Source organism: Budorcas taxicolor, chromosome 15 (assembly GCF_023091745.1).
Source record: "Budorcas taxicolor isolate Tak-1 chromosome 15, Takin1.1, whole genome shotgun sequence".
NCBI lineage: Eukaryota > Metazoa > Chordata > Mammalia > Artiodactyla > Bovidae > Budorcas > Budorcas taxicolor.
This window is the reverse complement of record NC_068924.1, coordinates 11514473-11658651: the sequence shown is the minus strand read 5'-3', so window position 1 is coordinate 11658651 and position 144179 is coordinate 11514473.

The window sequence follows — 144179 nt, the reverse complement described above, 5'->3', positions numbered from 1 at the left end:
GCATACTGCTGCCATTACTAATGCCATTTTGATAATCAGTGAACTATGATGCTACCTAGTTTTAAAAGGAGAGTGATTATTTTCACTTTCAAACGCTGAAAACCTTTCTCTTAAGGCATGGAACATGTAGGTTCCATAAAAAGATAACTCAGTGTGGGTTATGAAAACTGGATTGTTCAGTAGTAAAGATTGTTTCAATTTCATCACCTTACATATATACTGACATAATTAATGCATTGATGAAGATGTCTAATTTTTGTAATTGCTCTTTCCAGCACAATTATCTTTTAATGTGAATTCAGATGCAGTCAACCTTTAAAAATGTTAACATGTTGCAAGCATTTTGAGATTCCCCAGGTAAAAGTAGCAAACCATGCATCTGTGCTTCAAATTATTGTAATTATAAACACAGCTTTATAGAATCTAAGAAAATAATTTCCTTCGTGGTCAGTGTTAATACAGATTTGACATATATCAATATTCCTGATGTTCAATTATCCATGAAAATGGGACAGTGGTCCTCTGCTTTCTCAACTATCTATGTCTATGACTCTCTTTGACAGAGGAATCATTTGTGAGATGTGAGGGTTACTCACATAACTTTATCAAAAGAAGGGCATACTCACCTTTTTAAAATTCATTCCTATTCCCAGGATGAGCCATCAAAGCAAAAAGTTGGCAGTTCAATGTTATCTTGTCTCCTCTTTTTGTGTGCCCTGTTAAAAACAAGTGTCTGTAATTGACTTGTGTTAGTAGCAAATCCATTCTAGAATGTCAGAAATATCTGGGAACAGATGGCAGTGTGGATCTCATTCCTCTTGGACCCACTCAGAGCTACAGCTGTCCAGGGTTACATGTAACGTCTGCAGCCCTATTTTCGGTTAGCTGGCCAAATTCATTCATTTTGATGATGAATATGTGTGCAGATAAGTCTCTTCTGAGAATTCAGTCCCTTTTGCATTCCTTCTACTTTGGATGCATAGTCCTATGTATGTGTATGCTTACAGAATACTGATAGGATTTATTTAAAAGGTGACCCCATGAAAAGATTCAAAATGCCTCAATTGATGTTTGCTCTGTTTTTGCCTATCTGACTTGAATTTTATATGCAGAGTGCAGACTGTAAATCAGAATGATGTGAATAAAAACAACCTCATATACTTCAAGTTGATTTTATTCTTTTGATTCTCAAAATCAGATTTGAAAATTTCAGTCTTTGCTTGAAGAATGAGAGAACAATTTTACACAAACAATAAAAGTGTAGTGAATAATGTCTTGGTGGTATTCTTTTGAGTAGCTATGTATGCTTTGAAGATTGAAATTATATAAAAATATTCAGATTTTTTCTCTATAAATATGTTGTTTAGTCACTCAAGTTGGGTCTGACTCTTTGAGACCCCTGGACTGCAGCATGCCAGGCTTCCCTGTCCTTCACTATCTGCTGGAGTTTGCTTAAACCAATGTCCATTGACTCAATAGACAACCCTCACATCCTCTATTGCCCCCTTCTACTCCTGCAATCATTCTTTTTCAGTATCAGGGTCTTTTCCAATGAATCAGCTCTTCGCATCAGGTGGCCAAAGTATTGGAGTTTCAGTTTTAACATCAGTCAGTCCTTCCAAGGAATTTTCAGAGTTGATTTCTTTTAGGATTAACTGGTTTGAATCTCTAGAACCACAGTTTGGAAACGTAAATTGCTCAGCTCAGCCTTCTTTATGGTCCAACTTTCACATCTGTACATGGCTACTGGAAAAACAATAACTTGACATGCTAATATGCTATCTAAGATTGTCATAGCTTTTCTTCCACAGTGAAAGTATCTTTTAATTTCATGGCTGTAGTCATCATCCACAGTGATTTTGGAGCCCATACGATCTATGAAGTTAACAAATAAAATTTAAGCATTAGCAATAAATTACAATACTAATCATAGGGAGCTTAAAATTTACCAAATTACATGTGATTAGGTAAATTATATAGTTTTCTACATATGATATGCCTGAATAGTCTTGTAGCATTATAACAAATTTAATGTATAAAAATATAATTTAAGTATGCAAAAATATATAAGTAGCTGAATAATTGGGGCTTCTCTAGTAGCTTAACTGGTAAATAATTGACCTGCAATGCAGGAGACCCCAGTTCAATTTCTGGCTCAGGAAAATCCACTGGAGAAGGAACAGACTACTCACTTCAGTATTCTTAATTAGAGAAAATGCACTGGGCCTTTTTCTCCCAGATTTGGATTCTATACACTAGAATTCAAGTACAGATATCTCTGATTAACTTTTTAAACTCCTAATTTGTATACCTGACCTGTACTGAATTTTTTCTCAACTGCCTAATCAACATATTTATCCTACTTTAATTTCATAAAATTAGCCTCATTCTACTATCTTGCCTTGTTTATACTTCTAGGGTTCTAAGATGTGTCAGTGAAAGAGAATAGATATCTTTATTTTTATAAAGAAATTGTCTGCCATTCTAGATAGATCTTTTCATAAAGCAACATATTTCTTTTAAAACTACTTTTGTTGAAGTGGCCTTTTATGGAATTAACTTAGCATGCACAAGTCATTTAGACTTTCACTCCTACAAAGTAGAATATATATATATTTCACTCCTAATTACTGGTTTAGACACTTGTGAGATGAAATCAGTTCACCCATAACTTTCAGGGATGTAGAATTATAAACTCCATAGTATGTAAGTTGCTAATGCCTAATAAGTAAACTCAGTGTTCCTACTATAACAGAGAGCTAACTGGCAACTATTAATCTGTTATACCAAAGAAAGTTTTTTTTTTTTTTTTTAATACAAATATTTTGACAAACATTTGAATTTGGATATTCATGGAAAAACTTATGTAACTGATCATGGTTATGTATCAACTATGGTCTTCCTAGAAAATACTTGCATTTTGAAAAATACTTGTAAGTTGTTTTTGTTTAATTGCTAAGTCACGTCTGACTGTTTTGTGACCCCATAGACTGCAGCCAAACAGGCTTTTCTGTCATGGGATTTCTCAGGCAAGAAAATTGTAGTGGGTAGCCATTTCCTTCTCCAGGGGATCTTCCTGACCCAGGGATTAAACCCATGTCTCCTGCTTGGCAGGTGCATTCTTTACTACTGAGACATGAAGGAAATGTGAATTTGTGATATCTACAGGCAAATATGGGACTTCCCTGATGGCTCAGAGGTGAATAATTTGCTTGCAATTGGAAATCTAAGTTCAATCCCTGGGTCAAGAAGATCTCCTGGAGAAGTGAAGGGCAACCCACTCCAGTATCCTTGCCTGGAGAAATCCATGGACATAGGAATCTGGTGGGTTACAGTCTCTAGAGTTGCAAAGAGTCAGACATGACTGAGGAACTAACACTTTCACAGGCAAATATACTATTCAGTGTTTAAAGTTTCCTACCTAGAAACAATCCATAGACATAATTTGAGAAGAAATACAGTTGATGCAACATTGTGAAGAAATTATCCTCCAATTAAGAAATTAATGCATGCTTGCAAATGAGAAAAAAAAAAAGTGAGTTGATTAAACTCATGAACTGAAAGTGGGCATGGTAGCTCCATTCAGTGGCTGGACGAAACTCAAACTCTGGCACTGTTGCAAATTAAAGAGACAATGTCTCTTCAAGGACATGAACCGTGAAATCAAATTGTGGTGCCTGATTGAACTGTCTGGGTGACGTATATGCTGCTGCTGCTGCTAAATCGCTTCAATCGTGTCTGACTCTGTGCGACCCCATAGACATAGGCACACCAAGCTCCCCCTGTCCCTGGGATTCTCTAGGCAAGAACACTGGAATGGGGTTCCATTTCCTTCTCCAATGCATGAAAGTGAAAAGTGAAAGTAAAGTCACTCAGTCGTGTCAGACTCTTAGCGACCCCATGGACTGCAGCCTACCAGGCTCCTCCTTCCATGGGATTTTTCCAGGCAAGAGTACTGTAGTGGGGTGCCATTGCTTTCTCCGGGTGATATATATAGCTGTCCACGAAAAGAACCTGTTCACTGGCGACACTAAGTTGCATTAGACTCTTAACAGTGTCTTGTTGCTTGACTACCAGATTGCTGCATAAATTCACCACACCAGACATGGCAAAATGCTCACATCATAGACTAGGCACTAAAACATATCCAACCAAACCAAAGAAGACCAGAATAAAACAGACAGACTCTGTTTCTGATGCAGAGGCTATACTTACATGCCAAATTTGTAATTCACACCTAAAGCTGCAAAGGGAGACAAGAAACATTCTATGGAGCATGTGTACTGTGTACTTAGCCACGTAATCCTGTCTGATGCTTTATGACCCTATGGACTGTAGCCCAACAGATTCCTCTGTCCATGGGATTCTCCAGGCAAGAATATTGGAGTGGGTTGCCATGTCCTTTTCCAGGGAATCTTCCCAACTCAGGGATCGAAACAGCCTCTCTCGTATGTCTTGCATTGGCAGGTGGATTCATTATCACTGTGCCACCTGGGACACCTCCTATGGGGCATGGCCTCCTGTTAATTCTGACAGATTGAATACATCTGGCTATTGATGAGTATTGGTGCCATCTGTGGCATTTCCACTGTTGATCTGTACTGTGTTTCTCTTTCTGCCATACTGATAGAGCCATTGCAATTGATATAGATCATGTGTTCAGCATTCTGTACTGATGGAAGTTTGTCATCAAAAAACTTATAGAAGAAGCTACTGAAAGCTCTCAGTCGTGTCCAGCTCTTTGCGACCCCATGGACTCTAACCTACGAGGTTCCTCCACCCATGGAATTTTCCAGGCAAGAGTACTGGAGTGGGTTGCCATTTCTTTCTCCACAAAGAGTTGATAGTCTACTTCTAATTCTCTCATCTCCTTCTGCTACATGTGTCTTAATAAGGCAATTTGATCATTAAATGCAACTAGTCCCAGAAAGGGATCATCTTCTGTTGTCTACTTAAGTACTGAGAAAAAGTGGAGGTCACAGGGAAGGTTTATAGACCTTTTATACATATTCTCAGGGTGTCCCTGGTGGCTCAGGCAGTAAAGTATTTGCCTGCAATTCAGGGACCCAGGTTTGATCCATGGGATGGGAAGATGCCCTGGAGAAAGGAATGGCAACCAACTCCAGTATTCTTGCCTGGAGAAACCCATGGACAGAGGAGCCTGGAGGGCTACAAACCACAACATTCAGACATGACTGAGTGACTAAGCTTGCATGCATGCATATTCAAAATTCTACCTTAAATGTTCCTAGCCTTTAGGCATCTTTCTCTTCCCTAGTGAACATCCAGACAGGCTGGGCTGGTATCTGTCTGAGGGAAAGCCAAACTAAAGGTGAATTCAGTTCAGTGAAGTTAAGTCATTCCATCATGTCCTATTCTCCTGACCCCATGGACCACAGCACGCCGGGCCTCCCTGTTCATCACCAATTCCCAGAGTTTACTCAAACTGGAGTAAACATGGAATTGATGATGCCATCTGACCATCTCATTCTCTGCCATCCCCTTCTCCTGCCTTCAATCTTTCCCAGAATCAGGGCCTTTTCAAATGAGTCAGCTCTTTGCATCAGGTGGCCAAAATATTGGAGTTTCAGCTTCAACATCAGTCCTTTCAATGAACACTCGTGACTGATTTCCTTTAGGACAGACTGGTTGAATCTCCTTGCAGTCCAAGGGACTCTCAAGAGTCTTCTCCAACACCACAGTTCAAAGGCATCAATTCTTTGGTGCTCAGCTTTCTTTATAATCCAACTCTCACATCCATACATGACTACTGGAAAAATCATAGCCTTGGGGAGACGGACCATTGTTGACAAAGTAATGTCTCTGGTTTTCAATATGCTGTCTAGGTTGGTCATAACTTTTCTTCCAAGAAGTAAGCATCTTTTAATTTTATGGCTGCAGTCACCATCTGCGGTGATTTTGGAGCCCCCCAAAATAAAGATTTGCCACCGTTTCCACTGTTTCTCCATCTATTAGCCATGAAGTAATGGGAAAAGGAGAAAAGGAAAGATATACCTATTTGAATGCAGAGTTCCAAAGAATAGCAAGGAGAGATAAGAAAGCCTTCCGCAGTGATCAGTGCAAGTAAATAGAGGAAAACAATAGAATGAGAAAGATTAGAGATCACTTCAAGAAAATTAGAGCTACTAAGGGTACATTTCATGCAAAGATGGGTTCGATAAAGGGCAGAAATGACATAGACCTAACAGAAGCAGAAGATACTAAGAAGGGGTGGCAAGAATACACAGAAGAATTATACAGAAAAGACCTTCACGACTCAGATAATCATGATGGTGTGATCACTCACTAGAGCCAGACATCCTGGAATGTGAAGTCAACTGGGCCTTAGGAAGCCTCACTATGAACAAAGCTAGTAGAGGTGATAGAATTCCAGCTGAGCTATTTCAAATCCTAAAATATGCCAGCAAATTTGGAAAACTCAGCAGTGGCCACAGGACTGGGAAAGGCCAGTTTGCATTCCAATCCCAAAGAAACACAATGCCAAAGAATGCTCAAACTACCGCACAATTGCAATCATCTCACACGCTAGTAAAGTCATGCTCAAAATTCTCCAAGTCAGACTTCAGCAGTACATGAACTGTGAAAATCCTGATGTTCAAGCTGGATTTAGAAAAGGCAGAGGAACCAGAGATCAAATTGCCATCATCTGTTGGATCATCAAAAAAGCAAGAGAGTTCAAAAAAATCATCTGCTTTACTGACTATGCCAAAGCCTTTGACTGCATAGATCATGACAAACTGTGGAAAATTCTTAAAAAGATGAGAATACCAGACCACCTGACCTGCCTCTTGAGAACTCTGTATGCAGGTCGGGAAGCAATAGTTATAACTGGACATGAAACAATAGACTGGTTCCAAATAGGGAAAGGAGTACATCAAGGCTGTATATTGTCACCCTGCTTATTTAACTTATATGCAGAGTACATCATGAGAAACAATGGGCTGGATGAAGCACAAGCCGGAATCAAGATTGCTGGGAAAAATATAACCTCAGATATGCAGATGACACCACCCTTATGGCAAAAAGTGAAGAAGAACTAAACAGCCTTTTGATCACAGTTAAAGAGGAGAGTGAAAAAGTCAGCTTCAAACTCAACATTTAGAAAACTAAGGTCATGGCATCCTGTCCCATCACTTCATGGCAAATAGATGGGGAAACAGTGGAAACAGTGACAAACTTTTTTATTTTGAGCTCCAAAATCACTTCAGGTGGTGACCGCAGCCATGAAATTAAAAGATGCTTTCTTCTTGGAATAAAAAGTATGACCAACCTATACAGCATATTAAAAAGCAGAGACATTGCTTTGCCAACATAGATCCCTCTAGTCAAAGCTATGGTTTTTCCAGTAGTCATGTATGGATGTGAGATTTGGACGATAAAGAAAGCTGAGTGCCAAAGAATTGATGCTTTTGAACTGTGGTGGTAGAGAACACTCTTGAGAATCCCTTGAATTGCAAGGAGATCCAACCAGTCCATCCTAAAGAAGATAAGTCCTGCGTGTTCATTGGAAGGACTGATATTGAATCTGAAACTCCAATACTTTGGCCACCTGATGCAAAGAACTGACTCATTGGAAAAAACTCTGATGCTGTAAAGAGTTAAGGTGGGAGTAGAAGGGGATGACAGGATGAGATGGTTGGACAGCATCACCGACTCAATGAACATTGGTTTGGGTAGATTCAGGCAGTTGGTGATGGGCAGGGAGGCCTGGTGCATTACAGTGCATTGGGTTGCAGAGTCGGACATGACTGAGTAACTGAACTGAACTGAACTGAGGCCAGATTAAAGGGAACAGAGAAGTTCATCAGGAGATTGCCTAAATTTAACATTAAAGGAGTGGAGTTCCTGCACATACTTTAATCTTTTCAGCAACCCTATTATTGAACTGTTGCTATAAAACTTCTTACCAAACCCTCCCAGGTGGGAACACAGTTTTTGAGGGCAGGAGCCTGCTGTGTCCCCCTTTGCCTAGCAAAGCAATACAGCTCTCCTACTTCACCCAAAACACTGTCTCCAAAATTCAATTTGGCACCAGTTCACAGATGCTAAGGTTTTGGCATCAATGTCTCCATTCTCCATACTTTCACCAGTGTAAATATAATCTTGAATCCTATTTTCAGTTATCTTTTTTCTTATATATTTCATCCATAATTATTCTTTAAATGACTGTTTGAAAGATATAACAATATGTGTAAATATACTGTGAGAATATTTCATGCAACTGCATGCTACTGTCATGTATTTTGATCATTAGCTAATTATGTTATGTGACTATAACAATATATGAACTAATATATAACATATACTGAGAATCAAATCACATTTTCCAGAATCTTTTGAGTCAACTGAGAATTTCTTCAAAACATAAGAATATCACCCAAGGGAAATTATAATCAAAGCTTATATGAAATAAATCAACACATATTTTTAAACAAAAATGTCATCTCTGTGATTACCATATTATTCCTTCTAAAGTGATATAAGAAAAAATGCTTAAAAAAATCTTTTCAGTTATTCTCTAGGTCTAAAAATTCAACACAAGTATTTGTGTGACTAATCCATATTATCCTGTTTCTCTCAAATAGCCTAATATTCCCTTTTATATATTTTTACATTGTCAGAATATTCACATCTGAGAAGGTGATGGATGCTCTATATAAATTAAAATGTGAGATTAATGTGATAAGATACAAAAACAAGTGTGAGCTTAACAGAGCACTGAAAGCTTTATCATTATTATTCCATAAGTCAGATAAATTTCAGTTTGAGACAGTTAGTCTTGGGAGCAATTTTGCCAAGTAAAGATGAAATAGAGGATGTTCCAGGAAGAGCAAACAGGAGAAAAGAAAATATCTGGGAAGAAAAACATGTTACTCCTCAGCCACTGTTTTGGTGTGTGTGTGTGTGTGTGTGTGTGTGTGTGTGTGTGTGTGTCTTTGTGCATGTGCATGTTTGCTAGTGCAGGCATAAATGAACTGTGAAGGACAGTAGGGCAAGATCATGGAGACACTAAGATTTTGTGAGGAGGATTTATACTTTAATCTGTAGATGTTCATTGAAATGATTTATAAAGTTTTCATACTTTATTTTCAAGATTTGGGTCATCTCTACTAAAAACCATGCTATTAGAAAATAAAACTGTATATAATATACAACATGTTATATTTACCAATGTTGAAGAGTATAGAACTTTTATTTATGATACCATGCAAGATATTCTCACTCAGGTGCTGTGCTGTGCTGTGCTTAATCACTAGTCATGTCCGACTCTTTCTGACCCCATGGATTATAACCTGCCAGGCTCCTATATCCATGGGAATCCTTCAGGTAGAAATACTGGAGTGGGCTGCCATGCCCTCCTCCAAGAAATCTTCCCAACCCAGGGATTGAACTCAGGTCTTTTGCACTACAGACGGATTCTTTACCATCTGAGCCACCAGGGAAGCCCAAGAATACTGGAGTGGGTAGCCTATCTCTTCTCCAGGGGATCTTTCCAATCCAGGAATCCAACCGAGGTCCTTTGCACTGCAGGCAGATTCTACATCAGCTGAACTAGTAGGGAAGACTGTTTTCACTGATACTATTAACAATTATTAAGTCATTCAGAAAAAAAAAAATTGAGGGTGAATATTTGTCTTTTAACATAACAATGTAATCAATATAAAATGTCATATAAATGAAACAGGTAAAGTTTCAAAAGAACTGTTTTATCTGGAGAAGAATTTGATAATGAAATTCTCTATGTATGTTGATAAACCTGGATTTGGAAACCTGCTGCTGATTTCAAATGACCAAAATTTGATTTTCTTCAGCTTCAAAGGTGAACTTGATTCTCAATTATAAATAACATATTATTTTAGTCCATTGTGTTTGCACCTCCATTAACTTTACATATCATTCTATGAGGATTCGCATAGTATAAGATATACCAGAGATGGAAGCCACATAAGTCATCAATGTATTGTGGAAAAAAATTTCAGGAACTCATGAGATTGGGGATTGGATTGATTCAAAGGTCAGAAAAATTTTGTCCCTTCAATCAGGTGTTGCAGAAATGGTCAGTGGGGAAAGGTAGATAATGTATTTTTCTGGTAGTGGGCCCAGACAGCTTTGCAACAAAGTCAAGAGAAATTTCTCAGTAGACTATAAAAGGTTTTAAGGTTTGAAATTAAATAGTTTTCCTTTTATCCAAAGTCAGCATGAGAATTTAAGGCTCCAAGTAACATCTCTAGGATTCTTATTGACTCTAATTCTTATAAACCACTGCACAGTATTCTCATGAGTATCTCTTCCTTCCATTTAACAGGTCTGAATTTTATCACTTAGGTTGTTTCAAATTTACCTGTAATGAAGCTAGCAGATACAAAACTCAAGTATTCTAATTATTTCCTTAATACATTTCTGAATTTTTTTAAAGATAAGCCAGGTTCTTTAGATTGAGTGTATATATATATAATCAAAGTCCAACTATCACCTTGATGTTGTCCTGTCAGATGGATAACACACCTCTCATTGCTTTTATTCATCCCATTTGGCAATGTCCCACTCTAATGCATTAATAAGTAGGTCTTTTCAATTCAATATCACACTCATGTCCAACTCTTTGTGACCCCATGGACTGCAGCAGGCCAGGCCTCCCTGTCCATCACTAGCTCCTGGAGTTTACTTAGACTCATGTCTATTGAGTCGGTGATGCCATCATAGTGTCTCATTCTCTGTTGTCCCCTTCTCCTCTCACCTTCAATCTTCCCCAGCATCAGGGTCTTTTCAAATGAGTCAGTTCTTCACATCGAGTGGCCAAATATTGGAGTTTCAGCTTCCAATGAATATTCAGGACTGATTTCCTTTAGGGTGGACTGATTGGGTCTCCTTACAGTCCAAGGGGCTCTCAAGAGTCCTCTCTAACCCCACAGTTCAAAAGCATCAATTCTTCAGCACTCAGCTTTCTTTATGATCCAACTTTTGCATCCATACATAATTACTGGAAAACCATAGCTTTGACTAGACAGACCTTTGTCCTCAAAGTAATGGCTCTGCTTTTTAACAAGCTGTGTAGGTTGGCCATAATTTTTCTTTCAAGGAGCAAGTGTCTTTTAATTTCTTGGCTGCAGTCACTATCTGCAGTGATTTTGGAGCCCCCCAAAATAAAGTCTCTGACTGTTTCCATTGTTTCCCCATCTATTTATTTGCCATGACGTTATGGTACTGACTGGATGCCATGCCCTTCATTTCTTGAATGTTGAGTTTTAAGCCAGCTTTTTCATCTCCTCTTTCACTTTCATCAAGAGGCTCTTTAGTTCTTTGCATTCTGCTCTAAGGGTGATAGCACCTGTGTATCTGAGTTTATTGATATTTCTCCCTTCAATCCTGATTACAGTTTATGCTTCATCCAGCTGAGCATTTCACATAGTGTGCTCTGCATATAAGCTAAATAAGCAGGATGACAATATACAGCCTTCACATACTCCTTTCCCAACTTGAAACAATTTCCATATCTGAATCTAACTCTTGCTTCTTGACCTGCATATAGATTTCTCAGGAGGCAGGTAAGGTGGTCTGGTATTTCCATCTCTTAAAGAATTTTCTACAGTTTGTTGTGATCCACACAAAGGCTTTGGTGTATTCAATAAAGCAGAAATTTTTCTGGAACTCTGTTGCCCTTTTGATGATCCAACAGATGTTGGAAAATTCATCTCTGGTTCCTCTGCCTTTTCTAAATCCAACTTGAAGATCTGGAATTTCATGATTCATGTACTGTTGAAGCCTTGCTTGGAGAATTTTGAGCATCACTTTGCTAGCACATGAGATGAGTGCAATTGTGCCGTAGTTTAAGCATTCTTTGGCTTGATTTTCCTTGGGATTGGAATGAAAACTGACCTTTCCCAGTCCTGTGGCCACTACTGAGTTTTCCAAATTTGCTGGCATATTGAGTTCAGCACTTTCACAGCATCATCTTTTAGGATTTGATATAGCTCAACTGGGATTGCATCACCTCCATTAGTTGTGTTCATAGTGATGCTTCCTAAGGCCCACTTGACTTCACAGTCCAGGATGTCTGGCTCTAGGTGGCTGATCACATTGTCATGATTATCTGGGTCATAAGATATTTTCTGTATAGTTCTGTGTATTCTCACCACTTCTTAATATCTTCTGCTTCTGTTATGTCCATAGCATTTCTGTACTTTGTTGTTTCCATCTTTGCATGAAATGTTCCCTTGTTATCTACAGTTTTCTTGAGATTTCTAGTCTTTCCCATTCTATTGTTTTCCTCTATATCTTTGCATTGATCACAGAATTGATTAGTAGGTCTTTTATTTGAAGAGAAATCATGAAGTAAGATAGATCTTTGAAATTTTTGTCTGAACCATTTTGCTTAATGAAGAAGTTACATCATTTTTCTTAGAACACATCACTCACATTTACTATCCAGTTATCATTTCTTATTGGTCATCAATCCGTGAAGCTATTTTCATCAATTCTTATTTAAATACTGGGTAGAGATTATGACTGTTTATCATGATGAAGTTGAACTAGTTAAGTTGCAAATCCTGGTCATCAAATGATAATGAAGATGGTTACCTGAAAACTTATTAAAAGCAGTACAAGCCATGTGTGATCACATCCCTTTAATGCTATCCTTGTTTTGGCTTACCATCTATTCACTAGTGCATCATTAGCATTCAGAAGAGATTATAAAAAGATAATGACTAGAAAATAACCTTTTTAATGACTGCTGTTATATTTTTAAAGAATGATTCATTGGCAATAAAGCTTTAAAACTCTACTGAATCATACATCACAGTGAACATGCACTTGCATTTTAGCCCATTTCAAGAAAATGCTCTCAAGGAATGTGGACTTCACCTGACAAGGAATCAAGCTCATTACCACTGGAGTAATCAATAATCTCTGCTAATGTGTTCAGCTGGCGACACAAACCAGATCAATAAAACCTGCCACATGCTTTTGTTTTAGGAAATGAAGCCTTTTAGTTCTTAATTAAGGGAGAGACCTCACATCCGTAATGATGTTTGCAATGAATATTACCACAGAGGACATGGGAATGAGTCTAAGTTTCTCATTAATGAACTGCATAAGGAAGGGTGAAAAAAAAAAAAAAAAAAAAGGTTAAAAATAAGGGGCTTTGTTTATTGCTGCCTTAGCATTTAAAATGTATAACCATAGAAAATTGTTTTCCCCCTAAAGTGAGAAAATGGCAAAGATTCAGTTTTAGAAGCTCTGTGGCAGAAAGCAAAAATTATTTGCTCAATAAATCTCTAAGCTGCAACCAAGAAAGGAAGTCCCTTTCAAACAGAGGCCAGAGAATCAACTGCCTGGAGAATTTACAGAGATGACACAGAAAAGTGAAGGAAGTTACAATAATATATAGCTATTGACTAGAGTCTGGCTCTATAATTTAACACATTCCAAAATAGTTTAATATCCAATATTGTTTAGTTTTAAACCTAATGTTAATATGTTTATGTTGATGTTGTTGTTTAGTGACTATGTCATGTCCAACTCTTTTGTGACCCCATGAATTGTAGCCTACCAGGCTCCTCTGTCCATTGTATTTCCCAGGAAAGAATACTGGAGTGGGTTGCCTTTTCCTTCTCCATGTTATCTTCCTGACCCAAGGATTGAACCTACATCTCCTGCATTGGCAGGCAGATTTTTTACCATTTAGCCACATGGGAAGTGCAATATATTCACATTTATATATAATGTTCATATTCATAATGTCATCTTATCATTTAGGGTCTTAACAGGATAGAACCCCCAAGCAGTATTATAGTGAAGAATTAGTTTACAAAATACTTGATTTTTATTCAATAAAACTACTAACATTGGACTAAATACCAACGTTGAGATACACCAAATTTTAAAGATAATAAACAAATTAACAGAAGAACAATATTATTGTTTGTTTTCTTTCAAAAATATCTTTATCACTAAAGTCTTTGAGTATAAAAATAACAAGGTCCTTAGGGCATAGCTACACAAATAAGAGCTACATGACTCTTTTGTACTAATAAGGTACAGAGTTAGAGGGCTCAGTTTTGCTCTGAGTCAATAGCTGATAACTGTTCTTTGCTATTCCATATACTTATTTATTAATCTTGCCTGGGTAAGAGATCTCCTTGGATGAGGATAACTTCATCTATACATTTATTCACAAGATGGAAAGCTCTAACTAAAGTCTTTATTAACAGTTAATATTAGCTTGCATGTACTGAAAACATGTGGTTATTTCTAAATATTTTCTCACCAGTTTGGGACATTTGTAATTTAAATAACGTTTTCTGCTTATAAGTGAGTTCAGTTCAGTCGCTCAGTGGTGTCCGACTCTTTGCGACCCCATGAATCACATCATGCCAGGCCTCCCTGTCCATCACCAACTCCCAGAGTTCACTCAAAGTCACATCCATAGAGTCGGTGATGCCATCCAGCCATCTCATACTCTGTCATCCCCTTTTCCTCCTGCCCCCAATCCCTCCCAGCATAGATTCAAATAACTTATTAGGTTTCCAAGTTTTATTTATTTATTTATTTTAACTCGTTTGTTACAAATTTAGACCCAGTTCTGCCTTTGGAAACTTCATCTTTTTATCTGCTTAGGAGATGAGGACAGTGATTGCAAACACTTTATATACCTTTACAAATGTTTTAAAACCCTAACATGTTTGCACATAAACCCTTTTGCTTCCAGTGGTATATTTTTAAATTTATTGGCCTCATACTACATATGGTGCCCAAGTAGGTATCTAATCATTAGTGAATCTATAAAGAGAGAACTGGCTTCCCTGGTGGCACAGTGGTAAAGAATCTGCCTGCTAATGCAGGAGATGCAAGAGACATGGGTTTGATCCCTGGGTTGGGAAGATCCACTGAATTAGGAAATGGCAACCCACTCTGGCAATCTTGCCTGGAAAATCCCATGGGCAGAGGAGCATGGTGAGCTACAGTCCATGTGGCTGCAAAGAATCAGACATGACTGACAACTAAACACCACCACCAACAGGAGAAATGGAAATAAAAACACCAGTCTATGAGAACCTCAAACCAGTAGGTAGTGCTAACACAGCTATGTATTTGTACAGATATATCTCCAGGAGTTGGAAAATATTGACAATAAAAATCTTACTAAAATGAATTATACAACTCTAATATGTTCACCCTTAATAACAATGATAAGCCCTTCATATAACACTTTATATCATATGTATATGAGTAAATAAGTTAGGGCATGGGGAAATTAGGGGGAAGAGGAGAGGCAAGGAAAGAAGGGAAGGAGAAAGAGAGACTGAGATGAGTACTTTATCAATCATGCAACTTTCTGGCTGGGTCTAGCCATACTACAGCAAAGTGGGTTTCTCTTAACTATTCCATGCTTTTATTTAACACTTGCATCAGACTTGGCAATAGCCAATTTACATATATCAACTCATTCCATTTTTAAAGTAAGTCTATAAAGAATGTAGTTTTGCTATTATTCTAAATTAAGTAATAAAGATTCTTGAAATCAAAGTTAAAAAATAGCTGCCCAAGACAACTAAAATGTGGCAAAACTATAATGTGAGCTTAGAATTCTCTTCAATATATTGTCTCTTTGTTGTTGGCAAAAATCTTGACATTCTCCGAGAATTGCAGGGAATCTGAAAAACTCATTTTGTTCCTCTCTGGTCAAACTCTAAATATTAAGACAGGCATAATTTCACTATTATTGGGAAAATGTAAGAACAATTATTCAGTAAGAGGAACAAATTCTAGATTCTAACAGAAACACTAGAGACTAATTCAGTAATTCTGTGAAACTTTCTCTCTCTCTCTCTCTCTCTCTTTTTTTTTCTTTTTCTTGTAAATGTTTGTTTTCTGTGTGTGTGTGCTCAATCCTCTCCGACTCTGAGACCCCATGGACTGTAGCCTATCAGGCTCTTCTGTGCACGGAATTTTCCAGTGAAGAAAACTGGAGTGGGTTGCCATTTCCTCCTCCAGGGGATTTTCCCAACTCAGGAAATGAACCTGACTCTCCTTAGTCTTTTGCATTTCAGGCCGATTCTTTACCACTTGAGCTATCACGGAAGACCCAATATTTGCTTGGTTATGATTATCTGTTCATTTCCCTACGAATATACACTTGAGGCACCTCTTAATATCGAAATAGTACTTCATCATAATCCTATTTATGCCCATACACATTTCATATGATTTCTATGTTATCGGAAAAATGAAAATAATGGTAGTAATTTAAAATTTTTTATCATCAAATCCATGGGATGTGAAATAGAGATTAGCTTTAGGCAGTGAATAAACACTCATTCACTTGTAAAAAGTGAAAAGTTTTCCTAACCAATGATATATTGTTGAGGGCATCACAGATCAAGTTTTTAAATGTTTCTTTTAAAAATAAAACATATGGCAGTTCTATTTGCAATATTTTAAGGAATCTCCACACTGTTTTCCATAGTGGTTGCACTAGTTTGCATTCTCACCAACAGTGTAGGAGGGTTTCCTTTTCTCCACACCCTCTCCAGCATTTATTGCTTGCAGATTTTTGGGTCGCAGACATTCTGACTGGTGTGAAGTGGTACCACATTGTGGTTTTGATTTGCATTTCTCTAATAATGAGTGATATTGAGCATCTTTTCATGTGTTTGTTAGCCATCCATATGTCTGCCATATGACCCAGCCAATGTTCATCGCAGCACTGTTCATAATAGCCAGGACATGGAAACAACCTAGATGTCCATCAGCAGAAGAATGGATAAGAAAGCTGTGGTACATATACACAATGGAGTATTACTCAGCCATTAAAAAGAATACATTTGAATCAGTTCTGATGAGATGGGTGAAACTGGAGCTGATTATACAGAGTGAAGTAAGCCAGAAAGAAAAACACCAATACAGTATACTAACACATATATATGGAATTTAGAAAGATGGCAGTGATGACCCTGTATGCAAGATAGCAAAAAAGATACAGGTGTGTATAGCGGACTTTTGGACTCAGAGGGAGAGGGAGAGGGTGGGATGATTTGGGAGAATGGCACTGAAACATGTATACTATCACGTAAGAATCGAATCACCAGTCTATGTCCGATGCAGGATAGAGCATGCTTAGGTTTGGTGCACGGGGATGACCCAGAGGGATGCTGTGGGGAGGGAGGTGGGGGAGGGGTTCATGTTTGGGATCACATGTACACCCGTGGTGGATTTATGTCAATGTATGGCAAAACCAATGCAGTATTGTAAAGTAGAATAAAGTAAAAATAAAAATTTAAAAAAATAAAAAAAATAATATAAAAAGCAAAAAATAATAATAATAAAATAAAAATAAAACATATACTGAAGGAATTTAGACTGAGATTAACTCTAAAGTTGATTTATTTTTAAACCATGCTTGAGAGTAAACATAAAGTTTTCACTGAAAATAAAAACATTTTTAGTAGATAACATGAAGTTCTGTAATTGGTTGTTAGAATAAAAGTTCTTAGAATAAAAAACTTTATGACACTCTGAGGAAGTATGACAGACAAATATTTATTTAATAAAGAAATCTATTTGTTAGATAAGATTATATTGCTTGTGATATACCTAACAGAAGCAGAAGGTATTAAGAGGAGGTGGCAAGAATACACAGAAGAAATGTACAAAAAAGATCTTCATGACCCAGATAATCACGATGGTGTGATCATTCACCTGGAGCCACACATCCTGGAATGTGAAGGCAAGTGGGCATTAGGAAGCATCACTACAAGCAAAGCTAATGGAGGTGATGGAATTCCAGTTGAGCTATTTCAAATCCTGAAAGATGATGCTGTGAAAGTGCTGCACTCAATATTCCAGCAAATGTGGAAAAGTCATCAGTGGCCACAGGACTGGGAAAGGTCAGTTTTCATTTCAATCTCAAAGAAAGGCAATGCCAAAGAATGCTCAAACTACCACACAACTACATTCATCTTAAATGCTATTAAAGTAGTTCTCAAAATTCTCCAAGCCAGGGTTCAGCAATACGTGAACCGTGAACTTCCAGATGTTCAAGTTGGTTTTTGAAAAGACAGAGGAACCAGAGATCCAATTGCCAACAATCTCTGGATCATCAAAAAAGCAAGCAAGTTCCAGGAAAAAACAAAACAAAACATCTATTTCTGCTTTATTGACTATGCCAAAGCCTTTGACACAGAAAACTGGAAAATTCTGAAAGATATGGGAATACCAGACCACCTGACCTGCCTCTTGAGAAACCTGTATGCAGGTCAGGAAGCAACAGTTAGAACTGGACAGGGAACAACAGACTGGTTCCAAATAGGAAAAGGAGTACGTCAAGGCTGTATATTGTCACCCTGCTTATTTAACTTCTATGCAGAGTACATCATGAGAAATGCTGGACTGGAAGAAGAACAAGCTGGAATCAAGATTGCTGGGGGAAATATCAATCACCTCAGATACGCAGATGACACCACCCTATGGCAGAAAGTGAAGAAGAACTGAAGAGACTCTTGATGAAAGTGAAGAACAGAGTGAAAAAGTTGGCTTAAAGCTCAACATTCAGAAAACGAAGATCATGGCATCTGGTCCCATCACTTCATGGCAAATAAGTTGGGAACAGGGGAAACTGTGGCTGACTTTATTTTTCTGGGCTCCAAAATCACTGCACATGGTTATTGCAGCCATGGAATTAAAAGACGCTTACTCCTCAGAAGAAAAGTTATGACCAACCTAGATAGCATATTCAAAAGCAGAGATATTACTTTACTAACAAAGGTCCATCTTGTCAAGGCTATGGTTTTTCCAGTGGTCATTTATGGATGTCAGAGTTGGACTATAAAGAAAGATGAGCACAGAAAAATGATACTTTTGAACTGTGGTGTTGGAGAAGACTCTTGAGAGTCCCTTAGACTGCAAGGAGATCCAATCAGTCCATCTTAAAGGAGACCAGTCCTGGGTGTTCATTGGAAGGACTGATGTTGAAACTGAAACTCCAATACTTTGGCCACTTGATGGGATGGGCTGACTCAATGGAAAATACCCTGATGCTGGGAAAGATTGAGGGCAGGAGAAGAAGGGGATGACAGAGGATGAGATGGTTGGATGGCATCACTGACTCACTGGACATGGGTTTAGGTGAACTCCAGTAGCTGGTGATGGATAGGCTGGCCTGGTGTGTTGTGGTTCATGGGGTTGCAAAGAGTTGGACACGACTGAGTGACTGAATTGAACTGAACTAATATACATTTATTTCAAATAAAACTAATTTTAGAAACCCTTAATCACATTTGTTTTTAATGTTAGCATAACTTTCATGGCATAATTTGCACAGTATTTGTCTTGAATATCTCAAATAAGCAAATAAGATGATTCAGTTCAGTTCAAACATGATTATACCCATGCAAATATTGTTGAAGTAAATAATCAAAGTAACTTTAACTTTATTTAATATACTTTTTTTTTTTTTTTTTTTTTAGAATCATAGGATAAGCTAGAAGGAACTCTAAAGGGGAAGAGGAAGCATACAAGGAAAACATATTCATTTAATGCCTAGAAGATCCAAAACAATTTTATTCCTTATTAACATAATATACAAATAATTAAATCTCCTTATTACAGATTTAGTAAACTGAGGCTAAGAAAATGTAACTTTCCCAAGTTTAATAAATTAAAAGCTGGTGAATGACACAGAGGAATCTCAACTAAATTTATTTATATAAAAAAGGCCTCTGTGATGACCTAGAGGGGTGAGATGGGACGTGGGGTGGGAAGGAAGCTCAGGAGGGAGGAGATATTTGTACACTTACAGCTGATTCACATTGTTGTACAGCAGAAGCCAGCACAACATTGTAAAGGAATTATCCTACATTTAAAAATAAAAATAAATAAATACAACGGCTATTTTCTTTTTACTAATGACTAAAGTATGAAAGGGCTTCCCTGGTAGCTCAGCTAGTAAAAAATCCACCTGCAGTGCAGGAGATCTTGTTTGACTCCTGTGTCCAGAAATCCCCTGGAGAAGGAATAGGCTACCAAACTATTCTTGGGCTTTTTTGGTGGCTGAGACAGTAAATAATCCACCTTCAATGAGAGACACCTGGGTTTGACACCCGGGGTGGGGAGATCCCCTGAGGGAGAGCATGGCAACCCACTACACTATTCTTGCCTGGAGAATTCCCATGGACAGAGGAGGCTGGTACATTACAGTCCATGGAGTCACAAAGGGTTAGGCACAACTGAGTGACTAAATATAACACAATCCCCCAGAAGTCTTTTAAAGAAACTTCTTTTACAATACAAAAAATGTGGTATATGAATAAGGCTTCACATAAGACATGTATAGGTATAGAAAAAGTTCTAGGTTCTTTATTATCATTCAGTTGCTAAGTTATGTTCGACTTTGTGATACCATGGACTGCAGCATGCCAGGCTTCCTTGTCCTTTACTATCTCCTGGAGTTTGCTCAAAGTCATGTGCATTGAGTGAATTATGCCATCCAACCATCTCATCCTCTGTCACCTCCTTCTCCTTCTGCCTTCAATGTTTCCCAGCATCACAGTCTTTTCCAATGAATCAGTTCTTCGCATCAGGTGGCCAAAGTATTGGAGTTTCAGCTTCAGCATCAATCCTTCCAATGAATACTCATGGTTGATTTCCTTTAGGATTGACTGGTTTGATCTCCTTGCATTTCAAGAGACTCGCAAATGTCTTCTCCAACACGATAACTCAAAAGTATCAATTCTTCCGTGCTCAGCTTTCGTTATGTTCCAACTCTCACATCCATACATGACTGGCAGTAAAACCAGAGCTTTGACTGAACGTACCTTAGTTGGCAAAGTGATGTCTCCGCTTTTTAATATGCTGCCTAGTCTTGTCATAGCTTTTCTTCCAAGGAGCAAACATCTTTTGATTTCATGGCTGCAGTCACTGTCCACAGTAATTCTGGAACCCAAGAAAATAAAATCCATCACTGTTTCCACATTTTCCCCATCTATTTGCCATGAAGCAATGGGACTGGATGCCACAATCTTAGTGTTTTGAATGCCGAGTTTTAAGACAGCTTTTTCCACTTTCTTCTTTCACCCTTCTTACTTAGTCTAGAATTCTTTTTCTTTTTTCGAATTTCAGTATAATGTTGTTAGTTTTGCAAGATCTGTTTGTTTTTATATCTCCATTCTCTTCTACTTTATAAAATTTATGAAGTAAAATGAAATTCACAAATATCTGAGAGCAGGGGAAAGAAGTTTGAATTTTACAGCTTGCTCCCTTTCTGGAACCTATAATTAGCAGCAGAGAATTATAGATCATTATGAAATTGAGCAGTGATATTTCAAATTAATATTTTCATTCTTTCTGATAGTAGCAAAATTCTGAGTAGTTTGTACTTGAAGCTTATGTTTCACACGAATTGCCACCATTCTAATATTAAATATGTTTTAAATTTAAGAACAAAGTAGAAAAATCCTCAGAGATGGAGTCCTGCTATACTATAAATCACTGATGAAATATATTTGATTGTTGTAATTTTCAAATGACGGAAGGCAACTAGTCTGTTTTAGTACTGCTTGATACTGGCATGATAGCAACAGACAATTGCATTTTTTTATGGTCCCATTATTGTCAGTATTTCAGCAATCAATACCATCAGCCAATGTGCTGAGCCGGTGGCAAAACGGAGTCAATAATCCTGCCACATGCTTTTGTTTTAGGAAATGCACACTTTTATCTCCTAATTAAAGGCCACTCTTTCTCATTTGCATTCCCTAGACATGCAGAAATAGTCAAGAAGGATAATAAAGCAACTTTAAGGTCGGTCTGTAGTAACTGAATCATATTTCAATTAGGATATAGACTATAGGTTATTCTTTTACAAGGAAATCTCATGAAAAATATATGTTTACAAAAAACTAGAAAATTATTTATATCACAGATATTTTCTTTGATTTTATATTTACTGGTTGTAATTCTCTCCTTCTAAGGCATTTAAAATCTAATTCACCTAATGGAAAATCCATGTTCCCCAGCGATTATGGAAAGCATATCAATCTCAATAATCTTGCTTTCTCTAATTCTGTTTTTTTTTTTTAACTAAAAAGTGACATTTTAATAAGTCACTAAATGCTATCATATTGAACTTTATTCTTTGTAAACTAACATTACATTTTAGGAAGAAAAGATTATCATTCTTTGACAGTTTGGGTGGTTTCTAAAAAAAATCATGGCATTTGTTTAGCTATTATTGAAGTATCTTGTTTCTGATGGATCGCAGTATATTCTTCCCTGTGAATTTCAAGCAGACATAATTAAAAGAGCTGCAGTTAATGCAAACAGTTAAAGCTAATCTAATCAGGAATAGCTGTCAATAAGAGAGACCAGTTGAAGTTTATAAGCCAAGTTTCTCACAGCTAACAGAGTTCACCTAAATCTATAGTGCATAGTTTATTATCTTTTACTGAAAGACATGTAGTTCCTGTTACACATTTTTGTCTGTTTTTACCGACTTCAAAATAAAGGTTGTGCTAGATAAACACTAAAGAGTTAACAATAGGGAATTCAAAGTTAGGAAATATCAAGGTTAATGTTCTAAAAGTGAGAATCACTATGTAAACTGTCAACAGCATTTTTAACAAAGTCTCCTACACATAGATAGAAACATTTACTGCTTTTGAATGATTCCATAAATTCTTTCTGTTAGCCTAGATTTCTTAGGTGCTTATGCTATTTCACTGGTGCTCAATAAGTCAAAAATAAGGTCTGTACTGTCTGGGATGACTAATTTAAATTTTTCAGGGATAACTGAGGTTTTTGTTACCATAATGTAATTGTGGATCTATTTGTGGAACCTAGAAGAGTCACTGGGATTATCCTGATTACGGCCAGGTCTAAAATCAAACATTAAGTAAGAAGTATAACTCGATAAAGTCAGGACAACTAAATATTGTAGATAGACCTCTCAGAATTGAATTGAACTTAAAATGAGTTTTAAAGAAAATGATGATCAACTGAGATGCTGTCTGAGGGCCAAGGAGGCATGCATGCATGCTACGTCACTTCAGTCATGTCTGACTCTGTGCAACCCTATGGACAGCAGCCCACCAGACTCCTCTGTCCATGGAACACTCTAAGCAAGAATACTGGAGTGGGTTGCCATTGTCTTCTCCACCAAGGAGGCATAAGTGGTAGAAAAAGGAAATGACAGGGCTTCCCTGCCCTGGTGGCTAAGTGGTGCAGAATTCACCTGCCAATGCAGGAGACATGGATTGGATCACTCCGGAAGATCCCACATGTCTGGGAGAAACTAAGCCTGCATGCCACACTAATAAGCCTGTGCCTTAGAGCACAGGAACCAAAACTACTGAATCCTGTGAGCCCTAGAACCCATGTTTGCAACAAGAGAATCTGTCACAATGAGAAGACCACACACCGCAACTAGAGAATGGCCCACGCCCACTGCAAAGACTGGCACAGCCAAAAATAAACAAACAAATAAATAAAGTTTACACTATAAAAAGAAAAAGGAAGTGTTACAGTTTTAAAGGAAATAATAGAAATGAGGCGGTAAGGAATTTAGCAGGTGTGTGTGTGTGTGTGTGTGTGCCTGAGAGACACAAGGACAGAGAAAGAGATCATATATGCCTGTATACTACATTAACCTGTATATATTGTCTAATTATGTCTGCCTCCTTTCTTCTGTCCTGTTATTATGCTTGAAGAGTATGAGTGATGTTTAAATTTTCAATTTAGTTTGTGTGTCACAAGACTGCAAGAAGTACAGGTGGATTTGATAAGGAAGCTTTCGTAATACCTGGAGAGTCCAAATTATTGAAATTAATCTAGTAGCTGATGAGACTTTGGAGAGAGAGGAAGAGTAGTTGTGTTTTATGAAATATAGTCATGCAATATTAGGCAGAGACATGTTGTTTGTTTAGGAGTTAGAGTACTGTGCTGAAATGGATGCAGAAAAACATTTTAAATACGAATGGAATAAGTCATTTTCCTCTTTCCTCTCAGATGTAATTTTCACTCTTTATTTTGCATCTTTGAGAGTTGAACGTTGCAGTCTGTATTTTCTAAGTTAATTTACCCTATCTTGCAATTTATTGAATTCCCAGAGGGACTTGACTCTCTGCCAGTTTGAGTTAGCCAATTAAATTCCCAGAGGGAGATGCTATTTCAGGAAGCATCTGTATGTGTGACTACGGCTTCTCTAAAATGCTACATTCTTTTGGTTCCTGCTGGACAACAGAGCTTCTTTATTCTTTATTCAGAGCCATGATCTGCTGTGTTGTCTCTTGAGCCCTGAAATGATACCCACATTATTGCTAAAACATAGATTGCTTCACTAATTGACTTATCAGTACCTTGTTATCTGAGTAACCAATTTATTAAATTCCTAATCATATGCCTAATCAGGTATGCTAGTAACGATTCTCTCAGTTGTTTATTGTATAAGAAGTTTTGGCTGCTCTGTTTATGAAAGTATGGAATTTTTATTGAGTATGAAATTCTGAGTTGCTGTTGCAATTTTCATTGCTGTTTTTCTCAACACTTTAAAGATGTCACTATTGTCTTTAGACTTCAGGGTTTCTGACGAGAAGCTGTTTATAATCTTATCTTTTATCCTGTGAATATAATGTGTTTTTTTTTTTCTTCAAGCTTTCTTCAAAACTATTCTGCTTATCATTTTTTGTTTTCTATTTTATTGGAGTATAGTTGATTTATATTGTTGTATTAGTTTCAGATGTACAATTAAGTGATTAAGTTATACATATACATATATTTACATATACAAGCTTCCTGGTAGCTCAGACAGTAAAGAATCAACCCACAATGCAGGAGACTTGGGTTCAATTCCTAGGTCAGCAAGATTCCCTGAAAAAGTGAATGGCAACCCACACCAGTATTCTTGCCTGGAGAATCCCATGGATCAACGAGCCTTGTGGACTATATAGTCCATGGCGTAGCAAAGTTGGACACAACGGACCAACAAACACTTTTACATACATATATATATATATTTTCTTTTTCAGATTCTGTCCCCATATAGGTTATTATATAATGTTGATTTTTTTACCAGTTTGACTTCATTTTGTTTTTTGCTGTTTATCTTTGTTATATTGCTGATGTTTTTGTTATTTTATCTTTCTTAGTGCTCTCAGAAATTTGTGGACTTGTGATTTTGTGTCAGTCATTAATTTTTGAAAGTCTCAGATACTTTTTCTTCAATCTTTACTTCTATTTCATGTCCTTCTGAGATTCTAATTATACTTGTTTTAGAATATTCAGTATTGTACCACTGCTCTCAGATATTCTGTGTTGCTTACTTCACTGTTCATTCTCTTATTTCATTCTGGATATTTTATGCTTATCTATTGTGTTCCCTTAATGCAGAGTACATCATGAGAAACTCTGGGCTGGAGGAAGCACAAGCTGGAATCAGGATTATCAGGAGAAATATCAATAACCTCAGATATGAAGATGACACCACCCTTATGGCAGAAAGTGAAGAAGAACTCAAAAGCCTCTTGATGAAAGTGAAAGAGGAGAGTAAAAAATTGGCTTAAAGCTCAACATTCAGAAAACGAAGATCATGGCATCTGGTCCCATCACTTCATGGGAAATAGATGGGGAAACAGTGGAAACAGTGTCAGACTTTATTGTTTTGGGCTCCAAAATCACTACAGATGGTGATTGCAGCCATGGAATTAAAAGACGCTTACTCCTTGGAAGGAAAGTTATGACCAACCTAGATAGCATATCTAAAGCAGAGATATTTCTTTGTCAACAAAGGTCTGTCTAGTCAAGCTATGGTTTTTCCAGTGGTCATATATGGATGTGATAGTTGGACTGTGAAGACAGCTGAGCAATGAAGAATTGATGCTTTTGAACTGTGTTGTTGGAGAAGACTCTTGAGAGTCCCTTGGACTGCAAGGAGATCCAATCAGTCCATCCTAAAGGAGACCAGTCCTGGGTGTTCATTGGAAGGACTGATGCTAAAGCTGAAACTACAATACTTTGGCTACCTCATGAGAAGAGCTGTCTCACTGGAAAAGACTGTGATGCTGGGAGGGATTAGGGGCAGGAGGAGAAGGGGATGACAGAGGATGAGATGGCTTGATGGCATCACTGACTCAATGGACTTGAGTTTGGGTGAACTCCGGGAGTTGGTGATGGACAGGAAGGCCTGGCATACTGTGGTTCATGGGGTGACAAAGAGTCAGACTTGACTGAGAGACTGAACTGAACTGAACTGAATAGTTCCTTAAAGAACCTCACCTTCTAGTCTTCACCATGCACATTTTTTATGAAGGGGTAAGACTAGATAAGCATCTGTTAATAAATATCCCACTGTCCTATGGAAATTTTATCTTAAAATTAAGAATTCCTTAGTCAAATAATTTTGAAAATCACTGCCTATGGTATCTACATTGTGGTATTTTTCAAGGGACATTAAACGTTAAAATTGTGAGGTATCATGTAAGAATTGAATCGCTAATCTATGTCTGACGCAGGATACAGCATGCTTGGGGCTGGTGCATGGGGATGACCCACAGAGATGTTATGGGGAGGGAGGTGGGAGGGGGGTTCATGTTTGGGAATACATGTAAGAATTAAAGATTTTAAAATTAAAAAAAAAAATTGTGAGGTAAATAAACACATTCAACTTTGTTTAAATTGTATTTGAAAAATGCACTTTTATATATGTTTTAAAATATGCAAATATACTGGTCTTAATTGTGTTCAAGTGTATGAATTATTATTATTCACTAGATGTTTAAAATAAATGGTCTTCAAGGTCATTTTTAGAGCTAGTATTTGAAGTATATGATATGATACTTTTCCAGTTATTATTAGTTAGTGTCTTGCAGAACTTTGTATTTAAATGTACATATGCATATATATGTATATGTCATTTAACAGTGCTTCCCTAGTGCCTCATCAGTAAAGGATGCACCTGCAAGTCAGGAATCTCAGGAGATACAGGTTCGATTCATGGGTTGGGAAGGTCCCCTGGAGGAGGGCATGGAAAACCCACTCTGGTATTCTAGCTTGGAAGATTCTGTGAAGAGAGAAATCTGATGGGCCACAGTCCCCTGGACCCCAAGGATTTGGTCAGGACTGAAGCGACTTAGAATGCATACACACATGCAAATGACATAACATTTACTAATATGGGCTAGCAAATTATTTCAGAAGTTCTGAGAATCACACACATTTGTTTGCAGAAAAGATAACTCCTAGAAAATGCAAATGTATTTAATTTGACAGTGTGTGCTTAAAGTGTCTAGGGTTTAGAAAGAGTAAAGAAAAATATTTTGGAAAAAAGCAATATAATTGCACGAAGAATAATATCTTCAAATCTAGGCCAAAAAATACATGGGGATATGAAGAGGCTCCACAGTGGCTCTGGAGTAAAGAATCCTCCTGCAATGCAGGAGATGCAGGAGACTGGGGTTCAATACCTGAGTCGGGGGAGGGCATGGCAACCCCCTGCAATATTTTTGCCTGGAGGATCCCATGAACAGAGAAGCCTGACATACCACAGTCCATAGGTCGCAAAGACTGAAAGAACTCAAGTGACTTAGCCCGCATAAAGAGGCAATGATGGAAATAGCCTATGATCGTCAGGGATATAGAGCACATAGTATTTTTTTTTTTTTTTTTTTGGCTTCTCTTTTTTTTTTTTTATTATTATTTTTATTTTTTTTAATTTTAAAATCTTTAGTTCTTACATGTGTTCCCAAACATGAACCCCCCTCCCACCTCCCTCCCCATAACATCTCTGTGGGTCATCCCCATGCACCAGCCCCAAGCATGCTGTATCCTGCGTCAGACATAGACTAGCGATTCAATTCTTACATGATAGTATACATGATAGAATGCCATTCTCCCATATTATCCCACCCTCTCCCTCTCCCTCTGAGTCCAAAAGTCCGTTATAGACAGCTGCGTCTTTTTCCTGTCTTGCATACAGGGTCGTCATTGCCATCTTTCTAAATTCCGTATATATGTGTTAGTATACTGTATTGGTGTTTTTCTTTCTGGCTTACTTCACTCTGTATAATCGGCTCCAGTTTCGTCCATCTCATCAGAACTGATTCAAATGAATTCTTTTTAACGGCTGAGTAATACTCCATTGTGTATATGTACCACAGCTTTCTTATCCATTCATCTGCTGATGGACATCTAGGTTGTTTCCATGTCCTGGCTATTATAAACAGTGCTGCGATGAACATTGGGGTACATGTGTCTCTTTCAATTCTGGTTTCCTCGGTGTGTATGCCCAGCAGTGGGATTGCTGGGTCATAAGGGAGTTCTATTTGCAATTTTTTAAGGAATCTCCACACTGTTCTCCATAGTGGCTGTACTAGTTTGCATTCCCACCAACAGTGTAGGAGGGTTCCCTTTTCTCCACACCCTCTCCAGCATTTATTGCTTGCAGATTTTTGGATCGCAGCCATTCTGACTGGTGTGAAGTGGTACCTCATTGTGGTTTTGATTTGCATTTCTCTGATAATGAGTGATGTTGAGCATCTTTTCATGTGTTTGTTAGCCATCGGTATGTCTTCTTTGGAGATGTGTCTATTTAGTTCTTTGGCCCATTTTTTGATTGGGTCGTTTATTTTTCTGGAATTGAGCTGCATAAGTTGCTTGTATATTTTTGAGATTAGTTGTTTGTCAGTTGCTTCATTTGCTATTATTTTCTCCCATTCAGAAGGCTGTCTTTTCACCTTGCTGATATTTTCCTTTGTTGTGCAGAGCACATAGTATTTTAAGGGGACATAAGTTTTTCAATTAAAGCAAGACTATGAAGGGAACTTTGTAAAAATATATACAGATATAGAGTTTTTTGATGAGAAATAATATGGTGACACAGAGGAAATGTTGTTACGGGCAAAAATGGCATTGATGTGGTCACATCTGGGAGTTGTACAGAGTACTATGAGGATAAGTATCTATGTGAAAATTAACAGTCAGGGCCTTTATACTTCTGATGTGACTGACTTTAACTGGGATATTAAATCAAAGGTGGGTTTTACCTGTTAGTTCTGGGGAAAGATGTAAACAAGCAGTTAAAGTCAAATTTCAGAAAATCAGCTGGAAGGTATGGCGTCATGGGCATACATTCAATCTTTCAATGCAAGATTGTCTTTGTCCTATGATTAGGTGCTTTTTTTGTGGGACAGGTCTTTAAGGCAGCTAACTGAAGGAGATCAGCCCTGGGTGTTCCTTGGATGGAATGATGCTAAAGCTGAAACTCCAGTACTTTGGCCACCTCATGCAAAGAGTTGACTCATTGGAAAAGACTCTGATGCTGGGAGGGATTCGCGGAAGGAGGAGAAGGGGACGACAGAGGATGAGATGGCTGGATGGCATCACTGACTCGATGGACATTAGTTTGAGTGAACTCTGGGAGATAGTGATGGACAGGGAGGCCTGGTGTGCTGAGATTCATGGGATCGCAGAGTCAGACAGGACTGAGCGACTGAACTGAACTGAACCCTGACAACTTGGGAGGGGTTATCTCAACAAGATTGAAGGTAAATACAAACACTTTTACTTGGTCGTTCCCATAGTAGAGTTATTTCATTTTCATTAAAGAATAAGTATCTATTTTCCTTTTAGTAAGATGAGAATTTAACCGGATCAGTTAGGACATTTCTGGCAGAAACACTGACATCCTTGTTAACCAATAAGGAGAATTTCTACCTCCAGTTAAGACATACTCACAGGTTGGTTGATTCTGTGTGTAAGCAGAAGCACAAGAAAGCCATATTTTATTTAGTACTCCTTTCTTACATTTTCTGTGGGTTAACCTTATAATAAGATTAATTCACTTTAGAGTAATAAATTGGTTGCCAGCACCAACTTGGGAAATGTGTTCTTTTGTTCTTATCCATAAAGAGAATAGTTTTGCTTTCTTTCTATTTGCCAAAATCATTGAAAGGGACTTTCTCATTTTTCTTTTATATCTATCCATAATTTGGGTGGGTTGGATAATGGAGTTAATCCCAACGCTAGAGGCATGAGTTATGTATCATTTGGCAACCCACTCCAATATTCTTGCCTGGAGAATCCCCATGGACAGAGGGACCTGATGGCCTACAGTTCATGAGGTTGAAAAGAATTGGACACAACTAAGCACAGTACTTCATGGGAAATAGATGGCGAAACAGTGGAAACAGTGTCAGACTTTATTTTGGCGGGCTCCAAAATCACTGCAGATGGTGACTGCAGCCATGAAATTAAAAGACGCTTACTCCTTGGAAGAAAAGTTATGACCAACTTAGATAGGCTATTCAAAAGCAGAGACATTACTTTGCCTACTAAGGTCCATCTAGTCAAGACTATGGTTTTTCCTGTGGTCATGTATGGATGTGAGAGTTGGACTGTGAAGAAGGCTGAGCACCAAAGAATTGATGCCTTTGAACTGTGGTGTTGGAGAAGACTCTTGAGAGTCCCTTGGACTGCAAGGCGATCCAACCAGTCCATTCTGAAGGACATCAGCCCTGGGTGTTCTTTGGAAGTAATGATGCTAAAACTGAAACTCCAGTACTTTGGCCACCTCATGCGAAGAGTTGAGTCATTGGAAAAGACTCTGATGCTGGGCAGCATTGGAGGCAGGAGGAGAAGGGGACGACTGAGGATGAGATGGCTGGATGGCATCACTGACTCAATGGACATGAGTCTGAGTGAACTCCGGGAGTTGGTGATGGACAGGGAAGCCTGGTGTGCTGCGATTCATGGGGTCGCAAAGAGTCGGACACGACTGAGAGACTGAACTGAACTGAACTAAGCGCAGTACACACAACACATAGTACCATTTCTGTAAATTATTGAGCAATAAGTAATCTTATTATTTATTATTTACTTATTTTAATAAGTAATCTGAAAGTTTAGTGAATGTTTAGTAGTATGAGTTAATTTTAATGAGAAGAATTACTTTCCTTATTGCAAATTTTGTACATTCATTCTTTTTTATTTTTTTATTTTTTATTTTAAAAGAGAACTGCATGACTGATTCATGTTGATGTATGGCAGAAACTAACACAATTTTGTAAAGCAATTATCCTTCAATTAAAATAATATTCAACATTGAAAAAGATAAAAAAGAGGACTCTTAACTCTTCTCAATCAATAACTGATTTTCAATTTGATCATCTTCTCGACTCATTTGTCCAAATATTATTCAGTCACTCAGTTGTGTCTGACTCTTTGTGACCCCATGGAGTGCAACAGATCAGGCTTCCTGGTCCTTAACCATCTCCTGGAGTTTGTTCAAACTAATATCCATTGAGTTGGTGATGTCATCCAACCATCTCATCCTCTGTTGTCTGCTTCTCCTTCTGCCTTCAATCTTTCCCAGCATCGTGGTCTTTTCCATTGAGTCAGTTCTTTGCATCAGGTGGCCAAAGTACTGAAACTTCACTTTAAGCAATAGTCCTTCCCATGGATATTCAGGATTGTTTTACTTTCGGATTGGCTGCTTTATCTCTGTATCATCCAAGGAACTCTCAAGAGTCTATTGTAGCACCACAGTTCAAAGGCATCAATTCTCTGTCTCTCAGCCTTTTTATTGTCCAGCTCTCACATCCTTATTTGTCTATATATTTAATAATTCTCTGTTAAAACTGCACTGGATAAGGAAAGTTATGTTAGATGTATGCCCAACATTTGGCAGATACTTCCATGTTTAGTCTCAGTAAATGCCTTTGTGCTAAAAGAATGCAACTCTGAATACCTGGATTGAAATATTTATTTGTTTTCTGGATTATTATGGAATAAATAATAGAAATTAAGATACTTATTCTGTGTGGTATTTTATAGGTGTTAAACATTTATCTAAATTCAGCATATTAAAAATTAAATTTCTGTCTTCAAAATAACTTTGAAGATTAAAATTTTCCTCTGCTAAGTCACTTCAGTCATGTCCGACTCTGTGCGATCCCACAGATGGCAGCTCACTAGGCTCCACTGTCTCTGGGATTCTCCAAGCAAGAATACTGGAGTGGGTTGCCATTTCCTTCTCCAATGCATGAAAGTGAAAAGTGAAAGTGAATTCGCTTAGTCGTGCCCGACTCTTAGCGACTCCATGGACTGCAGCCTACCGGACTCCTCCGTCCATGGGATTTTCCAGGCAAGAGTACTGGAGTGGGGTGCCATTGCCTTCTCCGAAAATTTTCTTCTACTATTTCCCAAATCAATTGCATTTGACTAATCCTGATATCCATCCATTTTTTTTTCAAATCAAAAACACATCATAATCAACCTCTTACTGTCTTTATTCATCAAGATCAGTCCATCAAACTCATCCATTGATTCAATAAACACTTGTTCACCAGCCTAAGGTGTTATACTAGGCAATGGCGTGTAAGTCTGGTCTTCATGAAAATGCAGTTTAGTTTGGAAGATAAAGGTGAACAAGTATTCATAAGTGTGAAGTATAATTTATATTAAGTGCATAGATCTTAAGCAAAAACTTCAGTGAGTCTTGCTAAGTGTATACATTCATGTAAACCACACTTGGATCACATTTGTTATAACCCCTTCCTTTATTCAAAAAAGTCCCCAGTATAATTTCCAACCAAATTATCACCTTCACTCTCTGATATGACTGCAACTCTTCTAATTTCTAGTTCAGAGGATAATGTTTCTTGTTCTTAAACTTTATATAAATAGAATTATACAGTAAGAATATTTTATGTCAGATATTCTTTTTGGTTTAATGACTGTGAGATTCATTCTTTTTTTTTTTTTTTGTACATATCAAATTATGTTTTGTTGTCAAACAACATAATATATATGACATAATGATACTTTGTTTCCCATGGATGAATATTTGGATTTTTAAGAATTAATAATAGGACTTCAGCATTCCTCTGATTATATTTGTATTAATTTTTCTTGACTAAATATCTCTAGGAATTATTAAAAACTGCAAAAGGAGTTCTACAACATAGACATATCACTTATGTTCCCATTAGTAACATATGGTCTACATTCTTACTGTTATTTAGTGTTGTCAGTCTTTCTTGTTTATTTATTTCTTATAGTTGGTTTTACATGGTATCAAAATGTAGTTTCAGTGCTTATTTTCCTGGTACCAGAGACACTGATAATTTTTATAATGTGTTGGCTATTCCTATACCTTCCTTTGTGAGGTAATTTTTGAGCCTTTTGCACATTTTTAGGGGAGTCTTTTGTTTTCATTTATGTATGTTAGGACTTATTTTCTATATCATTTGCCCCATGTCAGATTTTTCACTTTAAAGTGTTATATATATATATATATATATATATATATATACACACATATACATACACAAACATGTATATATGTGTATATATAAAGTTTATTAATATTTTAAATGAGCTAGGCTTGTTACATATACACCAGCTGACACTATATGACTTGGTTCAGATATAACTTTATATGATATTAGGTTTAAAATTGAATATAGAAATGAATAGCTAATTGAAAGAATTAAAATTAGGTTAAAATTTAACTCAATAAAATATCTAAACCTATTAAATATATAACAGTGTACTATATATATTGAAGAAAGCACCTTATTGCTAGTGAAGAAATAAACCACTTTTTGGAGATAATTTCTATTTTGTACATCCATAGAAAATGTCTATGTTTTCTTGTTAAAAACAACTATACTTGCCAGAATTAATCATTTTATGTTTAACTTATAAACACATTGCAGAATAATCTCATACTGAAAGTTCTTGACACATCATTAATTATAATTTTCCTAATAAATTAGCTGTAATTTATTACATGTTAGAATTCAATTGCTTTGGTTGCTACTGTTATCATGTTTACTTTTATGGCAAATCTTGTATTTTAACAAGTTTCTGAATTGCAATTTAAAATTGCAAACTTTACATTTGGCTGATGTGTTCTTACAAACTAATTGTACTGTTCAAGAAAATTGCTTAGACCTAGATAACTGACAAAATGTATTATCGTTTCTAGATACAAATCATATAGTAACATGTCTAGAGGGTTGAGAGAGTCAGCAAACATTGTTTCTCAAAGAGAAAAGAAGAAAAAAGAAAGAAAATGAAAGCAAAACATCAGAAAATTTCTTTACATATTTTACAATTTCCTCATAGATCCACCCTTCATAAGTATCAGATTATCAAATATGAACTCAGTGCTTTACGCTTTGAAGGAATTTGGCTGCCAATGCAGGAGACGCTGTCTCGATTCTTGCATTGGGAAGATCTCTTGAAATAGGCAATATTGACCAGCTCCAGTATTCTTGCCTGGAAAACTTCCATGGACAGAGGACCCTGGTAGTTTATGGTCCATGGGGTGGCAAAGAGTCAGACATGGCTGAGCACACAGCATTATGGAAATAATAGTAAAAGTCAGAAATCTAGGATATAGATCTATCCTTAGTGTTAACGATTGTGTTATACTGGACAATGTAACTAAATTGCAAAGATATTAATTTTTGAGCTGTAAATTAAGGAAGATAGATGAGTTTTATATTATATAAAGTTTAAATGCTATGTAGTTCTACAATACATCTCCTTATAGGTAAATAAGACCATATCCTTACAAATATTATTGAGCTGGCACTCAACACATACAAGCTTCAAAGAATGAATATTGCTAGAACACTGTGGTTATTAATAAAAACATAAACTACTTTCTATGTCACCTTTCTATATCATATTACCTAGTGAAACTATTCAGATTTATTTTAATTTCTTTGTGTTTGTCATAGGATTAGTGGTGCTATATATATATATATATATATATATATATATATACATATACACACACACACACACACACATAATTCTGTACAGTTATAACTCTTAGGGATATTACATAGTGGCTATAATGATCTCACCTTTCTTTCCTCTATGTATTAAAGATGAAAGAATACGATTTCTCTTCTATCATCTTATCTAACTTGTGGGCTTTGGTTGTCAAATCAGCCATACACAATTCAGAAACCTTACTCACTAACAAGATTTACTAAGCAATTTCAAGGATACCATAAATTATAAGCTCAGAAGACTGTGACACTAAGGGAGGCTCCAAGGCTGAGTTGACAACCTAAGCCTAAAACAAGTTAGATAAGGTAATAGAAGAGAAATCTTACTCCTTCATCTTTAACACATATAGGAAAGAAAAGGGAGATCATTATTGCCACTATGTAGTATCTCTAAGAGTTATAACTGTACAGAATTGTGTGTGTAATATATATATATATATGTATGTAAGTATGTATATATGACTGTCGCCACTAATCCTATGACTAACATAAAGAAGTTCAAATAAATCTGAAGAGTTTCACTAGGTAATATGATATATAAAGGTGACATAGAAAGTAGTTTATGTTTTTATTAATAACCACAGTGTCCTAGCAACATTCATTCTTTGAAGTCTTGTTTGTGTTGTTCTTGTTGCTGTGTATAGCATGCACCTCTGGCTCAGAGAGATGAGGAGTTAGAGTTAAATTTGCAGATATTTTTATATAATGAGGAGTATTTAATTTATAAAACATCTTCATTTTTAATTCTAGGTAGCTGTGTGGTTTTGGTGATATTCTCCAGTCATGCCTGACAGATCCTAATCTCTATTTGTTATAGAACATCCTTAACCAGAACTGATGCTGAGATCATTTCAGAGGTGGAGTCTCTCCCTCCTTTCTGTAAAGAGGTTCAGCAGAAAAGGAAATTGAGCATGGTTCCTTGTCTTGTTTTCTTGCCTCTAGGAGTGTCTTCTTGGCAGAAAAAATTAATGTACAGCTGGCCAGCTGCTTTAACTCATTTTCCTCTGAAAAACTAGCCTCTACAATCAGCTTATCATATATCAAGAAGAGACAGGTATATATTTATATTTTTTCTCTTTCTATGCATCATTTTTTGTGTACTTAACACTAGCACAATATTGTACACTAATTATATTTCATAACAATACAATTTGATCAAAGGGAATATTTCTTAAGAAGAGCAAGGTTAAAATGAAGTCATTATGTTTTTATAAAAAAAAAAAAACCAAGTTAATCAGAATAGCATCAGGAAGAAATGGAATATAGAAAATAACAGCCACAGAGGCAATGTTCTTAACACCCCTATAGGAGAGAGTGTTGAGAGAAAATTCATCTTTATGGGAAGACTGGTATTAGAACATCCAAGCCTTAACAAGCACTGAAACATTCAAATGATAAATGTTATTTCCTCTTGTGATACCTTCTTGTTCCTGCTCAACAAGATATCATTTTTGCTAAATTCATTCTCCATTTGGCTTTCCTACAGAGAAAACTGTTTAGACTTATTTCCCTATCTTATACTCATGACAGTTCTATTTTTCATTGTCAATTAATACATTATCAAGTATTTTGTGAACTCTCTACGCATAAATAAGCATCTTTAAATCCTCAAGGATCTGGCTGAATGATGGTACTTGGGGATTTGATGAAATTGCCAAAGTAGTAACATTTTATTCATGCCTTTTCATATAAAGACAGCTAGACAAGCACATGATACCTTAACGTCACTACCTTTTTTTTTAGTGATTCTTCCTACATGTGTGTTATTCACTTATTTCCTTGTGTCACTAATAAATTCACTTGATTCGTAGAAGTTAAAATTTTAGAGTTGCTAGATTTCTCAGAACGACTGTCCATCATGCACAAGATTGCCCTTTACAAGTTTCTTGACAGAAATTGACTATTTTATATGTTACTTGGATACTTTTGGGCTTCCTCAGTGGCTCAACTGGTAAAGAACCTGCCTGTCAATGCAGGAGATATGAGACACAAGCCTGACCCTTGGGTTGGGCAGAACCCTTGGAGAAGGAAATGGCAGTCCACTCAAGTATTCTTGCCTGGAAAACTACATAGACAGAGGAGTCTGGTAGGCTACAGTCTGTGGGTCACAAAGAATTGGACATAGCTGAGCGCACAGGTATACACACACTGTGGTTACTTTCAGTGATGAGATTTTCATAATTTTATTACACTAATTACAAACTTATTTCTTATAATCAACTTTTTAATCTCACATCCTTTAAATTGCTTCAAAATTCCTTCACTCATTAATTTTATACATGCCTTATTTTTGAAAGACAATACAGGAATAAAGCTCACACCAAATACAGTAACATGACTTAAATTCTTACCACGCACAATATTTAGCATGTAAGAATGCTACGGCATTGCAATAACCTGTCCCTAAAAAAAATAAATAAATAGGAGGAGTATCTAACACAATTTGGCATAGAGAAAGTTTAATATAAGAAGTGATGAATTGGGTGAGAATTTAAAAGGCAATATGCTCTCAATATGCGGGTAAAGCGTTTGCCCTCAATGCGGGAGACTCGATCTCTGGGTCAGGAAGATCCCGTGGAGAAGAAAATAGCAACTCACTCCAGTACTCTTGCCTGGAAAATTCCATGGACTGAGGAGCCTGATAGGCTATAGTCCATGGGGTCGCAAAGAGTCGGACACGATTGAGCGACTTCACTTTCACTTCACTTTATGCTCTAATTTTGGCGCTTGGCTTTAAATAGCAACATTTTGATAGTTCCAAAATTTATATCTCCAGACCAGACTTTTTCCTTAAACTTCATCTATTAATTGAAGACAGCTTCATTTGGATATTTAAGTGTCTTAAAACCACCTTGCACAAAACTTGCACAAGCATGATATTCTACACACATGTGATTCTCCTACAATCTTCTCTATTCAAGAAATGGCAACTTGTTTTGTTGGCGAGCTAGGCAGAAGACCTAAGATGGAATTCTGTGATTCTCTTTTAGTACAAATTCCTCCAAAGATAATCTATCAGTAAAACGTCGGTTTTACCTTCAAAATATATTTGAATTGGATCCCTTTACACCAACTGCATTAACCAAAGTCTTCATGTGAAAACTTCACACTATTCTATGTGTTGGGTTCGATGCCATAACCTCAATATGAGGCTTCACTATCCTTCAGTGTTTCCAGGAGTTTGCTCAAACTCATGTCCATTGAGTCAGTGATGCCATCCAACCATCTCATCCTCTGTTACTCTCTTCTCCCCCTGAACTTAACCAGCATAAGGGTCTTTTCCAATGAGTCGACTCTTGGTATCAGGCGTCCAAACTATTGGAGCTTCAACTATGATATCAGTATTTCCAATGAATATTCAAGGTTGATTTCCTTTAGGATGGAATGGTTTGATTTCTTTGCTGCCCAAACAACTCTCAAGAGTCTTGTCCAGCACCACCAGTTAAAGAGCATAAATTCTGCAGCACTCAGCCTTCCTTATGGTCCAACTCTCACATCCATTCATGATTGCTGGAAAAGCCATAACTTTGACTTATACAGACCTTTTTTGGCAAAGTAATGTCAGCTTTTTAATATGCTGTCTAGGTTCATCAAAGCTTTTCTTCCGAGGAGAAAGCATCTTTTGATTTCATGGCTGCAGTCACCATTAGCAGTGATTTTGGAGCCCAAGAAAACAAGTTCTGTAACTCTTTCAATTTCTAACACATAGTATATATTCAATAAATATTTATTATAATAAATGATTAATAGGTTTGGGGGACAAAAACACATTAAATGTGATACAGAAAAGTATGTTGAGAAAGATACAAGTAATTTTTGTTTTTTACATTATTGAGATATATTCACTTACCATACAATACACCTAAAGTTAAAACATCCAATAGGTTTAGTATATTCACAGACTTGTACAGCCATCATCATAATCCATTTTAATACAAATTTATTTATTTTAATTGGAAGTTAATTACTTTACAATATTGTATTGTTTTTGCCATACATCAACATGAATCTGCCATAATCCATTTTTAAAACTTACAGTGCCTCAAAAAGAAAATGTGTACCTGTTAGTAAGCACTGCCTATTACCCACCCCCACCCCCCCATCACTTTCCCACCTTATACCTAACTTTGGCTGTAGGAAATCACTAATTTAGTTTTTTATCTCTGTAAATATGCTTAATCTGGGCATTTAATGTAAGTGAAATCATTCAGTACATTTTCTTTTGTGACATTTCTTTCACTTAGCTCATTTCCAAAGTTTATTTATGTTATAGCACATAGAGTGGTTCATTTTTGATGAACAAGTTATATTTCATTGTATGGATATACTGTATTATGTCAATTGATACCACTTCTGACACTCCCCAGGCTTTCCAGGTGACACTAGCGGTAAAGAACCAGCCTGCCAATGCAGGAGACATAAGAGACACAGGTTTGATCCTGGGTTGGGAAGATACCGTGGAGGACAGCATGGCAACCCACTCCAGTATTCTTGCCTGGAGAATCCCCATGGACAGAGGAGCCTGGCAGGCTGCAATCCATGGAGTCTCAAAGAGTTAGACATGACTGAAGGAACATATGGTACATATGGACATAGTACGTATGGACATTCTTTAAAAATAAATAAATTTTCATTATTATAAGCAATGATGTAATGAATATCTATGTACAAGTTTTTGTGTAGACAAATGTTTTAATTTATCTTAGTTGCATATCTAGAAGTGCATTTACTGGATCATATGGTGATAGCACATGTTTAACATTTTGAGTAGCTGCTGGATGTTTTTCCAAAATGGATGCATCATTATATACTTCTGTTAGCAATGTATAAGTGTTCTAAGTTCTCTGCATCTTTGCCAACATTTGGCATTGTTTGACTTTTTGATTATAATCATCCTAGTGGATGTGAAGTGATATCACATAGTGTTTTTGATCTGCATTTCTCTTATGATGATACTGAACACTTTTTATAGTTTTAGCCCTTACATTTGGATTTATTTTGTGTTACCTTTTTGCATGATGTTGGGTAAGGTTTCAAATTCTTTTGCATGTAGATATCCAGTTTTAATATATTTATTTGTTAAAAAGGTCATTCTCCTTCCATCCCCCAATTAAATTTCCTTGATACAATCTCATTAAAAAATCAAATCACTGTTAATGTGGATGTTTGTATCTGGGCTCTCAGTTCTATTCTGTTGGTCTACATGTCCAGTGTTTTTCTAATACCACTCTGATTTGATTACTGTATGTCTGTAGTAAGTTTTTTTCTTTTTATTTTTTTATTGAATAAAAAAATCTTATAATTCTTTAGTGCTGGTCAATATATCATATACTCTGTGATATGATATGCAGAGAAAGGCACATCACTTCTGAATTTAATTGTGAGAAAATTTTAGACAAATGAATTGACCAGTCCTTGTCAAACTATCAAAGCTATGAATGGCAAAGAACTAAGAATCTCAAAATAGATTAATGAGATATTACTGCTAATTATAATATGATAGTTGATATGGCTCAGGCACTGAAGATGGATATTGGTGGGACAAATAGATTTTGAGCAAGTCTAATTGTACCAATGATACTTTTCTAATTTTGATAATTTTTTTGTGTTTATGTAAAATGTAATCATTTAGAGGAGCCAAGTAAAGGATACATGGGAAGTAAATACTTTATACTTGCTTCAGTTCAGTTCAGTCACTCACCTGTGTCTGACTCTTTGCGACCCCATGAATCGCAGCACGCCAGGCCTCCCTGTCCATCACCAACTCCCAGAGTTCACTCAAACTCAGGTCCATTGAGTCAGTGATGCCATTCAGCCATCTCATCCTCTGTCGTCCTCTTCTCCTCCTGCCCCCAATCCCTCCCAGCATCAGAATCTTTTCCAATGAGTCAACTCTCACATGAGGTGGCCAAAGTACTGTAGTGTCAGCTTTAGCACCATTCCTTCCAAAGAAATCCCAGGACTAATCTCCTTCAGAATGGACTGGTTGGATCTCCTTGCTGTCCAAGGGACTCTCAAGAGTCTTCTCCAACACCACAGTTCAAAAGCATCAATTCTTCAGCGCTCAGCTTTCTTTACAGTCCAACTCTCACATTCAAACATGACTACTGGAAAAGCCATAGCCTTGACTAGACGGACCTTTGTTGGCAAAGTTATGTCTCTGCTTTTCAATATGCTATCTAGGTTGGTCATAACTTTTCTTCCAAGGAGTAAGCGTCTTTTAATTTCATGGCTGCAGTCACCATTTGCAGTGATTCTGGAGCCCCAAAAAATAAAGTTTGACACTGTTTCCACTGTCTCCCCATCTATTTCCCATGAAGTGATGGGACTGGATGCCATGATCTTCATTTTCTGAATGTTGAGCTTTAAGCCAACTATTTCACTATCCACTTTCACTTTCATCAAGAGGCTTTTTAGTTCCTCTTTATTTTCTGCCATAAGGGTGATGTCATCTGCATATCTGAGGTTATTGATATTTCTCCCAGCAATCTTGATTCCTGCTTGTGCTTCTTCCAGCCCAATGCTTCTCATGATGTACTCTGCATATAAGCCAAATAAGCAGGGAGACAATATACAATCTTGATGTACTCCTTTTCCTATTTGGAACCAGTCTGTTGCTCCATGTCCAGTTCTAACTGTTGCATCCTGACCTACATATAGGTTTCTCAACACTTGCTGCATTTTTGTAAATGTGAAATTACTTTAAATGAGAAGTCACAATACATAAAATCTAAATAGTCTTTTTTTTTTTTTTTTTACTTTTATGTACTCTTTGAATGTGTGGATCACAATAAACTGGAAAATTCTGAAAGAGATGGGAGTACTAGATCATCTGACCTGCCTCTTGAGAAACCTGTATGCACGTCAGGAAGCAACAGTTCGAATGGAATACAGAACAACAGACTGGTTCCAAATAGGAAAAGGAGTACATCAAAGCTGTATATTGTCACCCTGCTTATTTAACTTATATGCAGAGTACATCATGAGAAACGCTGGACTGGAAGAAACACAAGCTGAAATCAAGATTGCTGGGAGAAATATCAATCACCTCAGATATGCAGATGACACCACCCTTATGGCAGAAAGTGAAGAGGAACTCAAAAGCCTTTTGATGAAAGTGAAAGTGGAGAGTGAAAAAGTTGGCTTAAAGCTCAACATTCAGAAAATGAAGATCATGATATCTGGTCCCATCACTTCATGGGAAACATATGGGGAAACAGTGAAAACAGTGTCAGACTTTATTTTTGGGGGCTCCAAAATCACTGAAGATGGCGATTGCAGCCATGAAATTAAAAGACGCTTACTCCTTGGTAGGAAAGTTATGACCAACCTAGATAGCATATCAAAAGCAGAGTTATTACTTTGCCAACAAAGATCCATCTAGTCAAGGCTATGTTTTTTCTAGTGGTCATGTATGGATGTGAGTGTTGGACTGTGTAGAAAGCTGAGTGCTGAAGAATTGATGCTTCTGAACTGTGATGTTGGAGAAGACTCTTGAGAGTCCTTTGGACTGCAAGGAGATCCAACTAGTCTATTCTGAAGGGGACTAGTCCTGTGTGTTTATTGGAAGAACTGATGTTGAGGCTGAAGCTCCAGTACTTTGGCCACCTCATGGGAAGAGTTGACTCTTTGGAAAGACCCTGATGCTGGGAGGGGTTGGGGGCAGAAGGAAAGAAAGACAACAGAGGATGAGATAGCTGAATGGCATCACTGACTCGATGCACATAAGTTTGGGTAACCTCCGGGAGTTGGTGATGGACAGGGAAGCCTGGCATGCTGCGTTCTGGGGTCACAAAGAATCAGACATGACTGAGCGACTGAACTGAACTGAACTGAACTGAACTGAATACATATATATTTGCAAGAAATGATTCTTAAAGGACTTACCATTTTATTTAAAATTGTGTGATAGATTGAATGATAGTCCCCCAAAGATCTCTACCTCTTAATTCTGGAAACATATGAATATGTTACCTTACATGACAGAAGAGCCCCTGCAGATCTGATCAAGTTAAAGATCATAAAATAGGGATATTTTCCTCAATTATCTGGGTGGATCCAGTGTAATTATAAAAATTCTTAATGAGGGAAGCAGAAGATCAGAGTCAGACTTAAAAAAAAAAATGTGGTTTGGAAAAATAAATCAGGGAGAGAGAAAAATTTTGAAAGCTCTACACTGCCAGCTTTTAATTTGAAGGAAGAATCCATGAATGAAGGAATATTGATGGCTTCTAGAAGCTGGAAAGGGCAAATAAACATTTTACCCTAGATAGTTCTAAAGGAATCAGTCTTTGCTAACACTGATTTTAGAACTTCTTACTTCCTAATCTGTAACATAATAAATGTGTGTTGTTTTCAGCAGCTAAAATTTATGGAGATTTGTTACAATGGCAATAGAAATTTAATACAGAAAGCAATATATTCAGACACAAGCTGGAATCAAGATTGCCGGGAGAAATATCAATAACCTCAGATATGCAGATGACACCACCCTTATGGCAGAAAGTAAAGAGGAGCTAAAAAGCCTCTTGATGAAAGTAAAAGAGGAGAGCAAAAAAGTTGGCCTAAAGCTCAACATTCAGAAAACAAAGATCATGACATCCGGTCCCATCACTTCACGGGAAATAGATGGGGAAACAGTGGAAACAGTGTCAGACTTTATTTTGGGGGGCTCCAAAATCACTGCAGATGGTGACTGCAGCCATGAAATTAAAAGACGCTTACTCCTTGGAAGAAAAGTTATGACCAACCTAGATAGCATATTGAAAAGCAGAGACATTACTTTGCCGACTAAGGTCCGTCTAGTCAAGGCTATGGTTTTTCCTGTGGTCATGTATGGATGTGACAGTTGGACTGTGAAGAAGGCTGAGTGCCGAAGAATTGATGCTTTTGAACTGTGGTGTTGGAGTAGACTCTTGAGAGTCCTTGGACTGCAAGGAGATCCAACCAGTCCATTCTGAAAGAGATCAACCCTGGGATTTCTTTGGAAGAAATGGTGCTAAAGCTGAAACTCCAATACTTTGGCCACCTCATGCGAAGAGTTGACTCATTGGAAAAAACTCTGATGCTGGGAGGGATTGGGCGCAGATGGAGAAGAGGACTACTGAGGATCAGATGGTTGGATGGCATCACGGACTCGATGGACATGAGTCTGAGTGAACTCCGGGAGATGGTGATGAACAGGGAGGCCTGGCGTCTGCGATTCATGGGGTTGCAAAGACACGACTGAGCGACTGAACTGAACTGAACTGAAAGCCTTTCACACCAGTTTTAACTACGTTTCTTAGAATCAATGTGAAGTAATTTATGTTCCTACTGTTTTTGTGTGACTAATTTGGTCAGATTCCTGCTGAAGAAGACATCAGTAAAATCTTGTTCTATTCTCCTTATCTGAAGTTTTACTCAGTTTAGATGAACATCATAATTACTATTGTCTCAGAAATAGCCTTCAGCTCTCTAAGATTTTAATTATATTAGCCTATGGGCTTTCTACCTAATTCCCACACTTAGACAAGTAGGTGTTTGCATCAACCTATGATATGAAAGAATAGAGATATCTTGTGATCTTGCTGAGCAGCTGCATCTCCTCCCCTCCCCCACAAAATGAGTAGAGTGAGCCAACTATGCACTTATTCTTTATCATGTATCAGTCATGGAAAGCAGAAAATAAAGGTCCAGAAGCATATCAGTTTTGTTTTTTGTCCGGTAAACACATCAATGCTGAGCAATAAAATGCAGTAAATAAAATTTAATGCAATAAAGCAAATGCAATCAAATATAAAATTTATATTACTGTATATTTTGACTATAACTAGATAAGGATATTTATGATATTTCTGGACTGGGTTACCATATTCCTAGTCACTCTCTATTCTTTATACACTAGTGACTATACCTTTGCATATTAGCACCATCAAAAAGTTTTTACTGACGTGTCCTCATTCATAAAATAGATAAATCAAACCTCAAATATGCACACATGATAATTTATAAATTAAATATATATGCTACTCTGATAGTATATGTGTAATAAATATCAATGCTGCTTAATTCTTTCCGATTATCTTATAAAAACAAATATAAACCCTAGAATCCTCAGCATGAAGATCTTATTAGATACCAATCAGGGATTGTAGTTCTCTATTTTTTTTTTTTTTTTTTAAACTTGGAAACACTTATGCTTTGCCAGGAGACCTTCTGTGTGTTCTTGGTATGTCAGCTGTATCTTTGAACAGAACTTTAGGAACAACTTCAGTATTTCTTTAAAGCAAGCCTCCATTGAAGACAGAAAAAGCCTAGAAAGAAGACAAGTAAGCTCCTTTTCTGTGTGTCATGACTAACAGATAAAAACTAAACAAATTAATAAATACACAAACAGATACATTGTTTTGCCTGTCATGAAGAAGAAGCCAAAGTAGGAACTATATTATCATACCATAAGCTCTCTAATATGAGTGTTACTTTTAAAAAGTAATCAAAGTTTGTAGTCTTTTCTCCATCCTAGGATTCAGAATCCAGTTCAATACCCAAAGGCTGGATTACGAGCTGATCCTACAGTGATTACAACTGCTACTGATGAAATTTTGTATTTTCCTTTGAATCTACTTCCATCATATGTTAGGTTATTCTTTAAATGGAACTGTATTTTATTTTGCAGTAAATCTGGATAGTTGCTGTTATCACATAGTCAAATATATGTGCTTAATTAAGCTTGTAATTGAATAAACACTCCATTCTTCTCTTATAAACTTATGTTTTCATTATTTTTCTTTCCTTTGTATCTCCACTGACTCATCATATTTCATTGAACTTAAGATTATTAATCATATGCTTTCTAATAGTGATAGAAATATCAATACTCAGGAAGGGCAAACAAGCAAGTAATCAAATGACTTCAACTGAGTACGGTTCATGCTTAAATTTAAAAAGATATAGGATTCAGGGTAGTCACATAGGAGGGTATAACTAATCTTCTAACTTCATTTGGTAAGTTGAGGAAATATTGCACCGTACAGGACATGCTTAGATAGATCCTGAAGAATGCGTAAGAGAGCAGCACAAAGTGTGGGTTTTCACGTTACAGGAACAAATCTCATGGTATTGGAATGTGATATACCATGATGCCACATTTTTTTGTACATCTAAATGTATAATGATAGAGTAGAAGTCCCAGAAAATTGAAGCAGGAAAGTGGAGAACTCAATTTTCATACAGTAACATATATAGTTTTGTGTAGATCATGAAGGAGGAGTTTTGGAGGCCAAATTCAGATTCATTAAGCAAAGGAATTTTCCTATGTATGAGCACTGAGCATCAGGACCACAATATCAAGATGTTAGGACCAGGTGTCCTTTCTATACTTGCAAAATGGTTCAGGCTTAAAAAGAAAGAAGTTGTTTTTAAGCCTAGGTAAGTCAACTCTGGGGATGTTAACTGGTTAGGTTGGGAAAGGTGGGATAATAAATATTTATTGACACAGCTTACAAGAAAAGATGCAAGGATGTATATCCTGGGGTTTCTGATCGGTTGTGATAGAAATGCTATGTACTGTTAACTTAGTCACATTCCTCATCTTTTCAAGATTATATCCTCCAACTCTTCCCCTTTTCTACAGTGTACATGATAAAACCTGATAAGATGAATCTCCTGATACTTTCCTTTCCCTTTGATTGCCTTTGAGACAAGTCTTTTGAGCACCCAATTTAACTCACAAATTGTAAATTGCCACCCCCAGCACACACAGCTGGCTGACTTTTCACCAAATCATTCATTTCCTCAGAGGAGCTGGAATAAGAAACACATTCATTTCTTCAGCCAAAAGAAAAACTATCTCAGAAAGATGAATTTTCTCAAAATACTGCAGCAGGATTAATTTGAACCAAATTTCTCAAAGAAAGCATTGCATAATACCGTATCATAGCAATCCATGACTAGCGACCAATTTTCTAATATACAACAGGTAAATTTTTAAATTATTAAAAATACAAACTCAGCAAAGAAAAACATAGGATAACAGTCAAAATTGTCCATAGGATAATGTCATATATACTTGGAATTTTATATATTTTATTGAGTAAGAGCGAAAAAACAAACAAACAAAAAAATAAAAATAAAAACACTGGATATTTTCCATATTCCCAAAAGTATGCTTAGAATTGTTTAGCCTACATTTATGAGTTGTTTAGCCTACATATATGAGTTAAGAATCAGCAAGTAGGCAACAGTTAATGTACAATGTCAGAAGGAAAAATGATCATAAGCTCTAACATAAAGCATAAAAGAGATAACCATAACATAAATTAAGTATAACTCTAAGAGAACATTTGTTTTTGAGCAACATGTATTTTAAAAAGTCACTGGAGAACAAATTAAGCTATAAAGATAATTCCTACAATACTCTGCAAATTAAGATTTGAATGAAGCATTTAGCCTTATTCTTATAAATGATAAAACTTATCTATACATAATAACAACCAGTGTTTTGTCTGACAACACACAATTAGCTCTATTTCAATGGCCAATTTTGGCTTCTAATAAAAATGCAGTGATTTTACTATACAAAGGATGTACATAGTCATATTCACTATGGTAAGAGGCTAGTTTTATATTTAATATTTAAAGATTACTGAAATACATAGAATTTTTAAAATAAAATACATTAACAAATAATAAAACTTAAAATTAAGTAGAAGTAGAAATCAAATAAACACAAATAATTACCTTGTCCCTGAAATGTTCAAATGAGATTATTATATTACAAGTACTTTCTCTTATAATTCTTTCATTAAGTAACAAAGGTCAAGTAAAAATCAACTACTTTAAGTAATTTTCATATTTATATTGTTTCTCATTTTTCTTCATAATTGTATTTTTTTTTAGCAATCACTAAGTTCCATATATTTTCCCAAGTGCCTTCCATTTATTACCTCACTTATCATAAAATCCTCTGAGATAGATGCTAATAAAATTTAGTCTACACACAAAAAGTCTACACACGATAAGTTAAATATTCAACTAAATGCATACTATATTGTTTAAATAATTCTACTTTCATTTATCAGGAAACTTTCTTTGAATCTTTTTTTTTTTTTCCTCATGCAATTCCACCTACAAATTTCTATGCCTAAGCATTCACCTATAAATACTGTTTTTTTTTTTTTTTTAGTTTTTTATTTTTTAATTTTAAAATTTTTAATTCTTACATGTGTTCCCAAACATGAACCCCCCTCCCACCTCCCTCCCCATAACATCTCTCTGGGTCATCCCCATGCACCTGCCCCAAGCATGCTGTATCCTGCGTCAGACATAGACTGGCGATTCAATCCTTACATGATAGTATACATGATAGAATGCCATTCTCCCAAATCATCCCACCCTCTCCCTCTCCCTCTGAGTCCAAAAGTCCGTTATACACAGCTGTGTCTTTTTTCCTGTCTTGCATACAGGGTCGTCATTGCCATCTTTCTAAATTCCATATATATGTGTTAGTATACTGTATTGGTGTTTTTCTTTCTGCCTTACTTCACTCTGTATAATAGGCTCCAGTTTCATCCATCTCATCAGAACTGATTCAAATGAATTCTTTTTAATGGCTGAGTAATACTCCATTGTGTATATGTACCACTGCTTTCTTATCCATTCATCTGCTGATGGACATCTAGGTTGTTTCCATGTCCTGGCTATTCTAAACAGTGCTGCGATGAACATTGGGGTACATGTGTCTCTTTCAATTCTGGTTTCCTTGGTGTGTATGCCCAGCAGTGGGATTGCTGGGTCATAAGGGAGTTCTATTTGCAATTTTTTAAGGAATCTCCACACTGTTCTCCATAGTGGCTGTACTAGTTTGCATTCCCACCAACAGTGTAGGAGGGTTCCCTTTTCTCCACACCCTCTCCAGCATTTATTGCTTGCAGATTTTTGGGTCGCAGCCATTCTGACTGGTGTGAAGTGGTACCTCATTGTGGTTTTGATTTGCATTTCTCTGATAATGAGTGATGTTGAGCATCTTTTCATGTGTTTGTTAGCCATCCGTATGTCTTCTTTGGAGATATGTCTATTTAGTTCTTTGGCCCATTTTTTGATTGGGTCATTTAATTTTCTGGAATTGAGCTGCATAAGTTGCTTGTATATTTTGGAGATTAGTTGTTTGTCAGTTGCTTCATTTGCTATTATTTTCTCCCATTCAGAAGGCTGTCTTTTCACCTTGCTTATATTTTCCTTTGTTGTGCAGAAGCTTTTAATTTTAATTAGGCCCCATTTGCTTATTTTTGCTTTTATTTCCAGAATTCTGGGAGGTGGATCATAGAGGATCCTGCTGTGATTTATGTCTGAGAGTGTTTTGCCTATGTTCTCCTCTAGGAGTTTTATAGTTTCTGGTCTTACATTTAGATCTTTAATCCATTTCGAGTTTATTTTTGTGTGCGGTGTTAGAAAGTGATCTAGTTTCATTCTTTTACAAGTGGTTGACCAGTTTTCCCAGCACCACTTGTTAAAGAGATTGTCTTTACTCCATTGTATATTCTTGCCTCCTTTGTCAAAGATAAGGTGTCCATATGTGTGTGGATTTATCTCTGGGCTTTCTATTTTGTTCCATTGATCTATATGTCTGTCTTTGTGCCAGTACCATACTGTTTTGATGACTGTGGCTTTGTAGTAGAGCCTGAAGTCAGGCAAGTTGATTCCTCCAGTTCCATTCTTCTTTCTCAAGATTGCTTTGGCAATTCGAGGTTTTTTGTATTTCCATACAAATCTTGAAATTATTTGTTCTAGTTCTGTGAAAAATATGGCTGGTAGCTTGATAGGGATGCATTGAATTTGTAAATTGCTTTGGTAGTATACTCATTTTCACTATATTGATTCTTCTGATCCATGAACATGGTATATTTCTCCATCTATTAGTGTCCTCTTTGATTTCTTTCATCAGTGTTTTGTAGTTTTCTATATATAGGTCTTTAGTTTCTTTGGGTAGATATATTCCTAAGCATTTTATTCTTTTCGTTGCAATGGTGAATGGAATTGTTTCCTTAATTTCTTTTTCTACTTTCTCATTATTAGTGTATAGGAATGCAAGGGATTTCTGTGTGTTGATTTTATATCCTGCAACTTTACTGTATTCATTAATGAGCTCTAGCAATTTTCTGGTGGAGTCTTTAGGGTTTTCCATGTAGAGGATCATGTCATCTACAAACAGTGAGAGTTTTACTTCTTCTTTTCCAATTTGGATTCCTTTTATTTCTTTTTCTGCTCTGATTGCTGTGGCCAAAACTTCCAGAACTATGTTGAATAGTTCACAGCTCAATCTTAAATATATTTCCCTCTTATATTCTACCTCCAACTCACATTACATTTCATCTTCTTTTGGACTAGAGTGGTTTGTGTATTTTTTCAGTAACTTGAATCTATTTCATTGGTTTCTATATTTTCCTGTAGCTTCCAATTAATCTGGAAGTTACTTGGAAGCAGAGGGGTCCTCAGTGATCTGAAGTGTCCAGGAATACTTGGACTATCTCCCACAGCTGAACATTTCCTAATGTTTCAGGAGGAATTAGTGAGGAGTCGAATCTGTTACAGTTGACCCCATCATATTGTCCTGCCTCTCACAGGATTCTTTCTCTCTAAATTCCTAGGAAAATTTTGAAAGCAATATGTAAACTTTAAAAATATAAAATTTAGTTTAAAAATATTGCCATTCAGACGGTGAAAGTTTCTTCAGTTTTCAAGGGGTTGGCTTTACCATAAAATTTTAGTGTTTTTTTTTTTTTTTTTTTCTCTACACAATTCTGAAAAACATATAAAATAAAAGCTGAGAAAAATAGTGGTAAAATGAAGAGAAAAAGAAAGGAAGAAAAATAATATGGAAAATAGAAAAGGGAAAGAAAAAAAATTCTCTGTTGTAAATGCATTAGTACTAGGAGAATTCATGGCCTCTAACATTCGATTTTGCTAAATTTTTTTCATGACTGCCATCCTACAAACAGTTTAAAATTATGATTTAGAATCACTGATATCTGGAGAACTCACAAAAGCTCTAATTTATATAAAGTCTGATATATCAAGGCTTTGGATACATTTTAGGAGAATGAGCTTGTTTGTATTTTCAGAAAAACATGATTCTTTTTTCTTACATTATCAAGAGGATAATCACAAGATTTTCTCTACAAATTGTTAAGTAATAGAATGGATGGGAGAGACTCGTTAGTCTGAGTATGTTATACCTTTACTTCTCCAAGGCAAATATTTCCTCTTTTTGCCCTAATAGTCACATAAGAATTAAACTACGGGGTGGGGGGGGGGGGGGGGTGGGGTGGGGTGGGGGTGGGGTGGAAATCAGCACTTCTGGATAAAAAAAAAAAAGTGACAATTAATAATATGTGCCATCTGATTCCTTCTCCATAAATTGGCATAAACATTAGTATCTCAAAAAATCTTATAAAAAAGAAGTCAGAAGACAAATCTACAACTTGGCAGATATGGGACTCCTTGGCTCAAGCTTTTAGTCAACAGCTCCTAAACATAGTGATGACTTATAGATTTGAATCTTTCAGGGTTAAATAGGTTGTTTAATGTGTATAGAGTTTCAGATTGACAAAATGAAAAAATATATATTTATTTGAGAGATCTGTTTCACAACAGTGTAACTATACTTATCACAAATTAGCTCTGTACTTAAAACCAATTAAGAAGATAAACTTTAAGTTATGGATTTTTTGCTACAATATTTTCTTTAAAAGACTGAGTATGTGTCTTAAATATTTGATCAGGAGCTTAAAAAAGTGAGTGAGGCTCTGCTTGCTTCCATGAGTTTGCGATTTGTGGAGGTTATGGGACAATGCATAAGCAACAAATTACACTAAATAATACAAGTGTGCTGTAGATAAAATGCCTTACAAAATTTAAATAGAGAAAAATCTTATCCTGGAAAATGAAATGTAGATAAAGGTGTTTCCCTTTCTTTGAAAGCAGGGAAGTGTTTTTGAGGAAATCCTTAGCCTTAAATCAATGATAATTTTGATGCAATTTTATAAGATAAAAAGGTAGTGAAAGCCAATTCCTTTCAGAAGTTGTAGTTAATGCCTTTAGTTCAAATTAAACCTTGATTATTTTACTTAAATAAAGCAATTCATTAACTGGGTTCCTAATTTCTGGACATATTTCACACTGGCAGATGGTCAAATATCATGTACAAGATCTCAAGTGCTCCTAAAATTTCTGCTATAATCAAGGAATATATTGTTAATACATTTCTAGACTTACAGAGCATTAAAAAAAAATTGAGAAAATGAAAACAGATTAGGTAGATATAAGTGGTAAGAAAGGGCTTTCCTTGTGGCTTTGTTGGTAAAGAATTTACCTGCAATTCAGGAGATGAAGGTTTGATCCCTGGGTTGGGAAGATTCCCTGGAGAAGGTAATGGCAACCCACTCCAGTATTCTTGCCTGGAGAATCCCATGGACAGAGGAGCCTGGTGGGCTACAGTCGACAGAGTCCCAAAGAGACAGACACAATTGAGTGACTAGGCACAGAAGTGGTAAGAAAACTAAGAAATCTGTGTTGTATTTGCTACAAATGTGAACATATGATCTTGATACTCAGCCTCGAGGCACCAGAAAATTAGAGGACTTGAATGGGAAATTCTCACATTTAGTAAAGGACCTGGTTTTTTTTTTTTCTCCAGTTCAGTTCAGTTGCTCAGTCCTGTCCGACTCTTGGTAATCCCAAGAACTGCAGTACCCAGGCTTCCCTGTCCATCACCAATTCCTGGAGCCTACTCAAACCCATAACCATCGTGTTGATGATGCCATCCAACCATCTCATCCTTGGTCATCCCCTTCTCATCCTGCTTTCAATCTTTCCCAGCATCAGGATCTTTTCAAATGAGTCAGTTCTTCGCATAAGGGGCCAAGATATTGGGGTTTCAGCTTCAGGATCAACACTTCCAATGAATATTCAGGACTTATCTCTTTTAGGATTGACTGGTTGGATCTTCTTGCTGTCCAAGGGACTCTTGAGTCTTCTCCAAACCACTGTTGAAAAGAATCAATTATTTGTGCTCAACTTTCTTTATAGTCCAACACTCACATCCATACATGAATACTGGAAAAACCACAGCTTTGACTAGACAGACCTTGTTGGCAAAGTAATATGTTTGCTTTTTAATATGCTGTCTAGGTTGGTAATACCTTTCCTTCCAAGGAGTAAGTGTCTTTTAATTCCATGACTGCAGTCACCATCTACAGTGACTTTTGGAGCCCAAGAAAATAAAGTATCTCACTGTTTCCATTGTTTCAGATTTATTTGCCATGAAGTGATGAGACTGGATGCCATGATCTTAGTTATTGTATGTTGGGCTTTAAGCCAACTATTTCACTCTCCTCTTTCACTTTCATCAAGAGGCTTTGGAGTTCCTCTTCACTTTCTGCCACAGGGTGGTGTCATCTGCATATCTGAAGTTATTGATATTTCTCCTCGCAATCTTGACTCCAGCTTGTGCTTTTTTTTAAGAGGGGAACATAATCCCATATTAATTATCCTGCCCAGCATCCTGGAAGAAAGCAAGGCAATTCTATCAATAAGGAGCAAAGCTATTTCAGTACAGTCCCATGATACTGCAGATTATGTTCAATGCAAAGGAGAAAAGGAAAAATATAACCATTTGAATGCAGAGTTCCAAAGAATAGCAAGGAGAGATAAGAAAGCCTTCTGTAGTGATCAATGTAAAGAAATAGAGGATAACAATAGAATAGGAAAGACTAGAGATCTCTTCAAGAAAATTAGAGATACCAAGGGAACATTTCATGCAAAGATGGGCTCAATAAAGGACAGAAATGGTATGGGCCTAAAAAAAGCAGAGGCTTCCCTGGTGGCTCAGAGGTTAAAGCATCTGCCTGCAATGCAGGAGACCTGGGTTCAATCCCTGGGTTGGGAAGATCCCCTGGAGAAGGAAATGGCAACCCACTCCAGTATTCTTGCCTGGAGAATCCCATGGATGGAGGAGCCTGGTGGGTTACAGTCCACGGGGTCGCAAAGAGTCGGACATGACTGACTGACTTCACTTTCACTTTTCACTTTAACAGAAGCAGAAGATATTAAGAAGAGGTGGCAAAAATACACAGAAGAATATACCAAAAAGATCTTAATGACACAGATAATCACACAGGTGTGATCAGTCATACTCATCCAGAGCCGGACATCCTGGAATGTGAAGTCAGATGGGCCTTAGGAAGTATCACTATCAACAAAGCTAGTGGAGGTGATGGAATTCCAGTTGAGCTATTTCAAGTCCTAAGAGATGATGCTGTGAAAGTGCTGTGCTCAATATGTCAGCAAATTTGGAAAACTCAGCAATGACCACTGCTGCTGCTGCTGCTGCTAAGTCGCTTCAGTCGTGTCCAACTCTATGCGACCCCATAGACGGCAGCCCACCAGGCTCCCCCATCCCTGGGATTCTCCAGGCAAGAACACTGGAGTGGGGTGCCATTTCCTTCTCCAATGCATGAAAGTGAAAAGTGAAAGAGAAGTCGCTCAGTTGTGTCCGACTATTAGCGACCCCATGGACTGCAGCAGGCTCCTCCATCCATGGGATTTTCCAGGCAAGAGTACTGGAGTGGGGTGCCATTGCCTTCTCCGAGCAATGACTACAGGACTGGAAAATGTCAGTTTTCATTTCAGTTGCAAAGACAATGCCAAAGAATGCTCTAACTATCGCACAATTGCACTCATCTCACAAGCTAGTAAAGTAATGCTCAAAATTCTCCAAGCCAGGCTTCACTAATATAAGAATCGTGAACTTCCAGATGCTCAAGCTGGTTTCAGAAAAGGCAGAGGAACCAGAGATCAAATTGCCAACATCTGATGGATCATCAAAAAAGCAAAAGAGTTCCAGAAAAACATCTATTTCTGCTTTATTGACTATGCCAAAACCTTTGACTGTGTGGATCACAATAAACTGTGGACAATTCAGAAAGAGATGGGAATGCCAGACCACCTGACATGCTTCTTGAGAAACTTGTATACAGGTAAGGAAGCAACAATTAGAACTGGACATGGAACAACAGACTGGTTCCAAATACGAATAGGAGTACATCAAGGCTGTATATTGTCACTCTGCTTATTTATCTTATATACAGAATACATCATGAGAAACGCTAGGCTGAAAGAAGCACAAACTGGAATCAAGATTGCTGGAAGAAATATCAATAACCTTAGATATGTAGATGACACCACCGTTATGACAGAAAATGAAGAAGAATTAAAGAGTCTTCTCTTGGAAGAGGAGAGTGAAAAAAGTTGGTTTAAAGCTCAACATTCAGAAAACTAAGATCATGGCATCTGGTCCCATCACTTCATGAGAAATAGATGGGGAAACAGTGGTTAACTTTATTTTTCTGGACTCCAAAATCACTGCAGATAGTGACTGCAGCCATGAAATTAAAAGACGCTTGCTCCTTGGAAGGAAAGTTATGACCAAACTACACAGCATATTAAAAACCAGTGATATTACTTTGTTAACAAAAATCTGTCTAGTACAAGGCCAAGATTTTTCCAGTGGTCATGTATGGAAGTGAGAGTTGAACATAAATTAAGCTGAGTACCAAAGAATTGATACTTTTGAACTGTGGTGTTGAAGCAGAATCTTGAGAGTCCCTTGGACTGCAAGGATATCCAACCAGTCCATCCTAAAGGAGATCAGTCCTGGGTGTTCATTGCAGGGACTGATGTTGAGGCTGAAACTCCAATACTTTGCCGACCTGATGTAGAGAGCTGACTCACTTGAAGAGACCCCTTTGCTGGGAAAGATTGAGGGCAGAAGGAGAAGGGGACAACAAAGGATGAGATGGTTGGATGACACCACCGACACAACGTACATGGCTTTGGATGGACTCTGGAAGTTGGTTATGGGCCTGGAGGCCTGGCATGCTGCAGTTCATGGGGTGGCAAAAAATCGGACATGACTGAGTGACAACTGAAATGAACTGAAGTGAAAGAAATGCCTATAGTGAAAAATTTCCCAACACACAAAGAAAGCATTCATTATGAATGAGAGCTACAGAATTAACAAACAGATTTAAATTCAGATATTCAATTAACTAAGAAAGAAGCATCTATTTCTGCTATATTGACTATGCCAAAGCCTTTGACTGTGTGGATCACAATAAACTGTGGAAAATTCTGAAAGAGATGAGAATACCAGACCACCTTACCTGCTTCTTGAGAAATCTGTATCTAGGCCAGGAAGCAACAGTTAGAACTGGACATGGAACAACAGACTGGTTCCAAATAGGAAAAGGAGGACGTTGAGGTTATATACTGTCACCCTGCTTTTTAACTTATATGCAGAGTACATCATGAGAAACGCTGGTCTGGATGATGCACAAGCTGCAGTCAAGATTGTCAGGAGAAATATCAATAACCTCAGATATGCAGATGACACCACCCTTATGGCAGAAAGTGAAGAAGAATGAAAGAGCCTCTTGATGAAAGTGAAAGAGGAGAGTGAAAAAGTTGGCTTAAAGCTTAACATTCAGAAAACGAAGATCATGGCATCTGGTCCCATCACTTCATGGGAAATAGATGGAGAAACAGTGGAAACAGTGTCAGACTTTAGTTTTGGGGGGCTCCAAAATCACTGCAGATGGTGACTGCAGTCATGAAATTAAAAGACGCTTACTCCTTGGAAGAAAAGTTATGACCAACCTAGATAGCATATTGAAAAGCAGAGACAACTTTGTCGACTAAGGTCAGTCTAGTCAAGGCTATGGTTTTTCCAGTAGTCATGTATGGATGTGAAAGTTGGACTGTGAAGAAAGCTGAGCACTGAAGAATTGATGCTTTTGAACTGTGGTGTTGGAGAATACTCTTGAGAGTCCCTTGGACTGCAAGGAGATCCAACCAGTCCATTCTGAAGGAGATTAGTCCTGGGGTTTCTTTGGAAGGAATGATGCTAAAGCTGACACTCTTGCACTTTGACCACCTCATGCAAAGAGTTGATTCATTGGAAAATACTTTGATGCTGGGAGGGATTGGGGGCAGGAAAAGAAGTGGACGACCGAGGATGAGATGGTTGGATGGCATCACTGACTCAATGCATGCGAGTCTGAGTGAATTCCCAGAGTTGGTGATGGACAGAGAGGCTTGGCATCCTCCGATTCATGGGGTCGCAAAAAGTCGGACACGACTGAGTGACTGAACTGACTGACTGACTGAAGAAAGAAGCTAAACATAAAATCAGGTGGGAAATAGTGATGTGTCTTTCCCCTCTTGAAACTCAGTTCCTCTTCTTTTATTCATAGCACTTTTAAAAACAAAAATCAACCTAATCATTTAGTAACATTGTGGAAATTCTTTTTAGAGAATAGACTGGAAACACTACATGTGTGCCTTTGCAGAAATGTGTTCATTTGAACTTTAGAGCTTAATGCTTATTTTTATAGACACAAAACACTTCATACATATAATTGCAATAAGTGGAAGTCTTATGAGAATGAACTATATGTATCTCTTTCTTTAATACAATCTTCCTGAACTTTAGAAATTTTTACTACATTTTATTTGTTAAATATATTTATCTATTTACTTGGCACATAGAAACAATTTTGGAAATAGAATAGAAAAAGCAAGTGAAATTTAAGTTTGAGATAAACTGCAGATAATATTTTAGTGTAAGTGTGCCCCAAAGAAACATTTATCTGGTCTTCCTATGTTTTATCTGGTAATAAAATACATAAATTTGTTGCAAGATATTGGAGACCCAGGGAGAATATGTTGGATAAAATCTTTGTCTTCATATGCTTTATAATCAGTAGTGGCTTTAACAAATCTAATGAAAATAATAAATATTTTTAAATACTTTATGTCATGTCACTGTGTCACATATTAATAGTTACCTTATAATTGATTGAAATATACAGTTAGATAATATTCTTCAATAAAACTTTAGTTTTTGTTTCCTGCTGTAATATTTTACTATTAAGGTAAAATATAGAGCTATCAGTATGTCTTCACTCTTTTCACACCTATCAAAATATAGCTCCAAAAGAGGTTTGGTCCTTAGATAACTGATTTTGGAACAGGTGGAATATTATTGCTGCACATATTATTTTACTGTTAAAACTCTTTATATCTAAGTTAATATGTGGGTTTCATTCTGGGATATCAGTGGAGGTTGAATTAAAGACTAAATATTAAAGTAAGTTTTTGAAATTTAACTAAGTTCCTTATTTGAAGAAGGTATTTAAGTATTCTGCAGCAGTAGCTATAGAGTATATGCTAAATGAAAATAAATTCAAGTGACAAAGAGACTATATAAATTTCTTGTTTAGGTATCATTTCCTTACATTGTTACAGAAATTATATATTCATTGACTATGAAACAAATCATTAAACAATGCAAAATTTTGTTCAGAACTGGAGTTCTATATCTGGAAATATATGGAGAAATATAAATAACCAATGTAAAAAGAATCCAATTCTTTCCTGCCAGTGTTCATAATTATGCCTCTTTCTTAATTTTAAGATGTCATTTTCATATGCTCTCAGAAGGAAAATACCTTCAAGAACAATTTTAGAATGATGATTTTTTCATTTGTTAAAGTTTTAAACCATAGTTGCCAACAGACAGCATCAAAGGGGGGGGGGGGGGGAAAGCACACACACATTTGATCTCTTGGCTATTTGTCTGCAAGCAGTTCTTTGGTGCCACATTTCTCTCAAAAAAATTCAGGGCTAGACAATATAAATTAACATCAAGGAATTTTGCCATTGACTTAATGGCATTAGGAAGGAGACTGTAGAAATTAGAGATACATGATAGATACCATTCAGCTGATGCTTTCTAATCACCCTGTCTCTGCTGGCTAATGGCTTCCCTTTCTCTATCACACAGAATGCAATAACTTCTATGAGGTATGTGGTAGATGGATAAGCAGGAAATCCGAAGCAACCTGGTTATTTAAGACCCTGATTGTTGAACATATACTTGCAAATGAAGTAATTTGCTTATTCATTTTCTTTCTAATAATGAAAGCATAAATTTTTATCAAAGTCTGCAATTCATAAACTGAAAATATTTCAGGACTGGAAATAACATTGGAAATAAACTTGGCCTTTCTTCCTTCTGCCTATTTGCCTTTTTCTCCAAAGACTAAAGAAGTAGTTATGAAGGAAAAAAAAGACATAGAGCATAGTTTAAAAGACAGCTGTACACACATATATTCCCCTAGTGAGCTTTAGAAAATGCATGAAGCTGAGAAGAGGGGAAGGAAAATAAAGCAGCAAGGAAGAAAAATAAAATGTAAAAGAAAGTGATTAGACAGAAAGGGGAGTTTACTTTATGGAGACTTTCATTTTCATTTGAATAGCAACTAGTTAAAATAAATGATATTATGAATGTGCTTTCCAAGACAGTGTGTTTTTTTTTTTCCACAAAAGAAAGGTGAATTCACTGAACTGTGTGGGAAAGGAGACATTTCATGTAAAAGGAATTTCTAAGAATAGAATGCTATTTGGATGAAAACATGGAATACATTTTGACATATCATGTACCAGCCTTCAGTTTAATAGTATTTTATGCATACATTTCCTTTTTTAAAAATACTTATTAGAATATACTTATATTTTCCATTATTTGTTCTTTTTCCTATATTTCTCTACAAAGCACTTTTTATAGTTGCATCAGATTGTATTTATAGACAGGCATTTATAGCAAGCTGGAAGCATTATTCTGAATGTATGTTCTCAGCTGGATGCCAAGGTATTGGGTTCTCTCTTAAAACCAGGTACGTTGAATTTATAGTAAAGTAGAAAATAAAGATGTAAAGAGACTATTTACATGCTATGGTCAAAATGTCTGTGATTAAAATAGTACACGCATATATGATTATATATGCATATATGTGAATATTATGTATGTAAAATATGCATATATATGCATGTACATAAATAAGCATAAATCTATTTTAATTGGAGGTTAATTACTTTACAATATTGTATTGGCTTTGCCATACATCAACATGAATCCACCACAGGTATACACGTGTTCCCCATTCTGAACACCCTCCCTCCTCCCTCCCCATACCATTCCTCTGGGTCATCCCAGTGAACCAACCCCAAGCATCCAGTATTATACAGCCAAACTCAAAATGGATTAAAAATCTAAACATAAGACCAGAAACTATAGAACTCCTAGAGGAGAACATAGGCAAAACACTCTCCGACATAAATCACAGCAGGATCCTCTATGAACCACCTCCCAGAATTTTGAAAATAAAAGCAAGAATAAACAAATGGGACCTAATTAAATTAAAAGCTTCTGCACAACAAAGGAAACTATAAGCAAGGTGAAAAGACAGCCTTCAGAATGGGAGAAAATAATAGCAAATGAAGCAACAGACAAAAAACTAATCTCAAAAATATACAAGCAACTCCTGCAGCTCAATTCCAGGAAGGTAAACGACCCAATCAAAAAGTGGGCCAAAGAGCTAAACAGACATTTCTCAAAAGAAGACATACAGATGGCTAATAAACACATGAAAAGATGCTCAACATCACTCATTATCAGAGAAATGCAAATCAAAACCACAATGAGGTACCATTTCATGCAGACTGATTTCTTGTCTAGAAAAGGTTTAAAGAATGTTAACACAGCAATAATAGTTAATAACTGCTACATGCCAGGCCATATGTTATTTGCTATACTAACATTATTTCATTTAGTCTTCTAAAAAAACTTATGGGCTGGATACTGATAACAATTCATTTGTAAAGATGAAGAGATCAATGTTTACATCAATAGATCATGTATCTTTTCCACAATCCTATAATTTAGAAGGGGCAGAGACAATACTTGCTCTAAAAAGATCCAATGCCAAAATAAACACTATTTTCCCCTTCAACAGCAACAAACAGATGAAAAGTAGGGGAAAGTAAAGGTAGAAAAATAAGAGATAGACCTAAAATGAAGCCATAAATTAATCAAAATTATATATAACAAAATGCATTTGTTTCAAACAGGGGCCACAAAACATTCTAGACTTTTTGAAACTCTACCTGCAAATTCCAGTCATATAGAGCTGATATAGTTATGTATTTTACAAATGCCATCAAGGTTTTTTTTTTTAATATAAGAATTAAATTTATTCTTAGAAATGAGACAATTATAAATTTCACTTGAATGTGTGCTTTAAAAGGAAGCTATGCCATGTAAAGCATAATGTTCTAAAACAATGATACAGGCAATAAGTAAAAACAACACAAAATATTTATTGGAGCATCCAGGTATAGATGTCTTGAGTAGAGCAAGTTCTCAAAGAACTCCTCAAAGCAAGATCATCCTCACCAGTCCTTCTAACCTCACTGGAAGAAGAGCAGAGAATACTTGGAAAAATGAACATATTGCTGTGATTCAAGCTCACTAGGTGGCAAAGATTGGATATGGCAATCGATTGCAAGTACTTCCTATCTCGGTTCTTATTTCAGTTCCTCAGTTGTGTCCTACTCTTTGCAATCATATGGACCACAGCACGCCAGGCCTCCCTGTCCATCACCAACTCACGGAGTTTACACAAACTCATGTCTATTGAGTCAGTGATGCCATCCAATCATCTCATCCTCTGTCTTCCCCTTCTCCTCCTGCCTTCAATCTTTCCCAGCATCAGGATCTTTTCCAATGAGTCAGCTCTTCACATCAGGTGGTCAAAGTATTTGGGTTTCAGCTTCAACATCAGTCCTTCCAATGAATATTCAGGACTGATTTCCTTTAAGATGGACTGGTTGGATCTCCTTGCAGTCCAAGGGACTCTCAAGAGTCTTCTCCAACACCACAGTTCAAAAGCATCAATTCCTCAGCACTCAGCTTTCTTTATAGTCCAACTCTCACATCCATACATAAATACTGGGAAAACCATAGCTTTGACTAGAACGAACCTTTGTTGGCAAAGTAATGTCTCTGCTTTTTAACATACTGTTTAGATTGGTCATAACTTTCCTTCCAAAGAGTAAGCGTCTTTTAATTCCATGACTGCAGTCACCATCTACAGTGATTTTGGAGCCCAATAAAATAAAATCTCTCACTATTTCCAGTGTTTATCCATCTATTCGCCATGAAATGATAGGACCAGATGCCATGTTCTTCATTTTCTGAATATTGAGCTTTAAGCCAACTTTTTCACTCTCCTCTTTCACTTTCATCAAGAGGCTCTTTCATTCTTCTTCACTTTCTGCCATAAGGGTGGTGTCATCTGTGTATCTGAGGTTATTGATATTTTTCCTGACAATCTTGACTGCAGCTTGTGCATCATTCAGACCAGCATTTCTCATGATGTACTCTACATATAAGTTAAAAAGCATGGTGACACTATATAACCTCAACGTCCTCCTTTTCCTATTTGGAACCAGTCTGTTGTTCCATGTCCAGTTCTAACTGTTGCTTCCTGACCTGCATACAGATTTCTCAAGAGGCAGGTCAGGTGGTCTGGGATTCCCATCTCTTTCAGAATTGTCCACAGTTTCTTGTGATCTGCACAGTCAAAGGCTTTGGCATAGTCAATAAAGCAGAAATAGATGATTTTCTTGAATTCCCATGCTTTCCCATGATCCATTGGATGTTGGCAATTTGATCTCTGGTTCCTCTGCCTTTTCTAAAACCAGCTTGAATATCTTAAAGTTCACAGTTCAAATACTGTTGAAACCTGATTTGGAGAATTTTGAGCATTACTTTGCTAGCGAGTAATATGAGTGCAATTGTGCGGTAGTTTGAACATTCTTGGTATTGCCTTTCTTTCGGATTGGAATGAAAACTAACCTTTTCCAGTAGGACATACTCACTTGGAAAAAAACTACAAAAATTATAAAATAAAGGTTTTATTACTCTATCACCACCCATTTCCATCTCCTCCAAAACTAAATAGTGTTTTGATTATTTTGGTAATGCTGCTGCTAAGTTGCTGCTAAGTCACTTCAGTCGTGTCCAACTCTGTGCGACCCCAGAGACGACAGCCCACCAGGCTCCCCTGTCCCTGGGATTCTCCAGGCAAGAACACTGGAGTGGGTTGCCATTAACTAAACATAAATTAAATAATATGACTTTAAATAACATGCCTGTCCCTCTCTCAAAGTCACTTAGTCATGTCAAACTCTTTGTGACAACATAGACTGTACCCCACCAGGCTCCTCTGTCCAAGGAGTTCTCCTGGCAAGAATATTGGAGTGTGTTGCCAATTCCTTCTGCAAGGGATCCTACCAACCCAGGGATCAAACCTATATCTCCTGCATTACAGGCAGTTTTTTTTTTTTTTTTTTTTAACTGTCTAAGCCACTAAGGAAGCCCAAATAACATTATTATTCATCTCCTTCAATGATTTTGATCACTCTTTGCACTGAAAATAAGGACATTATTTATTTTTCCTTACACATGTGCTTATTAATCTCTCGTTTTGTTAGTTATTTCAATATTTCATATAATCAAAATTTATATTTTCATTGTATTCAGTAATGCTAATTACATGTTAGTTATATTAGCAGAATCTCTAATTTAAGTGGATGGGCCACCTGCATCAGACCCCCTGTCTGTTCATTGAATTGCAGATTCCTATGTCTACATGATGGGAACAAATTAAGTATCTCTGAACTTAGGAATAAAGATGTGCACTTGTAACTATTTCATCAGGTAGCTCTTTATTATTATTATTTTAATTTAAATTTATTTATTTTAATTGGAGGCTAATTACTTTACAATGTTGTATTGGTTCTGCAACATATCAACATGAATCTACCATGGGTGTACACATGTTCCCCATCCTGAACACCCCTCCCACCTTTCTCCCCATACCATCCCTCCAGGTCATCCCAGTGCACCAGCCCCACGCATCCTGCATCGAACCTGGACTGGCGATTCGTTTCTTATATTATATTATACATGTTTCCATGTCATTCCCCAAAATCATCCCACCCTCTCCCTCTCCCATAGAGTCCAAAAGACTGTTCTATACATCTGTGTCTCTTTTGCTGTCTCGCATACAGGGTTATCATTACCATCTTTCTAAATTCCATAGATATGCATTAGTATACTGTATTGGTGTTTTTCTTTCTGGCTTACTTCACTCTGTATAATAGGTTCCAGTTTCATCCACCTAATTAGAACTGGTTCAAATGTATTCTTTTTAATGACTGAGTAATACTCCATTGTATATATATACCATTGCTTTTTTATCCATTTATCTGCTGATGGACATCTAGGTTGCTTCCATGTCTTGGCTATTATAAACAGTGCTGCAATGAACACTGGGGTACAGGTGTCTCTTTCAATTCCGGTTTCTTCAGTGTGTATGCCCAGCAGTGGAATTGCTGGGTCATAACGCAGTTCTGTTTCCATTTTTTTAAGGAATCTCCACACTGTTCTCCATAGTGGCTGTACTAGTTTGCATTCCCACTAACAGTGTAAGAGGGTTCCCTTTTCTCCACAACCTCTCCAGCATTTATTGCTTGTAGACTTTTGGATAGCAGTCATTCTGACTGGAGTGAAATGATACCTCACTGTTGTTTTGATTTGCATTTCTCTGATAATGAGTGATTTTGAGCATCTTTTCATGTGTTTGTTAGCCATCTGTATGTCTTCTTTGGAGAAATGTCTGTTTAGTTCTTTGGCCCTTTTTTTGATTGGATCGTTTACTTTTCTTGTATTGAGCTGAAGGTGTTGCTTTTATATTTTTAAGATTAGTTTTTGTCAGTTGCTTCATTTGCTATTATATTCTCCCATTCTGAAGGCTGTCTTTTCACCTTGCTTATATTTTCCTTTGTTGTGCAGAAGCTTTTAATTTAATTAGGTCCCATTTGTTTATCTTTGTTTTTATTTCCAATATTCTGGGAGGTGGGTCATAGAGGATCCTGCTGTGAATTATGTTGGAGAGTGTTTTGCCTATGTTCTCCTCTAGGAGTTCTATAGTTTCTGGTCTTACGTTTAGATCTTTAATCCATTTTGAGTTTGTTTTTGTGTATGGTGTTAGAAAGTGTTCTAATTTCAATCTTTTACAAGTGGTTGGCCAGTTTTCCCAACACCACTTGTTAAAGAGATTGTCCTTTCTCCATTGTATATTCTTGTCTTCTTTGTCAAAGACAAGGTGTCTATAGATTTGTGGATTTATCTCTGGGCTTTCTATTTTGTTCCATGGATCTATATTTCTGTCTTTGTGCCAGTAGGATACTGTCTTGATGACTGTGGCTTTGTAGTAGAGCCTGAAATCAGGCAAGTTGATTCCTCCAGATCCATCCTTCTTTCTCAAGATTGCTTTGGCTATTCGAGGTTTTTTCTATTTCCATACAAATTGTGAAATTATTTGTTCTAGCTCTGTGAAAATTACCATTGGTATTGCATTGATAGGAATTGCATTGAATCTATAGATTGCTTTGGGTAGTATATTCATTTTCACTATATTGATTCTTCTGATCCTTGAACATGGTATATTTCTCCATCTATTAGTGTCCTCTTTGATTTCTTTCACCAGTGTTTTATAGTTTTCTATATTGGTTTTAAATTTCTTTAGGTAGATATATTCCTAGTATTTTATTCTTTTTGTTGCAATGGTGAATGGAATTGTTTCTTTAATTTATATTTCTATTTTCTCATTATTAGTGTATAGGAATGCAAAAGATTTCTGTGTGCTGATTTTATATCCTGCAACTTTACTATATTGATTGATTAGTTCTAGCAATTTTCTGGTGGAGTCATTAGGGTTTCTATGTAGAGGATCATGTTATCTTCAAACAGTGAGAGTTTTACTTTTTCTTTTCTAATTTGGATTCCATTTATTTCTTTTTCTGCTCTGATTGCTGTGGCCAAAACTTCCCAAACTATGTTGAACAGTAGTGGTGAAAGTGGGCACCCCTTCTTGTTCCTGACTTTAGGGGAAATGCTTTCAATTTTTCATCATTGAAGATAATGTTTGCTGTGGGTTTGTCATATATAGCTTTTATTATGTTGAGGTATGTTCCTTCTATTCCTGCTTTCTGTAGAGTTTTTTTTTTTTTTTTTAATCATGAATGGACGTTGAATTTTTTCAAAGGCTTTCTCTGCACCTATTGAGATAATCATATGGCTTTTATTTTTCAAGTAGTTCTTATAAATACTAAATATCCAGGAATCTTTGGGGAGTTCAGTTTAAAACTGAAATCAATTATATATATATATATATAATATGTGTCTTTTAGTGTTTCCCTGGTTTAGCTGGTAAAGATTCCGCCTGCAATGCAGGAGACACTTGTTCGATTTCAGGGTTGGGAAGATTCCCTGGGGAAGGGATAGACTAGCTAATCCCGTATCCTTGAGCTTCATTGGTGACTCAGATGGTAAAGAATCTGCCCGTAATGTTGAACACCTGGATTGATCCCTGGGTTGGGAAGATCCCCTGGAGGAGGAATGGTATCCCACTCCAGCATTATTGCCTGGGGAATCCTCATGGACAGAGGAACCTGGTGGGCTACAGTCCATGAAATCACGGAGAGTTGGACATGACTGAATGACTAAGTGCAACACAGCATGCATTTATAAAAATTCTTCTATAGTACCAATAGAAAATAATGCAATGCTATGCTATCAAAATCATTATCTCAAAACAGAATTTTATTATATCAAGTTCTAATGCATGATCTTTTAATTTCCTTCTGGCTTCCTTTGATTTTTAATCTTACTTGACAATTCAAGATTCACTTTCTTATTGACAGTACTTTTATTGATGTTGCACATTCTTGAATAATTTAATAAGATCATAAGTATTATAGAATTTAGAAAGATGGTAGCTATAATCCCGTATGCGAGACAGCGAAAGATACAAAGATGTATAGAACAGTCTTTTGGATTCTGTGGGAGAGGGAGAGGGTCTGATCATTTGGGAAAATGGCATTAAAACATGTATAATATCATATATGAAATGAATCGTCAATCCAGTTTCGATGCATGAGACTGGATGCTTGGGGCTGGTGCACTAGGACGACCCACAGGGATGGTATGGGAAGGAAGGAGGGAGGGGGTTCAGGATGAGGAACACGTGTATACCTGTGGCAGATTCTTGTTGATGTATGACAAAACTAACACAATATTGTAAAGCAATTAACCTCCAATTAAAATAAATTAATTAATATTAAAAATAAATTTGAAGAGTATCCTTTTTTATAACTCTTGAGCTTCACCAATAACTTGAGCATCTAATTAAAGGGTCACTTGTTTTTTCCTATCATAATTGCAATTACAGTAATTCATTTTGTTCTATACCTGTGATTAATGGCGAGCACTTCCAGACCAATGTTGTTCCTTTTTTGGTATCATAATGCTGTATTGTACGTTTTTTTGTCCCTTATAAAGGCAATTATGATTAAAGTTGTGGAATTTTTCTAGCTGATAAGGCTTTGGGAAAAAAGAGGATGCTCTCTCATAATGGAATGATTTCCTACACATATTACCAATTTGCCAATAAAGCAAAAACATGCAAGTTGTTGAGGTCTATGTGTAAAATGAGTAGGAGTGTAAAATGAACTAACCTTTTTGGAAAGTGAATTAAAATGCTATATATTTTAAAGTTAGCTTTTATCACTTGACATTTGAAACTTTAATCTTTTAGCAATATTATTTAAACTATATTAGCATTCTGAAAAATGAGTTATGATTCTTTCTCTTAAGATGTTATTAACTAGGGCTTCCCTGGCTTTCCAGGAGTTAAGACTTCATCTTTTGATGCAGGGAGTGAAGGTTCCATCCCTGGTTGGGTTGCTAAGATCCCACATGCCTTGTAGTCAAAAAACCAAAACATAATATAGAATCAGTTTTGTAACAAATTCAAGAAAGTCATTTAAAAAAAAGTTAAAATTAAACTAATTGCTTTATATTTCTATTAGTTAGTTTCCTCAGTGTATGCGTTTAGTCACTCAGTCATGTCCGACTCTTGTGACCACATAGACAGTATCCTGCCAGGCTCCTCTGTCCATGGAATTCTCCAGGCAACAATACTGGAGTGGATTGCCATTTCCTTCTCCGAAGGATCTTCCCCACTCAGGAATCGAATCCAGGACTCTTGCATTGCAGGCAGACTCTTTACCGACTGAGCTATGAGGGAAACCCTAGGGAAGTTTCTGCAATACAATGACCTAAATGTATCTTAGGGTTTTCTTTGTGATTGCATCAGGGTGAAGATTCAAAATGTTAACAAATTTCATTAGCTATGTAGATATATGATATGACATTCATTCTCTTTAACATTAGATTTCAAACTTCTTAAACTTCAGAGTTCTATAATTTGTCTAATCTTCTAGCTAAAGAACTTACTGATTTATGTAAAATTGTTTTTTAAAGTTTCTTTAAGGAAGTTTTCCTTTCTCAATTTCAGTGCAAAAGAATCATACCATTTTGGAGGCATATTTTACAAATAAATAATGATAACATGTACAATGGTTTAGAAGTCTGCCTTTAAAAGTATGCTCATTTAACATTACTTTGATAGTTGCTTGAAGAGAAAATGATAGCACAGGATATTGTGCAGATGATAAGGCTTTGATCAGATTCTTTCTTGTTAGTCTGAGGGGTTGCATTTACTTCTTAGAAAAATATTCACGCATATCAGATAGCCAAACAATTGCTTTACCTATTATGAAATTGTGTTTTTCATTTCTTAACTTAATTTCTTGTAACAAAGCTATTTTTCAGGGTATTGAAATTTTTTATAATGAGGAGAAATACATTCTCTGTTACTTCTTTACAAAATCATTTACATACAAATGCGCTGCTCCTCTTATAGTTGTCTCTTGTCTTCATTCTGTATACATCTGCATATTTAACTAAGTTTTTCAGACCATATATTAAATTTAAAAAGAAAAAAAATAAATGGCTACATTGCAGTTTTGGAAATGGTGATATAATGTTAGTACTTAATTACTCAATTTCCATGAATTTCTTCAGAATCAGAGACTATACATGCTGGGAAAAAAGTGAAATTAAAGGAATGAAATTAATTTGGTGTATAAAAATAAGGAGGCATTCAAGAACCTATATCACACAGATACATTTATTTGTGTATTGATTATTAACTCATGGGTGAGGAGTTAGAAAAAATTCAGTGTGATTCAGTTCAATTATCTACTTTTTTAATCAAATTAATAATAATTGAGCCAGCACTTTAGTTTTTTTAATCTGGTTCAGACTTTTCATTTCTTAACTGATAATTTATTCTTTTGTTAAAATAAAATAATAATAACCAAAAAACTAGCAACTATAACTCAGTAGAAGTTACCAGTTCTGTTTTAGGATACTTATGGTATGATTTTACTCTGAACACTAAAGAGATTCTGAGTACCCCACACATGATATTCATCATACACATACACACAAATTCAGCTAAAAGATTATTACTAAAAAGTTATATTGATTCAATGTTACTTTTACATTTCTTTTTATTCATTTATATAATTATTATAATTACTATGGAGTACTAGCTTAATTTTTTTAAATTTTTATATATTGTTAATTACAAGATTAACAAACAGTACTTGTAAGATGTAAAAATGTGCAAATGACATAAAAGGAGTTATGAAGGAGTATATGAAGACTCTAGTCTTCATATTGAGTTCTTACATCCAGTTCTCTATTTGCCATGTAGAAATATACATACAGTTTATAAGTTATGCTAGAGGAAGCATGATCAAATACTGCTATGGTTCACAGAGTGTGCATGTGTGCATGCTCAGTCATGTCCGACTCTGCAACTGCACAGACTGTAGTCCTTCAGGATCCTCTGTTCATTGAATTTTCCAGGGAGAAATATTGGAGTGGCTTGCCATCTCCATCTTCAGGGCATCTTCCTGACCCAGAAATCAAACCCAGGTCTCTTGTATCTCTTGCATTAGCAGGCAGATTATTTACCATTGCACCACCTGGGAAGCCCTGTAATTCATAGAGGGGACACCCCGAATAAACAGAATACCAACACGTGCACATGGAGAGAGAGAGAGGGAAACAAACTTATTATCTGTAAAGTCCTCTAATTTTGCCCCTAACTTCCACCAGCCATGATCACAAATAAATCTTAATATTTCATTGGTTATAATATCTTAAATTTTTCTAAACAGAGTAACCACAATATCATTCATAATAAGTGCAGGGGTAGCTCTTGCACATCTTGCAACTTGAGTTAAGTAATGCTTTTTGGTGTAGTCTCTTCCTTTTTAGTGTGTTGTGTTCATCACTTACTCTGGGTTTGATTGATAACTTGGCTTCTGCGAATTTAATACCCTGATATTTTCCTCTAGCTATTGCCCTTTTCACAAAGCTAAGAATTCCTAGATGTTTGTTTGAGTTTATCTTGAGTGAAAGAATAAGAATTTATTCCCTGATCACACCAGTGATTAAAAAGATGTCCCTAATCGTCTCTTTCCACATATGTTACTGCTTATCCGTATGTGTGTAATATGCACTGTGAGTGGAAATAGAAGAGAAAGATGGTTGGTACAGATAGTTTGTCTTGAAATGTCAGGAGCTTGACTTTTTTCCTTTCTGAATACATTCAAAATAAAAGATGATTTAGAGAAAATGGAAGTAACTTTCTAACTTTCAGAGAAATAGAGGAATTATAAACTATTTATTTCTTGGAAAACAACTTGACAGTTGATAAAGAGCTACAATCATATGTTTTATGGAAGTAATAGTGCTTTTGGCATTATATAACAGTAAAATTATTAGAAGTTAAAAGATTCAAGAAAAATAATTTTTTTGCTACGTGGTTTCTCACCCACATGCCTATCATTTGATCCTGATTGGATTAATTGTAGAAAAACTAACTTTACAAGGGATTCAGTTAAGAGCGTTTATAAACAAATGCAAATAAGGGAGATATTTACAATCCAAACTGGCATATAACAATTTATCTTAGAGAATTATATGTTATTTTGGCTTCGTTAATAGTCACTGGTAGCCCTGGGTGAGGGGTAGCTGCTTTTTCAGAATTATTCCACAAGAAAGTTATAATGACAGCAAATCTCTGACTTTTTCTGCCATACATGCTGACTTAAAATAAGCAAATATAATGAAAAAGCATGACACTGAATCTACTATAATCTCTTTGTGTTTTTTTGGAGTTCTTAAAATATCCTCTGTTAAAGGTTCACCTGAGACAAATGGGGCATGTTCTAGCTACAGTATTTATCCTGCCACCTATCAAGGCTATGGACTTAGGAATCCTCAGAAAAAGGGTCAGAATACTGGCTATTTAGGGATCAAGCCTAAGGAGCCTTTCCAGCATTACATTTTAAGATGCTCCTGAATTTTTATACCATGCTAGTGCAACATTGGGGAAAGGGCTCTACAATATTTTAGATAATCTGTTTATCTTCAAAACCATTTCTAACAATCATTTTGTGAGTTAGCTAATTTCAACAATAAAAACATATTTCTAACATCCATTATATGAGGGAGCTGCAACAGATGGGGCATGGAGATAACTAGATTACTCATTGAAACCGCCTCTGTTGCTTGGTATCTTTGATAAATGCTAGTTGACTCTTCCTGGTGTGTGAATTACTGATTAACGAACTAACAACTCCTAAAACATAGCTTAGAAAAATAATATATCATTTATACTGAATAATTTTACAGTTATTGCACAATAAAAATACATATAGTACTAAGTTTAAAAAAGTCTATTAACTATATGTATCAGTTCATTTTAGTCACTCAGTCATGTCCGAATCTTTGCGACACCATGAAATGCAGCAGGCAAGGCCTCCTTGTCCATCACCAACTCCCGGAGTTCACTCAGATTCAGGTTCATCGAATCAGTGATGCCATCCACCCATCTCATCATCTGTCGTCCCCTTCTGCTCCTGCCCTCAATCCCTCCCAGCATCAAAGTCAATTGCAATGAGGCAACTCTTCTCATGAGGTGGCCAAAGTACTGGAATTTCAGATTTAGCATCATTTCTTCTAAAGAAATCTGAAGGTTGATCTCCTTCAGAATGGACTGGTTGGATCTCCTTGTGGTCCAAGGGACTCTCCAGAGTCTTCTCCAACACCACAGTTCAAAAGCATCAATTTTTCAGTGCTCAGCCTTCTTCACAGTCCAACTCTCATATCCATACATGACTACTGGAAAAACTATAGCCTTGACTAGACGGACCTTAGTCGGCAAAGTAATGTCTTTGCTTTTGAATATGCCGTCTAGGTTAGTCATAACTTTTTTTCCAAGGAGTAAGCGTCTTTTAATTTCATGGCTGAAATCACCATCCGCAGTGATTTTGGAGCCCCAAAAATAAAGTCTGACACTGTTTCCACTGTTTCCCCATCTATTTCCCATGAAATGATGGGACCAGATGCCATGATCTTCGTTTTTTGAATGTTGAGCTTCAAGCAAACTTTTTCACTCTCCTCTTTCACTTTCATCAAGAGGCTTTTTAGTTCCTCTTCACTTTCTGCCATAACGGTGGTGTCATCTTCATTTCTGAGGTTATTGAAATTTCTCCCGGCAATCTTGGTCCCAGCTTGTGCTTCTTGCAGCCCAGCGTTTCTCATGATGTGCTCTGCATATAAGCTAAATAAGCAGGATGACAGTATAGAATCTTGACGTACTCCTTTTCCCTGGGTTGGGAAGACCCGCTGGAGAAGGGAAAGGACATCTCACTCCATTATTCTTGCCAGGGAAATCCCAAGGACAGAGGAAACTGGTGGGCTACAATCCATGGGATCACAAAAGTGTTGGACACAACTTAGTAACTGAACATATATATATAAATTATACATATAAATTGTGTTTGTGTGTAACACATTATGTGTGTATACATATATATACACACATGCACATTATGATTTCAAGTATATTAACATGTATTAAAATACTACTGGAAAATTTACCTAAAATGTTGACAATATTTGATTAATGATTATTTTTATTTTATTCCTTATAGATATATGTTTTACTATCTAGAGAACCCTTAACAAATACTATAGACTAAATAGGGAAAGAAATTATTTTTACTTAAACTGAAAATGCATAGATTAGTGGAGGACTGCCTCATGAGTTGACTTGATGTATTAGTTTGGGCTGTTATAAAAAATACCATAGACGGGTGACTTAAACAACAGAAGTTTATTATTCACATTTCTGGAATCTGGGAAATCTGAGATCAGGGTGCCAGCAGATTCCATGTCTGGTGAGGGTTCTTCCTGTTTCTGGTTTGCAGATGGCTACCTTTTCCTTTTATCCTTATGTGGAAGACAGAGAGAGAGTAAATAAGTTCTCTCATGTTTGGTCTTATCAGGATACAAATAACATTCATGCAGACTCCATCCTAATTCCTTCCCAAAGGCTTCAATTCTTACTACCATCAAATTGTGGGTTAGGGCTACACTACATGAATATTTAGTGGGGGCAAAAACATTCAGTCCATAACACTGATTTTTTGTATATATACTTAAGGGTCAAGCAGTAATGACCTTTGTGTTCATTTTGTCTTCAAAGAGTAAACAGATGACTCAAGCTTTTTTAAAGTATCTTGCTTTTTTTTTTATTTGTTTCATTTAAGAAACATAGTGGAGTTGCCAAGGAAAATGCAAATTAAAAACAAGAAACAATAGTCCTTGGTGAAAAAAAGAAAACAAATTTTCCTGTCCTTTTTAAAGAATATTTTACTTTTGAAAACTTGTAAATATGAATTATTTCTCTCTCTTTGAAATGTACATTCATTTTTCTAAAAGCTAAATCCTTTTGGAGCCTTTCTGACACAAGAATGTCCTTCTCAATAACCTGAAAAGTGTCTATTTCATCTACCCAGACTGGATCGTTGAACAAGCAAGAGAATTCCAGAAAAACATCTATTTCTGCTTTATTGACTATGCCAAGGCCTTTGACCATCTGGATCACAATAAACTGTGGAAAATTCTGAAAGAGATGGGAATACCAGACCACCTGACCTGCCTCTTGAGAAACCTATATGCAGGTCAGGAAACAACAGTTAGAGCTGGACATGGAACAACAGACCGTTCCAAATAGGAAAAGGAGTACATCAAGGCTGTATATTGTCACCCTGCCTATTTAACTTAAATGCAGAGTACATCATGAGAAACACTGGGCTGAAAGAAGCACAAGCTGGAATCAAGATTGCTGGGAGAAATATCAATAAGCTCAGATATGCAGATGACACCACTCTTATGGCAGAAAGTGAAGAGGAACTAAAAAGCCTCTTGATGAAAGTAAAAGAGGAGAGTGAAAAAGTTGGCTTAAAGCTCAACATTCAGAAAATGAAGATCATGGCATCTGGTCCCATCACTTCATGAGAAATAAATGGGGAAACAGTGAAAACAGTGTCAGACTTTATTTTTGGGGCTCCAAAATCACTGCAGATGGTGATTTCAGCCATGAAATTAAAAGACGCTTACTCCTTGGAAGAAAAGTTATGACCAATCTAGATCGCATATTGAAATGCAGAGGCATTACTTTGCTTACAAAGGTCCATCTAGTCAAGGCTATGGTTTTTCCAGTGGTCATGTATGGATGTGAGAGTTGAACTGTGAAGAAAGCTGAGTGCTGAAGAATTGATGCTTTTGAGCTGTGGTGTTAGAGAAGACTCTTGAGAGTCCCTTCAAATACAATGAGATCCAACCAGTCCATTTTGAAGGAGATCAGCCCTGGGTGTTCTTTGGAAGTAATGATGCTGAAGCTGAAACTCCAGTACTTTGGCCACCTCATGCGAAGAGTTGACTCATTGGAAAAGACTCTGATGATGGGAGGGATTGAGGGCAGGAGGAGAAGGGGACGACAGAGGATGAGATGGATGAATGGCATCATGGACTCGATGGACGTGAGTCTGAGTGAACTCCAGGAGTTGGTGATAGACAGGGAGGCCTTGCGTGCTGCGTTTCATGGGGTCGCAAAGAGTCGGACATGACTGAGCGACTGAACAGAACTAAACTGAACTGAACTGAGGGATGATAGTGCCCCTATATCCCATTTTCTGTTGAAGGGTAGGAGTTTCACTTCAGCAGGCTTTAGACTAGTCTGTAAAAGTACCTCTTTTCATAAAGATATCAGAAGTTTATTTTTCCTTTGTATAAAATCAACTGGTGAGTACTGATGCTTAAATCAATTACCAAGTTAGTGGAGGATAAATTATCTGTGACAAATAGTAGTGTCAAGCCCTCTTACTTGAGGACTAGTAAGTCTTTATCTTGAGAACATATGCCTAATGGATTGTACCTGCTTGACTATGTATATGCTTGAGATTTCTTTCTATGTTTGCAGTCTTTTAGTAGACTACAACTGATGCACATTACACTCTAGTTTAATGTACTCAATAATAACATTTTTTCCTTTCTCTTCTACCTTTGTAGAAATATCTGGGTTGGGAGATAATCCTATTTTTAATTATGCTGCTGTGCTGTGTTCAGTAACTCAGTTGTATCCAACTCTTTGTGACAGTAGCTTACCAGGCTCCTCTGTTCAGGGGATTCCGCAAGCAGATGCTGGAGTGGGCTGCCATTTCCTTCTCCAGAGGATCTTCCCAACCCAAGGATTGAACCCCTGTCTTCTGCATTGCAAGTGGATCCTTTAGCGTTTGGCCACCAGAGAAGCAATTTTAATACATGCCTTCACAATTTCTTTCTAAATATATCTTAAAATTATTATTTATAAATAACAATCATTTCCCCTAAGAGATCAACAGCCTCAGTAATATTGTTTGCAAATTTGCTTTTTTCTTGTTTTGGATTTGCATTTTACCTTAGCATATATATTTTAATTTCAGGATTAATAAAAAAAATTAAAATACAAAAGAATACAAAGTAAGACATAAAAGGAGTTAAGGTCTACCTTCTCTCCCCTTCACACTCAGCTGCTTCATTTTTCTGATGTAACCAAGGCACCAGATGACATTTCTTTCCATACCTTTTTCCATGTTCCTATAATTTCATACGAAACACTTTGTGAACTATGCAATACTAGATTAAGTGGTGGTCATTTTAGACTGCCTTAAGTGTAAGATTTAATTATATAAAGTAAATTTGCAAGGCTTTATTTTCCTATTCCAGATATGGAGCTTTTGAAAGAGTCCAAAAAAAAAAAAAAGTTATACTGAGGAGCCAAGCAAAATGAAATTAAACAGGACGGAAAATTTTATTCAAGATAGTTTCATTAGTCTTTAACACTATTGTGGTGGGGGAGAGAGGTTAAACTTAAATCCAAGTTCATTGAAACAAAAAGCAGAGGAGTTTTGAAACACTGGGATGAGTTAGTGGAAAAGTACTGCAGGGCATTAGTGGCGAGATTAGTCAATATAATTAGTCCTTCTGTGTTTGCTAATTGGTGCATATCAAATTAGATATCGATCATCTCACAGAGACTGATCTATTGAAACCTTGTCTTTCTTGCTCTTTTATTTCAAAAAAGTGGCCCCTAATTCTTGAGAAAGACATGTCTAGATTATAATACTGGTGGAGTTTGAGAGACTTACATCTCAAAGAGGCAGAGGAAGAACTTATAATTGCTTTAAAATAAATGTTCCAAGAAAGGAGACTGTGATCAGATGCCTCTAATAGGGAAGATGCATGCCTGAAATGTGGTCAAGTTGAGGAGAAAATTGAAGCCATCTTAGTAATAGTTAATAGCCTTGTTAGGGGAAGCATGCTGATTGAAACCACCCACCGTGGCCAGGCATCATAGTAACCATTTGCATGAGTTGTTTTATGACAGGAGATCGTGATAAGGAACACAGAACTAATAAACCATCACCAGCCTGAAGAGTTTGGGAAAGTTCGAAAGGAGACACCATGTGCCATCCACTTCCCAGAATCCCTCTTGCTAGCATCCATCTTGGCTGAGCAATGTGTGCACCACAAGGAAAGACTCTGAATTAGAATGATTGGCCAAATATCACCCAGAAACTAATCCCATCACCATAAAACCCAAGACTGTAAGCCACGTGGCAGAGCAGTTCTCTTGGGTTCCCTTTCCCTACTACTCTCCACCCGGGTGCCCTTTCCCAATAAAATCTCTTGCTTTGTCAGCACGTGTGTATCATTAGACAATTCATTTCTAAGTGTTAGACAAGAGCCCAGTTTCGGGCCCTGGAAGGAGTCCCACTTCCTGCAACAGCCTGACAATATTTGGGAAGTGACCTGGTAGAAAAAGATAAAACTGTAACAAGCATCAGGCGGCAAATGTAGCTACCCAATTAGCTCCCTTATAAATATACACAACACATTATAGACCTATGAAGCTCAAGTCTTAGAGCCAAACTTATCAACAGATGGTAGCACAGAAGGAAAAATCAAGGGGACTCTATGTCAGTAGCAGTAGCCAGAATAATGAATGCATTTATATCCTAAACCAGACCATGGAAGAGTCTATATTAAATTAAAATCTTCATTTTAACAATATGTATTAATAAAAATAATCTATAATTATCATGTCTACCATTTTAAATAACCAAACACCTTTAATTTCTCCATGTGATCAATTTATTGTTTCACTGTTCCATTGACTCAAAATAGAAACAAATGATATCTTTCTAGCCATCATTCAGGAACTAAAGCTAAAAGCTGCAATGTCAATAAATATTGATACAACTTAGTTCAGTTGGCGTAGTCTAATGATTTAATAAGCTCCACTTCTTTGGGCGGTTCTTAAAAAACTATTTTAACTATGATTCATATTTCCCAGCTTCCTGCAACTAATCTTTAAATACATCTCTTAATCAATGTAAATATCAAAAACTCCTATCCATTGACAGTTTTATAAAATTATTAAACGTTTAGAACACTTCTAATTATATATACAATATTTTTTATTATTTATTACTTGAACATAAAAATGAGCAATCATACATATATATCATTTCTCCCACAAATAATGTTACTGGTCCATTCCATAAATGGCATAGTTGATAAAGATATGTTATACTCCTAGGCTCTGTAAGTTATTATAATGGGGATAATACTTACTTTTTTAAGTTCTGTTTTGCTTTGTTCTGTTTGTACAGTATACAGAAAATTGCTCAGCTTGTGGTCTACAGCCAGCAATTAACACCACTTAGCAACTATTAAAATGGGTAATCGCCTGTTGTTATCTTTATGTGACTTAATTCAAATGTTAATTGCTCTATAAGCACTGATCATAAACCTATCACATCCAGTACAATCTGCAGACATTTTGAAGCAAAATAAATTATAGTTTTAGTTTGTTTGTTTGTTTTTGGTGGTGGTAGCTATGATGGGAGATAAATATTCAAGATTTTAATATTTGGACATGGTGAAATGCAATGAGGCAACTTCCAAAAGGATTTATTATTATTGTGGTGCTGCAGTCAGATCACATAGAGCCATGATGTCCACTATGGTCCCCACTTAAACACTTAAAATGGGGCTAGTGTAAAGAAAAAATGCACTCTAAGGGTAAGATACACACCAGATTTCAAACACTTATTACTAAGAAAAAATGTAAAATAACTCATTAATAATATTTATATTGATTGCATGTTGAAATGCTAATATTTTCCTATCCTAATGTCACCAGGTGATGAAAAATTAATCAATCCTTCTAAGAGAGAAATAGAAAAGTTCATTCATGTCAAATTTGAAGATTATAACCTGAGAAGATCATCACAGAACACTTTTGAGAACTGGTCCACCATTAGAAGTCAATGCAGTTATGTAAGTTTTCTTTTCTTTTAAGACAGAGGGTGATACATTACATGATGTATTACTGACAGTTTACACAATCCAGATCTAAGTGTCATCGTGGCTCCTTAGAAGATAAAGAAGAAATGCTGTCTCTTAAGGAGTTGTGGATACTAGGAGAGTTTCTTTACTGTTGAGCAGATATTTATGCCAATGAAGGAGGTTTAATTGATGCATAATACAGATACACAGTGCACAGTAGGGTGGAGAGTGGGGGTCAAGTGACAGAACATTTTTATGTTTAAATCTTTCTTGCCATAAATCATGCATTTTATTTTACACTAGGTTAAATAAAATATAGCACTAAAATTAATTTCATAATTTATTTTATTCTGTTTAATATTGTTATTGAATTGATACTTGCTCTGCTTGCCACACAATAGGCCAATGAATCTGAGAGATGAGTTGTTAAGACAAGGAAGAGTATTTAATGGTGGAGCAGTAAACCAAGAAGATTGCAGGCTAGAGCCTCAAAAGAGCCATCTTTTTGGGATCTGGATGCCAAGTTCTTTTATAGATCAGAGAGAAGGAAGCAATGTGGAACTAAAGACAAAAGGCAGAATAGAGAGGGAGTTGCAGTGGGGAAGAAAAGTGAAAGAATCTTCAGCCTTGCAAAACTTCTCCAAGGGAATGTCCAGGCTTCAGAAGGGGTGTGTTCATCTCTGCTATTCACAGGTGGGCAGGAACAAACTATCTCTTCAAGAGCTGAATAAAGGCACATTAGTCAAGCAGACAGGCAGGGTTCTCCAGGCAAGCCTTTGAGTATGATTATAATAATAAAAGCAAGTCAAAGAAACAGTTTCCAACATGGAGTCAGAATTGGTTTGCTCCCTGAAATAATGGGGCTACTAGAAAACTTAATATAATATATGTGACTCACATTATATTTCTGTTTCATAACACTGAAGTAGAACATGAACAAATTCCTAATGTCTTAGAAACAACCATCTTGCATTTCCAGTCATATGACCTCTGCTTTATGTTGAGAAGTATAAAAACTGGTAAGTAATAAACCCATATAGACCAACTCATGACTATAGAAAGTTGAAACATGTTTTAAATTAATTTTTTTTATTGAACGATAATTGCTTTATAGAATTTTGTTGTTTTCTGTCAAACTTCAACCTGAGTCAGTCATAGGTATACATATATCCCCTCCATTTTGAACCTCCCTCCCATCTCCCCCCAATCTTACCTCTCCAGGTTGACACAGAGCTCCTGTTTGAGTTTCCTGACTTAAACAGCAAATTCCCATTGGCTATCCATTTTACATATGGTAGTGTAAGTTTCCATCTCACCCTCTCCTCATGTCCACAAATTGATTCTCTGTCAGTTTCTCTATTGTTCCCCTATAAATTAATTCTTCAGTACCATGTTTCTAAATTCAATATCTATGTGTTAGAACACGATATTTATCTTTCTTTTTCTGAATTACTTCACTCTGTATGATAGGTTCTAGGTTCATCCAACTCATTAGAACTGACTCAAATGCATTCCTTTTTATGGTTGAGTAATATTCTATTGTGCATACATAACATAACTTCTGCATCCATTCATCTGTTGATGGACATCTAGGTTGCTTCCATGTTCTAGCTATTGTAAACAGTGCTGCAATGAACAATGGGACACGTGTCTCTTTCAGTTTTGGTTTCCTCAGGGCATATGCCCAGGAGTGGGATTGCTGGGTCACACGGACATTGTATTCCCAGTTTTTTAAATAATTCCCATACAGTCTTCCATAGTGGCTGTACCAATTTACATCCCCACCAACACTGAAGGAGCATTACCTTTTATCCACAGCCTCTCCAGCATTTATTGTTTGTTGACGTTTTGATGATGGCCATTCTGATCAGTGGGAAATGATATCTCATTGTAGTTTTGATTTGCATTTCTCTAATAATGAGTGATGCTGAACATTTTTTCATGTGTTTGTTAGCCATCACTGTGTCTTCTTTGGAGAAATGTATGTTTAGGTCTTTTTTCCTGCTTTCTGATTGGGTTGATTGTTTATCTAATATTGAATTGTGTGAACTGCTTGTATACTTTTGGGAATTAATTCTTTATCAATTGTTTCATTTGCTATTATTTTCTCCCATTCTGAAGGTTGTTTTACACTTTGCTTATAGTTTCCTTTGCTGTGCAAAATTTTTTAAGTTTAGTCAGGTCTCACTTGTGTACTTTTGTTTTTATTTCCATTGGTCTAGGAGATGGGTCATAGAAGATTTTGCTTTGATTTATGTTATCGAGTGTTCTACCTATGTTTTCCTCTAAGAGTTTTATAGTTTCTGGTCTTAAATTTAGGTCTTTAATCCATTTTGAGTTTATCTTTGTGTATTGTATTAGGAAGTGTTCTAATTTCATTCTTTACATGTAGCACCATTTATTGAAGAGGCTGTCTTTGCCCCATTATATATTCTTGCCTCCTTTGATAAAAGGGTACCCATAGGTGCATAGGTTTATTTCTGGGTCTCTATTTTGTTCCATTAGTCTATATTTCTGTCTTTGTGCCAGAATCATACTGTCTTGATGACTGCAGCTTTGTAGTATAATTCGAAGTCAGGAGGGTTGATTCTTCCAGCCCCCTTCTTTCTCAAGACTGCTTTGACTATTTGGGTCTTCTGTGTTTGGGTCTTTTGTTTTGGGTCTTCTGAATTGTGAAAATTTTTGTTCCTAGTTCTGTGAAAACTGTCATTGGTAATTCGATAGGGAACACATTGAACCTGTAGATTGCATTTGGTAATATAGTCCTTTTCACAATATTGATTCTTCCTACCCAGGAACATGGAATATCTCTCCATCTGTTTATGTTGTATTTGATTTCTTTCATCAGTGTCTTATAATTTTCTGTGTACAGTTCTTTTATCTCCTTATGTAAGTTTATTCCTAGATATTTAATTCTGTTTGATGTAATGGTGAATGGGATTGATTCCTTAATTTCTCTTTCTGATTTTTCATAATTAGTATATAGAAATCCAAGTGATTTCTGTGTATTGATTTTGTATCCTGCAACTTTTGTTTTTGAACTGTGGTGTTGGAGAAGACTAATGAGAGTCCCTTGGACAGCAAGGAGATCCAACCAGTCCATCCTAAAGGAGATCAGTCTTGGGTATTCATTGGAAGGACTGATGTTGAAGCTGAAACTCCAATAATTTGGTCACCTGATGCAAAGAGCTGACTCATTTGAAAAGACTCTGATGCTGGGAAACATTGAGGGCAGGAGAAGGAGACGACAGAGGATGAGATGGTTGGATGGCATCACTGACTCAATGAACATGACTTTGGGTAGGCTCCGGGAGTTGGTGATGGACAGGGAGGCCACTTTCCTCCCGAGCTGTACTGAGCGACTGAACTGAACTGAACTTTGCTAAATTGACTGATTAGCTCTAGTAATTTTCTGATACTATCTTTAGGGTTTTCTATGTACAGTATCATGTCACCTGCAAACAGTGAGAGCTTTACTTCTTTTCTGTTCAGGATTATTTTTATTTCTTTTTCTTCTCTGATTGCTGTAACTAGGACTTCTAGAACTATGTTGAATAATAGTGGCTAAAGTGGACACCCATGTCTTTTTCCTGATCTTCAGTGGAAAGTTTTCAATTTTTCACCATTGAGAACAACGTTTGCTGTTGGCTTATAGTATATGGCCTTTATTATGCTGAGGTAGGTTCCTACAATGCTGATTTTTTTTTTTTTTTGAAGTGTTTTAATCATAAATTGGTGCTGAATTTTATCAAATGTTTTTTGTACATCTATTGAGATTTTAATATGGTTTTTATCTTCCTATTTGTTATTATGGTGTGTCACATTGATAAATTTGCATATATTGAAGTATCCTTGCATCCCTGGGATAAACCCAGATTGTTCATGGTGTATGAAATTTTTGATGTGTTGGTGAGAATTTTTGCATCTATGTTCATCAATGATACTGGCCTGTAGTTTTCCTTTTTGTGATGTCATTGTATGGTTTGGGTAGGGTATGGTGTCAGGGTAATGGTGGCCTTATAGAATAAGTTTGGAAGTGTTCCTTCCTCTGCAATTTTTTGAAAGAATTTTAAAAGGATAGGCATTACCTCTTCTCTAAATGTTTGATACAATTCTCCTGTGAAGCCATCTATTTCTGGGCTTTTGTTTTTTGGAGATTTTTGATCACAGCTTCAATTTCAGTGGTTGTAATTGACTTATTCATAATTTCTATTTCTTCCTGGCTCAGTCTTTGAAGATTGAACTTTTCTAAGTATCTGTCCATTTCTTCCAGGTTATTGATTTAACTGCCATATAGTTATTCATAATAGTCTCTTATAATCCTTTGTATTTCCACATTATCTGTTGTAACCTCTCCTTTTTCATTTCTAATTTTGTTGATTTGATTCTTCTCTCTTTTGTTCTTGATGATTCTGGCTAGGTTTGTCAATTTTGTTTATCTTGTCAAAGAACCAGCTTTTAGTTTTATTAATCTTTATTATTGGTTCTTTCTTTCTTTCTTTTTTTTTTTTTTTCATTTATTTCTGCTTGGATCTTAATGATTTCTTTCCTTCTACTAATTTTGGGGCTTTTTTGTTCTTTTTCCAGTTGTTTTAGATGTAAAGTTAGGTTGTCTATTCGATGGTTTTCTTGTTTCTTGAGGTAGGATTGTATTGCTATAAACTTCTTTCTTAGTACTGCTTTTGCTGCATCCCATAGGTTTTGATTTGTCGTGTTTTCATTGTCATTTGTTTCTAGAAATTATTTGATTTCCCTTTTGATTTCTTCAGTAACCTGTTTAATCTCCATGTGTTTGTGTTTCTTACAGTTTTTCTCTTGTGATTGATATTTAGTCTCACAGCACTGAAGTGGGAAAGATGCTTGATACTATTTCAATTTTTCTGCATTTACTGAGGTTTGATTTATGACCCAAAATGTGGGTCATTCTATCCTGCAGAATGTTCCATGTGCACTTGAGAAGGTGTATTCTTTTGAATTTGGATGGAATGTCCTGAAGTTATCAATGAGATCCATCTCATCTAATGTATCATTTAAGTCTTGTTTTCTTTATTAATTTACTATTTTGATGATTTTCTCATTGGTGTGAGTGTGGTGTTATAGTCTCCTACTGTTATTGTGTTATTGTCAATTTCTCCTGTTATATCTGTGTTTGTCTTATGTATTGAGGTGCTCCTATGTTGGGTGCATAGATGTTTATAATTGTTAGGTATTCCTCTTGGAATTATCCCTTAATCATATGTTGTGTCCTTTCTAATCTCTTGTAATCTTCTTTATTTTAAGGTCTATTTTATCTGACATGAGGATTGCTACTCCATCTTTTCTTTGCTTCCCATTTGCATGGAATATATTTTTCTATCCTCTCACTTTCAGCCTATATATATCGTTGGGTCTGAAGTGAGTTTCTTATAGAGAGCATATATATGGGCCCTGCTTTTGTATCCATACAGCCAGTCTGTATCTTTTGGTTGGAGCATTAAATCTATTTACATTTAAAGTAGTTATTGATATATATGTTCCTATTGCCATTTTCTTAATTGTTTGTGGTTGATTTTGTAGATCTTTTTTCTTCTCTTGTATTTCTTGACTGTGTAAGTGTTTTTCCTTTAAACATTTCTTCTAAAGCTGGTTTGATGGTACTGAATTCTCTTAACTTTCACTTGTCTGAAAAGCTTTTTATTTCACCATCAATTTTGAGTGACATCCTTGCTGAGTACAGTAATCTTGGTTGTAAATATTTCTCTTTAAATACTTTGAATATATCCTGCCATTCCCTTCCCTTTACAGAGTTTCTGCTGAAAGATCAGCTCTTAAGTGTATGGGATTTCCCTTGTATGGTACTTGTTGCTTCTCCCTTGCTACTTTTAATATTCTTTCTTTGCTTTTATTCTTTGTTAGTTTGATTAGTATGTGCCTTGGCGTGTTTCTCCTGAGTTTTTCCTGTATGGGACTCTTTGTGCCTTGTGAATTTGATTATTTCTTTTTCCATGCTGGAGAAATTTTCAACTCTAATCTCTTCAAAAATTTTCTTATACCCTGTCTTTTTCTCTTCTTCTTCTGGGACGCCTATAATTCAAATGTTGGTGCATTTGATATTGTCCCAGAGGTTTCTGAGACTATCCTCAGTTGTTTTCATCCTTTTGACTTTATTCTGCTCTTCAGAAGTTATTTCCACCATTTTTATCTTCCAGTTCACTGATTTGTTCTTCTGTTTCAGATATTTTGCTATTGATTCTTTATAGAGTATTTTTAATGTCAGTAACAGTGTTGTTTGTCTCTGCTTGTTTATTCTTTAATTCTTCTGGGTCTTTGTTTATGATTTCTGTATTTTCTCCATTTTGTTTTCAAGATTTTTGATCATCTTTACTATCCTTATTCTGAATTTTTTTTTCAGTAAGTTTGCCTATTTCCTCCTCATATATTTGGACTTCTGTGTTTCTAGTCTGTTGCTTCATTTGTGTAATATTTTCCTGTCTTTTCATTATTATTATTTCAATTTATTGTGCTTGAGGTCTCCTTTTCCCAGTCTTCAAGGAAAGTTAAATTCTTTCCTTAAAGAATGTTGAATTATTTCTTCATTTTGGTTTCTGCCTTCCTATGGTTGGTCCAATGGTTTATGTAAGTTTCCTATAGTGTGAGATTTGAGCTGAGCGTTTTTTGTTTGCTTGTTTTTCCTCTGATGAGCAAGGCTGAGTGAAGTGCTAATTTTGTCTGCTGATGACTGGGTTTGTATTTCTGTTTTGTTTGTTGTTTAGTTGAGACATCTTGCACAGGGTGCTACTAGTGGTTGGGTGATGCCAGGTCTTGTATTAAGGTAGTTTCCTTTGTGTGAGTTCTCACTATTTGATACTCCATAGGGTTATTTCTCTTGTAGTCTTGGAGTCAGTGCTCCCATTCCAAGTCTCAGAGCTTGATCTCTAGTCAGAAATGTAGTTCCACAAGTAGTTTGTTGTGGCATTAAGTGAGATTAAAACAAATATCCAAAAACGAGAAATCAAAGATGAACCTCAGACAAATGATAGTCACAAAATCAGGATAATAATAATTAAATAACGGAATATACACATATGCATAATCACCTATGAGCAAAGTCAAAACAGTCCAACTAAAATAAAGCACAATAGATTGATCCAGCAAACAAACGAAATCAAAAATTATATTTACCAGCTAAGAAAAAAACTAATGAAAGCACAAACTGGAAAACAAAACTAAAGCAAGTTGTTGAGTGGGAAATAAAGTAATGAAAACAGAACTAACAAATATGTTGAAGGAAAAGAACGAAAGAATGGATATGCAGAGTTAAACAGAGGGAGATGAAGAAGATTTATATACATTAAAGATTAACTGCAAAGGGAAAAGAACAGCAGGAAAAGCAAACAAAGTAATAAATATAGAAAAAATAATAAGTTTAAAGTATTAAAAATTAAAATAAAAAAATACAAAAGAGAGAGAGAGAAAAAAAAGGAAAACTGCACAGAGATGCAAAAGCCCAACCTAGAGGTAGAGGTTTATAACAATAAAAAATGTGAATAATAATTAAAAAAGGTCAAAATCTTAATTGGATTCCTTAGTGCCAATAAAATCTTAGTGCCAATAAAAACTACAACAAACTGGGGAAAAAAAGAAAAAACAATAATCCAAGAGAATCTACAGAACAAGTCAAAAAATAAGAACGATAAATACTTTTCTTGTGTCACTGCTGTCAAGTTCTTTTCCTTGCTGGGAGTCATAGTCCCCCTCACCTCCCTAAGACGTCCTCCAACACTGTGCTGGTCTCTGGACCTGCTGTGGGGGCTGTTCAGGTTCAAATCTGGTCCTACTCATGTGTGTTCTTGCCTCCAATGTCCATAACTATCAGAATTAGTGCATTTTCTTTTGTTGGAGCTCTTGATGGCCTTTAATATATTTCACACACACAGAGTCTACCTAATTCATCTTTGGATTTAATTGTAGCTTGCACTGCTGGTGGGAAGGTTTTGGGTCTTATTCCTTAGCCACACTGCCCTTGTGGTTTTATTCCCACTGCTACATGTGGATCGTCCACTAGGGTTTGCTCCTGAGGCTGCCTTGGAGGATTTGGGTTTGCCCCTTTGAGGGCCAGGTGTGGAGGTAATGCAGCTGCTTGGGTCCCAGGGATTCTGGCAGCACCAGGAACTCAGGGGAGTTGGCAGCTAGGGCAGTAGGAAATATAGTACTCTAGAAGGGTATGACATTGATCGCTGAAGAAGGCTTTCTTATCTCTCCTTGCTATTCTTTGGAACTCTGTATTCAGATGCTTATATTTTTTCTTTTCTCCTTTGCTTTTCGCCTCTCTTCTTTTCACAGCTATTTGTAAGGCCTCCCCAGACAGCCATTTTGCTTTTTTGCATTTCTTTTGCATGGGGATGGTCTTCACCCCTGTCTCCTGTACAATGTCACAAACCTCATTCCATAGTTCATCAGGCACTCTATCACATCTAGGCCCTTAATTCTATTTCTCACTTTCACTGTATAATCATAGGGGATTTGATTTAGATCATACCTGAATGGTCTAGTAGTTTCCTCCACTTTAGTCTGAATTTGGTAATAAGGAGTTCATGATCTGAGCCACAGTCAGATCCTCTTCTTGTTTCTGTTGACTGTATAGAGCTTCTCCATCTTTGGCTGCAAAGAATATAATCAATCTGATTTTAGTGTTGACCATCTGGTGATGTCGATGTGTAGAGTCTTTTCTTGTGTTGTTGGAAGAGGGTGTTTGCTATGACAAGTGTGTTTTGTTGACAAAACTCTATTAGTCTTTGCCCTGCTTCATTATGCATTCCAAGGCCAAATTTGCCTGTTACTCCAGGTGTTTCTTAACTTCCTACTTTTGCATTCCAGTCCCCTATAATGAAAAGGATATCTGTTTGGGGTGTTAGTTCTAAAAGGTCTTGGAAGTCTTCATAAATCCCTTCAACTTCAGTTTCTTCAGTGTTACTGGTTGGGACATAGACTTGGATAACTGTGATATTGAATGTTTTGCCTTGGAGACGAACAGAGATTATTCTGTCGTTTTTGAGATTGCATCCAAGTACTGCATTTTGGACTCTTTTGTTGACTATGATGGCTACTCCATTTCTTCTGAGGTATTCCTGCCCGCAGCAGTAGATATAATAGTCATCTGAGTTAAATTCACCCATTCCAGTGCATTTTAGTTCACTGATTCCTAGAATGTTGACGTTCATCCTTGCCATCTTCTGTTTGACCACTTCCAATTTGTCTTGATTCATGGACCTGACATTCTAGGTTCCTATGCAATGTTGCTCTTTACAGTATTGTATCTTGCTTCTATCACCAGTCACATCCACAACTGGATATTGTTTTTGCTTTGGCTCCATCCCTTCATTCTTTCTGAAGTTATTTCTCCACTGATCTCCAGTAGCATATTGGGCACCTAATCACCTGGGTATTTCCTCTTTTGGTATCCTATCATTTTGCCTTTTCCTACTGTTTATGGTGTTCTCAAAGCAAGAATACTGAAGTGGCTTGCCATTCCCTTCTCCAATTGACCACATTCTGTCAGAAATAGAGGAAAACAAAAGAATGGGAAAGACTAGAGATCTCTTCAAGAAAATTAGAGATACCAAGGGAACATTTCATGAAAAGATGGGTTCAATAAAGGACAGAAATGGTATGGACCTAACAGAAGCAGAAGATATTAAGAAGAGGTGGCAAGAATACACAGAAGAAATGTACAAAAAAGATCTTCATGACCCAGACAATCATGATGATGTGATCACTAATCTAGAGCCAGACATCTTGGAATGTGAAGTCACGTGGGCCTTAGAAAACATCACTACGAACAAAGGTAGGGGAGGTTATGGAATTCCAGTTGAGCTGCTTCAAATCCTGAAAGACGATTCTGTGAAAGTGCTGCACTCAATATGCCAGCAAATTTGGAAACCTCAGCAGTGGCCACAGGACTGGAAAAGGACAGTATTCATTCCAATTCCAAAGAAAGGCAATGCAAAAGAATGCTCAAACTACCGCACAATTGCACTCATCTCACATGCTAGTAAAGTAATGCTCAAAATTCTCCAAGCCAGGCTTCAGCAATATGTGAACCATGAACTTCCTGATGTTCAAGCTGGTTTTAGAAAAGGCAGAGGAACCAGAGATCAAATTGCCAACATCCGCCTGATCATGGAAAAAACAAGAGAGTTCCAGAAAAACATCTCTTTCTGCTTTATTGACTATGCCAAAGCCTTTGACTGTGTGGATCACAAGAAACTGCAGTAAATTCTGAAAGAGATGGGAATCCCAGACCACCTGACCTGCCTCTTGAGAAATCTGTATGCAGGTCAGGAAGCAACAGTTAGAACTGGACATGGAACAACAGACTGGTTCCAAATAGGAAAAGGAGTATGTCAAGGCTGTATATTGTCACCCTGCTTATTTATCTTATATGCAGAGCACATTATGAGAAACAATGGACTGGAAGAAACACAAGCTGGAATCAAGATTGCCAGGAGAAATATCAATCACCTCAGATATGCAGATGACACCACCCTTATGGCAGGAAGTAAAGAGGAGCTAAAAAGCCTCTTGATGAAAGTGAAAGAGGAGAGCGAAAAAGTTGGCTTAAAGCTCAACATTCATAAAACGAAGATCATGGCATCTGGTCCCATCACTTCATGGGAAATAGATGGGGAAACTGTAGAAAACGTGTCAGACTTTATTTCCTTGGGGTTCAAAATCACTGTAGATGGTGACTGCAGCCATGAAATTAAAAGACGCTTACTCCTTGGAAGAAAAATTATGACCAACCTAGATAGTATATTCAAAAGCAGAGATATTACTTTGCCGTCTGAGATCAGTCTAGTCAAGGCTATGTTTTTTCCTGTGGTCATGTATGGATGTGAGAGTTGGACTATGAAGAAGGCTGAGCGCCGAAGAATGTATGCTTTTGAACTGTGGTGTTGGAGAAGACTCTTGAGAGTCCCTTGGACTGCAAGCAGATCAAAGCAGTCCATTCTGAAGGAGATCAGCCCTGGGATTTCTTTGGAGGGAATGATGCTAAAGCTGAAACTCCAGTACTTTGGCACCTCATGCAAAGAGTTAACTCATTGGAAAAGACTCTGATGCTGGGAGGGATTGGGGGCAGGAGAAGAAGGGGGCGACAGAGGATGAGATGGCTGGATGATATCACAGACTCGATGGACGTGAGTCTGAGTGAACTCCGGGAGATGGTGATGGACAGGGAGGCCTGGCATGCTGCAATTCATGGGGTCGCAAAGAATCGGACACAACTGAGCGACTGAACTGAACTGAGAACGTTATGGCAGCAAATATTGGCCAATGCACTCTAGTATTCTTGCCTGGAGAACCCCTCCTCTCTGAAAGAGAAGCCTGGCAGGCCACAGTCTACAGGGTTGTGTAGAGTTGGACATGAGCGAGTGACCCTGCACACACAGATGCAAGACTTTTTTGCCTGTAGCAGCCCTGCCCCAGTGAAAGTTGAGCATGAAGGTAGTGCTGCTCCTTGGCCTGCAGGGACTCTAAGTGTGCAGAGACACGGACTGCCTCCGCTGCAAGAATTATGGCCTTATCAGTGTCTGTTTTAGAGCCTCTTGTAGCTGGCGATCAGAAGTCCTCTTTGGCTAATCTTTCTCTGTAGCTCTGTCCATTCGGGCACTCAGAGGGCTCCCTTACTTGGGGTCCTTCTCTGTTGGGTCACACCTTAGGCACATAGAGGGGGCCCCCTGATTAGGATCCTACTCTGTGGATTGGTATGTCAGGCACTTAAAGGGGAACCCTGGCTGGATTCCTACTCTGTAGTTCAGTGTCAGGCAATTGATGAGCCAGCCTCTCTACTGCTCAGCTGCTGACACTGGCACATGGGGGGAGAGAGGCTATGGTGATGGCACCACCCCCCTATGAGTGACTCAGCAGTTTCACCTTGCCTCCTTGGCTGCCTGGCTTTCCTCCACCAGCATTTCTCACCACAATCCCCTCCCTCACATCTCCTCAATCCATCTCTCCACAGTCAACAGCAGCCCTTGCCCTAGGATTGTTCCACAATCCCTAAACTCCAGCTCCCAACTGCTGCACCTTCCTGTTTCCCTGTCTGGGGTATGTATGGCTGCAGCAAGGACTGTCTGATTCTCATTCCATTTACACTGCCACAGATCAGCTGTTTCACTCTCAGCCTAAAATGTTTCTCTTCTCACTCAGACAATAGTCTGATGTGGGGATTGGACCCCTACTTCAGTTCCCCCACTGTCCAAGGGCAGGTCCAGTCCTACTAACACTGTTGTTTTCCCCTCTATTTCTTTATCCTACTGAGTTTTGCATGGTTCTATATATTTTTTTTCCTCCTGTTAGGTACTCCTGTCTGCTCTCAGCTGGTGTTTTGCATGCACTTCTGTGTCTGAAGGTGTATTCCTGATGTATCTGTGATGAGAGATATACTCCATGTCCACCTACTCCTCCACCATCTTGTTCTCCTCCCACTTTTTTTTTTAAAGGAAATCACATATCCTCAGTTCTTTTAAAAGTTAAGTTAAAATACAATTCCCAAAGTGAACCAAACTTCAAAAACATAAAGGATAAATGAAGCTAGGAAATGTCACTAAGAGAAGTAAAGCAGACTGTAATTAATCAATTATTGAATAAATGGAAGAAAACAACATGTATTTTTAAAGCTAGTTTTAATAAAATACATTTAATTGTCTGCACTTTGGAGCCTTCACTAGGCAGTGGAACCAAGAGATCCATCTGTGTGTAATTTTAAATGAATGCAGATCCTCCCCACTTTCCCCTTTGGCTCCATGGCTAATGAGAAAATGGAAAGTATTTCGATCTAAATAGCACCATTTGAATATAACATTATTGATTTCCTTATCATTCACTCTTCATTTTACTGTCTTGAGAGACAAGAGATCTTATTGGATGAGACATAAAGCTGAAGTCCTAACTAGCTGTGGTCATTAAGCATCACAGGGCACATTTTTTAGAGAGTAGGATGGTTAGCTTACACCCTGGCCCAGTTCCAAACTATGTAAGGACAGCCTAGTGACCTAAATTATCTATATTTCTACAAACAAGAAAGTTTCCTCTCAAGCTCCATGGCACAAACTGCAAAGTTCTGGCTATTTTCTATTAAACTCCTGCCAATTTTCACTCTAAAAACGACTACATTTGAGTTAACTGAATGTCTATTTGAACATATGGAATCCTACCTTATATGATCATTGATATTCCATATAGAATTAAGTTAATTGTATTATATATATATAATGTCATATTATATATATGATAAAGACATAATTTTGAGGCTTCCCAAGTGATGGCAGTGGTAAAGAATTTGCCTGCCAATTTAGGAGACAAAAGAGATGCAATTTCAACCCCTGGGTCAGGAAGTTCCCCCAGAGGATGGGATGACAACCCACTCCAATCTTCTTGCCTGGAGAAACCCATGTACAGAGAAGTTTGGCAGGATATGATCCCTAGGGTCGGTCACAAGGAGATGGACACAACTGGGTGACTGAATTGAACTGAACTGAACTGAAGCAACTTAGCACACACCCACAAAGACATAATTTAGAAATGTAGTAGAATATGTTTGTCTAGTTTATTTCAGTGAAGGTATATTAAGTATCTACTAGGTAAATATGTTATGCTGCTGCTGCATACTACACAGTAAAAATGCAAACAACTGGTCACTGTCTTCAAGAAGCAAAAGGTTTGCTAAATGATACAGTTAAGTAAATAGGTATTTTCTGTATCACTTGGTAAAAGTTACAAAAGTTATAAATAAGGAAAATGAAGACAGTTTCCTAACCCCACAGGGATGGTTGTGAAAAAGAGGTCAGATGAGGTGGTCATATATTTCATATTTTAGTTAACTTACAAAAAGAAGAAGATGAAGAGAAATTAAATGTAGGAAAGGAGAAAAGAAAATTGAATAGAGAGGAAATAATATTAGCAAAGTCAGAGAGGTTTGATGTGGAATGGGACATGAAATCTTTATCAGTGTTTGTGTTCTGAGAATAAGTAAACAGAGAATAGAAACAAAACTATATAAGATTTTATCTGTTTTTTCTTGGTGTCAACAGATTATTTGCTTTTACTATAAAATATGTCTATTCTAAAATATAAGCTTTGAGCCTCCTCTAACTCCAGAGGAGAAGAAAAGCTGGGTGTCAGATTTGCTGCAAGTGAAGCCTAGCAGAGTAAGAAAGTTTATGAGCAATGAAAACTATTAAAAAGGTTTAAGTAGGCAACATGTCAGAATTACATGCTATATTTGTAGTATAAATAAATTATTTTTTATAATTATGATAATTACAAAAGGATAGTTTTGAAACTGGAAAAATGTCTTCAAGTTACAAGACTAACTAGAAATGATAAAATCACAACTAGTGGGAGAGCCGACTGGTAGAGAGTGGTTACTTTTTCCAGAATATGACGCTAAGCTTTACTAGGGACAAACAAAAGCTAAAAAAAAAAAAAAGCCTGAAAAGTATTCGCTTTTTATATACTATAACAGATGATTTGCACCCAGGGGTAGACCAGGATTTTTAGAAAAAGCTAAACACTGAAGAAATGTTATTGCTTCACATCCTAAAATGCTTTCTAAATTTTGTTGTTGCATATTTCTGTATATTTTGTATATTTATGTTTTTTATTACTGTTTCATCTTTTACAGGTTTTATATAATTATTGGATAATTCAGAACTGGCTATATTAATATAATATTGCTTAAATTTTTGAAAGTGCTTCCAAAAGATTGTATCTTATTTATTTCAATATCAACTGTACTGATTAATTCAAATTTGGCCATTTGGGGCCTGATCTTCAATTAATAGAAAGAATAGCTTCATGGTTTGCAGGAAGGAACCATGAACCAAGAAGCCTTCATCTAACAAAATTGCTAATGAAATTGAAAGCATAAACAATTAATATTATTCTGTATATTGTTTTTTTTTTTTTTTTTTTAATGGAACCAAGTATACTGCTCACTTACTGGGAGCAGGTAATGATTACCATTATTCTGCAGAGGCAAATGTTTTCTCTAGGGAAAAAAAAAAAGATTATTCATTTTATGTAAATTTATTTAAAAAATCAGTTTGCAAGGGCTTCCATAATATATACTAGAGATTGAGTGACTTAAACAATTGAAATTTATTTTCCCACCAATCCAGAGGCTTGACATTCAAGATCAAGGAGCCATCACTGTTGGTTTCTTTTGAGATCTCTTATTCTTGGTTTGCAGATGGTTTGTTTTCTTTGTCTTCATATGATTCTTTTAATGTTTGTGTCTGGGTTCTACCAGTCATTTTATAATAAGGACCACCCATATGATTCACCTTACAATAATTACTATTTTAAAGGTCCTATTTCCAAATATAATCAAATTTAGGGGTACCAGGGAGTAGGATTTCAATAGGTGAATTTGGAGGGAAAACAAAACCCAGTGTATGTTGCTGTTGTTGTTGTCAGTCGCCAAGTCATCTCCAACTCTGTGACCCCACAGACTGCAGCATGCCAGATTTCTCTGTCCCTCACCATCTCCCAGAGTTTGCCCAAGTTCATGTCCATTGAACTGGTGATGCCATCCAACTGTCTTATCCTCTCTCTAACTCTTCTTCTACCTTCAATCTTCCCCAGCATCAGGGTCTTTTCCATTGAGTCAGCTCTTCGTATCAGGTGGCCGAAGTATTGGAGTTTCAGCTTCAGTTTCAGGCTTTCCAATGAATATTCAAGGTTGATTTTCTTTAAGATTGACTGGTTTGATCTTCTTGCTGTCCAAGGGGCTCTCAAGAGTCTTTACCAGCGCTACAGTTTGAAATCATCAATTCTTCGGTGCTCTGCCTTCTTTATTGTCTAGCTCTCACATCTGTACATGACTACTGGAAAGAGCATTCTATATGGAACTTTGCAAAGAGAGGTCTTTATTATTATTATTATTTTAAAATGTGCTGTCTAGGCTTGTCATAGCTTTCCTGCCAAGAAGCAATCTTCTTCTCATATCATGGCTGCAGTCACCATCTACAGTGATTGTAGAACCCAAGAAAAGGGAATCTGCCTCTACTTCCATTTGTCTTGAAGTGATAGGGCTGGAAATCATGACCTTAGTTTTTTGAATGTTGAGTTTTAAGCCAGGTTTTTCACTCTCTTCTTTCACCCTATCAAGAGGCTCTTTAGTTCCTCTTCACTTTCTGCCAACCTAGTGGTATCATCTGCATATCTGCGGTTGTTGATATGTCTCCTGGAAATCTTGACAGCAGCTTGTAAGTCATCCTGCTCAGCATTTTGTTTGACGTCCTCTGCATATTAGTTAAATAAATAGGGTAACAATAAACAGTCTTATTATAATCCTTTTCCAATTTTGAACCAAATGTAGCCTATAAAAGCATCTAAATACAAAAATATTTTAAAACTGAATTTAAGCTATGAAAGGCTATTAAGAAAGGTGGCATAAATCATGAGTAAGGAAATAATGCTTTATTACATCCATCTATGTAATGTGCTTAAAAAGGTACTTCTGAGTGAAATCTTTCCAACTGTTTTTGGAATAGGAAAAATTGTCAAATAATTGACACATAGGAGGTGATTTAAAAATACAACAGAGTGAAAACTAATGAAGGAAAAAAAAATATGGGAGAAAGAATTCAAGAAAAACAACTCTACTTGTGATATGATATCAAACCAGGAAATTATGGGATTCTGGAGATAGACAGACATGAACAGAGATAGGATAGGTGCTGGAAAGCTAAGAATTTGTGGTTTATTTGTGATGCAGTGGAGAAACTTGATCAGACAAATAAGAAGAGAAATGATTGCTTATTGTAAGATCTTGAAAAGCCTGAATTAAATGGACCAGAATGGGAGGGAGGATGTAAAAAATAAAGTCAGTGCATAGAGCTGACTGATCACAGCTCTGTATATGATGATATGATGAATTAGAAAGAATAGCTGACTATGAAGAATTGCTTGGGATGTACCCATAATATTTACTAATAATTGAATACTATTATGTACCAAGCACCAGACTGAATAGTTTATAAGCATTATTTTTATCTAATTTTCACAGCAACTCTGACATTTGGTGATTTACTCTTGATCACAAATCAAGTAAGGAGCAAAGCTTGCATTGAAGTCCTGGCTCATCTTCTCCAAGGTCCATGGTCTTCATGACTCTACTCTGTTGGTCATCAGGGGCAAGAGCTACAAAAGTGGACTTGAACCTTTTCTGGGAGAGGAGAATAATGATCAAAAACAAGAGACAAAATATCAAATTTTGCTTAGCATCTAACTTAGATTATCCCACTTAATTCTCACTGTACTATAGAAGTGAGACCATTACAAAACATTTAAAACATGTAAAAATAGTTAAAAAAAAACAGTAAAAAAAAAAAAAACAAAAAAAACTTACCAAAGGACATCCACAAGTAATAAGTGGCAGAGCAAGGACACAGGCCCAGGCATCAACATTCTAGGGCCCTACTATATCCAAGGTGCTACGTAAGCTAAATAGTAAGATCATCAACTTCCACTGAAATGCTAATCTGAAGGAAAGGTGACAAGACAAGACTGAAAAAATAAGGGAGCTTTTCAGACACACTGGTTGGGAAAATGGGCTCTTCCAAGAGAAGTAATCAGATTACCATATTCCTTTCTTCATCCATTCACTTTGAAATTGATTATATACATTATATATATATATATATAATCATATACATATATATACAATCATACATATGATTACATATGCACATTTATGTGTGTATATATATATATCATATATATATGTATATGATATATATATGGCTTCCCTGATGGCTCAGATGGTAAAGAATCTGTGTGCAATGCAGGAGACCAGGATTTGATCCCTGGAGTCAGGAGGAAGATCCCCTAGAGAAGGGAATGGCTACCCGCTCCAATATTCCTGCCTGGAGAATTGCACGGACAGAGGACCCTGGCAGGCTTGGAAGTCCATAGGGTTGCAAAAAGTCGGACATGACTGAGTGACTAACACTTTCACATATGAAACTAAAAGTGAAGTGCAATGTTAGTCATTCTGGTTTGCTAGGACTGCCGTAACAGGGACCACACACTGGATGGTTTAAATAACAATTTATTGTCTCAGAATATTGGAAGCTGAAACTCTGAAGGCAAGGTGATAAAACAGTTGGTTATTCCTAAGGACAATGAAAGAAAGATATATTCAAGGCTTTTTATTTGGCTTTCAGATAACCATTTAACATGTTTACATGGCCTTCTCTTTGTGTGTGTGCCTATATCCTAATTTCTGTCTTTTATGAGGGACCAGTTATATTGGATCTAGGACCATCCTAATGACCTCATTTTAATTTGATTAGCTCTGTAAAGACCCTGTCTCCAAACGAGGTACTGGGTGTCAGAATTTCAATCTTGAACTTTCTTGGGAATTTCTTCAGTTAAATGTCCAAGTTCGTTACTTATAAAATCTGCTTCTAGATAAACATAGCACTCAGTTTGGCTAAGTTCTCTCCATTATATAGAAATAATCTCCTTTCCTCCATTTTACATAACATGTTCCTCATTTCTTTCTGAGGAAAGAAATGTTTCCTTATTTCTCTCATCATAAGAACCTTCAACATTCTTATTTTTACCAATATTCTGCTTATGATGTTACATCTGTTCCTTAAAACAACACCGGAATTTTCTTCAATGCTCCTTACTTCCTTTGGCAGTATATCAAAACCATATTTCATTCAGTAGTCTGTGCAGGGGAATCTAGGGTTTTTCTATAATGCTTACTAAAATGTTTCCAGTCCCTACCTATTATGGAATAATAAACCATATAATAGGTTTATATTCCATATTTTAGGTACTTGTTACATCAGCATATCAGTTCCTGATATGAAAATATTTATTGCAGGGAAACAGTCTATATGACTGATATATATGAAGCCATATATATATATATGACTGAGGGGGTTGGCAATGCAGTTTAAAATCTGCCTTAAGGCCCCCCAGGAAAGGTGTATTCGATCTTTCAGGCACTAGCTGAAGCTGCCAGAGAAGGCTGAGTGGTAATACAACTTATGCTATCACATCTTGATTATGAACTCTCTTCTTTTCTATTGTGTGTAAGCTACTATTTATAAATTAAAATACTTCTTCACCTTAATTCTAGAGAAAGTGAGCATCAGTAGTAAGCATCATCACACATTGATGTGTCTCTGTAGATAGGGGATATTCTTTTCTTTTTTTAAGAAACTAAAATTTTGAGTAAAGAAAATAAGATGATACTCTGTAGATTTACTGAAAAATCTACATAGAAACAAATAGGCTTACTAGCTGATATTCAGGAGGATCGAAGAGGCAAGTTTTTTTTTTTTTTTTGCTTCAATTTTTGATAGGATAAGTTTTCTCTCCCCAAATTTGTCAAATCAGAGTATTTTCTGTGAACAGAAAGGAGGAAGAATCCTATAGTAAGGTAAATTTTGTCCTCACAATAAGTCTTGCTAGAGAAGTAGAAGACCCAGGAGCTGAAACCAGCATTAAATAATGAATTTCAAGGAAACAAGGAAGAGTTACATTGACTACCCAGATAAGATATTCATTTTCCTGTGTCAAGGTGACTCAAGTAAAAAGCACTCTACTGTGGAAATGTGAACATGCCCAGAAGATAAAATGTCCAGTTTTAAGGGTTTTCCATGCCCATGGAGTAAAAAGCCAGCTTATATAGTAAATGAATATATTGTAAAGGAATGAAGTGAAACCAAAATCAAGACATGTCTTTACTATACCACAAAGAATGATATACAGACAAATTAATCAATTTTCAAATAAATGCTTTTGTAGTCTAAATAATCTTAAACTCAAAATTCTGTTTTAAAATGTCTAATTTTTCTTTCAACTTTTCCAAATGCTTCTATGTGGCCTTTTAATTGACCAGAGTAGTGATTTAGAAAAGGATAACCTTTCAGCTAATTCATATCATAATTTTCTTTACACAACTTGTTTCATGTAAGGAGAAAATCATGAAATGTGCTGATGGCAACAGTGAGGTCAAGAAGTATGAAAGGAGAGAAGAGATTTAGCCTTGGGATTATGGCCAAAGAGAAGGGTAAATGGTGGTGTTGTTTCAGTTGAATGCACACATGGTAAAAACAAAAAACAAATTAAATGTGTCAAGGAGAGAGCATTAGGGGATAAAGCAGAGGTATGTGAAGCAAGCTTTGAACACCTGGGATACACCTAAATGTTCTTATACATTATGTTGTCCTATCAAAATAATAAATATGAAAGAGGAAGAATTTTTAAAGCTACAAAAAAATATTTAAATAAAAAACAAAACAATTTTACTCTGAATAAAATCTATTTAGTTATTTAAATTTTATTTAAACAGTGTATGTATCAAAAAATAAGTGTACTGGTTTCAGGAGACAAAACAGGTGAGGAGTCATAGTGAATTTTTTAAAGTGTATTATCCACTTCTAAAAACACATGCTCAGTATTAAAAGAAGAAAAAAAAAGAAAAACATCCATATTTCAATGATTAAAAAATGTGACATTTTAACTATTAGGTTGGTGAAAAGCAATTGTGGTTTCAGACTGCAAATTTTAAGTCATTATAACTAGACTCAAATACATTTTTATATTAATCAAAATAAGAACAATTGCAAATTAATACATTTTTGCCAATGAGAAATAAGTTTGTTTATCCTGTAGCATAAAAATTCATACGTTGGGATTCAATGAACTCTTGGAAAGCATTTTCTACCTCCTGCTGGTTGTGGGAGCATTTTCTCTGGAAAATTTTGTTGAGATGCTTGAAGAAGTGATAGTTCATTGCCTAGAGGTCAGGAGAACATGGCAGATGAGAAAAAATTTTGTAGCCCAATTTGTTTAACTTTCGAAGCATTGGTTGTGTGATGTGCAGTTGGGTGTTGTCATGGAAAAGAATTGGGCCCTTTCTGTTGACTAATATTGGCTGCAGATATTGCAGTTTTCAGTGCATCTCATCAATTTGTTGAGGATACTTCTCAGATGTAATGGTTTTGCTGGGACTCAGAAAGGTGATGTGGAACAAACTGGCAGCAGATCACCAAACAGTGGCCACACCTTTTTTTTTTTTTTTTTTTGGTGCAAATTTGGCTTTGAGAAGTGTTATGGAACTTCTTTGTAAGCTGGTCATCACTGGTTGCTGTATAAAATCTACTTTTCATTGTGTGTTACAATGCAATTGAGAAGTTGTTCATTGTTCTCACATAGAATAAGAGAAGACAACACTTTAAAAAGACACTTCTTTGATTTGTGGTCAGCTCATGGGCTTCCTTTGTGGCTCCACTGGTAAATAATCCGCTTGCAATGTCAGAGATTGGGGTTCAATCCCTGGGTTGGGAAGATCCCCTGGAGAAGGGAAAGGCTACCCATGCCAGAATTCCAGCCTGGAGAATTCCATGGACTATATAGTCCATGGGATTGCAGAGAGTCAGACACAACTGAGCAATGTTCACTTCGCTTCACTTCATGAGGCACCCACTTAGCAAGGTTTTTCACCTTTCCAATTAGCTTCAAATGCCCAACAATCATAGAATCGTCAATATTGAGTGCTTTAGCAACTTCTTGTGTAGTTGTAAGAGGATCAGCTTCAATGATCCTCTCACTTGGTCCTTATCAAATTCCAATGGCTAGCTTCTGCACTTTTCATCTTCAATGCTGTTATCTCCTTTCAAAACTTCTAGAACCATCACTGCACTATATGTTCATTAGCAGTTCCTGGACCAAATGTTTTGTTGATGTTGCAGGTTTTGTCTGCTACTTTATGATCCATTTTGAACTCAAATGAGAAAATGACTAGAATTTGTTTTTTGTCTAACATCATTTCTCTAGTCTGAAATACACATAAAATAAGCAGTAAGCAATTCCATTAGCAAAAAATAAATAAAGTAATAAATGTATGGAGAAGGCAATGGCATCCCCACTCCAGTACTCTTGCCTGCAAAATCCCATGGACGGAGGAGCCTGGTAGGCTTCAGTCCTTGGGGTTGCGAAGAGTCAGACACGACTGAGTGACTTCACTTTGACTTTTCACTTTCATGCATTGGAGAAGGAAATGGCAACCCACTCCAATATTCTTGCCTAGAGAATCCCAAGGATGGGGGATCCTGGTGGGCTTCTGTCTATGGGGTCGCACAGAGTTGGACACGACTGAAGCAACTTAACAGCAGCAAGAAATGTGTATTAAAATTATATATACATAACTACATTGATTTAAGAATGTGTTCCAGTATCAAACAGTACATATCAACAACGCAAAACCGCAATTTCTTTTGCACCAATCTAAAAATTTCCCATATATTATAGTGATTTTCCTTTGTGTTAAACTTGTGAGAATTTTTATTTAAAATTGTAAACTTGGCAAGAGAATAAATGTCAGTTTTCTTATTCATTTCTTCTTTCCATATGTTAAATTATTATCTAGTGCTTACACACACAATCCTTTCTTTACTATTGATTGGGTGTTGAGCCATATCTTCATTGTTGTATGTCTTTACTATTAAAGAAGGTCAAGATTTCCTTTCCGCTAGTTATTTCCTGCATTAATCCACCAGTCCCATAAACTCCAGGTCATTTTCTTAAAATTTCAGCCTCTCACATTAAAAAAAATACTTACCAGGAATTATTTAAAAGCCTTGAAGAGAAAGTGGTATGAAGGAAGCAGAGATTCACATCATAGATGTATCTCCTTCCCTGTACATCTTTATTGTTTGAGGAAGCACAATACATCATATCCTATCTAAATATTGATTACCCTTATTTATCTATTATAACAGCTACTCAGGCAACAAAGTTTATAAGCAAATAGAATTAGCATAAGACCTAAACACAAAGAAGAGAAAATTCTCTAATATCCCTTCCATAAGTGAAGATAGATATAAAGGACAGAAAGCTAGTCAAATTATTTTCAAACCTTGTAAGTAGAAAATATCCGTATTAGTTTCTAATCTATACCAAATCTCAGGATCAGTAAGTCATTTATAATCCTATTTCATGATACTGACAAGTCTTCTTTTGCAGTTTCTATTTACTATCCTCCAGAAAGCCTCTTGATGAAAGTAAAAGACAAGAGTGAAAAAGTTGGCTTAAAGCTCAACATTCAGAAAATGAAGATCCTGGCATCTGGTCCCATCACTTCATGGGAAATGGATGGGGAAACAGTGGAAACAGTGTCAGACTTTATTTTCTGGGGCCCCAAAATCACTGCAGAAGGTGATTGCAGCCATGAAATTAAAAGACGCTTACTCCTTGGAAGAAAAGTTATAACCAACCTAGATAGTCTATTCAAAAGCAGAGACATTACTTTGCCAACTAAGGTCCATCTAGTCAAGGCTATGGTTTTTCCAGTAGTCAGGTATGGATGTGAGAGTTGGACTGTGAAGAAGGCTGAGCACCGAAAAATTGATGCTTTTGAACTGTGGTGTTGGAGAAGACTCTTGAGAGTCCCTTGGACTACAAGGTGATCCAACCAGTCCATTCTGAAGGAGATCAACCCTGGGATTACTTTGGAAGGAATGATGATAAAGTTGAAGCTCCAGTACTTTGGCCACCTCATGCGAAGGGTTGACTCATTGGAAAAGACTTTGATGCTGGCAGGGATTGGGGGCAGAAGAAGAAGGGGACGACAGAGGATGAGATGGCTGGATGGCATCACTGACTCAATGGACGCAAGTCTGAGTGAACTCCAGGAGTTGTTGCTGGACAGGGAGGCCTGGCGTGCTGCAGTTCATGGGGTCGCAAAAAGTCAAGACTGAGCGAATGAACTGAACTGAACTGAACTGAACTGACACAAAATAAAAAAGTTCTATTTGCTGTTTTTTTTTTTTTTTCTTATTAAAAGTTTCCTTGGCTTCAAGCAAGCAATATATCTTTAATTTTAGAATATTTTATTTGATAAGTAATGTAACAATAATATTAGAGAAGATTCAATAACCTTTAATTAATTTTATTTCTACTATACAGTTTTTATCTATTTGCCTTGACATTTTTCACGCAGATTCATCCCTTTTGTTACTATAGTTTTGTATTTTGATTTTTGTAATTGATTTGAAATCTCAATTATTGAAAAAAGAATTATGTCTTTGTTATTATGCACTTATTAGCTCAATAATTTTCATCTATTTGATGCATCATATTTTTAACAATTTCATTCCTCCATTTAAAACTAACAAACTCAAAAATTAAGTGCTAAAATAGAACAAATTGATAACTTGGGAACTGTGTACGTATCACTAGCATTATATAACTGAAATAGTTGACATCTGGTTATGAACACCACATATCTTTTATAAGCATATTGTGTGTATGAGGACAGAAGGAGCTTTGCATCATGGTAGTTATCTAGTAGCTTTTGACTAAAAGGGATTACTACAACAAGGTTTGAAAAACTACAGTCCTTGGGAAGAGTGCCTGTTTGAGTTAATAGTTTCTTGAATAGTTGGGACAGAAACGTCATGAGCTACAAAACCTAAACTACCATATCAATGTAAGGACTAACCCCTAACATATTGTCTTATGTTTGTAGAGTGATGAAAAAAGATACATTTTTAACAAATCACCTGTTGAATAGGAGGAAAAGAGAGTGTTTGGACCAGTACAATCCTTTTTGTTCCTTCCCTCCATAAATCATTCCCATGGCTGTAGACTGACTATTCTTCCACCAATTTAATAGTGTCATTCTACCACTGCACTACTGAAAAACTACGTAGTTACACGTAGCTTTCAGACAGAGCTCTAATTTCACACCACGTTTACAGATGAAATGAAAAGATATTCTGATGTTATCATAAAAGTTTCATTCACAGTAGATATATAAAATTTTCTACGACTGCAATCAATAGTTGAATATCATTATATTTTATTCATAGCTTCCGATGCTCTTAGTTTTCCTTACGTGAAATATTTTTTGTTCAGAATTTATTATTTTACGTATGTTAATCCCCTAGTTGAACATTTTAATATTGTCAGTGTTTTATACTTACATAGTCACAAGTATTACAATGCAAATTCATGAAAGCCTTTTTAAACAAAATCTCAATGTAATTCTTCAAACACTGTATTAAACTGAAATATGCTTGATTTGAGTAAAACCCAGAATCATAAAAATACTATTCAGTAACATTACTTTGGTTTATATTCAGCTCTAAAATAAACTTTTTATTGAAGTCAGTCACTTGAATAAAAATAAAAATTAAATGCAATTTTGTGATGTATCTGCTTCAAAATGTGAATTATCTTCAAAATGCTGAAACTAGAATGTAGACTTGAGAATTCCATAATTCAGGATGTTTAGAATTCTAATAATACATAACACAGGGCATGTTTATTATTTTGTTTTCCAACTCACAGTGTCAGGCACACATATCTGATCAGGAGCATCTGGTAAATACGAGTGAATGAATTAATACCAGACATCCTTGTATATAGAAACAATAGTATTTGAGACTTCAATTCTGCCTAGAAAGCTCAGTGTGAAAAAGTATTATCAATTCAAATACAAGCTCAGATGAGTTATAATTGGTATACATGGATCCTCTTTACATAATGAAAATTCAAAATGAACAGCTACCTTAATGTTAGTTATTTTGAATGCTACCCAAGGTGGTTACCAATAGAATCAAAGGCTTCCTTGTTATGCGTTGATTCTAACCTCTTTCTTCAGAAAAGACCATTCATAATGGTACAGTGTGGGCTCATCACAATAATTAATTAATAATATGCTTTGCTCAGGAAGTTGTGGAAAAACAAAAGGAACTGTTTGAGATTGATTTTTGGAGGTCTTTTGAGTTTCACAGACGCTCTTGTAGGGGAGCAGAAATCTATTCTCCCTAGCAGCAGAAAATGCTATATATAAGCTTGGCTTCTCTGATACTCAGTGTTCTTCATTACCACACACAAGACTTCTCAGCAGAACTTATTGCAAAACCATGTACCCTCAGGTCTCTAGTATTTGGCACTTGGCCTGTAAAATTCCAACTGACACTGTGGGGAAATTAACAAGATGGCTCCAGTCAGGCTCTCTAATCCCAGGCTCTCACGCCCTCTTGTACTATGCTCTGTAAACAATGACTTTTCACAGTTATGAAACAGCTGAGATCACTTACAGCACTTGGCATGTGTGTCACAAGGTACTTGCTTGGTCACAGGTTACTTTATGCAATACACCTGTATGAGTTTCTCCATGAAAGCCCTGGCTGCTGCTGCATTGAAGCTACATTGAAGTGATATCACAGCTGTGTTATGAGGTTGTGTTATGGCTATGTTATGGTTATGGCTATGTTATGGTTGTTGCTATGGCTGCTGTGTCAGCCAGGAGAGAGGCTGTGTTATGGCCACTGTGCCAATGAGGAAAGAATAAATTGTTTGCAGTTCCTATGACTCTTTGACTCTTCTTTCAGCCTCTTGGCTCAGACTTCACCTACCCTGAGTTCAAAAAACATTGCAAACAGCTAGACAACTGGTGGTATGAGGAGGATCAGTCATACAGACTCCAGATATTGTATTACTTTATTGACAGATTTGCACTGTCATGTTGCATCATAATAAGAAAGAAAAACAAGGGGCAAATTTCTTTCATTGAAATGCAGACTGATACTGCAGGCTCAGAAATATCAGATGCAGACGTGTTTGTGTGAAATAATAGGAGAGTGTGGACCATATGCAGATGACACCACCCTTATGGCAGAAGGTGAAGAGGAACTAAAAAGCCTCTTGATGAAAGTGAAAGAGGAGAGTGAAAAAGTTGGCTTAAAGGTCAACATTCAGAAAATGAAGATCCTGGCATCCAGTCCCATCACTTCATGGGAAATAGATGAGGAAACAGTGGAAACAGTATCAGACTTTATTTTTTGGGGGGCTCCAAAATCACTGCAGATGGTGACTGCAGCCATGAAATTAAGAGACACTTACTCCTTGGAAGAAAAGTTATGACCAACCTAGATAGCATATTCAAAAGCAGAGACATTACTTTGCCGACTAAGGTCCGTCTAGTCAAGGCTATTGTTTTTCCTGTGGTCATGTATAGATGTGAGAGTTGGACTGTGAAGAAGGCTGAGCACTGAAGAATTGATGCTTTTGAACTGTGGTTTTGGAGAAGACTCTTGAGAGTCCCTTGGACTGCAAGGAGATCCAACCAATCCATTCTGAAGGAGATCAGCCCTGGGATTTCTTTGGAAAGAATGATGCTGAAGCTAAAACTCCAGTACTTTGGCCAACTCATGCGAAGAGTTGACTTATTGGGAAGACTCTGATGCTGGGAGGGATTGGGGGCAGGCGGAGAAGGGGACGACAGAGGATGAGATGGCTGGATGGCATCACAGACTCAATGGACGTGAGTCTGAGTGAAATCCAGGAGTTGGTGATGGACAGAAAAGCCTGGCTTGCTGCGATTCATGGGGTCGCAAAGTGTCGGACATGACTGAATGACTGAACTGAACTGAACTGAACTGTGGACCTGTTCTTTTGAATCTCTTCATGTTCACTCTGCTAGTAAGGATTTTCTATTTCTCTAGTATGCCTATTTTGATACTGTGAGACATTGTGAACTTTAACCCATAAGAGAAACTCTTCGGTGCTAAAAGCTAAATAATAGTTTCAGATGATTATTTTTGAGAATCTGTAAAATAAAGAAACAACTAATAGTGTATTGTGTGGAAAGAGGTATTTGAGTGTTTCTACTTGAATGTGTTTATGTGAGTGTGAATTGATTCTGAAAAAATTGTGAACTTAACTGCATTCTTTGGAGGAAAAGGAACTAAGACTTCCTCAAATCTGCAAAGATTAGTTATTCCATAGTTCTTGATCTGAATTATCATACTAGCTGATCTAAAATTTTCAGCCACATTAAAGTTAAATTGAAGGAAAATGAAGGTCATGGAAATTTCAAAACTCACATGCCAAATGGTCTGAACAATACTGACCTATATTATTCCTCATAGAAACTAACCATCTAGTTCACTCCTTTTTAATTTTTTATTATGTGAGGAGTCTTTAGGTGCCTTCATTCAGTAGCATTATTATTGCTTCTCTTGGTAGAATGAGAAGACTACCCAGGATATGTGTGTGTGTATATATATATATACACACATACATATACATATACATATACATATATATATATAGTAATAAGAATGAGGCAAATGTAATGGTAAGAATAGAGCTAGCCAAACAATGTTCAGATATTAGACTATTATTTTCTTAGCAAGGCAGTTCCCACCATGATGGACTATAAGACTGCCTTTCCAATAAAGGTAGGAATTTCCTGCTTAGAAAAGTGTACACATCATATTGAGCTCCTAGGCAGTTTAAATTACAAGCACAACATGAGCAAGCATTACCGGGAGCATAAAATCAAGTCTATGTACAAAAAAGTTGTTCTAGGCACAGATCCAAGAGGGTAGTAGAGGAAGAGAAATTAGGAGACAGAAAAGTAACATGTTGCAGAGATCAAAGGAAGACTGTGAGTCAAGGGCAGCCAATAAGTTTGGTCACTGCACTGGCGGCATCAATTTAAAAACAAAGAACAAGAACGAAAAGCATGAACCTTGAAGCTGACCTTTTTGATAAGGAAAATGTCAGCTTTAAGTTGTGGTCTTTGGATGAGGCAGGGAAATGATATTAGAATGAAAATAAGTAAGGTAAGCTCTGTAGACAGCAAAGATTGGGGCAGCTCCTAAATTTAATTTACTCCCTAGAACACCAAGTAAAATGTATGACTACTCCCAAGGTGAAATTGCCATTCTAAATTCTTTCTATAGAATGAGGGCAAATGCTGAAGCAAAGTAAATGTGCTAATATAATGGAGGAAGTTTCTTGGTTTTGTTCTTAGAACTAATATCTCCCAATCTAAGAGTGTCAGGTTGTAAAGTCACAGATCTTTGAGTAGAGGTGTCAACTCATCCAGAGTGTATCTCAGGGATATGGTTGTTCATAGTGTGAATATTCTATATGTAGATTCATTCTGGCACCATGATCTCAAAAGGGCTTGTTTCCTTCGGAACATGATATGAACTTGAGGACATGGCCCTCTAGAACTTGACTGGCTGTAAAGTCTATACAAGTGTACAGGTTTTCCTTTTTTTTTTTTTTTTCTTTATTCTCCCCTGTTTTTATCCTTTCAATGAAAATTCTTTGATCAGAAATTATATTCTTGGTGCTGCTTAAAATCTATTTTTGTCTCTAGGGAATTAGTTATTAGTCCAGATTCCATGGAATTTCACCTGGTTTCTGTGAACATTCAATTTGTATGGGGTATGTTTTATCTATGACCAGTGCATTTTCTTGGCAAAACTCTACTAGTCTTTGCCCTGTCATTCTGCATTCCAAGGCCAAATTTGCCTGTTACTCCAGGTGTTTCTTGACTTCCTACTTTTGCATTCCAGTCCCCTATAATGAAAAGGACATCTTTTTTGGGTGTTACTTCTAAAAGGTCTTGTAGGTCTTCATTAAAGCGTTCAACTTCAGTTTATTCAGTGTTACTGGTTGGGGCATAGACTTGGATAACTGTGATATTGAATGGTTTGCCTTGGAGACTAACAGAAATCATTCTGTCATTTTAAGATTGCATCCAAGTACTGCATTTCGGACTCTTTTGTTGACCATGATGGCTACTTCATTTCTTCTGAAGGATTGCCCACAGTAGTAGATAAAATGGTCATCTGAGTTAAATTCCCCCTTTCCAGTCCATTTTAGTTCGCTGATTCCTAGAATGTTGACGTTCACCCTTGCCATCTCTTGTTTGACCACTTCCAATTTGCCTTGATTCATGGACCTGACATTCCAGGTTCCTATGCAATATTGCTCTTTACAGCATCGGATCTTGCTTATATCACCAGTCACATCCACAGCTGGGTATTAATTTTGCTTTGGCTCCATCCCTTCATTCTTTCTGGAGTTATTTCTCCACTGATCTCCAGTAGCATATTGGGCACCTAATGACCTGAGGAGTTCCTCTTTTGGTATCCTATCATTTTGCCTTTTCATACTGTTCATGGCATTCTCAAAGCAAGAATACTGAAGTGGCTTGCCATTCCTTTCTCCAGTGGACCACATTCTGCTAGGCTTCTCCACCATGACCTGCCCGTCTTGGGTTGCCCTGCAAGCATGGCTTGGTTTCATTGAGTTAGACAAGGCTGTGGTCCTAGTATGATTAGATTGACTAATTTTCTGTGAGAATGGTTTCAATGTGTCTGCACTCTGATGCCCTCTTGCAACACTTACCATCTTACTTGGGTTTCTCTTACCTTGGGGTGGGGTATCTCTTCATGGCTGCTCCAGCAAAGCACAGCTGCTGTTCCTTACCTTGGATGAGGGGTATCTCCTTACCGCCACTGTTCCTGACCTTCAACGTGGGATAGCTCCTCTAGGCCCTCCTGCGCCTGCACAGCCACCACTCCTCAGTTTGCTCCTCCTGGCCGCCAGCCCTGGCCTTGGGCATGGGTGGCTCTTCAAGGTCACCACCCCTGATCTCGGATGCAGGGTGTCTCCTCCCGGCCACCACTGGCCTTGGACGTGGGGTAGCTCCTCCTGGCCGCTGCCCTGACCTCAGACATGGGGTGTCTCCTCCCGGCTGCCACTGACCTCGGACGCAGGGTTCTCCAAGCCAGACATCAACAATATGTGAACCGTGAACTCCCTGATGTTCAACCTGGTTTTAGAAAAGTCAGAGGAACCAGAGATCAAATTGTCAACATCCACTGGATCATGGAAAAAGCAAGAGAGTTCCAGAAAAATATCTCTTTCTCCTTTATTGACTATGCCAAAGCCTTTGACTGTGTGGACAAGAAACTGTGGAAAATTCTGAAAGAGATGGGAATACCAGACCACCTGACTTGCCTCTTGAGAAATCTGTATGCCGGTCAGGAAGCAACAGATAGAACAGGACATGGAACAACAGACTGGTTCCAAATAGGAAAAGAAGTACGTCAAGGCTGTATAATGTCACCCTGCTTATTTAACTTATATGCAGAGTACATAAGAGAAACACTGAACTGGAAGAAACACAAGCTGGAATTAAGATTGCCAGGAGAAATATCAATAACCTCAGATATGCAGATGACACCACCCTTATGGCAGAAAGAGAAGAGGAGCTAAAAAGCCTCTTGATGAAAGTGAAAGAGGAGAGTGAAAAAGTTGGCTTAAAGCTCAACATTCAGAAAACGAAGATCATGGCATCTGGTCCCATCACTTCATGGGAAATAGATGGGGAAACAGTGGAAACAGTGTCAGACTTTATTATTTTGGGCTCCAAAATCACTGAAGATGCTGACTGCAGCCATGAAATTAAGAGACGCTTACTCCTTGGAAGAAAAGTTATGACCAACCTAGATAGTATATTCAGAAGCAGAGACATTACTTTGCCGACTAAGGTCCGTCTAGTCAAGGCTATGTTTTTTCCTGTGGTCATGTATGGATGTGAGAGTTGGACTGTGAAGAAGGCTGAGCACCGAAGAATTGATGCTTTTGAACTGTGGTGTTGGAGAACCCTCTTGAGGGTCCCTTGGACTGCAAGGAGATCCAGCCAGTCCATTCTGAAGGAGATCAGCCCTGGGATTTCTTTGGAAGGAATGATGCTAAAGCTGAAACTCCAGTACTTCAGCCACCTCATGCAAAGAGTTGACTTATTGGAAAGACTCTGATGCTGGGAGGGATTGGGGGCAGGCGGAGAAGGGGACGACCAAGGATGAGATGGCTGGATGGCATCTCTGACTCGATGGACTTGAGTGTGAGTGAACTCCGGGAGATGGTGATGGACAGGGAGGCCTGGCGTGCTGCGATTCATGGGGTCGAAAAGAGTCCGACACCACTGAGCGACTGAACTGAACTGATGCTTTATCTATATGCATGTACAAATTTATGTTGTTTTCCTTGTTTTTTCTTTCAATTTTATTAAGATATGACTGACATACAGCACTATTTAAGTTTAGGATGTATAGCCTAATCACTTAACTTACATACATCATGAAATGACTGTCACAATAAGCTTAGTGACTATCCATTGTCTCGTATAGAGACAACAATCAAAAAATAGAAAGAGAAATAGTTTCTTGGTATTAAAAATCTTAAGATTTAGTGTCCAAATAACTTTCACATACAACATAAAGTGGGATCAGTTATATTTGCCATTTCATAAACGATTTCCTTAGTAGTTAATTGTCATATAACCAGAAAGTTTACTGTTTGACTGCTTCCTCCAATGTCCTCTCCCCCAACTCCCTGCCTCTGGTAACCACAAATCTGGTTTCTTTTTCTACGATTTATATATTTGTTTTTGAAGTGTGATTGACCTACTATATTAAGGTAGTTCCTGTTACAGAACATGATTTGATAATTCTAGAAATCTAGGTACATTTCTTTATATGAAAATATTGCATGCTTATTGCGTGTATCTGCCACACTACACATTTCATAACTGTGACATTTATTTTGTAGTGGGAAAATTTTATCTCTAAACATTTTTATGCCACTCACCACCCCTCTGGCAACCTCTTGTTTCTTCTCTGTATCTGTAAGTCTATTTATGTCCTGTTCTGTTTATTCAAGTATTTTGTTTGTTTTATTCCATGTATAAGGAAACTCACACAGTATTTATATTTCTCTGCCTGACTTATTTCACCTAGCGTAATACCTTCTAGATTCATCCAAGTTGTTGTAAATGGCAAGATTTTATTCTTTTATATAAGTATTATTTCACTGCATATACATACCATCTTCATATCCATTCATCTATTTATGAGCACTTGACTTGCTTCCTGGGTTGCTTCCGACCCTTAGCAATTGTAACTGAAGATGCAATAAACATAGAGGTGCATATGTTTTTTTCTATTTAGTGTTTTTATTCTTTGGATGAATTCCCACAACTAAAACTGCTGGATCAAATGGTAGTTCTATTTTTAATTTTTTGAGGAATCTCCATGTATTGTTTTCCATAACAGCTGTACCAATTTACATTCCCACCAACAGTGCACAAGAGATTGTTTTTCTCCATATCCTCACCAATAATTGTTATTGCTTTTGTTTTTGAAAACAACTATACTAAATAAGTATGAGGTTATATCTTTCTGTGATTTTGATTCACCCTTCCCTGATGATCAATGATGCTGAACATCTTTGCATTTGATGTTGAATTGTATGAGTTTTACATTTTGGACATTAACCCCTTATCAGATACATCATTTGCAAATATTTTCTCCCACTGGTTAGGTGACCTTTTCTTTTTGTATAGTTTCCTTCATTGTTTAAGGGCTCTTTTAATTTGATGTAATCTTTTTTTGTACATTCTTGGCTTTGTTTTTTTGCCTAAGGAGACATAGGCAAAAAAAAAAAAAAAATATTACTAAGGTCAATGTCTAAGAGCTTACTTCCTACATTTTCTGGAAGTACTGTGGTTTCAGTCCTCAAATTCAAAGATTTTACACTGAAGGCTTTAATTACTTTTTTTTTAAAGACAATTCACTGTATACATTTTATTTAGTTTTGCACACTCTTAATATGAATGGAATAAATCTTTTAACTTGAGCAATTTTTTTTAACCAAAACGAGGCTGCCTAAATATTACAAAGTGTTAAAATACAACATAAATATACAAAAAAGACACTAATTATGATGTTATATGTTTTATAATGCAAAATTATGGTTAGGAAATCATACAAAGACCACAGATTTGAATGAAATGAATACATTTTTAGCAAAACTTTGCATTTACAAAGAAGAAAAAAAAAATTACCAAAAATGCACAAAGTTAGTCTTTATTCCCTTTGTGTCATATCCCTGAAACTTTTACCAATGTCATATGAGGAAAAGAAGAAAAACTAAAGCAAAACAAATGAAAAACTGAAATCAGAATAGTGAATATTATCAAGAAGAGAAACAAATAAAATTTAATAGACATCAGCAAAGAGTACAGGACAGACAACACTGTAAAAAGAAAGAAAATTGCTAGAAAACTGTATGCATCATACTCTTTTAATCTGGCAAACTATACTCTTCATACAATAGAACATACACAGAATATTTCCCTCAAAATGTTAAGAAATGCAAATTCTTTTTTTTTTTTAATACTGTAGATGAGTTAAATGTGTTTGTAATGATTAATTCTATTAAGGTATTACAGAGTGGCCCAGGAACACATTTATGGTTTCCATGGATGATATGTACTGTTATTTTGAATGGGAAAATGGACACTGTAACCAAAATTAACGTATATGTATATATGAATTCAGAAGTACAAGAAAAAGGAAAATGAGATATATCAGAAACATTTAGATGGAAATCTTATTTAAATGTTGTACATTTTGCTGTTGAGGTTATTGATAGTTCTTCCTGCAGTCTTAATTTCAGCTTGTGCTTCATCCAGCCTGACATTTCACATGATATACTCTTTATATAAAGTAAATAGCAGGGTTAAAATATATACCCTAGATGTACTCCTTTCCCAAATTAGAACCAGTTTGTTGTTGCATGTCTGGTTCTAACTATTGCTTCTTGACCTGCATACAGATTTCTAAGGAGGCAGGTAAGATGGTCTGGTATTCCCATATCTTGAAGAATTTTCCACAGTTTGCTGTGATTCACAGAAAGACTTTGGCATAGTGAATAAAGCAGAAGTAGATGTTTCTTTCTGGAACACTCTTGCTTCTTCTATGATCCAACAGATATTGACAATTTGATCTCTGATTCCTCTGTCTTTTCTAAATCCAGCTTGAACATCTGGAAGTTCTTGGTTCATGTAGTCTTAAAGACTGTTTTGAAAAATTTTGAGCATTACTTTGCTAGCACATGAGATGAGTGCAAATGTATGGTAGTTTGAACATTCTTGGCCTTGCTTTTCTTTGAGATTGGAATAAAAACTGACCTTTCCCAGTCCTGTGGCCACTGCTGAGTTTTCCAAATTTGCTGACATATTGAGTGCAGCACTTTCACAGCATCATCTTTTAGGATCTGAAATAGCTCAACTGTTAATCCATCACCTCCACTAGCTTTGTTCATAGTGATGCTTCCTAAGGACTATTTGACTTCACCCTCAAATCTCAATAACCTCAGATATGCAGACGATACCACCTTTACAACAGAAAGTGAAGAGGAACTAAAGAACCTCTTGATGAAAGTAAAAGAGGAGAGTGAAAATGCTGACATAAAACCCAACAGTTAAAAATCTAAAATCATGACGTCCAGTCCCGTCATTTATTGGCAAATTCGTGGTGAAACAATGGAAACAGTGACAGACTTTATTTTCTTGGACTGAAAAATCACTGCAGATGGTGACTGACTCCATGAATTTAAAAGACACTTGCTCCTTGATAGAAAAGCTAAGACCAACCTGGACAGCATATTAAAAACCAGAGACATTACTTTGCTGACAAAGGTTCATCTAATCAAAGCTGTGATCTTTCCAGTAGTTATGTATGAGGTGAGGAGAAGGCAATGGCACCCCACTCCAGTACTCTTGCCTGGAGAATCCCATGGACGGAGGAGCCTGGTAGGCTGCAGTCCATGAGGTCGCCAAGAGTTAGTCACGACTAAGTGACTTCACTTTCACTTTTTACTTTCATGCACTGGAGAAGGCAATGGCAACACACTCTAGTGTTTTTGTCTGGAGAATCCCAGGGATGGCAGAGCCTGGTGGGCTGCCATCTATGGGGTCGCATAGAGTCAGACGTGACTGAAGCGACTTAGCAGCAGCAGCAGCATTTATAATGTGAGATTTGAACCATGAATAAAACTGAGTGCTGAAGAATTGATGCTTTTGAACTGTGGTGTTGGAGAAGACTCTTGGCCTGCAAGGAGATCAAATCAGTCAATCCTAAAGGAAGTCAGTCCTGAATATTCACTGGAAGGACTGATGAAGCTCTGATACTTTGACCACCTGATGCAAAAAGCCGACTCATTAGAAAAGACCCTGATGCTGATAAAGATTGAAGGCAGGAGGAGAGGGGGATGATAGAGGATGAGATGGTTGGATGGCATCACTGACTCAGTGGACATGAGTTTGAGCAAGCTCTGGAAGTTGGTGATGGACAGGGAAGCCTGCCATGCTACACACCATGGGGTCACAAAGAGTTGGACAAGACTGAGTGACTGACATGACTGACTCTGCTTTTGAAGAGAGTTTGGTTCAGATTCCATATCTCAATTGCTTGATGCAGTCTCTTATGAAAATACTCAGAATGTGTCTTTTTAAACAAAAAACATATTTTTAGTGGTGGAGCCAGTCTTAGTAGCTGTGTCTGCATGGGACTGATAACCAATCACAATCTCTGAGGGGGAGCTAAATTTTTCTTGTCTACCCTTCCAAAAAAAAAGAAAAGAAAAAAAAAAAAAAAGCAGCATGCCCATCTGTTCTCTAAAGGATCTTTAATATAGTGTTATAATGTTCTGGGTTAGCAACATCCTGGTTAGATTATGCTTTCTCTTCTGAAGGTTAGCAATTAGGAGTTGGGGTTGTTTCTCCTTTTACAGTCACCGTCTTAGATGGATTGACCTTTTAATTCATTTTTAATATATTTTTGCACATGGTATAAGAGAATAGTCCAATTTTATTATTTCACATACAATCATCCAGCTGTCACAACAAAAGTAATTGAAAAGCTCTCTTTCCTCATTGTATATACATGCTTCCTTTGTCATTTATTAATTGCCCATATAAGTGCCAGTTGGTTTCTAGGCTCTGTTTTGTTCTAAGGCTATAACTGTCTCTTTTGTTTGGTTATGGTACCATAATGTTTTGAGGACTGTAGCTTCATATTATACTTTGAAATCAGGGAGTAAGTACCATCAGTATTATTCTTTCTCAAGATTGTTTTGACTATTCTGGATTTCTTTGTGTTTACATGTAAAATATAGAAGTTTTTTTTCAAGTTCTGTGAAAAATGCCAATGGCATTTTGATAGAGATTACCATGAATCTGTAGATTACCTTGGGTATTACTGACATTTTAAGAATATTAATTTGTCCAATGCTAGAACGGATTGTATCTTTCCATCTGTTTGTGTCATCTTCAATTTCTTTCAAGAGTGTCTTATACTTTCCCAAGCATATGTCTTTTACTTCTTTAGTCAGGTTTATTCCTAAGTATTTTACAGTGTATGATATGATTGTAAGTGAGGGTGTTTTCTTGCATTCTTTTTCAGATAAGTTGTTGTAACTCTATAGAAATGCAACAGATTTCTATGATTAATTTTGTATACCACATTATTGAATTTATTGATGAACAATAGTAACTTTTTGGTAGCATCTTGAGGACATTCCCATGAAGTGATGGGACCAGATGCCATGATCTTCATTTTCTGAATGTTGAGCTTTAAGCCAACTTCTTCACTCTCCTCTTTCACTTTCATCAAGAGGCTGTTTTGTTCCTGTTCACTTTCTGCCATAAGTGTGGTGTCATCTGCATATCCGAGGTTATTGATATTTCTCCCGGCAATCTTGATTCTAGTTTGTGCTTCCTCCTGGCCAACGTTTCTCATGATGTACTCTGCATATAAATTAAATAAACAGGATGGCAATAAACAGCCTTGACATACTCCTTTTCCTATTTGGAACCTGTCCATTGTTCCATGTCCAGTTCTAACTGTTGCTTCCTGACCTGCATATAGGTTTCTCAAGAAGCAGGTCAGGTGGTCTGGTATTCCCATCTCTTTCAGAATTGGCCACAGTTTATTGTGAGCCACACAGTTAAAGGCTTTGGCATAGTCAATAAAGCAGAAAGAGATATTTTTCTGGAACTCTCTTGCTTTTTCCATGATCCAGCAGTTGTTAGCAATTTGATCTCTGGTTCTTCTGCTTTTTCTAAAACCAACTTGAACATCTGGAAGTTCACGGTTCACCTATTGCTGAGGCTTGGCTTGGAGAATTTTGAGTGTCACTTTACTAGCGTGTGAGATGAGTACAATTGTGTGGTAGTTTAAGCATTCTTTGGTATTGCCTTTTTTTGGGATTGGAATGAAAACTGGACTTTTCCAGTCCTGTGGCCACTGCTGAGTTTTCCAAATTTGCTGGCATATTGAGTGCAGCACTTTCACAGCATCATCTTTCAGGGTTTGAAATAGCTCAACTGGAATTCCATCACCTCCACTAGCTTTGCTCATAGTCATGCTTTCTAAGGCCCACTTGACTTTACATTCCAGAATGTCTGGCTCTAGGTGAGTGATCACACCACCATGATTATCTGAGTCATGAATATCTTTTTTGTACAGTTCTTCTCTGTATTCTTGCCACCTCTTCTTAACATCTTCAGTTTCTGTTAAGTCCATACCATTTCTGTCCTTTATCAAGCCCATCTTTGCGTGAAATGTTCCCTTGATATCTCTAATTTTCTTGAAGAGATCTCAAGTCTTTTCTATTCTGTTGTTTTCTTTGCATTGATTCTATTTTTATTTCTATTGCTATTCTGTTTGCATTGTTCTATTTCTTTGCATTGATCGCTGAGGAAGGCTTTCTTATCTCTCCTTGCTATTCTTTGGAACTCTGCATTCAAATGGGAATATCTTTTCTTTTCTCCTTTGCTTTTACTTCTCTTCTTTTCACAGATATTTGTAAGGCGTTCTCAGACAGCCATTTTGCATTTTTTTGCATTTCTTTTCCATGGGGATGGTCTTGATCCCTGTCTACTGTACAATGTCATGAACCTCTGTCCATAGTTCATCAGGCTCTCAGATCTAGTCCCTTAAATCTATTTCTCACTTCCACTGTATAATCATAAGGTATTTGATTTAGGTCATACCTGAATAGTCTGTTGGTTTTCCCTACTTTCTTCAATTTCAGTCTAAATTTGGCAATAGGAGTTCATGATCTGAGCCACAGTCAGCTCCCAGTCTTGTTTTTGCTGACTGTATAGAGTTTCTCCATCTTTGTCTGCAGGTGGGGAAACAGTGGAAACAGTGTCAGACTTTATTTTTGGGGCTCACAAATCACTGCAGATGGTGATTGCATCCATGAAATTAAAAGATGCTTACTCCTTGGAAGGAAAGTTATGACCAATCTAGATAGCATATTCAAAAGCAAAGACATTACTTTGCCAACAATGGTCCATGTAGTCAAGGCTATGGTTTTTCCAGTGGTCATGTATGGATGTGAGAGTTGGACTGTGAAGAAGGCTGAGTGCCTTGATTGATGGTTTTGAACTGTGGTGTTGGAGAAGACTCTTGAGAGTCCCTTGGACTGCAAGGAAATCCAACCAGTCCATCCTAAAGGAGATTAATCTTGGGTGTTCTTTGGAAGAAATGATGCTGAAGCTGAAACTCCAATGCTGTGGCTACCTCATGAAAAGAGTTGACTCATTGGAAAGACCCTGATGCTGGCAGAGATTGAGGGTAGGAGGAGAAGGGGATGACAGAGGATGAGATGGCTGGATGGCATCACTGACTCGATGTACATGAATTTAAGTAAACTCCAGGTGTTGGTGATGGACAGGGAGACCTGGAGTGCTGCAGTTCATGGGGTCACGAAGAATCGGACGGCAACTGAGCGACTGAACTGAACTGAACTGAGCATATTCTATCTATAGTATCATGTCATCTGCAAAATTATCAGTTTTATTTCTACATTTCCAATTTGGGTTTATTTAGCTTATTTTTAATTATTTGATTGCTGAAACTGGGCATCTTTGTCTTGTTTCTTGTCTTAGAGAAAATACTTTCAGATTTTCACTTTTAATGTGAAACACCTGTGGATTTATCATATATGGTCATTATATTGAGGCACAGTTTTTTATCTTCCACGTTTTGAAGTTTTTATCATGAATGTATGTTGAATTTTGATTAAAAAAATTACAGTTGAAGTGGTAATGTGCTTTTTATTTTTCAATTTGTTAGTGTGATCACATTGTTTGGCTTTCAAATATTGAATTATCTTTGAATCCCTAGGATAAATCCCACTTGATCATAGTGTATGATATTTTGTATGATTGAATCTAGTGTGCTAATATTTGGTTGATTTTGCATCCATGTACATCAATGATATGTGCTGGTAATTTTTTTTTTTTTCACTAAATGAGATTGGAAACATTATTTCTTTGAAACATTTGGCAATACTTTGAGAACAGGTGTTCAGTTCAGTTCAGTCACTCAGTCGTGTCTGACTCTTTGCAACCCCATGAATCCCAGCACACCAGGCCTCCCTGTCCATCACCAACACTTGGAGTTCACTAAGACTTACAGCCATTGAGTCAGTGATGCCATCCAGCCATCTCATCCTCTGTCGTCCCCTTCTCCTCCTGCCCCCAATCCCTCCCAGCATCAGAGTCTTTTCCAATGAGTCAACTCTTCGCATGAGGTAGCCAAAGTACTGGAGTATCAGCTTTAGCATTCGTCCTTCCAAAGAAATCCCAGGGCTGATCTCCTTAACTCTTCTTTAAATGTTTGGGAGAAAGTATCTTCTTATGGACTTTTGTTTTGAGGGTATTTTCTTACTATAAGCATAATTCCATTACAAATAATATTCTGTTTGAATTTATCTGTTTTTTTCTTTTTCCCCCTTGTTCAGTTGAAAGATTGTACATTTCTAGGAAGTTGTCTATTTCTTCTGAGTTATTCATTTTTTGACAGATAATGTTCATATTTATCTCTTACGAGCCTTTGTAATTCTGTGGTGTTTGTTGTAAGTTTTTCTTTTTCATGTTGAATTTTACTATTCTAGATCCACTCACTTTTTTGGTCATGATTCTATCTGAAGGTTTATTACTTTCATTTATGTTTTCAGAGAATAAACTCTTAGTTTCACTGATCTCTTCTATTTTTTTAAGCCTCTGTTTAATTTATGGCTATTCTGATCATTAAGAATTCTTCCTTTCTTTTAAATGTGGATTCTGTTTGTTCTTAGTTTTCTATTTACTTTAAGTGATTATTTATTTGAGATTTTTCTTGTTCCCTGAGGTAGGCTTATATTGCTATAAATTTCTCTCTTAGAATTGCTTTTCTGTGTCCCTTAGATTTTGGATTTATGATTTCATGTTCACTTATTTTCAGTTATTTTTTATTTCTTTTTTAATTTTTTTCAATGATCCATTGGTTGTTTTATAGCGTATTGTTCATGAGTTATTACTGCTGCTGTTGCTGCTAAGTTGTTTCAGTCATGTCCAACTTTGTGGACATGGGATTCTCCAGGAAAGAACACTGGAGTGGGTTGCCATTTCTTTCTCCAATGCATGAAAGTGAAAAGTGAAAGTGAAGTCACTCCGTCATGTCCGACTCCTAGTGACTCCATGGACTGCAGCCTTCCAGGCTCCTCCGTCCATGGGATTTTTCAGGCAAGAGTACTGGAGTGGGTTGCCATTGCCTTGTCTGTTATAAGTTTTTAAGGCATATACAAACCAATAAAACATACAATTTGAAGTCAATCAATAAATGTAAGTGGATGAAGTAAAATGCAGTGTTTAAAAAATTCATTTGAATTTAAGAGATCAGTAACTCAAAATAAATTCACACAGATGTGTATATATGTATATATAGATAGATAGATACATAATCTTTATGGTAATCAAAAACTAAAAATATATAGTAGATACAGAGAAATGAGAAAGGAATCCAGACATAACTCTAAAGATAATCATCAAATCACATTGAAAGAGAACAAAATAAGCAGAACAGATATACATATATATATAAGAGAGACAGGATCTTATCCAAAAGAGTAGAATATATATTCTTTTCAAGTGCACTTGGAACATTCTTCAAGATTGATCATATGCATGGCCATAAAACAAGGCTCAATAAGTTTAAGAAGCTGAAATCATTTCAAGCAACTTTTCTGAACATGATGCTATGGGAGAAAGACATCAACTATATTACAAATATGAGAATGCATATAAATATATTTAAATTCCAAAATTTTCTCATTTAGGGCTTCAGTTCAGTTCAGTTCAATTGCTCAGTCATATCCGACTCTCTGCAACATAATGGACTTCAGTATGCCAGGCCTCCCTGTCCATCACCAACACCTGGAGTTTATTTAAAGTCATGTCCACTGAGACACTGATGTCATCCAAACATCTCACCCTCTGTCATCCCCTTCTCCTCCTGCCTTCAATATTTCCCAGCATCAGTATCTTTTCCAACGAGTCAGTTCTTCACATCACATGGCCAAAGTATTGGATTTTCAGCTTCAGCATCAGTCCTTACAATTAACACTCACGACTGATTTCCTTTAGGATGGGCTGGTTGGACCTCCTTGCAGTCCAAGGGACTCTCCAGAGTTTTCTCCAATATCACAGTTCAAAAGCACCAAGTCTTTGGCACTCAGCTTTCTCTATAGTGCAACTCTCACATCCATACATGACTACTGGAAAAATCATAACTTTGACTATACAGAACTTTGTTGGTAAGGCAATGTCTCTGCATATTAATATGCTGTCTAGGTTGGTCATAACTTTTCTTCCAAGGAGCAAACATCTTCTAATTTCATCGCTGAAATCACCACCTGCAGTAATTTTGGAGCCCCCAAAAATAAACTCTCACTGTTTCCATTGTTTCCCCATCTATTCACCATGAAGTGAAGGGACCAGATGCCATGAATTTTCTGAATGTTGAGTTTCTAGCCAACTTTTTCACTCTCCTCTTTCACTTTCATCAAGAGGCTCCTTGGATTTCTTCGCTTTCTGCCATAAGTGTGGTGTCATCTGCATATCTGATATTATTGATATTTCTCCAGATAATCTTAATTGCAGCTTGTGCTTCATCCAGCCCAGCGTTTCTCATAATATACTCTGCATAGAAGTTAAATAAGCAATGTGACAATATACAGCCTTGAACGTACTCCTTTTCCTATTTGGAACCAGTCTGTTGTTCCATGTCCGGTTCTAATTGTTGCTTCCTGACCTGTATACAGGTTTCTCAAGAGGCAGGTCAGGCGATCTGGGATTCCCATCTCTTTAAGAATTTTCCACAGTTTATTGTGCCCACACAGTCAAAGGCTTTGGCATAGTCAATAAAGCAGAAATAGATGTTTTTTCTGGAATTCTCTTGCTTTTTCGATGATCAATCAAATGTTGGCAATTTGATCTCTGGTTCCTCTGTCTTTTCTAAATCCAGCTTGAACATCTGGAAGTTCACGTTCTGTTGAAGCCTCGCTCAGAGAATTCTGGGCATTAGTTTACTAGCGTGTGAAATGATTGCAATTGTGCAGTAGTTTGAGCATTCTTTGGAATTGCCTTTCTTTGGGATTGGAATAAAAACTGACCTTTCCAGTCCTGTGGCCACTGCTGAGTTTTCCAGATTTGCTGGCATATTGAATGTAGCACATTCATAGCATCATCTTTTAGGATTTGAAATAGTTTATCTTGAATTCTATCATCTCCACTAGCTTTGTTCATAGTGTTAATTTCTAAGTCCCACTTGACTTCTATTCCAGGATGTCTGGCTGTAGGTGAGTGATCACACCATCATGGTTATCTGGGTCATGAAGATCTGTTTTGTATAGTTTTTCTGTGTATTCTTGCTATCTCTTCTGAATATCTTCTGCTTCTGTGAGGTCCATGCCATTTCTGTCCTTTATTTTTCCCATCTTTCCATGAAGTCCTCCCTTAGTATCTCTAATTTTCTTGAAGATAACGGCTTTCGCATTCTATTGTTTTCCTCTATTTCTTTGCATTGATCACTGTGAAGGCTTTCTTATTTCTCCTTGCTATTCCTTGTAACTCTGCATTCAAATGGAATGCATTCAAATTTTTCCTTTTCTCCTTTACCTTTAGCTTTTCTTCTTTTCATTTTAATTTGCTGATTCCTAAAATGTCAGTGTTCACTCTTGCCATCTCCTGTTTGACCACTTCCAATTTGCCTTGATTCATGGACCTGACATTACAGGTTTTTATGCAATATTGCTGTTTACAGCATTGGACTTTACTCCCTTCATCAATCACATCCACATCTGGGTGTTGTTTTGCTTTGGCTCTGTCTGTTCATTATTTCTAGAGTTATTTCTCCACTGATCTCCAGAAGCATATTGGGCAACTACCGACCTGGGGAGTTCATCTTTCAGTGTCCTATCTTTTTGCATTTTCATACTGTTCATGGGGTCTCAAGGCAAGAATACTGAAGTGGTTTGCCATTCCCTTCTCTAGTGTGTATAGTTAAGCCCATTTTGCACGGGAGGTTAGAAGTTTCACCTGGGGTCAGTCCCCGAGCTAGAACCTGAACACAGGTACTAGCCTTTTTTTCTTGACCACATGGAGAGACCCTCCCCAAGAGGAAGGAATAGGGGTGATCTCCCCAGCTCAAACTGAACAAGTACCACTTACATGTCCCTGAGCCTTTTTTCTGAGCTGAGGCTGAAAGGGTGAGTACCAGAAGTGCCCTCTTCTCTGGCACATCCATGCATCTTTTCACTCCCGGACATGTCGCCCTAGTGTTTTATGGCTTATTATACATTAAAAGATATTAACCACTGTTTCAACTCTGAAGAATATAAGTTGATACTCTGGGATATCTACTATGTTACAATATTTTATTTGCAAACAACAGGAATATAGAACTTGAGTGAAATAGGAAATTTATTTGCTTGCAGCCTAATTAAAAATTTAACACATTGAGTATGGCTAAATCCAAAAGATCAATGAAAATAGTCTTTCCCTTTTCTTAACTTTGATATCTTCTCTGTTCACTTTATTCTTGAATATATAATTTCTCTGTCAATGCAGGAACATATTATCTTCAAAGATAGCAATGCAAAAAAAAAGGGGGGGGGAGGGGAGAATTCTTTTTTTAAAAACTTTTTCTAATTCCTTCATAAAATTTTCACTGGAGGTTGTTGGATGACCCGGATTTACTTCTATTTCACTCCTGTGGAAGTTGGAGCCAAATGTATGTGACTGACTGTTCCATAAGTGGAGGAGGGAGATATAAAGCTAAGAATGTTGACATGAACAAAGTAACTAATAATCACCATATTTCACCAAGTGGCAAGTTACATTAAAATACCCTGTATAATTAGTTTCTCCAAATTTAAATTCAAACTATTTGTCTCAGAACCATCAAACTTGCTTTTGACTGTATTCAAATATACTGAAAGGTCACATCCTTGTCTTACTTGTCGGTAATCTCATGATAGAAATGTCTATCAGTTTTTAGACTGACCATAAATGCTTTGGAAAAAAGAATTATTAAAACAACCTGAGGACTTACAGATGTAAAGGACTTCACAAAATAATTTGGATGATTTCTTTGTTTTTCAAATGATAAAACAACCATAAATCATGACCAATATTTTGACCAATCAGCTTTTGCTGAATATAGCTGATTTAGAGACCATATGAAAGAGGATTGTTTAGAAAAATTTCAGAAGGTTGCTTGAGGTTAGATAGTAAAAAATGTTGTAGATTTTTTTTTTTTAATAAAAGTACCATGGATATCAGACGTTCTAGATTGCATTAGTGCTAAAGAACCCAACTGCCAGTGCAAGAAACATAAGAGACATGGGTTTGATCCCTGGGTTGGGGAGATCACTGGAGGGGAGCATGGCAGCCCATTACAGTATTCTAGCCTGGAGAATCCCATGGACAGAGGAGTCTGGTGGGCTACAAACCATAGGGTTGCAAAGAGTTAAACACAACCGAAGCTTTTTATCATGGAAGCAACACGGATATAAGAGAAAGCAAATATTAAATATGTCTACTTCAATTCCTTCCTTCCATATCTATGGCAGACATGTACTTAATCCAGGGCATGGCTTCATAACTATTACTATTTCCAAATCTGCTATTGAAGAATTATAACTGACTATAGCACAAATACTCATTACCATCTTGTTTAAAAAGTTGAGTGAATTTAGCTGATGGCAATGAAATGACATTATTATCATAGCTTCATAGACTTACAATAAACTGTGAAAAATTCTGAAAGAGATGGGAATACCAGACCACCTGACCTGCCTCTTGAGAAACCTATATGCAGGTCAGGAAGCAACAGTTGGAACTGGACATGGAACAACAGACTAGTTCCAAAGAGGAAAAGGAGTACGTCAAGATTGTGTATTGTCACCCTGCTTATTTAGCTTATATGCAGAGTACATCATGAAAAACACTGGGCTGCAAGAAGCACAAGCTGGAATCAAGATTGCCGGGAGAAATATCAATCACCTCAGATATGCAGATGACACCACCCTTATGGCAGAAAGTGAAGAGGAACTAAAAAGCTTCTTGATGAAAGTGAAAGAGGAGAGGGAAAAGGTTGGCTTAAGGCTCAACATCCAAAAAAATAAGATCATGGCATCTGGTCCCATCACTTCATGGGAAATAGATGAGGAAACAGTGGAAACAGTGTCAGACTTTATTTTTCTGGGCTCCAAAATCACTGCAGATGGTGATTGCAGCCATGAAATTAAAAGGGGCTTGCTCCTTGGAAGGAAAGGTATGACCAACCTAGATAGTATATAAAAAGCAGAGACATTATTTTGCCAAAAAATTCTGTCTAGTCAAGGCTACGGTTTTTCCAGTGGTCTGTATGGATCTGAGAGTTGGACTGTGAAGAAAGCTGAGCACTGAAGAATTGATGCTTTTGAACTGTGGTGTTGGAGAAGACTCTTGAGAGTCCCTTGGACTGCAACGAGATCCAACCAGTCCATTCTGAAGAAGATCAACCCTGGGATTTCTTTGGAGGGAATGATGGTGAAGCTGAAACTCCAGTACTTTGATCACCTCAAGCAAAGTGTTAACTCATTGGAAAAGTCTCTGATGCTGGGAGGGATTGGGGGCAGGAGGAGAAGGGGACGACTGAGGATGAGATGGCTGGATGGCATCACGGACTCGATGGACGTGAGTCTGAGTGAACTCCGGGAGTTGGTGATGGACAGGGAGGCCTGGTGTGCTGCGATTCATGGGGTCACAAAGAGTCAGACACGACTGAAGGGCTGAACTAAACTGACTGATATAATATTAAATATAGGTAAATATTAAGCATACATATATAAACATATAAATTATTTATATAAATATATAAACATATATGCTGCTGCTGCTGCTAAGTCACTTCAGTCGTGTCCGACTCTGTGTGACCCCTTAGATAGCAACCCACCAAGCTCCCCTGTCCCTGGGATTCTCCAGGCAAGAATACTGGAGTGGGTTGCCATTCCCTCCTCCAATGTATGAAAGTGAAAAGAGAAAGTAAAGTCGCTTAGTCGTATCCGACTTGTAGTGATCCCATGGACTGTAGCCTACCAGGCTCCTCCATCCATATTATTTTCCAGGCAAGAGTACTGGAGTGGGGTTCCATTGCCTTCTCCTAAATTTCTCTCTCCCTTTCTCTCTCTCTCTCTCTCTATATATATATATAGAGAGAGAGAGTTGCCTTATTGTCATAGGTGACTGTTCAAGTAATACCAAATGCAAATCATGATCTTTCCAAGAAGGATTTTATTATCAGTCATGAAAGACAGACTGACACTACTCAGATGCCACTTTTTTTTAACATACTACCTTCTATTATCATGATTTACTATAAATTGTAACTTTGCTACCAGAGCAGAGTTAACAATCCCTATGCTTATAAGAGAAAGTGAAAGCCATTTAGGTGAGTGCTTATGCAGCTGTCTGTGATGAAAACACAGGTCATTTGGTTGGTTGATTGAACCCAGTTCAATCTATTGCAATCATATACACTTGCAGAAGAGACATACTTTGTATTTGGACAAAAATATTGCCCCTAGAATAACAATTTACAAAAGATAACTAATATACAAGCATTCACATTTTCAAAGTATAATTATTAGAATAAATATATATTATACTATTTCAACATGATCCAGTAACAGTTCTTGGACTGTTGTGAATTTTAAAAGAACACATTTGAGTTAGCAATTCTGCAGACAATTGAAATAGCTTAATATCATTCAAATATCCTATAAGTGTGTCCTTTTAGCATCTTATGTATTTTTTAAGTTTCTCAGTTCCGTTCAGTTCAGTCGCTCAGTCATGTCTGACTCTGTAACTCCATGGACTACAGCACACCAGGCTTCCCTGTCCATCACCAACTTCCTGAGTTTACTCAGACTCATGTCCATTGAATCAGTGATGCAATCCAACCATCTCATCCTCTGTCACCCCCATCTCCCCCTGCCTTCATCTTTCCCAACATAGTGGTCTCTTTCAAGGAGCTACTTTGCATCAGGTGTCCAAAGTATTGGAACTTTAGCATCAGCATCAGTTTTTCCAGTGAATATTCAGGAATGATTTCCTTTAGGATCAACTGGTTTGATCTCCACAGTTCAAGGGACTCTCAAGAGTTTTCTCCAACATCACAGTTGAAAACTGTCAATTCTTTGGTGCTCAGCTTTTTTCATGGTCCAATTCTCACATCCATACATGATTTTTTTCATGATATTTTTCATATTTGGAAAAAAAACATAGCTTTGACCAGATGGACCTTTGTTGGCAAAGTAATATTTCTGTTTTTGAATATGCTGTCTAAGTTGGTCAGAGCTTTTCTTCCAAGGAGTAAGCATCTTTAAATTTCATGGCTAAAGTCACAATCTGCAGTATTTTGGAGCCCAAGAAAATAAAGTCTCTCACTCTTTCCATTTTCTCTCCATCTATTTGCCATGAAGTGATTGGACTGGATGCCATGATCTTCTTTTTTTTGAATGTTGAGTTTTAAGCCAAGTTTTTCATTCTCCACTTTCACTTTCATCAAGAGACTATTTAGTTCTTCACTTTTTGCCATAAGGATGGTGCCATCTGTATATCTGAGGTTATTAATATTTCTCCTGGCAATCTTGAGTCCAGCTTCTGCTTCATTCAGCCTGGGATTTTGCATGATATACCCTAAGCATGGTGACAATATACAACTTTGACATACTCTTTTCCCAATTTGGAACCAGCCTGTTGTTCCATGTCTGGTTCTAACTGTTGTTTCTTGACCTGCGTACAGATTTTTTAGGTGACGGGTCAGGTGATCTGGTATTACCATCTCTTTAAGAATTTTCCACAGTTCATTGATACACACAGTCAAAAGCTTTGACTTAGTCAATAAAGCATAAGTAGATGTTTTTCTGGAACTCTCTTTCTTTTTTGATGATCCAATGGATGTTGGCAATTTGATCTCTGATTCCTCTGCCTTTTATAAATACAACTTGAACATCTGGAAGTTCTCAATTCATATACTGTTGAAGCCTGGATTGGAGAATTTTGAGCATTACTTTGTGAGCATGTGAGATGAGTGCAATTGTGTGGTACTTTTAACATTCTTTGGCATTGCCTTTCTTTAGGATTGAAATGAAAACTGACTTTTTCCAGGCCTGTGGCCACTACTGAGTTTCTAGATTTGCTGGCAGAGAGTGCAGCACTTTCATAGCATCATCTTTTAGAATTTGAAATTGCTCAACTGGAATTCCATCAACTCCACTAGGTTTGCTCACACTGATGCTTCCTAAGGCCCTCTTGACTTGTCATTCCAGGATATCTGGCTCTAGGTGAGTGATCACACTATTGTGGTTATCTGGGTCATGAAGATCTTTTCTTGTATAGTTCTTCTGTGTATTCTTGCAACCTCTTCTTAATACCTTCTGCTTCTGCTAGGTCCACACTATTTCTGTCCTTTATTGAGCCCATCTTTGCATGAAATGTTCCTTGGTATCTCTAATTTTCTTGAAGAGATCTCAAGTCTTTCCCATTTTATTGTTTTTGCCTATTTCTTTGCATTGTTCCCTGAGGAAGGCTTTCTTATCTCTCCTTGCTATTCTTTGGAACTCTGCTTTCCCATGAGTATATCTTTACTTTTCTCCTTTGCCTTTCTCGTCTCTTTTTCTCAGCTACTTGTAATGCCTCCTCAGACAACCATTTTGCCTTTTCGCATTTCTTTTTCTTTGGAATGTTTTGATCACTGCCTCCTGTACAGTGTCACGAATCTCCATCCATAGCTCTGGAAAATACAGGGAAGAGGATTCTAGGAAAAAAAATTCAACTTGGACAAGTTGAAACATTAAAAGTTCATCACACATGTACTTGCTTTCCAATTATTCTTACAAGTAATAGCAATTAGTAATAGCAATTAGTCTCATAGATAATAATATGAGCAAAATATTATTAACCTTTGAGAATTGTGGCTTACAGTAAGCTTCTTTGTATATCATATTTTCATTTATCAAGATGTCTATATTCTAACTTATTATATGAAAACTGTCAGTTTTTAAATTTTGAAAAATCATAATGGAAGTTTAAAAACCAAAGAAAAACATTGTAAAGTTAAAACTAACAGGTTTATGTTGTATTTAACTCACAAATGATATTTTGTAATTTCTGCACTAGATGATAGGCAACTTGAGTGTCGTTATGTGTATACGGTATATATGTAGACATATATACTATACACACACATCCATAATTAGGAGCAAAATGGACACACATACTGCTTTATGGATAAACTGAAATCTTTACTTTTTTAAACATGGGACAATAATATACATATGTCCAGAAAAATTAATGCAGCCTCTGATATATCAGTGATTCTCTGATCAAGTTCCTTTTTTGTTACAACAAATTCGGTGACACATCAGTACATTAATTGCTCTGACTCATAGTCAAACAATTAAATGGGAATACACTAAACTCTTTGAAGTCATTCACTCCTTAAAAGGATGAAAAATATATATCTCGGAGGGAAAAGGCAAATGGTAAATCTAAAGCTGCTGAAATTCAATATTTAGGTCTTGGTAAGCAGGTATATTATTTTATGAATTATTTATAAACTAATTAAAATAGCATAAATTGCACATTTCTTATGGATACAGATGGGACTCTGTATTGACAGGCCACCAGGAAGGACAGTTTTGATATGACCTTAAAATGCTCAGTAATTGCTATTTAGTAGAACAGTTGAGAATTGTAATATTGCCTATGCTGTATCGCAAATTGAACCAGCACCATGTTAATTAGCATATATTAAAGCCTCCTCTTTTTTAAATCTCTTGCTGGTGGGGCATCTGTGCTAAGGAAGTAATTGGACCTTTGAAAACAGAGTATCATAACAATAATGTTAAAACAGGCATATGGTGAAAATTGTTTTTCTGAATGTAGGAGTGCACACAAGTATGTGTATATGCATGTATAGCTTTTTTGGTTGGTTATTCTTTAACAAACTACTCAGCCTTTAAAAGTCTGCAAACAGATTTGTTTACATGCTTGCTTAGAGACAGAAACCACAAGAATTACCGAGTGCTATTGCCTGATGTCTGAGATAGAAAGTTCTGTGTGTGTAGGCAATTGCTATATAACCTTGTTATCAGAAGAGTAGTGGCAGAGCAAATAGTATAAGGAGGACCTGAAGGTCAAAGTGGAAAATAAGTGTCAACCAAAAAGTCACAAGATGTCATAATAAGTGACAGTGGAAACAATGAAGAGAACTAGGAAGTCTTCTGCTGCACCTGCTGTTTAGTTGCCAAGTCGTATCTGACTCTTTGTGACCCCACTGCCTGTAGCCCATCAGGCTTCTCTGTCCATGGGATTTTTCAGGCAAGAATATTGGGGTAGTTTGCTCTTCCCTTCTCCCGGGCATCTTCTCAATCTGGGGATCAAACCTGAGTCTGCTGCATTGGCAGGTGGATTTCTTTTTTTTTTTTTTAACCATTCAGCCAACTGGGAAGCCCAAGAAGTCTTTTAGGGGCCAGATAATGACCAGTGAAAGCATTGCTTGTTTTCAATGGGACTCAGAAACATTTTGAGGAATTTCTGCATGTAACAAACTACTTGATAAAATACAAGGTGAACACTTTCAACGTCTCATATGTCTGTTTTCATACCTACTATGATGCATTAATTCCCTAGGGCTGGTGTAACTATTTAACAAAAACTTGGTGGCTTAACACAAATTTATTCTCTCACAATTCAATAGACCAGAAATCCAAAATCAAGGTGGTGCCAGGTGATTGATTCTTCTAGAGGCTCTGCAAGAGGAATTGCCCCTTGACTTTCTACTGGATTTTGATGGTCATTGTCAACCTTGGGCAACTCTTGGCCTGTAGACATTCTAAACTCTGTATCCATTGCCTTCTTCTCTGTATCTGTGTCTTTTTGTGTCTCTAATATGGACATTCTCATTGGATTCAAGGCCCTCTCTAACATTGTATGATTTTGTTTCAATTCTTAGTTACACCAGCAAAGATCATTTTTAAATATGGTTCACTCTCAGATTTAGGATAGGCATGAATTTGGAGGAAACGCTGTTTGCCCTACTACAATGATTCATTTTAAAGTCAAGAAATAGGTCATTTATTTCTGAAGATTACATAAAGAAAAAAAAATCTTTTTTTCCTTTTTAATAATCTGGAGTTGTATAATATAAACTCATACCATTATTTTTTATCAAATGATATAAGAATGATTATATAGCTACTTACAATAAAACTATACAGTATTATTTTCTGTGCCCCAATTTAGAAAAACTAAATATACTTACCTAAACTATTTTTGTTTTATTCCTAATGAAACCTGTTTACTAAAACCTGTGTCTTGTTACTTTTCCTATTAGAAAGAAGGAAATCAGTTGAAGTTGCTGGCTGTCTTTGTGTTCATACAATGTTTGAAAGACTGAACTTACAAGTTCTCCAGGTAATCCTGATGCACACTAAAGTTTGAGACGTTGGAGTAGGCGGTGCAGTGGTAAGAAACCACCTGCTAATGCAGGAGACTCAAAAGATGTGGTTTCAATCACTGGGTCATGAAGACCCCATGGAATAGGAAATGGCAAGTCACCCCAGTATTCTTACCTGGGAAATTTCATGGACAGAGGAGCCTGGTGGGCTAAGCAACTGAGCGACTAAGCAACCAACCAATGTGGGGTAACTAGTGATTTTAGTTGATTTATTTTAGTCGATTTATTTATTTATTTTATTTAGTTGATTTATTTCTTGAGACACGCCAGTAATTTAAGCATTAATTACAAATCCAGGAGAGAAAGCTCCAGGCGAAATTACTCGTGTGAGAAAATTCACTGACTTTCTGGCAAAGATGACTCAAATATTTATTTGTGTCATTCAATACAATATTTTCTCAGTCTCATGAACTAAAAAAAAAAGTAGGATGAATACAAAATTGAATAATATGTATTCTCCAAACTTCATCTGCCTGGAGAATGTTTCACTTACATTTTCTCTTTCCTTTTATTTTAGGCTGAATGTAGCAGGCAAAGCCAATACTCAGTCCTAGACACCAATACCATCACCTGCCAGGGAATTCTGTCTCACTTGATGTTCTGCTTCTCGACTGTGCACTCCAGCGACCACTGGCACTTGGAGGACAAGTTTGCTGAAATACTGTTCTGATCTCCACAGTCAGATCACTTTCCATCCTACAAGGAAATTTTCAGTGAAAAGGAAATGCAGGCAAATTTAAGATGGGGATATTTAGATTTATGACCCTTGAAGCATGTCTCTCTCCTGTAAAAATGGGTGCTTTGCATACATAGGTTGACTGCACATGGGGGAAAGTTGTTCTTATCCCAAGTGTAACAAACAAACATCAGAATAGTCAACCTTTCAAATATTGCTCTTTACTAATCAATAGGAACTGTGAATTACAACTCAAAATAAAGAGAATTTTAATTGCTCTTTTTTTATCTTGCCTGCCAAGTTTCTTTCTTTCTTTCTTTCTTTACCTAGAAAATGTAAAAGGAAATCATGAGTTGAAAATAAGATGACTAATTTATGGATCAGATTATATAGACCAAAAAAGAGATTATCCTGCTGCTACTGCTGCTAAGTCATTTCAGCCGTGTCCAACTCTGTGCAACCCCAGAGGCGGTAGCCCACCAGGCTCTCCCGTCCCTGGGATTCTCCATGCAAGAACACTGGAGTGGGTTGCCATTTCCTTTTCCAATGCATGAAAGTGAAAAGTGAAAGTGAAGTCGCTCAGTCATGTCCAACTCCCAGCGACCTCATGTACTGCATGCAGCCTACCAGGCTCCTCCATCCATGGGATTTTCCAGGCAAGAGTACTGTAGTGGGTTGTCATTGCCTTCTCCAAAAAGAGATTATATAAGTATGTAAAAGTGACCACTCAGATCTCTTTCAGGTCCGTTCTTAACATATGACTTTTTATCAACTTGGTATCTTCTGTTTTGTTAATTTAAGGTACTGAGGTAAATGTTATTGTGTTTCAGAGCTTCCTCTGTGGCTCAGATGGTAAAGCGTCTACCCACAATGCAGGAGACCGAGGTTCGATCCCTTTATTGAAAAGATGCCCTGGAGAAGGGAATGGCTACTCACTCCAGTATTCTTGCCTGGAAAATCCCATGGACAGAGGATCCTGGTAGGCTACAGCCCATGGGGTTGAAAAAGTTGAACAAGACTGAGTGACTTCACTTTCTTTCTTTTTTTCTTTAGTGTTCTGTCAAAAATATTTGGCTAAATAAGTTCACGTCAAGAAAAAGTCTGTTTGGGCAATATTGCAGATCTGTAAATCACTGTATTGTTAAAGGTCTGTTAAAGAGACAATTTCACTACCTTGTTTAGGGGAGGTAATCTAAAGAGAACTAACAATGCTTAAAACTGCTTTGCACACAAGACCAACAACACAGGTATAACAAGTTATGCAAAAAAGCTCTGGAGTATGAACAATAGGATCACTTAGAAAGTCTTGTAAGAGTAACTCAATTACCCACATTTAGATATCATCAATAGTTCAAATAGGATTAGAGCACACCTTGATTTTATTTTCCATGGTTAGTCAACCTCTTAAAGTGTATGAAGTTGTAAAATGTCACATTACAGAAAAGAATGCCAGTAAAGCAGATCCCAGTGAAAGTGTTTTCTCGACTGAATGTTTCTCGGCTGAATGTTGCACATAGAAGTTCTCAGTATTTGCATTGACCTAGGTTAAATAACATTTTCAGATTACAAGGCATATTCTACCATCTTAAATAGAAAACATTTCTCATTAACCTCAGTTTTCTTGCCTTTAAAATAGAATAATAATAGCATTGTGATGTTACAGGGATTTTAAAATGTAAATTTAAGGACTTTGAATTTATCTCAAAATGCCTGTGCTATTCACAATGTTAATAGTGGCCACATATAGCATTTAAATAATAAAATCAATTTATATTAAATGAAATTAAATATTCAGTTGTAATAGTCACATTTTAAATCTTCCATAGGCAGAATCAAGCTAGTTGCTACTATAAGGTATAGCAGAGAGAATATTGGAGAAGGCAATGACAACCCACTCCAGTACTCTTGCCTGGAAAATCCCATGGACAGAGGAGCCTGGTAGGCTGCAGTCCAAGGGGTCGCTAAGAGTCGGACATGACTGAATTGACTTAGCAGCAGCAGCAGAAACAGAGAGACTATCACAATTAACTCTATATGACAGTACTGGTATAGGTTCTTGAAAATGGGAAACAAATGCCCGGTGTTTGGCATGGGGATGACATCCAATTTGCATTTTATTGGTGTAAAATGTAATGTGAAGAATGGCTTAATGGGTAGACAGAGACTCAAGCGAGGGAGAGCCAGGTGGTTCCTGTACTGGGTTTCTGACTCCCACTCCTGGAAGACTTTCTTGACTTCTCCAGTCTGAAACAGGTTGTCCTCTTCTGTCCACCTGTGGCTGAATGCATTTTCCACATGCAATGCCCCAGTTGATATTTTATTCTTAAGATGTAACATTAACACTCATCCTTTGTAAGGTGAGATCTATAATCTTGCATACCCCGGAAGCTAGATTATTGGGAAGTGCTATTGCATGATTTCGGAGGCAGAATCATAAAGGGTGATCAGCTTTCACCAGATTTTCGTTGTTGATATTTACCTTAGGAGTCTCAAGTCTATACAGAGGAAGTTTGCCATTATTTAAAAGGTGATGCTGGAGAAATTATGTCCAGAGATAAAGAAAGATGACTGAAAGGCTCCCATTTTTCAAGTCCCAGCTACTTGAGTGTTCCTGGCCCAGATACCTTCAGGTGAATCCGGTGGAGCCAGAGAGCTGTTATTAACAAACTCTGTCCAGATTGTACATTTATCAGCAAAAGAAATGTTTTATCCACTAAGTTTTAGAGTGGTTTCTTACACAGTTCTGTAACAGCACTTATAGTATATTGTGCTATTTAGTTACTAATTAGGCTTTATTTGATTACTATACTTATTTCCCTATATAGTCAACTCCCAAACATTATTCTTAAAATTAGGAGTTAATGTTGTAGCTTCAATGCCCTGATAAATGCCCAGTATTCAGTAAAAGATAATCACAAATCTCATTTCAGAGCATGAGGTAACTCTCTCTTGGTTATCATTATATGGTCTTAGTAACGAAGGTAAACAGGAGCAAACTATAACAATTTATCTTCTAAGGTGGAAGTATCCATCAGGATAATAAGAGAAACTTGCAACTGCAAAAGTTTGGAATTGTTATTCTTTTTTGTTTTCTATAAGCCTCTTCTTATACTAAAACTTCTGTATTTCTAGTATATAGGATAATTTATCTATTATAAAATGAACATAGAGTTATCATGAATTTTATTATTAAGAAGCATATAATAGAAGAAAATACTAATATATACCATGATTCTTTGATGCATTACATTAAATTGAATAAAAAGCAGGAAATGAAGGACCTTTCATAGCCCTGAAGAGTTCCTTCCATAATTCAACTATCTGATTATTCAGTGACTAAAACAACAAATCCACTCCAATAGTAATGTTGCCTCATTCCGATAGTAATGTTGCCTTTTCTTCCCTGATTCACAGACTACTTCCTTCCAACGAGGGTCTCAGTCATATTGAAAATCAGCAGAACAAGACTGCCTCTGGTTCTTTCACAACTGCAAGAGCTGGCATTTCAGAATTAAGGAAAGCAATTTTTACTTGACTCTAAACTTGACTTAGTGCTAGTGTGCTCTGAATGTGTTAGATGTGTGAATGCTTGCCTTTTGACCTATTGTATACGTGTGGGTTTCCTAAGAGATCTCTCTGACCTGAAGAATGTGAGGCATGCTCCATATCTCATCCTTTAACCAGTCAGTATCAGCATCCAGATGTAAGCTTTTATCTCTGCTTACTGAGTGTGCTTATTATTTATATTTCTCAGCTTGACTAGGCTGTAGGGTAATTAGTTGTTTGCTCAAACATTGATCTGGATGCTTCTGTGTGGGTGGTTTATATTGAGATCAACTTTTGAATCAGTAAACTGAGCAAAGCAGAGTACACTCTCTGGTGGGGGTGGGCTTCATTCAATCAGTTGAAGGCTCAGTATCACAAAAGGGCTGCCTTTGTCCCAAGTAAGAGATAGTTATTCTTGCCTAATGATTTTTGGGCTAGATTTTGACTTTGTCTTGCCTTCATACTGGAATTGAAATATTGATTCTTCTTGGGGCTTGGACCTGTTAGCTTTTACACTGGAATTATGCTGTTAACTTTTCTCATCATAAGCCTTTGGATTCAGAATCTCAGACTGGAACTGCACCACTAGCTCTCCTGGGACTCGAGATTATTGATGACCTCACTTGGCAAGTACTGAGACTTGTTCAGTCTCCAAAATCATATGAGCCAATGTCTAATCTATCTATCTTGATGCATGTCTACTATTGGTTAAGTTCCTCTGAGATAACACTGAAGATGCCTCTCCTTGAAGGAAGATGTCTTGAGAGAGGTCCTTTGAAGCCCACTCAAATCTGGCAGCTTTCTAAAATCAAACTTGATTCAGGAAAAACCCATCAACAGTACAAGAATACAACTTTTTTTGTTGTAGCCTTCTCTATTCATCCTCCCATCAAGGTATATCAAACCAGTCTCTTTCTTTCATATTACTTTTTTTTTTTTTTCCTGGTTACAATAATATTTATTTTATTATTATTTTACTTTACAATATTGTATTGGTTTTGCCATACATCAACATGAATCCACCATGGGTGTACATGAGTTCCCAATCCTGAACCCCCTCCCATCTCCCTCCACATACCGTCCCTCTGGGTCATCCCAGTGCACCAGCCCCAATCATCCTGCACCCTGCATCGAACCTAGACTGGTGATTAGTATCATACCTGATAGTATACATGTTTCAATGCCATTCTCCAAAATCATCCCACCCTCTCCCTCTCCCACAAAGTCCAAAAGACTGTTCGATACATCTGTGTCTCTTTTGCTGTCTTGCATAGAGGGTTATCATTATCATCTTTCTGAATTCCATAGATATGCGTTAATATGCTGTATTGGTGTTTTCCTTTCTGGCTTACTTCACTCTGTATAATCGGCTCCGGTTTCATCCACCTCATTAGAACTGATTCAAATGTATTCTTCTTAATGGCTGAGTAATACTCCTTTGTGTATATGTACCACTGCTTTCTTAACCATTCATCTGCTGATGGACATCTAGGTTGCTTCCATGTCCTGGCTATTATAAACAGTGCTGCAATGAACACTGGGGTACAGGTGTCTCTTTCAATTCCAGTTTCTTCAGTGTGTATGCCCAGCAGTGGGATTGCTGGGTCATAAGCCAGTTCTATTTCCAGTTTCTTAAGGAATCTCCACACTGTTCTCCATAGTGGCTGTACTAGTTTGCATTCCCACCAACAGTGTAAGAGGGTTCCCTTTTCTCCACACCCTCTCCAGCATTCATTGCTTGTAGACTTTTGGATCACAGCCATGCTGACTGGTGTGAAATGGTATCTCATTGTGGTTTTGATTTGCATGTCTCTGATAATGAGTGATGTTGAGCATCTTTTCATGTGTCTGTTAGCCATCTGTATGTCTTCTTTGGAGAAATGCCTATTTAGTTCTTTGGCCCATTTTTTGATTGGGTCATTTATTTTTCTGGAATTGAGCTGCAAGAGTTGCTTGTATATTTTTGAGATTAGTTGTTTGTCAGTTGCTTCATTTGCTATTATTTTCTCCCATTCTCAAGGCTATCTTTTCACCTTGCCTGTAGTTTCCTTTGTTGTTCAGAAGGTTCTAAGTTTAGTTAGGTCCCATTTGTTTATTTTTGCTTTTATTTTCAATATTCTGGGAGATGGACCATAGAGGATCCTGCTGTGATTTATGTCGGAGAGTGTTTTGCCTATGTTCTCCTCTAGGAGTTTTATAGTTTCTGGTCTTATGTTTAGATCTTTAATCCATTTTGAGTTTATTTTTGTGTATGGTGTTAGAAAGTGTTCTAGTTTCATTCTTTTACAAGTGGTTGACCAGTTTTCCCAGCACAACTTGTTAAAGAGATTGTCTTTTCTCCATTGTATATTCTTTCCTCCTTTGTCGAAGATAAGGTGTCCATAGGTGTGTGGATTTATCTCTGGGCTTTCTATTTTATTCCATTGATCTATATTTCTGTCTTTGTGCCAGTACCATACTGTCTTGATGACTGTGGCTTTGTAGTAGAACCTGAATTCAGGCAGGTTGATTCCTCCAGTTCCATTCTTCTTTCTCAAGATTACTTTGGCAATTTGAGGTTTTTTCTATTTCCATACAAATTGTGAAATTATTTGTTCTAGCTCTGTGAAAAATGCTGCTGGTAGCTTCATAGGGATTGCATTGAATCTATTGTTTGCTTTGGGTAGTATACTCATTTTCACTATATTGATTCTTCCAATCCATGAACACGGTATATTCTCCATCTATTAGTGTCCTCTTTTATTTCTTTCACCAATGTTTTATAGTTTTCTGTATATAGGTCTTTAGTTTCTTTAGGTAGATATATTCCTAATTTTTTTATTTTTTTGTTGCAATAGTGAATGGAATTGTTTCCTTAATCTCTTTTTCTATTTTCTCATTATTAGTGTATAACAATGCAATGGATATCTGTGTGTTGATTTTATATCCTGCCACTTTACTATACTCATTGATTAGCTCTAGTAGTTTTCTGGTGGAGTCTTTATGTTTTTCTATGTAGAGTATCATGTCATCTGCAACCAGTGAGTTTTATTTCTTCTTTTCCAGTTTGGATTCCTTTTATTTATTTTTCTGCTCTGATTGTTGCCAAAACTTCCAGAACTATGTTGAATTGTAGTGGTCAAAGTGGGCACCCTTGTCTTGTTCTTGACTTTAGGGAAATGCTTTCAATTTTTCATCATTGAAGATAATGTTTGCTGTGGGTATGTCAGATATGGCTTTTATTATGTTGAGGTATGTTCCTTCTATTCCTGCTTTCTGGATAGTTTTTATCATAAATGGATGTGGAATTTTGTCAAAGGCTTTCTCTGCATTTATTGAGATAATCATGTGGCTTTTATTTTTCAACTTGTTAATGTGGTGTACATTTTAATGATCAAGTGTCAGAAGCAAAAAAAAAAAAAAATTGCAGGGAATATGTCATTTTCTTTCAATAGTTCTTTCCTTATATACAATTCTAGGCACTTATCAGCACCAGAACTAGCAAAATTCTTCAAACATAGATCCACGAGTGAGACCTGATATGGATCTCCCTGCATTTTATGTTTTTCACCATGATACATAGAAGAGACATTAAGAATAAATCTTTAACATTTTCTCAAGAAAATTTACCACTTCCAAGTTCTCTGACTGATCTTCTTGTGATTAGTGATTGGGAAAATAAGATAGACAAATTTAGGTATCACCTAGTGGAAAATTTCATATATATGATATAGCATCTCAATTTGGTATCAACTGTAGAATCTTAGTTGAGCCTGGATAGAAGGAAGGCATCAAATTTAACATCCCCTTAATTATGTAAAGAAATAAAATTAAAGATACAAACAAGGAATTGCTCTCGGAGGCAGAGATAAATAACTAAAAATTCAAAGGAGAGAAAGATAGCATATGTTAGAAAAGATAGAGGAAATATGATCACTTTTAAGCTAGAATAAAAATAATAAGTCAAATTGTCACACATAGAATTGAGACATAATTATATCATACTAAAAGGCAGAATGATTGAGCCCAAAGTTCAGTTCAGTTCAGTTCAGTTCAGTCGCTGAGTCGTGCCTGACTCTGCGACCCCATGAATCGCAGCACACCAGGCCTCCCTATCCATCACCAACTCCCGGAGTTCACTCAGACTCACGTCCATTGAGTCAGTGATGCCATCCAGCCATCTCATCCTCTGTCGTTCCCTTCTCCTCCTGCCCCCAATCCCTCCCAGCATCAGAGACTTTTCCAATGAGTCAACTTTTCACATGAGGTGGCCAAAGTACTGGAGTTTCAACCTCTGCATCATTCCCTCCAAAGAAATCCGAGGGCTGATCTCCTTCAGAATGGACTGGTTGGATCTGCTTGCAGTCCAAGGAAATCTCAAGAGTCTTCTGCAACACCACAGTTCAAAAGCAGCAATTCTTCAGCACTCAGCTTTCTTCACAGTCCAATTCTCACATTCATACATGACCACTGGAAAAACCATAGCCTTGACTAGACGGACCTTAGTTGGCAAAGTAATGTCTCTGCTTTTGAATATGCTATCTAGATTGGTCATAAATTTTCTTCCAAGGAGTAAGCATCTTTTAATTTCATGGCTGCAATCACCATCTTCGGTGATTTGGGAAGAGTAAAAGGTGTTAGGAGAATTTCTAGTCATTCTTTCAACTAGGAGAACATGAAAAGAGGTACAAATGTAAAAATTGTAAACCATTAGATCAATCATCATTACAGAGCATCTTATTAATCGTGGTAAGTACTTGGACATTTTGTGTATAATGTGTACGCATGTGTGTGTGCATAATGGAACCCAATTAAGGTTTGGAAGGCTGAATAATGCCATAATTAGAACTATTTCAAGGAGACTAAACTGACAGCAAATAGACTTGAGTGTCCAAAAGATTAATCTGTATTATGTTCACTCAACTCTCCATAATATATTAGTTAGTCTATTACAAAGTGTTATATAGTAATTTAAAGGACTATTTCAATATTATCAAAAGAACATGTTCCAGAAAGGAATTAATAAGTTAGACATTTGTAAACAAATTTATAAATTAGCTTTTCCAATATGTAAACATTGTATTAATGAATGATAGAGGACCCAAAATGACTCTTCTTTCTCATGTCTACCCCCAACAAAGCAATGATTAAGTGCCTCATTGCACTGGCGTCCAAGTGTGAGTCTGGACATCGAAGTGACCCACGTTTCTTTTTCATCACTAAAATATGTTCATTATTTAGGAAGTTACCTACTTTACACAAGATAATGAGCTTCTCAGATATCTTTAATGTGTGGAACTGTATTGACAAGTAAGGAAAATTTAAATCCCATAGCTATTTTGAGTAAGAAAAATATAATATGGGTAAAAAGAAAAAACCACCAATGGGAAGACTGAGAGAACCAAGGAAGACAAAACAGTTTTGTGGAAGATTGATAAAGCAGACAATCAGGGATGCTACTACAAGAATTGACATGCTTGAGGTTCAAAAGGATTAATGTTAAAATTTGTTTTGAAACTGCTGAAAATCAACAGTGATTTTAGCTACCTACCTGGAGTAGCTTCCAGTATGTAATTTTTTCTCCATTTCTCAAGTTCTACATTTTGTGGTCTGATTGGACTGTTGTAACAAAAGGTTATAGATTGAGCTGGAATAGAGAATGGCAATCCACTTCACTGTTCTTGGCTGGAGAATCCCATGAACAGAGGAACTTGGCAAGCTATAGTCTATGGATTTGCAAAGAGTTAGACATGACTAAGTGACTGAGCACACACATAGATCAGGTGCCTCAAGCAAAAGACATTTATTTTTCATAGTTTTTGGGGCTGGAAAATTCAAAATCAGTGTGCTGGTCATTAAAGTTTCTTATTAGAGCCCTCCCTGGCTTGCCTTCTCTATGTGTCATTACATCCACAGAGAGAGAAATTTCTCTTTGTCTTCTTACATATCCAACAATCCCATAATGATAACCACATCATTATCAACCCTAATTGCCTCCCAAGGTTTCTTTCTCCACATTTGGTGTTAAAGCTCATAATATGACGTTCAGAGATACCAATATACAGTCCATAGCACTGTCTTTCCAATTTTGTATAATACTGCTGACCAGTAAAATCTAACCAGATTTCTTGTTGATGAGCAAGTGTGGAAAATCCTTTTATCTGGCTTTTTACTCCTGAAGTAAGTTGTTGCATTGAATATTCTATAAATGTCAATTAGATCTTGTTGGTTTATGGTGCTGTTGAGTTCTTCTATATAATTACTGGTTTTCTAATTGTTCTGCCAACTTTTGTGAGAAGATTGCTGAAGTTTCCAACCATACTTATGGATTTGTCTATATCTCATTTCAGCTTTATCAATTTTTACTTCATATATTTTATAGCTCTATTGTTTGTAACATAGATTTTGAGATTGCCATACCTTTTAAGTGAAATTTATCATTATAAAATGTACCTCTCTTTAGGAATATATATATATATATATATATATATATATATATTTGTCTAAAGCATTGTTTACCTGACATTAACATAGCCACTACTGGTTTCTTTTGATTAAGGTTCACATGGTTTCACTCTGACAATCTCTTGCCATTTAAATGGTACATTTAAGCCATTTAAAGCTGATATAATTATTAATGTACTGGGGCTTAAGTCTACTTTTTAAAATTTTTCCTCCGTTCTCTTAGCTCTATATTTTTCTGTCTTCTTTTACCTGACTCTCTGAGGGTTACTTGAACTTTTTTTTAGAATTCTATTTATCTCTTGTGTTTTTTAGCATGTTTCTTTATATAGTTTTTAAGGATTGCTCTATATCATATATGCATTACTTATCACAGTCTACTACTGTTAACACTTTACTAGTTATAGTCAAGTGTAGAAACCATTTTTCCTTTATGTCCCTTCATTTCCTCCATTTATAACATAATTATCTTAAATATTTTCTTTAAATGAATTTTAGATACAACAACAAAGAATGATCTATTTAAAAAAATAATGTTAGACTTTATGAAAATTAAAGAGCACTACTCTGTGCAAGAAAATACAAAGAGGATTGAAAGACAAGCCAGATTTAGAGAAAATATTTTCAAAACACACATCAGATAGGGGACTTAAATCCAAATATACAAAGAACTCTTTAAACTCAGTGATAACAAGATAAGAAACTCAGGATGCTTGGGGCTGATGCCCAGGGATGATCCAGAGAGATGATATGGGGTGGGAGGTGGGAGAGGAGTTCAGGATTGGGAACTCATGTACATTCGTGCCAGATTCATGTCAATGTATGGCAAAACCAATACAGTATTATAAAGCAAAATAAAGTAAAATTAAAAATTAAAAGAAATTCTACCTAAAATAAATAAATAAATAAATAGTATATATTTCCCTAAAAAAAAAAAAAAAAGATGATAAACAAAACATATACATAGTTATCTCACCAAATAAGATACACAGATGCAAAATAAGGATATGGAAAGATGCTCAACATCATATGTCATAAGAAAATTGCAAATTAGGATAATGAAATACAACTAAATTACAATAGATAATTTTTTAAATTTATTTATTTTAATTGGAGGCTAATTATTTTACAATATTGTATTGGTTTTGCCATACATCAACGTGAATCCACCACAGGTGTACAAGTGTTCCCAATCCTGAACCCCCCTCCCAATCTATCTAGAATAGATAATTTTTTAAAATGACACACGCTAGCCAAGATAGAGCAACAGGAGCTCTCATTCATTGCTAGTGGGAATGCAAAACACAATAGTCACTTTGGAAGATAGTTCATTAATTTACAATAAAACCAAAATAACATGGCACACAATCCAGCAATAGCGCTCCTTGGTATTTACCCAAAGAAAATGAAAAGTTTTGTCTTCACAACAACCTGCATACAACTGTTTATAGTAACTTTATTTAAAAAATTATGGACTTTTTAGTTAAAAATAATTTATAAATCATGAAAATTTGAAAGCAACCAAGATGTTCTTCAGACGGTGAATGGTAAGTAAACTATGGTATACCTGAAAGTGAAAGTTGTTCAGTTGCATCTGACTCTTTGTGACCTCGTGGACTATACAGCCCATGGAATTCTCCAGGCCAGAATACTGGAGTGGGTAGCCTTTCCCTTTTCCAGGGGGTCTTCTCAACCCAGGGATCAAACCCCAAACAAACAATATTCTTCAGTTCTAAAAAGACGTGAGCTATTAAGCTCTAAAACATGAAAGAGCCATAAATATATACTGTTGATTTAAAGAAGACAGTCTAAAAAGGCTGCTGCTGCTGCTAAGTCGCTTCAGTCATGTCCGACCCTTGTGCGACTCCAGAGCCGGCAGCCCACCAGGCTCCCCTGTCCCTGGGATTCTCCAGGGAAGAACACTGGAGTGTGTTGCCATTTCCTTCTCCAATGCACGAAAGTGAAAAGTGAAAGTGAAATCATTCACTCGTGTCCTACTCCTAGCGACCCCATGGACTGCAGCCTACCAGGCTCCTCAGTCCGTGGGATTTTCCAGGCAAGAGTACTGGAGTGGGTTGCCATTACCTTCTCTGCTGAAAAGGCTACACGCTGTATAATTCTGACGACATGACATTGAAAAGGAAGCAAATCTATAGAGATGGTACAATGGTACGTGCTTGTGAGGCACTGAGAGGGAGAGGTTCACAAGAGAGGGAGAGATGAATAGATGAAACACAGGGGAAATTATTCTGTATGATCCTATATTGCTAGATACATGACATAAAGCATTTATCAAAATGCATATAGCTGTAGAACACAAAGAGTGAACCTTAAAGTAAAGGATAAGTGCTTAGTTGCTCAGTTATGTTCACCTCTTTGAGAACCCCATGGACTGTAGCCTGCCAGGTTCCTCTGTCCATGGAATTCTCCAGGCAAGAATACTGGAGTGGGTA